The sequence below is a fragment of the Delphinus delphis genome, chromosome 8 (genome assembly GCF_949987515.2).
Source record: "Delphinus delphis chromosome 8, mDelDel1.2, whole genome shotgun sequence".
Lineage (NCBI taxonomy): Eukaryota > Metazoa > Chordata > Mammalia > Artiodactyla > Delphinidae > Delphinus > Delphinus delphis.
The window spans coordinates 15,435,215-15,570,393 of NC_082690.1; the positions used below are offsets into that span (position 1 = coordinate 15,435,215).

The 135,179-nt window shown below is 51.6% G+C and overlaps 11 protein-coding genes across 23 annotated transcripts; 4 read left to right on the forward strand and 7 right to left on the reverse strand.

The window, feature by feature from the left end:
* Nucleotides 1–612: 612 nt before the first annotated feature.
* Nucleotides 613–10,293, forward strand: DRC12 (dynein regulatory complex subunit 12 homolog). Its single transcript, XM_060017805.1, is given in 8 exon segments — nt 613–678; nt 982–1,063; nt 1,486–1,551; nt 2,704–2,800; nt 4,214–4,343; nt 4,614–4,653; nt 4,656–4,704; nt 10,009–10,293. Coding segments are annotated over 6 exon segments (525 nt in total). The 5' UTR covers nt 613–678; nt 982–1,063; nt 1,486–1,532; the 3' UTR covers nt 10,199–10,293.
* NHERF4 (NHERF family PDZ scaffold protein 4) lies at nt 5,541–10,114 on the reverse strand. 2 transcript variants are annotated; one of them, XM_060017803.1, is made up of 9 exons: nt 9,658–10,114; nt 8,887–9,098; nt 8,428–8,617; nt 8,201–8,337; nt 7,735–7,939; nt 7,314–7,510; nt 6,995–7,213; nt 6,646–6,846; nt 5,541–6,391 (listed from the first exon to the last, which is right to left on the reverse strand). In XM_060017803.1, the coding sequence occupies exons 1-9, from the start codon at nt 9,908–9,910 to the stop codon at nt 6,362–6,364; spliced, it is 1,644 nt and encodes a 547-aa protein (XP_059873786.1). In that variant the 5' UTR covers nt 9,911–10,114; the 3' UTR covers nt 5,541–6,361. The 2 variants fall into 2 exon arrangements, with proteins under 2 accessions (XP_059873786.1, XP_059873787.1); XM_060017804.2 differs by lacking the exon at nt 9,658–10,114 and adding an exon at nt 9,428–9,630.
* NLRX1 (NLR family member X1) lies at nt 10,193–24,881 on the reverse strand. 3 transcript variants are annotated; one of them, XM_060017802.1, is made up of 11 exons: nt 24,767–24,881; nt 22,952–23,079; nt 22,317–22,386; nt 21,758–21,846; nt 20,591–21,210; nt 19,012–19,827; nt 13,101–13,696; nt 12,772–12,858; nt 11,730–11,981; nt 11,137–11,416; nt 10,193–10,468 (listed from the first exon to the last, which is right to left on the reverse strand). In XM_060017802.1, the coding sequence occupies exons 2-11, from the start codon at nt 23,019–23,021 to the stop codon at nt 10,451–10,453; spliced, it is 2,898 nt and encodes a 965-aa protein (XP_059873785.1). In that variant the 5' UTR covers nt 23,022–23,079; nt 24,767–24,881; the 3' UTR covers nt 10,193–10,450. The 3 variants fall into 3 exon arrangements, with proteins under 3 accessions (XP_059873785.1, XP_059873782.1, XP_059873783.1); XM_060017799.1 differs by lacking the exon at nt 10,193–10,468 and having other exon boundaries at nt 10,870–11,416; XM_060017800.1 differs by lacking the exon at nt 10,193–10,468 and having other exon boundaries at nt 10,870–11,416; nt 24,671–24,768.
* A 4,302-nt stretch (nt 24,882–29,183) lies between these two features.
* ABCG4 (ATP binding cassette subfamily G member 4) lies at nt 29,184–42,612 on the reverse strand. Its single transcript, XM_060017145.1, has 15 exons — nt 42,246–42,612; nt 41,277–41,529; nt 36,933–37,050; nt 36,685–36,817; nt 36,502–36,552; nt 36,150–36,295; nt 34,863–34,986; nt 34,622–34,736; nt 34,285–34,427; nt 33,173–33,271; nt 32,778–32,946; nt 32,582–32,682; nt 31,399–31,557; nt 31,109–31,227; nt 29,184–30,958 (listed from the first exon to the last, which is right to left on the reverse strand). The coding sequence occupies exons 2-15, from the start codon at nt 41,512–41,514 to the stop codon at nt 30,733–30,735; spliced, it is 1,941 nt and encodes a 646-aa protein (XP_059873128.1). The 5' UTR covers nt 41,515–41,529; nt 42,246–42,612; the 3' UTR covers nt 29,184–30,732.
* A 12,261-nt stretch (nt 42,613–54,873) lies between these two features.
* HINFP (histone H4 transcription factor) lies at nt 54,874–64,996 on the reverse strand. Of its 2 annotated transcripts, none has more exons than XM_060017807.1 (10): nt 64,932–64,996; nt 60,154–60,353; nt 58,440–58,669; nt 58,038–58,149; nt 57,706–57,858; nt 57,102–57,179; nt 56,895–57,015; nt 56,670–56,808; nt 56,448–56,572; nt 54,874–55,925 (listed from the first exon to the last, which is right to left on the reverse strand). In XM_060017807.1, exons 2-10 carry the CDS (start codon nt 60,341–60,343, stop codon nt 55,502–55,504), a joined length of 1,572 nt encoding a protein of 523 aa, XP_059873790.1. In that variant the 5' UTR covers nt 60,344–60,353; nt 64,932–64,996; the 3' UTR covers nt 54,874–55,501. The 2 variants fall into 2 exon arrangements, with proteins under 2 accessions (XP_059873790.1, XP_059873789.1); XM_060017806.1 differs by having other exon boundaries at nt 64,490–64,932.
* A 3,964-nt stretch (nt 64,997–68,960) lies between these two features.
* C2CD2L (C2CD2 like) lies at nt 68,961–78,009 on the reverse strand. Of its 2 annotated transcripts, none has more exons than XM_060017808.2 (14): nt 77,276–78,009; nt 75,198–75,293; nt 74,699–74,818; nt 74,408–74,518; nt 74,202–74,318; nt 73,996–74,107; nt 73,764–73,872; nt 73,013–73,077; nt 72,795–72,922; nt 72,520–72,694; nt 71,669–71,770; nt 71,388–71,524; nt 71,015–71,300; nt 68,961–70,051 (listed from the first exon to the last, which is right to left on the reverse strand). In XM_060017808.2, exons 1-14 carry the CDS (start codon nt 77,627–77,629, stop codon nt 69,840–69,842), a joined length of 2,124 nt encoding a protein of 707 aa, XP_059873791.1. In that variant the 5' UTR covers nt 77,630–78,009; the 3' UTR covers nt 68,961–69,839. The 2 variants fall into 2 exon arrangements, with proteins under 2 accessions (XP_059873791.1, XP_059873792.1); XM_060017809.2 differs by having other exon boundaries at nt 71,388–71,521; nt 77,276–78,000.
* Nucleotides 78,010–82,472: 4,463 nt separating this feature from the next.
* On the forward strand, nt 82,473–87,519 carry DPAGT1 (dolichyl-phosphate N-acetylglucosaminephosphotransferase 1). Of its 2 annotated transcripts, XM_060017811.1 has the most exons (9): nt 82,473–82,842; nt 83,154–83,274; nt 83,456–83,669; nt 83,915–84,061; nt 85,355–85,439; nt 85,809–85,997; nt 86,319–86,406; nt 86,572–86,727; nt 86,811–87,519. In XM_060017811.1, the coding sequence occupies exons 1-9, from the start codon at nt 82,682–82,684 to the stop codon at nt 86,874–86,876; spliced, it is 1,227 nt and encodes a 408-aa protein (XP_059873794.1). In that variant the 5' UTR covers nt 82,473–82,681; the 3' UTR covers nt 86,877–87,519. The 2 variants fall into 2 exon arrangements, with proteins under 2 accessions (XP_059873794.1, XP_059873795.1); XM_060017812.1 differs by lacking the exon at nt 86,811–87,519 and having other exon boundaries at nt 86,319–86,425; nt 86,572–86,620.
* A 42-nt stretch (nt 87,520–87,561) lies between these two features.
* H2AX (H2A.X variant histone) lies at nt 87,562–89,026 on the forward strand. Its single transcript, XM_060017816.1, has one exon. It carries the CDS (start codon nt 88,147–88,149, stop codon nt 88,576–88,578), a length of 432 nt encoding a protein of 143 aa, XP_059873799.1. The 5' UTR covers nt 87,562–88,146; the 3' UTR covers nt 88,579–89,026.
* Nucleotides 89,027–89,582: 556 nt separating this feature from the next.
* Nucleotides 89,583–97,281, reverse strand: HMBS (hydroxymethylbilane synthase). 3 transcript variants are annotated; one of them, XM_060017815.1, is made up of 14 exons: nt 96,885–97,281; nt 94,575–94,634; nt 94,164–94,236; nt 93,729–93,778; nt 93,590–93,645; nt 93,128–93,205; nt 92,821–92,898; nt 92,608–92,683; nt 91,392–91,505; nt 91,104–91,142; nt 90,851–90,901; nt 90,486–90,539; nt 90,259–90,345; nt 89,583–90,160 (listed from the first exon to the last, which is right to left on the reverse strand). In XM_060017815.1, exons 1-14 carry the CDS (start codon nt 96,915–96,917, stop codon nt 89,987–89,989), a joined length of 1,023 nt encoding a protein of 340 aa, XP_059873798.1. In that variant the 5' UTR covers nt 96,918–97,281; the 3' UTR covers nt 89,583–89,986. The 3 variants fall into 3 exon arrangements, with proteins under 3 accessions (XP_059873798.1, XP_059873796.1, XP_059873797.1); XM_060017813.1 differs by having other exon boundaries at nt 89,878–90,160; nt 90,782–90,901; nt 96,885–97,278; XM_060017814.1 differs by having other exon boundaries at nt 89,878–90,160; nt 90,782–90,901; nt 94,581–94,634; nt 96,885–97,273.
* Nucleotides 97,282–99,003: 1,722 nt separating this feature from the next.
* Nucleotides 99,004–108,253, reverse strand: VPS11 (VPS11 core subunit of CORVET and HOPS complexes). The gene is made up of 16 exons (XM_060017818.1): nt 108,054–108,253; nt 107,297–107,444; nt 107,068–107,203; nt 106,575–106,738; nt 105,736–105,983; nt 104,786–104,987; nt 104,235–104,386; nt 103,416–103,602; nt 102,581–102,727; nt 102,267–102,455; nt 102,003–102,164; nt 101,636–101,775; nt 101,345–101,547; nt 101,042–101,213; nt 100,393–100,615; nt 99,004–99,512 (listed from the first exon to the last, which is right to left on the reverse strand). The coding sequence occupies exons 1-16, from the start codon at nt 108,239–108,241 to the stop codon at nt 99,348–99,350; spliced, it is 2,826 nt and encodes a 941-aa protein (XP_059873801.1). The 5' UTR covers nt 108,242–108,253; the 3' UTR covers nt 99,004–99,347.
* Nucleotides 108,254–122,183: 13,930 nt separating this feature from the next.
* Nucleotides 122,184–133,839, forward strand: HYOU1 (hypoxia up-regulated 1). 5 transcript variants are annotated; one of them, XM_060017819.1, is made up of 27 exons: nt 122,266–122,390; nt 122,765–122,849; nt 123,228–123,325; nt 123,565–123,658; nt 123,837–123,915; nt 124,071–124,225; nt 124,349–124,425; nt 124,868–125,049; nt 125,294–125,409; nt 126,535–126,727; nt 126,941–127,075; nt 127,237–127,319; nt 127,433–127,565; nt 127,737–127,924; nt 128,151–128,289; nt 128,805–128,865; nt 129,020–129,099; nt 129,493–129,678; nt 129,822–129,994; nt 130,074–130,161; nt 130,291–130,413; nt 130,561–130,694; nt 130,775–130,859; nt 131,508–131,748; nt 131,843–131,890; nt 132,158–132,208; nt 132,342–133,839. In XM_060017819.1, exons 3-27 carry the CDS (start codon nt 123,235–123,237, stop codon nt 132,401–132,403), a joined length of 2,997 nt encoding a protein of 998 aa, XP_059873802.1. In that variant the 5' UTR covers nt 122,266–122,390; nt 122,765–122,849; nt 123,228–123,234; the 3' UTR covers nt 132,404–133,839. The 5 variants fall into 5 exon arrangements, with proteins under 5 accessions (XP_059873805.1, XP_059873803.1, XP_059873802.1 ...); XM_060017821.1 differs by having other exon boundaries at nt 122,269–122,390; nt 122,791–122,849; XM_060017822.1 differs by lacking the exons at nt 122,266–122,390; nt 122,765–122,849 and adding an exon at nt 122,184–122,252.
* Nucleotides 133,840–135,179: the final 1,340 nt, after the last annotated feature.

Genomic DNA, 135,179 nt, shown 5'->3' on the forward strand with positions numbered 1-135,179 from the left:
CATCTCTCTATGTCAACACCCTGGGGTCCTGGGTCTACCTCTCCTCTGCGTCTCATTTCTCTGAAAGGGGAAACTCTCTCAACCACCTTCTTCTGCACTTCGTTCCTTCATACACCACAGAGTGCCTTCCTGAAGGAGAGCTTCAGTTTTAAACCTAAGAATGTCATTTTGCTGATGAGACCTTGGGATGTGTGAATTGCCCAAAATGGCTACTGTCAGTCCTTTTCCTCTGTATCAGCACAACAGCATTATTTCAGATGTGTAAATCTGTAATTTGTAAGTCTCCAAACTGCAGGCTGTGCTACAGAGAAGTGAATCATAGATGATCGGCTCCAAAGCCCTTTCTCCTCAAACTACACTTAGGATTTGGGGATAAGGAGAGTATTGGCCCTCTGAGACCTTGGTATTTTAAGCTTTGTATTTAGTCCCTTCTACCTTCCTATGAACACCATGTTTCCCAGTTGCCCGGACAACATGCCGCCTCCAGAAACCCAACCTTCCAGTTCTCAGTCCCGCCCCGGACAGAAATTTGCCACTCTGGATTGGTTCCCAGAACCCAGTCTCCTCCTCTGGCTCCTAGATCGTTGGGCCTTTTCTCTGCCCCTCCTCGTGAGTGGGTCACACCACAGGGAGACACGACAGAGGCAAGAGAGGGTCTTGCAGAAAGGAAGAGGCAGGGTAAGGATGATGGGAAGAGGGAAGGGGACCAGGTACTGAGCTTTGTTTTCTCTGAAAGAGGATTGAGAGGAATGATTTCTGTACTCAGAACCTGACCGATAGAGAGAAACAACTTCCATCCTTCCCAGTGGCCTCAGCCTTGCCTAAGTTTCCAAGGAAACCAAGAACAGAAGCTTCTGAAAAGTATAAGAGACAGAGTTGGAGACTAGAACACTAATTCTCCTGAGACTCCTGGTTCAGTCTAGGGGTCAGGTAAGCATCTCCATTGTCCAGACCTAAATACGAGTCCCCTCTCTCCCCCAGGACAGCAAGGAAATACGACCTAAGACCAAAGAGAAAGGGACAAAACCTGGGACACAGAAGAAGAAAAGGAATGCAGCTGTTGGTGAGTCAGGCTGGGTGGAGGTGAGTGCCCCCTGCTTCTCCACGTTCTGGCTCAGAGACCGAGCAGAGGTCCTCCAGAGAGAACTCAGCCCTCTGCCCGATAAGACGGAGCTGTCTTGACCCTCCTCCTTCGTATCTGCATCCAGATTCCATGGAGCTGGGGAAGTGGGAAAATCAGCACCCATGCCCATCTGAGCCCCCTCTGGCTCTGTGCCTTCCTTACGTATTCATTACACATCTTTTGAGTACCTGCTATGTGCTGGGCAGTGAACTCATTAGACTTTGCCATCAGAGATCCCTCATTTAGTGGTCCTGAGATCTCCTGCAAAAAAAAAAAAGTCCAGGGTGTGGGATGAGGATGGGAGGGGAGTAGGTAAGGCTGAGATCCTGACAAGCTGAGGCTCTGCCATCTTGCCAGGGCAGATGTGGAGACTGAATCCATACACAGGCTGGCACTGCTGGAAAAGGAGATGCTCCAAGACCACTTGGGTAAGAAGAGTGGAAGTTCTGGGGGCAATAGAGGTGGGACAATGGGCATTTCTGTACCCCTGGGAGCTTGAAGGGTTGGAGCTACGGTAGAGGGCTGAGCTGATCTCTAACCATCCCCTAGTGGAAAAAGATTGTCAAGAGTTAGGGTTGTGAGGAAACGGTGGGCAGTAAGGGCTGATAAAGGCAGCTATATTTTTCTTAATTTTTTGTCCGCACCACGCGGAATGAGGGTTCCCCGACCAGGGATCGAACCCTCACCCCCTGCGGTAGAAGCATGGAGTCCCAATCGCTGGACTGCCAGGGAAGTCCCAAGGCAGCTATTTTTCATAGCCAGAACACAGAGGGAGTTTGTGGTTCTTAGTAACGAAGAGCCTGTAGGATTCTAGGGGGGAAAAATACAAACACCAGAATGACAATGAGAGACTGGCAGCCTGCTGCCAGGTTTCCAAAGGTGGGCAGAGTCCATCAAGGCCATCAGGGCTGATTTAGTGGGGTCCCCAGCCAGTCCTGAGGGCTGCTCTGGGACTGTTCACAGCTCTGTGGAGGGATGAGGCCTGCCAAGCCAAGGCTTCTGAAGACAAGCTGAAGCAGAGGATACAAGAACTGGAGGCTGAACTGGAGGGGGCCTGGAGTGAAGGGAAGGCCATATATGCAGGTGTGCAGTTGATTAAGCAGGTGGGCAGGAGACAGGGGCCTGGAAGAGGACACCCAAGAGGGCCAGAGGTTGCTGGGTAGGGAGACAAGGAGGACTCGCATCTGCCATGCCTAGTCTCAGCCTTCCCAGCCACAAGAATCCTGAAGGAAACAAACAAAGGCCTCTGGGATCTTGGGCAGGGGCCTTCCATGATGGCCCATGCCACACGCTTGATGCTGTGTGGGTTACAATACGCAGCCACAGCCTTTATCTCATTCATCCTGTGGGACTGAGTGGAGAGAAGGGCCTGAATCCCCATCCTGAGTGGCAGGGGGGAAGGGGACCTTGTTTCCTAGCTCCTTCCCCAGCTTCTCAGAATCACCACAAGAAGAACCAAAAGGCCTTTATGTATCTGCCCCACTGGACCAAGCAGAGCCCTCCCTACTCACAACTTCCCATCCTTTCTCCATCCCTCTGTCCCCACCTGGGTTCCTGGCCACCTACCATCCCCACCACAGACATGAGTCGTCAGTGCTGCACCCTGCAGGACGTGACGGAGACCCACAGCAGGCAGCTGGAGGAGGAAGTGAGGGGCCTTCGGGAGCAGTTAGATCAGCTTCCCCACCCTCAAAGCCCTTTCTCTCAGAGGATCACTGCTGCTGCCCAGACTGAAGAGGTGGATTTAGGATGTTTCTTCTCTAGAAGACTGCAATCTAAGCTCTCATATTGCTTTCCCCACTGACCTTCCCACCATTGAGAATTGCAGCAGATGGTTCAGGACAGCAAAAAAAAAAAAAATCTTAAGCTATAAGAAGAAGACCTTGGTCTTCCCTGGTGGCGCAGTGGTTGAGAATCTGCCTGCTAGCGCGGGGGACGTGGGTTCGCGCCCTGGTCTGGGAGGATCCCACATGCCGCGGAGCCACTAGGCCCGTGAGCCACAACTACTGAGCCTGCGCGTCTGGAGCCTGCACTCCGCAGCAAGAGGGGCCACGATAGTGAGAGGCCCGCGCACCGCGGTGTAGAGTGGCCCCCACTTGCCACAACTAGAGAAAAAGCCCTTGCACAGAAATGAAGACCTAACACAGCCATAAATAAATAAATAAATAAATAAAATTTTTTTAAAAAAGAAGAAGACCTAAGTCTCTCACCCCATTTCCCTCTCTCAGTGGTGTCTCCAAATCCAGTTCTCACTCCCCACCGCCGCCATGTCTCCCATAAGCAAAACATATTCCCGCTCAGTTTGGCTGATTTTTATAATGAAACCAAGCTTAAATGAAACTGTTTAACTACTTATTTCCTTATCTTCAAGGCCTAATGCATGGTAGGTCCTAAATAACTAGTTGCTAATAAATGAGAGAGCTTCTAAATAAGCATATACGTGTGTGTGTGTGTGTGTGTGTGTGTGTGTGTGTGTGTGTGTGTGTCTATATATATATATAAGCTTTTGTTCTCTTCCATCTTGGTAACAGGACAGAGTTGAAAAATTTTAGCATGGTGCACAGATTTTCCACAATTTTGGCCTCAAATTTTCTTACCCTAAAATAGCTTTATTTTAGCTATAGATATCCAAGAGCTGCTTATCTGCCATGCAGGCCCTGAGCCCCTTTCCTAATCTTTGCCTTATCTCACATTTAAATGCAGTCAGCATTTATGAAGCACTTCCTGCCTACTAGGTGCTTTCCCATACATTATCACATTTAACTCTCACAACAATTCTGTGAAGTATGGGTCATTTTCTCTATAAAGATGAAGAAACTGAGTCTCAGAGAGAGAGATGTCAGACATTACACAAGTAGTAAATGACAACCAGATTTGGGACTCAGATCTCTTGTCCCAAGCCCACTCTCTCTACTCTACCTGAATGGTATATTTCAGCTCTTTATAGGAACTATGGGAAAGTTGATGGCTCTGGGGAAGTCTGGAATGATCCCACTCAAGTTCTGCTCTTTGGGTCCCTTTGGAGACTCTGTTCAAGGGTAGAGTGTCACCGTCCTGTCCTCTTTCATCCTTCTGCCCCCGTCCCCAGAGATGTGCCAAAGGGAGGCTGAGGGCTACACAGAGAGAGGCCTTGCAGGCCCTTGGAGAGTGGGACCGATCTCTGGCTCAGCTTCGGGCCCACGTGGCAGACATGGAGGCCAAGTACGAGGAAATCTTACATGTAAGCCCCACCCTCTGAAGGCCAGCCATCCCAGTGCCCAGCACCACCCCCCCCAAAAAATCCCAGCTAACGTGACAATGACAGGCCAGGGGGAAGGAAAAGAATCATCTCCGTAGGGAACTCTGCTCTATCCTCAGGGGATACAGCCATGCCTACCCACTAAGAGTAAGAGCTTTGAGAAAACACTGTCCAGGACAGCTTACAGACCAACCTGGGACACCCCTCAGCCAGCCCTCTCCCTTCCTGAGATCTGAAGCTTGGTGTCTGCAGGACAGCCTGGACGGGCTCTCGGCCAAACTGAGAGCCGTCAAGCCGTCCACGCCCGGCACAAGGAGCAGCTCCGCCAGTTTGGACTCAACCCCCTGGATCTTTGACTGTGAGCCTCTAGTCTCTGGGGCCCTCTGAGGCCCCAGCAATAACGCTGTCTGTATGTAGAACTCAACAGGACTGGGGGCTGTGATTTTGGGCAGAGATGAGTGCCCCTCATAGGAACATCTCAGTTCTGGGCTGACCCATTACCCTGGAGACTGAATAAGAAGAGAGAAATTTGACAAGGTCTCAACTTCTCTCCTGGAGAAACTGGGTCCCACCCCTTGAGCCTGAGGCCCTTTTGGTCCCCCTACCCCCACCAACACAAACAAAGGCAGCCAGATTTGTGGGGAAAGGCCATTTCTATAATAGACCAACGGTGACCAGGCACCAGCTCCCACAATCCTAAGGTGCCCACAGAGGGAAGGTGCAGCCGGTCTCCAAGTTCCTGCAATATACCCAACAGTCCTGGAGTCATGCTTAGGGCAAATTCCAGGTGGCTTCAATCCTAGCCGGCCCCACAGCCCGCCGGGAAAGGGAAAACTCTGTTTCTTCTCTATTTTGCTACACCGTTCTCAGTTCTACTTCATTTCTGGTGAAACGTGGAGGAGGGAGGTTTCCCACACCAAGTAATTCTCCGTAGACACAATTTAACTTTTGTGTTACAATTTAACTCAATTCCGACACAGTCTACCTGGAGGTATCATCAGATCCCGCAGGTTAAGGGTTCTGTCCCCCAGACTGCCCTCGACCTCCAATACCAATCTCGAGTCCAGAGATTGTGCTTCTGACCTACTAGCTATCAATCAGAGGTTCCCACAACCCCCTCCTTGGGTTCAATCATTTGCTAGAGTGATTGAACTCAGGGAAACAGTTTAGTTACTAGATTACCAGTTTATTATAAAGAACACAACTCAGGAACAGCCAGATGGAAGAGATAAACCGGGCGAGGTATGACCATGGAAGCTTCACGCCCTCTCCAGGTGCGCCACCCTCCCAGCACCTGCACGTGTTCAGCAACACGGAAAGCTCTCTGAAACTGTCCTTTTGGGTTTCTATGGAGGCTTCATTATGTAGGCAAGATCCATTGAACACTGGTGATTAATTCAACCTCCAGTCCCTCTCCCCTCCCAGGAGGTTGAGGGTAGCGGTGGGGGTGGGGCACTGAAAGTTCCAAACCTCTAATCACATGACTGGTTCCCCTGGAAACCAGTGCCCCATTCTCAGGTGCTTTTCAAGAGTCACCTCATTAACAAAACTAGGTGTAGTTGAAAGGGGCTTATTGTCAAAAACAGAAGACAGCTTTCTCTCTCTTACTACTTAGGAAATTCCAAGCATTTTAGGAGCTCTGTGCCAGGAAAGGGTATGAAGGCCACACATATATTTCTTGTTATAAATCACAAAATCATACCACTCATCTCACGCAGATCTTCATCCTTGGGGCACAGCTCCCAAAGATCCCATGTGACTTCCTTTGGAATCAAAGGGGAGAATCCCTCATGGGCCCACCTGAGGCCTCTGGCCACATCCTCTTCTAGGATGTGGGCCCATGGGAAGGGAGGGAGGCCAAGGACTATCCTGTGATGGAGGTATCCGGAGTCCTAGAGCTGCAGCTTCTGGTTTAAAGAGAGCATCTCAGCTCCCACCACCTCAGGCTGGAGAGTGGAGACAGGAAAGCTTGGGCAGATCTGTGCCAGGCATGGGGGGTGCTACAGTAGATCTGAGGCTACAGCCCAGTCCTAAGCAGAGAAAGAAGGGAAGAGGTCATTCAGAGACCAGAAGAGTTCCCTTTCCCTGTGCCCGCCCCCTCACTGGGATGCCCAGGAACGGGGCTTCTTCCCTGGGTCCTTCTGTCCCCACGTACCATGGCCTAAAGTCCCAACCTGAATGCCCCACCCTGCTTCACCCTGCAGCTTCCCGCTCTGCCCTCTGCTCTGGCTCCCCTCTGTCCTCTTCTGGCTGACTCACAGTCCATCTGTCTCTTCTTCCTCACCTCTCCAGACCCTGGGGGAATCCAGGCTTCCAAGCCCTGCTGAGATCTGGCCGCCAGCTTCAGGCATAGGGGTGGCTCCGCCTCAGCCAGCTGCTGAAGTCTTTCCAGGTCATTCTCTCCGCCCATGGGATTCCCGTTCACCTCCAGAATCACATCTCCCATTTGCAGTCCCGCCCGGGCAGCTGAGCCTCCTAGGGTCACCTGGTGGAATGGGGTGGGGGGAAATGTAGAGCTCGGAACACCACGGAAAAGTCTGCTGGGTGTACTGAGGCTCTGGGAGGGAAGCAGAGGAAGGCTTGTCAAGAGGCAAATGATTGAAAAGATCCAAGGTCCCTGGGGCATCAGTCACCTGGGAGATGAAGAGATGAGGCCCACTGGCCACACAGCTGAGTCGGAAGCCATAGCCACCGCCAGGCCCAGGGTACAGGCAGCACTGGCGGAAGCCGCGTGGGACGGTTGTGTCTTCAACTGGTGGGTCCCTGGTCTCAACCAGAGAGGCTGAGCCGGTATCCTGGGGAGAGTCAGGAGCCTCTGTGCTCTCCAAGAAGAGAAGTGGGGACAAGCGAACCTGGAAAAGAGGAAGATAGGACAAACCATGCTGCTTGTTCCCCCACCCGAGCCCTGCTCTCTTCCTGCCCTCTCTCTAGCCCCCGCCCCTCAGCTCGCACCATGTTGAAGAAGCGGTCAGCCTCGGGGTCGACGACGATGAGCGAGACGCAGGAGCCCTGCGCCCGGATCTTGGACACTGTCTCTTCGTGGCCCAGCCCTTCCACGCTCTCCCCAGCCACAGCCACCAGCCGGTCCCCAGCCTGCATCCCGGCCTTCTCTGCTGGCAGTCCTGGGTCCACCTCCCACAGGAACTGACCTGGGATGCAGACATCCTCACTGCTCCTTCCCCACTGACCCCCAGTGCCGGCCCAGGCCACCGTATGCACACCGGGGGACTGACCCAGGGCTACACAAGAGGAGGAGGCCCGGGCTGGGGTTCAGCCAGGGCCACCACTTGTGCGCACTGAGAGGTGTATATATACACTTGTGTGCCCACCCCAAGGCCCACCTTCCCTCCCTGCCCCCAGGGCTCTCACTCACCAAGCCTACCGTCAAGGCCCTTCTCCTCTCGGAGCACGAACCCGAAGCCCTGGGGCCCTTTCTCTAGATGCAGACAGCGGGGCTTGGTGGGCAGTGCCCAGCCCTCTGCCAGGGGTGCAGCCAGGGGCATTCCCAGCTGGCGACACTGTTCCTCCACCTCTGGCCCTGCCACCAGCAGGGTCACCTGCTTGCCACTCTGCCAAAGCTGTGGGGACCCAGCAGGGCATCAGCGTCAACCACCTGGTTAGAGAGGGCAGAGGCAGGCGCCTCCTCACAGCCCCTCTCCCCAGGCCCAGGAATGAGGCACTAGGGAAGGGAGGGGAGGACCCAGCACAGAGCATAAAGGGAAGGATGGTGACAGCTACAGGATCGGATCAGGCGATTAGGCGTGTGGAGGAGGAGTCTGCTTCCAGAGGCAGGGACCAGGCCCGAGGGGTGAGGATGGATGGGAAACAGGCAGTCATACCTTCTTGCTGAGTTGGGTATGCGTGAACTTCTCCACGCTGACCCCATTCACTTCTAGCAGCCGGGCCCCAGGGGGCACTCCTGCCTGCTCAGCTGCTCCTCCAGTGCTCAGCACTAACCAGAAAGGACCCCGATGTCCTGGAAGCACAAACAGCAAGTCCCTGCCTGCTGCCTGCCCAGAGCAGGGCTGAGAGCCCCCTCCTGAGCCCTCCCGAGCTCCAAGCTCACCTTGGGTGATACTGAAGCCAAAGCCGCCCTCGTCTTTCACTATGTGGCACAGCCGAGGCCGGACCCCTCGGCCGAGCGTGGGACAGAGGTGGGCGTCGTTTCCCTGCTGAGCTCGGGCCACCTCACGCACGTGCTGCGCCAACACCGTCAGCAGTACCCGAGGACCGCTGGCCCGGATGCGGCGTATCACCTGAATGGTGGGCACACGGAGCAGGCTTGGGCTGGCCCCTCTTGCCAGCTTCCCCTCCCTGGAAGCTACACTTTTCACCATGGGAACCAGCTCTCTGGAGACCTTCACGCAACCATTCGGGCCTGGGCGTCCCTAAGTTCTGGGAGATGGGGGAGGTTGAGGCTTGGGTCCTGCCCCCATATACCCAGGGAGGTGACCAACCGGCTTCTGTCTCCCTGAGGTGCTATAGAATGTTCTCCTGTACCACAGGGGTCCCAGCCCAACCTCACCACTGAATAGTCTTCATGTTCCACGACATGGTTGTTCACCCCCAGGATACAGTCTCCTTCCCGAAGACCCTGGCGCTGGGCAGAGGTGCCTGGCTCCACCCTGCACACCACATGCCCAGCCCTGCCCCGCTGCTGCTGCAAGTGGAAGCCAAAACTCCTGCCCTCCTCTCTGTTGAGCAGATAGAAGCGAGGTCGTTCCAGGCTCCAGAGATCTGGAAGGGGAGGTGGGCAGCAGAAAAGCGGGAGGAGAGGGGACATGACCCAAGTACAAGTCACCTTGTGTCTGGCAGACCCTGCCCTGTGATAGAACACCAGACAGGCTTCTGCCCAGTTAGGTATTGGGCAGGGGGACTGAACACGGACCAGGCAGAGTGGCGGGGACAGGAAATGCCTGGCCCCCTTCCACCGCCACGTGGATACTCCCACCAAGGCTGTTATCAGAGGGAGACAGAGTGAATGGTTACCAAGGAGATGGGAAGCTGTGTGGAGCCCTGGTGGCTCTGGGGAAAGGAAACGGTTGCCCCAAGTGGTGGGGGGTTACCAGAGGGCTCGTGGTCTTCAGCCAGGGAGAGCACAGGATTATCAATGCCCAGTTTGGGGTTAAACTCAAACTTCCTGCAAGGAAGCAAGTCAAGCAGGTAGGAGAAAACTGACATCCGGACTTGGGTCCCAGGCTCGCCTTGAGGTGCTAATGGCTAATGGCAGCTGAAGAGCTTCCCCACCTTCAATCCCTCCTCCCCTTGCCCCAGTCCTTCACAGCACAGCACTTACGGGGCCAAGGAAGCTGTGTCCTGAAGATCTGCTGGGAAAAGAAGGGGTGAGGGGAGGAGAGGCACATTCTGCCCCCCCGAGACTCCTCTTCCATGGTCATTAACTGAAAGGACTTCGGGGAACCCCCAAATTCAGGACTCGCTCCAAAAGGGTCTTCCCTTCCCCTTCCTTCCCCTCCCCGGCCAAGGCCTCCTGATATGCACGGAAGTCCGAGCATATCAGTACAGGGCGTGGACCAGTAAGGCAGACACATCCAACCACTCACCTCTCCCCTCCTGACTTCCAGTCTACTTGCCTCAGGGCTCCAAGCCCCAGTACCAAGTGTGTCCTGGTCCCAAAGCCTTCCAATCTGCCCTCTGCCCTAAAGCCCCCCGCAGAGGATTTCTCCTGGCCTCTTACCTGCAGCTGCCTGCATGGTTGGATCAGCGAGCCAGGCTCAGTGCAGGGACAAGGTCCATCGAAACCAGCTGGCCCTCCCACCTACCCTGCCACGTCCCGCCTCCTCCAAGACGCTGCCTTAGAAGCGGTCGGTAATGGTTAACGGGAGGAGAGTCTTGTCCTCTGGGGAAGTGTGTCTGTCCCTCCTGCCCTATTCTCGAGCCCCGACTTTCTCAGGAGACTCTGCTGCCATCCCAGTTCCCCCTCCGCGCGAGAAAGGTCACTGTAATTGCTGGGCACTGTAATTCCAAGCCTGGAATAAGAGTGTGAGAAGGGGGACAGGAGCCCTATGGCCCAACATGGCCTACCTCCATGCTGACATCTTGTTCTTGCGCCGCCCTCAGGGCCTCTGAAACTAGTGCCCAAGAAACATCTGCAACAGAAAGTGGTCAGTGGTTTAACCAGAATGACCAAAACAGTACCCTTTCTTGAAAGCAACAGGCAAAAAAGACTCCACAGTAGTTGGAAGACACAGCTCTTTAATAGCAGCAAGTCAGCACCCACGCCCCTAGGGGCCACCAAGCTTGGGTACCATTGTGAAGGGGAAACAAGGGTGAGGACACAGCACCAGTGAGAGGAAAGTGGCTGCTGGCATCCTGGGTGTCCCAGGGTGTCCCCAGAAAGCATAAAGGCAGGACGCGGAGGCCCTCCAACACATCTGGATGGCAAGGCCCCTGGCAAGGCCGACAAAAGAAGTGTGCCCCCAGGTGGCACAGTCCAAGAGGAGATTGGTGGTGGCGCTACAGGACAATGTGGGGCCACCAAAACGCCACATCTTTCAGTCCTTCTAGCCGAAGGGAGGGGAAGCGTGTTCCACGACCCTGAAAACCCCAGACTTGGAAGCACTGGTTGGACATGCCCCAGGAGAGCAACTGGCACAGCTGTGCCCATTCCTTTGCCTCCAGCCCTGAAGGGATCTTTCTGGAAGCGGTAGTGCAAGCTAGGAGGCCACAGACAGAAACGGCTTGGGGCCAGGGGACACACACTGCTGCCACTGTCTCAGCTTCCAGGGCCTCCCAGCTGCTCTAGGAGGGCCCTGACCTCGCCCTCCACTCGAAGCAGCTGGGCTTTGCGCCAAGGATTAAGGGTGGCTCCTCGGTTATCTTCCAGATCCCGCAGCAGAAGCTCCAGGTGGCGCCGGACCCGGCCCCGATCCCAGCTGTTGAGGTTCCGCTGGACTTCACCCAGGATCACTGACCAGTACTCGGACACTGCTGTCCCCTCTGTCAGCGACACCACGACCCGGGCACCGCCCTCAGTGGTGCTCCCCAGGTCCCGCAGGGCCTGGCGGCACTCTGAGCTCAGCTCGTTGAAGTAGAGGCTAGCAGGAGAGAGAACAGTAGATGCTGTTCAGCTCTGAGAAGAAGGGGCAGAGGGTGGGTGGACAGAGAGTAAGCGGTCTCATAACAGTTCCCCTGCTTGTGAAATGCAACGGGGTAAGTGTTTGCAATAAGCCAGAGATGGAGGGTGGTGGCCACTGGGAGGCAGGGATGACGCTAGAATTCAGTGGGACCAGGGTCAATAGAAATGGGGCCACTAGGACCCTAGGAGAAATGGTGGTGGAGAATCAGGGCAGGGGAAGGGCCAATCACCAAGGGGTGGGTGGGGAGATGGGAGTGGAGGGCAAGACTCACTGCAGCAGCTCCAGGGAAGGGTGCTCCCGGGCAGCCTTGGCTAAGGCCAGGGCCGCTGTGTCGCCAGCGCCGTTGTAGGCCACATTCAGCTCCTGTAGCTGCTGGTTACGGTCTAGCTGGGCAGCCAGCAGCTCCAGGCCCTCATCCCCAAGGCCCGTGTGCAGCAGAGACAGGTGTTTCAGCGAGGTGTTTCCCGCCAGCCCCTCCACCAGCAGGGCCACACCCGCCGCCGTCAGTGGGTTGTTGGACAGCCTAGGGCCACAAGCACCCCAAGGTTATGAGGGCCCCTAGCAGATGTCCTGTGCTAAGCACTGGGACTTTGGCCAAAACGGTGCACCGCTTGGGGCAGAGACCAGCCTGGACGCAGAGAAATGCAGGCCCAGGTAAAGAGAATGGAGAAACGGGGGTGAGGCTCACCGTAGAGGAGGGAGGGTGGGGTGGAAGCCGGCTTCTCCCTCCCCTCCTCCCGCCTTCCATTCTCCTTTGAGACTCCCCTCTTCCCTCTCCCCTTCCTCGTTACCATGTTCCTTCTTGCTCCTTTTTCCCCCCCTTCCAGCCCCTGCTTCATCCTCCCTTCCTGTTTCCCCATCCCCCTCTCCCTCCCTCCTCATTCACCTCCCCTTCCTCCAACCCAAAATCAGGAACCCAGCGTCTGGGTTGCTAGTAAATCAGTCAACACTTTGGGAGCATCTATTGAGTGCCCAGCGTCATGGTCATCCTTGTGAGGCGACAGGGAAAATCCTGGGAGGGAATCAGTGGCGTCGTTGCCAGGTAACCAGCCTGGGTGTTATTCCACCCCCCACCCCAGGCTGCTTTTAGCCAGGCAAGAGGCTTTTTTAGCACCAATTTATGGCTGGTGGCATCTTTCCCCCTGCTTGGCTGCTTGTACTAGACGTCGTGGGGTGGGGAGTAGGTCAAGGTCTACACTCCCGCCTTCTTTACTACAGCATGGGTGCGCCTGTTCCAGGCATGTTGGGAGGTGGGGAGCTCACCCTTGACCTTAGCTGGCCAGCAGGATGGAGCCCCCTCCCAGGGCACTCACCGCAGGGTGGTAACTTGGCACTGGTCATGCAGCAGCAAGTCTCGGAGGTCCTTGCAGGCCTCGGGGCCCAGGCTGTTGAGTTGCAAGCTGCAGCAGAAGGTGGGCAGAGAGGAGGTGAGAAACCAAGGAAGGAGTTCGGCATGGAGCCTGCCCACCCACCGGGCCCCTCCCTCACCATCCTGCCTCTTGTAGTCCACAGCTGTGTCCCCTTCTGTAGCTCTTGTCACCTCCACCCGTACCAGATCTCACCCCAGCCCCTGGTCCTTCCTCACTCCCTTTGCTTTCCCAAGCACCTTCTCTTCCACGCGTGCACGAGGACAGGGCCTCACCCCAGCTTCCGGGCACGCAGGAAGACAGGCCTGAGCGTGCGCAGCCCGGCAGGATCCAGTTGGCAGGAGGCGAAGTTCACCTCGTCCAGGGCATGCCTTCCACTGCCCAGTACAGCTGCCACCACCATGCACTTGAGGGGTGTCATGCGCACGCCCGCCAGGTTGAGCTGGCGCAGGGAGCTGAGCACCTCGGCGGAGAAGCGCTGATTCTGGAACTCATAGTGGAAGAAGAGGTGGTCAAGGAGCTCTGAGGGGGGCAGCACCTGCCGGCCCAGCTTGCCCAGCTTCTTCTTGATGGCCTGGGCATTCTCCAGGGCATCCAGGGTCTTGATGGGGCAGCCAAGCTGAGCCAGCACTACCCGGTTATGGGCAGAGAGAAGCCCGCCCATGAACATGGGGAAAAGCTCAAAGACCTCATCCTCTGTGGGCTCGTCCGAGCGGCACCGGGGGCCCTCCACACCCAGGATACTGGCACCCATCTGGTCCAGGACGTCGTCATTGTAGTAGTCCTCCTCTCGGAACATCTCCAGCACCATGGCCTGGGCCACTGTCTCACGGCTCTTACCTACCACACGCCCGAACACACGTGGAACCACCTGGAAGAGAAGCAGGGTGAGGGCGCTGCAGCCTACTGCGTGCTGTTCAGCCTTCTGGCCTAAGCTTAAGGTGCAGTCTTCCTGACTGCTCCAGCTTGGTGATCTCCTTAAACTTGAGCACGACTCGTCTGATCATACTATTCCCCCTGCTGCAGCACCTTCCGTGGCTCCCCACTGCCCATGTGGAATATAAAACTTGGCGTAATTTGGCCCCAATGTGACCTTTCCGGCGTCACCTCTCAACACTCGTCTCACGTACTCCAGACACTGGGAAATTCTTTCTTTTTCCCAAACACCCCGTACATTTTCAAGTCCAAGCGCGGTGGGAAGGAGTTAGCATATATTATGCATTCAGCTTGGTACCGGGCTAGATGGTTTAAATACATCATCATCTTCAACACCATCATCGTCATCACAGCAGCGATGACGGATGCTGCTCCTACTGCTTCAGACCCTGCACGATTCGGCCTCATGAAATAAAATTCATATTTTAAGGAAAGACAAGAAAAATTTAAACATGAAATTTTTCTCTGCCCATTTGGGCCTCCTCCCTCCCCTCCAGTGTGCATGGTGCATCTGCACTATGCATTTAACTAGACCTCCCCCATGGCAGAAATACCCGCTCAATCATAAAGATCACTTTTTCGCCTTCTGGCGCCAGCCACGTAACTCCTTAGAAGATAACATTCCTTTCTCAATCCTGTAAGGAGTCACAGTGGCCCACCACTCGCCTTGTATATGCAGACATCTTCGGTGAACTTTATGTACAATGCCAATATATCATTTTCCTTAAAGATAGAGATTGGTGCAAAACAGACTGCTCAGAGACCTGAGGAGATACTGGGCCTCACCTTGTGGAAGATCTTAGCTTCAATACTTACTTATGATCCTATTAATACTACTAGCTATATTACTTGTATTTGCCTATTTTATAAGATTGCTGTTTCTTGCATTACCAAATGTGTGACTGAGTCTCAGATAAAATTAACGATGAGGGGCTTCCCTGGTGGTGCAGTGGTTGAGAGTCCGCCTGCCGATGCAGGGGACACGGGTTCGTGCCCCGATCCGGGAAGATCCCACATGCCGCGGAGCGGCTGGGCCCGTGAGCCATGGCCGCTGAGCCTGCGCGTCCGGAGCCTGTGCTCCACAACGGGAGAGGCCACAACAGTGAGAGGCCCGCGTACCACACACAAAAAAAAATTAACGATGATTAGGTGACTTGAAACAATCGATCAAATATATAGTTCTATAAGATGAATGACTGTAATAGTGTAACTCTAGATAAGGGAAGAAACAACAAGAGGGAACCGTTCCTTGGATCACAACGGACTAGTAAGAGGTCCAGAGGATTTTGGCTACTGTTAATGGGGTCTAGTCTACTAATAGCACATTGAGTGACCTATCGGTGAAATCCTTGCCTGACCTGGGAATGAGCATTCCTAGTGCTGTGGAACAAATAGGTCACGAAATGCCTCCCAAACCTTGGTTGAAACTAAGACTGAAAGGGAAGGGATTGTAAAATAAAGAATGTCGCCCACCACCCAATTCTACGAAGTCAAGTCATCAGCCACTGCAGTCACTGGCTACAACAACCTTGAAAGGAATTCAGGGCGAAGATGAGGATAAGGTACTGTGTGCTTTGGGAAAACTGACAGAACTGGTCCTTCGATATTTCAGGAGAAATTTTTATGAACCCGGATTCTTGCATCTTTCCATACTTAGAAAAGCACTAAAACCATTAACTGGGATGTCTGTTCCTCGTGACTAGGTGCAATTTTCTACTGCGATGTGTCTTTGATTACACATACCCCCGTTGCCAAAATCACATATATTGAATACGTTGGCCTCCCTCTTTATGTCTTTGGCATAGTTCTCAAAACTCTCTGAGAGACTGTCTCCTGGGTTATAATCCTCAGATTGGCTTGAATTAAAATTTCCATTTCTTTCTTAGATGTGTTAGGGAACCGTTGACTAAAACCACCCACCTTGGCCAGGCACGATGATGACCACTTGCATGAGTTGTCTCACAACAGGAGTTCCCAATAAGGAACATGGTGCTGCTGTCAAAAACTAGAGAATTCAGGAGGGGCCAAAAAGAGGGAGGAGATGCCAGCCCCATAATATTGTCCTACCAACCTCCCAGAATCCTTGGTGCTGGAATCCGTCTTGGCTGAGACACGTGTGCCACCAGGAAGGACCTTGAGTCAGACTAAATAGGGGCCAACAAGATGAATGGCCAGAGACAACCCAGAAACTAACCCCATTACCATAAAACCTGCGACTACAAGCCACGTGGCAGAGCAGTTCTCCTGGGCTCCCTTACACCACTGCTCTCTGCCTGGGTGGCCCTTCCCAATAAAGTCTTTTGCTTTGTCAGTATGTGTGTCTCCTCAGACAATTGATTTCCGAGTGTTACACAAGCACTTGCTCTCAGGGACATCCCTGGTGGTGCAGTGGTTAAGAATCCACCTGCCAATGCAGGGGACACGGGTTCGAGCCCTGGTCCGGGAAGATCCCACATGCCGCGGAGCAACTAAGCCCGTGCACCACAACTACTGAGCCTGCGCTCTAGAGCCCGCGAGCCACAGCTACTGAAGCCCGCGCGCCTAGAGCCCGTGCTCTGCAACAAGAGAAGCCACTGCAATGAGAAGCCCGCTACACCGCAACGAAGAGTAGCCCCCGCTCACTGCAACTACAGAAAGCCCGTGCACAGCAACAAAGACCCAATGCAGCCTAAATAAATAAATAAGTTTATTTTAAAAAAAAAAAAAAAAGCTCGTTCTCAGGCCCTGGAAGGGGTCCCCCTTCTGGCAACAGATGAACTATTGATCAATTTTTCACTGACAGGCCCCTGTCAGCCACGGCGCCTTCATGACAGCCTCTCACCCTCGCTCACTCTGCTCCTGTCCTCTCGGCTTCTCTCTCTCTCTCTCTTTTTTTTTTTGTTTTTTGACAGTGCCAAGGTTGTTCCTCCTTCAGAGCTGTGCCCTCTTCCTGGAGTGTTTCCCCCCCCACACCCAGTTCTTCTGGCTAATCCTCCAGGGATCAGATTAAAAGCCCTTCCTGCAGAGAGGCTTTACTTATCCCCCCAAACCAGGTCCCCCCTCCCCCCTTACACACTTCCATAGCACCTGGAACTTTGTTTTCCAGGCACTTCCCAGAAATTTTAATCCCATGGTTATGTTGACATGTTTATGTTGAGACTGTATGATCAGAAAAGGCAGAAACCTGGGGTCCTGTTGCTTTTTCCTCCGAATCTAACACATTGCCTGGCACTCAATATTTGTTGAAGAACTGAATGTTTGGGAGCTGCCATCCTTGCAATGGTTCTGAAAGGAAAGGAGAGGTCCATTCCTCTGGCAGGAGCCACCAGGTTGTTTTGTGGCACCTCCTCTCATGTGTCTTCTTCACTTTTTACAGGCGAGGTTCCCACCATGGAGGTTATAGTGCCCCTCCCCCAATAAGCATCTGGAGACAAGACACAAAAACTGTCACTCTGGGAAAATGAAACAATAGGCTCATAAAGAAACAGATGGGACCCATCCTCTGCTAGGCAACCCTCCCTCCGAGAGGGCTTAGGGGTATGGTGTCCCCTTAAGTAACTGAGTGGCTTTCTGAATCCTGTCAGGAGACCACAGCCTCTCACTGCAATCCAGATGATGCAAGCAGATCCTCAAAGAGGTGGGTGGCCTCAGCAATGGCCATTACCTCCCTGCCTGAGGCAATGGTGTAAGAAGGGATGGGCTGCCTGAGACTGTTTTTGTGTTTAACAAACAATTAAATAGCGCTTACTATGTGCCAGGTCCTGCAGATGAAGACATTTAATCGTCATATGGGGCCAATGATATAGATTCTATTATTATCTATTATTATTCATTTAACAGATAAGGACCTTGGGGCACAGAGAGGTTAAGTAACTTGTACTAGGTCACACAGCTAGTAAGTGGCAGAGCCTGGATGTGAACCAGGTAGCTGCGTTACAGAATCCCTGTTTTTAACCCTGAGGCTTTGCTCCCTATAAAAAGGAAAACTTGTTAAAATGTTGTCAGCTCACCAGGGCTCTGCTTCCCCAAGACCGATTACTGAAACATTTCTAAAGAGAACCAGGGTTACCTAGCAAGGCGCCATAGCTTCCTAGAAATATCCATAGCACATCAATAAAGTTTGGCGGAAAGGGCACAGGATTCAGAAACACAAAACCTGCACTCAGATCCCAGTCATTCTCCTTACTATCTGAGTGACCTTGGTCAAGTTACTTAGCCTCTGTGAGCGCCAGTTTCCTCATCTATAAAAGGGATCATAGGGCTTCCCTGGTGGTGCAGTGGTTAAGAATCCGCCTGCCAACGCAGGAGACATGGGTTCGAGCCCTGGTCCGGGAAGATCCCACATGCCGCGGAGCAACTAAGCCCGTGCGCCACAACTACTGAGCCTGCGCTCTAGAGCCCGAGAGCTACAACTACTGAGCCCACGTGCCACAACTACTGAAGCCCATGTACCTAGAGCCCGTGCTCCACAACAAGAAAAGCCAGCGCAACAAGCAGTCCAAGCACCACAACAAAGAGTAACCCCACCTCGTTGCAACTAGAGAAAAGCCCACGCGCAGCAACAAAGACCCAATGCAGCCAAAAATAAATAATTTTTTTAAAAAAAGGGATCATAATTATATTTCATTTACAAGGCACCCGGCAGACATCAGCCGAAAGTGGCTACTTCTTCCCATCAAAAACTTAGTACATCCGCCCTGCTCACAGCACAGTCCTCAGGCCTGTAATTTGGTTTCTGGAGCAGACCTGCACCCAGGATGGACCGTCCTAAGCCAATTACCAATGCCATTTATCCTCCTGGTATAAATGAATAAAACGGCATCTGCTTTATAAACCTGCCTCTGGTGATTAAGTTAGGATGAGACATCACTCCCAGAGTCTAATCACCTCTGAGGAACAGATACAATTGGGTTTCTGGACCTGCAAAACACAGGACAGACCCTGGACAGTAGTGACCCCTGCCGCCCAGCAACAAAGACTAGGAGGAGAGAGGCAAAAAACAAAAAAAAAACAAAAACCTATCCTTAGAGTTATGGGATTGTTACGAAAGTCTCTGCACCCTTAGATTCCCCTCCAAGCCTTCCCCAGCCTGCGGCTTCTCTCTCCCCCTTCCTTATGACCCATTCCCACTAAAAGCCAGACTGCCCAAATCAGAAACAGAGCCAAGAAGAGGATTCACGGTCATGCAGGAAGAAGCAGTTTCCTTCTGGGCAGGAGCAAGAGTGAACGAGGAGGATGGGGGCCGGCAGCCTGGGATCCTAGGGCTGTTACCTTGAGCAAGTTGAATAGCAGGGGCAGGGCCCGCAGGGGCAGCAGCTTGGCCATGATGCCCAGGACCAGGCTGACATCCTCCCCGACACGGCTCATGAGCTCGGCCACTTCCTTGCCCACTCGCTGCAGAGTCGTCTTCCGCAAACCCAGCACAATGTAGAGGGCAGCCAGGTATTCCTGCATGGCGGGCACAGTGAACACGAAGGTACCCAGGTGCCCTGGCTCAACGCACGGGGCCAGAAAAAACCTCAGGGCATCCCGGCGGAACACATGCAGCAGCTGAAACTCCTCTTCCGTCTGGATGCCAGCTTCCAGGCAGCCACGGACATCCTCTTCAGAGAAGTACGTCTTGCGGGAAGACACCCCCTCGTAGGCCAACTTGCCCATGGTTCGGGCTGCATAGGCCATCAGGGACAACTTGGAGGGGTCAGTGCTGTCCAGCATCTCCCCACTGAAGTTTAGATGCAGGAAGCTGGTGTAGATGCTCGTGAGGGTCTGGCCAGCTGGTGTGGGAGCGTGCAGGAAGTGCAGGGTGGCACAGACAAGCCAGCAATAGGAGGGCAGGAAGCAGGCAGTGGCGATCTGGTGGTGCCCCTCCAGGTTCCGGGAGAGCATCTGCACCAGGTGGTCACGCTGAGCCGGCGTGGCTGAGAACCCCCCAGCTCCGTGCCCGCAGTCTGGCTGTTTGAAGCGGAGCTGGAAGTAGAGCTTCTGTAGGTTGGTATCGGAGAAGCCACAGATCTCGCCATAGCGGTCCACATACTTGCTGGGGATGCGGCCAATGGCAGAGGGCCGGGTGGTCACCAGAATGCTGGCCTGGGAAGAGCATGGTTGAGAGTTAAGAAAGACCCTTGTGGGCTTCCCTGGTGGCTCAGTGGTTAAGAATCCGCCTGCCAATGCAGGGGACACGGGTTCGAGCCCTGGTCCGGGAAGATCTCTCATGCTGCGGAGCAAGTAAGCCCGTGAGTCACAACTACTGAGCCTGCGCTCTAGAGCCTGCGAGCCACAACTACTGAGCCCACGTGCCGCAACTACTGAAGCCCGCGCGCCTAGAGCCCGTTCTCTGCAACAAGAGAGGCCACCGCAATGAGAAGCCCGCGCACCGCAACGAAGAGTAGCCCCCACTCGCCGCAACTTGAGAAACCCGTGTACAGCAACGAAGACCCAACGCAGCCAAAAATAAATAAGATAAACAAATTTATAAAAAAGAAAAAAAAGACCCTTGTGTCCTGATTGCCTCACTTGCCAGGGCGTCCCTGAAGACTGAGTGTTCAAGGATGAAGATAATGACGACCACAGTAGTTATAACTCACACTTACTGAACACCCACTATGATCCAGGGCGCTGTGCTAAGCACTTCATAGGCAGTATCTCGTTTGTTCAGTACAACTCAAGGAGAGAAGGAAACAGAAGCCTGGAGAAGTTACTGACTTGCTCAGTCCCACGGCTTGGAAGTGGAGAGGCAGGATTTGAACTAACCCAGAGCCTACGTTCCTACCCATTAAGCATGCGGACTCAGGACACGAAAATCCTGAGGGGGCAAATTGGGGACAGTGGAGGCACAGCAGGGTGCACTCACCTCGGGCAACATGTATTTGCGTAGCAGGTTGACGATGATGGCAGCTGGAGCCTCTGACTCCTCCGGGTCACTGCAAAGCCCTGTGCCTGCCAACCGGAAATCAAGGTTGAGGTGCTCCAAGCCGTGGAGCACAAAGAGCAGGCAGGAACCAGCAGCGGCCATCAGAGGCAGAATCTCCTTCAGGGGTGTGTAGCGCTGGGCCACAAGTTGGCACAAGGAGGCCGGCGCAGGGCCCAGGGATGACAGGTCCTCGCAGGAGAAGGGGATCAGCAGCTTGAAGGCTGGCAGCTGCCCGTAACACCAGTCCAGGACCATCTTGCGCACCAGCGTGCTCTTGCCTGTGCCCACTGTCCCGTAGAGCACCACCGTCCGCACGCGGCGCCCACAGGCATCTGGGTCAAAGAGCTGAGACAGGGCCAGTGGGGGGAGCCCAGCAGAGGGTGGCTGATGCTCCAGGGCCAGCTCAGCCAGTGGGCGAAGCAGCTCATCAGGGGTGCTCTCGCGGATCACAGGGTCTACGTGGACCGTGTCTAGTGCAAAGGTTGGGCCGAACTGGCGCTCTTCCCTGGGCAGCCGGCTGAACCACTCGGCCAGGTTCTGGCGGTGCCGCTGGATAGCTTCTGGATGGGAAGGCAAAGGGAATATGTCAGGGAGAGGGGCTGAGAAATGCAGGAGCTTAAGGAGGTGGTAGGGTCAGGCTGCAGGGTCAAGACACAGCACCAGGAGATGCCAGGACCCACAGTGGTGCTGGACACACAGGACTCCCTCAGACTGTCCAGAAAGTTTGGACCCCTGTGGCAGAAAGTGGGAAGCCATGGAACGAGTGAGGGTGAGTCTGGGCGGACTGGCTGTATGATTATCCATGTGTGATCTTCACCTGACCGCTAGAGGCAGTGTGTTGAAGGTAGGGATGTTATATCCCTCCCAGTGCTTTCTACATCGTAAGTGTGCACTGCATGAATGTTGCAGGAAGGGATACATGCGCAGATGGATAATGGGGCCAGGGAGAGTGGGTCCACTAATGGCTGATTGTAATGGATCCTCTATACCTCCTTCCTGCTTGTTTCTCTCTCCAAGCCCTTCTTCCCCACGTTCCCTGAACCCACCCCCACACTGGGAGCCCAGCAGCCCCTCTCCTCAGGCTGACTGAGGAGTCAGTCCCTTTACCAGCTGCAGCGATGCCCTGGAACAACTGTCCGTGCCTCCCTGATGGGGGACCACTGCCCGCTGAGCTTCCGTGATGGCGTATAAAGGCCCTGTGAGCAAGGAAAAGGGATGAGCTGGGGCTTGGCTACTGGGCTCAGGCTCTGCACAGGCTCAGAGTCCAGGCCTGCCTGGACTGATGAACTGCTGGCTTCCTGAGATCCAGGCCTGACTCTGGACAACCAAGTCCAGAGCCTCATCTGACTCTCATACCCTTCCCAGGGCCTGAGGTCTTGCCCCTACCCCTCCAGTCCCCCACTGCTGACTGCCTGCCTGGAACTCAGACTGACCACTGCCAGACTCCACCCACTTCCCACCGGTCCTCCCTCTGGCTGACCACTGTGACTTGTACTCTGGATGATATAAGCTAACTTCCGCTTAGGCCTGGTAGCTGAGTCTGTACCCTCTCCAGCCCCGGAAAACCAACTCTCCCCAGGAGATCAAGCTCTCTCCAAGTCCTGACCCTTCCCAGGCTACTCTGCTGTGCCCAGATGTGTCCTAAGGTATGACACTGAGGCCTCACCTCGGGGGCCCAAGGGGGCGCTCCCCTTTAAGGGGCCAACTCCAGTGGATCAGGAAGGGGATCCGTTCATCTACAGAGAGAAAGCAGAAGGAAGAAACAGCATCCAGAATTCACCCACATTAGCTCAACAATACACAGACCCCACATCTACATCAAAGCCCCATCATTTGCTCTCATAGCATCATGTACTGCCCCTTTGTAGCAGTCATTATGAAATTTTATATTTCATCCTGTAATTATTTGATTAATATTCATTCACACACTCACCCCCATTCCTCCATGAGAGCAGGGATCACATCTGTTTCGGTTCACAAGTACCTACTTAGAACTTAGCATGGGGTCTGGCACGTAGCAGGCACTCAATAAATACTCATTGAATGCAAAATGAAATCAGACAAGTGTTCCTGGACTTATGTAGCTACAGGGACACTCAAAGATCATCTAGTCTGACTCCCTTAGTTTAGGATGGGAAAAAGGAAGCTCAGGGAGGTACGGTGACTTGTCCAAGGCCAACAGCTAGTAAATCACGGAGCTGGGACTAGCATGCCTGGTGTCTGGATCCCTTCTCTCTTGGAGGTGCCATCTGGACTCTGGAAAGGGAGAAGTGGCAACAGAAACCCCTGCTTCCTGCTCACCTGCTGGCTGGAGTACTCTTCCCAGACCAGGGCCCCAAGAGGCCCTAGGCAAATGGCAGCCCCACCTCATGGCAGGAGAGAAGGTCAAGGCCTGGGGGACTGAGCACACCACCTTCTATCCTGTTCCGCTGCAGGAAGAATGGTGTGAATGGACCCCACACACCCCCACTTTCCCACCCCACCTCTCATGCAGGCCAAGGGAGGCCCTTCCTCCTCAGGAGCACATCAGCCTTTCCTTAAATGCCAGCATCGCCAAGGCCCTGGCCTGGCTTTCAGACCTCTCTCCTCTACATTCCCCACCTGAGTGATCCTACCACCCACTGGTTCTCCCCTGAGGCTTCACGATCACCTTTCTCCTGAATTCCAGCCTAGTGAACTGTTTATTTAGGTGTCCTTTACTTTGCTTGGCTGCCAGCACGCTCCTATGAGTCCTGTGTTCATTTTCAGTGGCTTTTCTGGGCCAGCGTTTTCCAGTAACAATCATCTATTCTCCTCTGAAGTTTTTCCCTAGCTATCAGGTCCTTTTAGCTGAGTTTTAATGGTTTGATCATTTTATCTTCTCTGTGACTTTTACGTAACCTGCCTTTGAGGCTGGCATAAATTATAGATAAATGAATGAATGACTTCCTATTTGATATTTCCATATGGACATCCTGCCAGTGCTTCAAGCCGCACGCTCGCGGAACTGAACTCAGCATCCCTCCTCCCCTTCCAGTTACTTTACTGCAAATCTTCCCAATCACGTGATTTCTACTCGAAATCTGACCTCTTTGTCTTCAAATCCTTCCCCCCTCCTCCACTTGTCTTCAAATCCTTCCCCCCTCCTTCACACAGTGGAAACAGCCCTGCCAGTTCCTCATCCCAGTACTTTGCCAGCCTGTCCCTATTGCATAATCCCTACCACCCTGTGCTAACTTAGACCCTCCTCCTCCTTAGTGGCCTCTGCCTTCAGTCTCATTCCATTCCCATCCCTGATCCCAGACACCAATCGCCTCCCTAAAATCCTAGGTTATGTAGCATCCAAACACCTGGCCCACACCAGCTATTTTCCTGAGTTTCCCCCTGACCCGTACCTCACCGGCCAGGCTTACTGAATTCTTGCTCCCACTTCCCTAACTTTGTTCATACTCTTTCATCAGCTTGGAATGACCTTTCTCCCCTGTCAGAATCCTACCCAATCTTTTCAGAACCTGGTCAAAGGTCCTCTCTCCTGGGAAGTCTTTCCTGATCCCTCTGAGCTCCCTTAAATGAAGCATACAGCTATCTGGCACCTGGTCTCCACTGAGATGTGACTCCTTAAGGGCAGAGCACACTTAGGGAGAATTGGGTGCATTGGGCCCTATTGCCAGCAGGGCCAACCAGTGGAGGTGCAGCCTGGGGCTCAGACCAGGAGTCCCGGCGTCGGGGGCGGGAGTATAGAAGGGTTAAGAGACGGCCGTGGAAGGCTGGAAAAGCTTGGGGAAACTAGCTCAGTGGGATAAAATCAGTTGCAGGGCCTCTGACTCAAGATGGGACTGGCGGTGGGGATGGGGGCATGAGGCCAATTGTCGGAAGATCACCGCTGGTCTCCAGGGCAGTGAGAAAAGGAGAGGGCACAGCAGGAAAGGTACGGGGTCTGTGCTCGCACAGGTCCAGAGCTCCTCCTCTTAAACTGGGTCCCAGCTTTCCTAGTTCTAGTTGGTTTCAGAGCCCAAGAGTAAAGCCCGCCTGAATGCCCACCTCTCAGAGCACCGGCTGCGCCCCACGCGTCCCCAGCCGCCAGCTCCTAGTGGCACTAGCCCAGCACCGCCCCGCCCCTGCTACTTAGACCTTTACCGCCGCTGCCCAGGCCCGGGAGCCGGTCGCCGCCAGAGTCTCCCGCTTGCTCCCAGAGGCCCCGGCGCGCGCGGCGCTTCCTGCACGCCCCGCCCGCCTGCGCGGAGCCCTGCCAGCCCTGGCATCCGGCCCGGCAGCGGGCAAGCGCGAGGACGACCCCAGGCGCTCCGAGCCGCCGGGTCCTGGGAGGAGGGAGATGGCGAGAGGGGCTAGTGTCCCGGAGAGCAGGCCCGGGGCGGGGACTTCTTCGCCATCTGTCTCTCCTCCCCGCACCCTCGGTGGTACAGCCCTCCATCCAGGCGGGCCCTGCCTCGGGGACTGCCCTCTGCAGGTCACTGAGCGCCAATTCCATCGCATTACTCACCCAGGCAGGGCTTCTTGTTATGCCCATTTTACAGATGCAGGAACTGCAGCTCGGAAGGGTGAAATGACTTGCGCAGGGTGACCCAACTAGGAAGGGGAAGAACAAGAATCCGGGGCCTTTCCGAGGCAACCCCCATCCCCCATCCCCCATCCCCCATCCCCAGGGCATTCTTCCCTCTGTGCCTCTTCACCGCTTCAGCCTGCCTCCTAACAGAGATCTGAGTCAAGGTCTTCTTGGGTCCTCCCTCTGTACCTGGCTCTCTTCAGACCCCACACCTCTGTGTGTGGCTTCTGGTCATTTGGGTCAAGGCAGGCAGAAGAATGGGGCTGAGGGACAGCTCCCACCTCAACCTGCTCCTCTTGTCTGGCACCCAACCATAGCCTGGCCCTAGGGCTTCCTGGTCCTCAAAGACCCCAGCCTCATCCCTGTGCTTCCATACCGGGCACACCCAGGGCCCACGTAACCGATGGAGGAGCCTCCCACCACCCACAGCCAGGGCATGCCTCCACATGCAAACACAGGCTGTACTGAACGGAGGTGTGCAGTCGGGAACTGGTAGAGAGGAGCCTTGGGCAGGGCTGAGAAGAGGGCTTTATGATCTCTACCCTCCGTCCAGACTGAGGACTGTGGGGATATTTCACTTATACATGTAAACATCTGTTTTTTCACTGAACACGTGGTACTGGGCTAGTATCGAGCAACCAGAACAAGGTGAACAGGGACCAGACCATAGCAGCTCCCCTCCAGGGGGCCCAAATGATGGTACTTCAGAGGGAGATGGAAGCCTTAGGAAAGCCTGGGAGAGGAAGTTACGAACTGCCTCTGGCACAGGAGGTGACATTTGAACTAGATCTTAAAAAATAAGCTGGGGGACTTCCCTGGTGGTCTAGTGGTTGAGAATCTGCCTTCCAATGCAGGGGACGTGGGTTCGATCCCTGGTCAGGGAAATAAGATCCCACATGCTGTGGGGCAACTAAGCCCACGGGCTGCAACTACAGAGTTCACGCACTCTGGACCCCCTGCTCCACTAGAGGGAAGCCCACGTGCAGCAACTAAGACCTGATGCAGCCAAAAACAAATAAATAAATGAACATTAAAAAAATAATAAGCGGGATTCCCTGGTGGTGCAGTGGTTGAGAGTCCGCCTGCCGATGCAAGGGACGCGGGTTCGTGCCCCGGTCTGGGAAGATCCCACATGCCGGTGGAGCGGCTGGGCCCGTGAGCCATGGCCGCTGAGCCTGCGCGTCCGGAGCCTGTGCTCCGCAACGGGAGAGGCCACAGCAGTGAGAGGCCCACGTACCCCCCCCCAAAAAAAAAAAGAATTAAAAGGCAAAAAATATTTTAAAAAAATAATAATAAATAATAATAAGCTAGTACTCAGTCATAAAAAAGAATGAAATAATGCCATTTGTAGCAACATGGATGGATCTAGAGATTATCATACGAAGTGAAGTAAGTCAGACAGAGAAAGACAAATATCATATGATATCACTTATATGTGGAATCTAAAAAAATGATACCAATTAACTTATTTACAAAACAGAAATAGAATCATAGACATAGAAAACAAACTTATGGTTACCAAAAAGGATATGTTTGGAATTTGGCATTAACAGATATACACTACCACATATAAATTAGATAAACAACAAATAGCACAGGGAACTATATTCAATATCTTGTAATAACCTATAATGGAAAAGAATCTGAAAAAGAATATATATGTGTATATATATACATACACGTATAACTGAATCACTCTGCTGTACACCTGAAACATCCTAAATCAACTATACTTCAATTAAAAAATAAAAATAGGGCCTCCCTGGTGATGCAGTGGTTGAGAGTCCACCTGCCGATGCAGGGGACACGGGTTCGTGCCCCGGTCCGGGAGGATCCCCATGCCGCGGAGTGGCTGGGCCCATGAGTCATGGCCACTGAGTCTGCGCGTCCGGAGCCCGTGCTCCGCAACGGGAGAGGCCACAACAGTGAGAGGCCCGCAAAAATAAATAAATAAAAATTTTAAAAAGCCAGAGAAGAGAAGGGCATTCCAGGCAGCACGGAAAAGAGCACATTTGATTTTAACAAAGATCTGAACGAGGAGTAGGATGGGGTGCGGGGAGAGGAGGTAGAGTAACGCCGTGAATGTGATCTTAGGGGTGACATTTCAGGCCTGGAGGACTCCTCTAGCTTCACTCCACTTACCTAGCCACGTGAGACTGACAGGCCCCTGGCTGTGTTACTGGACACAGCTCAGAGCAAGACATTCCCCTCCCTCACCCCTCAGCGGGCACGACAGCCATGTAGGTTTTATTAATAACATATAATTTGACTGGCCTCTTGCAGACAGAAGTACTGTGAGTCACACTGTGGGCATGTGCTCTGTCGTCGGACCTCAGGATGGGGCAGCAGGTGCTATAGAGCCACAGCGCAGAGAAGGGCTTTGGTCATCTCTGCCCTCCAGCACCTTGCACAGACCCGGTCACAGAAGGCAGCTGCGTTGAAGGAAATGATCTCTGGGTCCAGGAAGTTCGGCATTCAGGGAGAGTGGGCCCATTTCAAAACATGCTTGGATGCCCCCCCTCTGCAGATTACTGAGACCGGTGGGGGGAGAAATCGCAGGTGGTTCTCCGGGGCAAAGAGCACAGCATCTTGAGAGCTCGCTCAAGTCGCTTCTCCAAGCCTTGGTTTCCTTCTCTGTAAAAGGAGGAAATGATCATACTCATCCTAGTAGCCTCATGGGGGTGCTCCAAGAATCAAAAGAGCTTTCTTCCCAAATATGTGAGCCGCTCTACGAATGTTCTCGGGGCCTGAATGGCCCTTGCTGGCTCTGGAATGGCTGTTCATTTCCTTTAGCTCCAAGGGGAACTTACAGATGTGTGAACTTATAAATTTTACTCTTTGGGGAGTATTTTAAATTTCATCTTAAAAGAGAAAGAGTAAAAATGACCCTCTGACTTTTAGGAGCCACGTATTGGTATCATTCCAGGGAGAAGGTGGCGCCCAGAGTGCCCCCTCAAGCTAGCTAGAATTCCAGGAGCTAGGACTCAGACTTCCCATTTCCCATTCCCATGCCCCACTTCCCACCCCAGGCCCCGCTCCCACCCCCATAAGAAACAAAGTTAGTCCATCTCCAGGTAAGCACCCATCCGGTCATAGACTGGGCCCTACCCTAGCCCGGGGCATAGCACAAGTAGGGTATTCCAGGCAGCCGGCAGGACTGATGGCAGCCCCTTCCTTTAGTCCCCAAGCTCAGGATCAGGAGGCAAGAGGGAGAGACAAGGTACTGCTTCTTGGGTCATCCTGCCACCAGCCCTCAAGACCTTCTGGACAATTGCCTACTCCGAATCTCAGGCTACCAGAGCCATTTGTAGTCCTGGTGGTTGACGGTTTGGCCATGGGAGTGTGGCTCGGTAGGAAAGAAGCGAGGAAGAAATGAGGAAAGTTGTGCTGAGCCCAGTGGGGTTCCTGCCACCCTCATCCTAGGGCTTAGGTCCCTGGGGCTTTCTGCTTCTCACTGCCTTCACAGCCCCTAACCTCCCCACTCCCCCATAGGCACAACTGGGGAACCAGGGCTCAGCGAGTTCTGAAAAGAGAGTCACATATAACTCAGGCAAGAATGCACCTATGCAACAGGCACAGAGCCCCTGCACGCAGCTTGCAGATCCACCAGTAACAAGCATCTTGGGCCGAGGCCAAGGATGAGGTGTCCGGAGGCAGAAGACCTGGTTGTCAGAGCTGGTTCCCGCTTCCATTAGCTAAGGGTCCTTGGGCAAGTTACTTAATCCAAGTCTCAGTTCGCTCATCTGCAAAATGGATTGTCGTGAGAGATAATGCAGGGTTGACCTGACACTCCCTTGAGATAATGAACATAAGCATCTGTAAGACGTGAAGCTTGATACAAATATCCCATAAGATACACATTCACCAGCTTGACTTCCCATCCCCTGCCACAGCCTCCCTGAAGCTCATAGACTTCTTGCCAAGAGCTCTCACAGCCCGTGGTACCAGGTGCCAGACCCACACTCATTTACACACTGCATACTGTATAAATATAGGTTTTATTAATAATGGGTGAACTCCCACAAATACAACTGGCATCTCTGTGTGATGGGGAGAATCCGTGGCAGGGCAAGGAAGGTAGAGAGGTGTGTGTACAGGACAAAGGGGGGACAAGAGCCCTAGGGGAAGGTGAAATAAGAAGAGGAATGAGCCTGGACCCGCACCCCCAGGAAAGCCAGACACGTTCTAGGTGTGTCTGTCGCTCTGGTGCCGTGGGCATGCTGCTCTGGTGCCCAGGGCCCACCTTGGCTGATAGAAAGCAGGTGGAGAGACGCGGACAAGAGTTTGAATGAGCAGCAAGTGGCCATGGAAGGAGAGGGGGAGTGAGACCTCCAGCTTGACACACAAAAGAAGAGCCATGGGGTGGCAGCGGCCAAGTCCATCTTATGCTCATGCTTGTGCTCGTGTGGGCTCCTGCACTCCAGGGAGCTGGTGCCCTGTGCCACCCCTGGCTTGGGACGGAGGGAGGGAGGGAAGACTGGTGGGTAGACACCTGCAGATCCTGGAGACGCCCCGGGCAGCACCAGCCTCATCCTTAGAATCAACGCGGAATCCCCCAGGAGGAGGTTGACACAGCCCTTCCCACAGCACCCACCGTCACCACCACCATCACTCTTCCTGTGAGCCACAGCGGGACAGCGAGCGTGTGTAGGGCTGAGATTGCCTGTTCGCATATATGTGCCTGTAACTCAGGAGAGGTGAGGGAGCATTGCGGGACCAGGCGAGCAGCGAGAAAGGAGGCTTGGGTCTTCTCCCACTCACCCCCGAGAATAAAGTGCATTCTCCAGTTCCAGTGGCGGATGGGAGAGAAACACAGACATTATTGCAGAGGTGCCACAGGCCCGGCCCCCACCAGAGGTGACGGGGAGGAGTCCAGGGGACAGCCCACGGCGCCAGGCCTCTCCAATCCCCAGGATTGGGAGGGATGATCCAGACAGAAAACCCAGCTTCTGTCCCAACAGATTGTCCAAATCAGCCAGGGTCTAGGGGCAGGGAGAGGTGAGGAGGAGGAAGAGACTTCCAGAGTCCATCCCTGCTCCATTCCAACGTCCAAATGGGACATCCAGGGGACCCCACCAGGGCCCAGCCCTGGAACACCAACCTTATAACAGCCCAGTTTAGAAACACTTGTGTGGTGGGGACCCCCAGGGGGGCCACTTTGGTCAGTTGTCAGGGGGCCTGGAGAGCCTGGGGCTCCCAGACAGACAACAGAGGAGGGGAGTTGTGGGGGCAGAAGGCGGGTGGCAGCCTCCCCGTGGTCTTTGCATGCAGATGTTGGAAAGAGGAGGGAGGAAGCTACAGACCTACAGATCGCATCAACTTGGGAAGACTCCTGGGCGTGGCGGGGAGGCCTGGCACCCCCAGCCCCAGGGCCACGGCTGGGAGCGCAGTCCAACAGCCAGCCTGTGGAGGATCTGAGAGAGGGGAGGACGGCTGCACCAGCAGCCAGGGCCCAAGTCTACAAGGTTAAAACAGTCCCAAAGGGCCGGGGCCGGGGGCTTCCTGCTGCAGGGGCTGGGGCGCAGGCCAGGGCAAAGCTCTATCTCTCTGACTTGACCCGGTAACGGAGCACAAGGTATGCCAGCAGCCGCAGGGCCAGAAAAAAGATGCCCAAGACCAGGAAGTCCATGTAGAGCTTGGCATCCTCCACATCCAGCGCTCGGAGGATGCTCTGTGGTTCCTGGAAAGGGCAGCGTTCCTCCAAGCAGGTCAGGTCTCCTCGCTCCATGCCATAGATGGTCAGAATCACACCCTCAAAGCCATACCTAGGCAAGCAAGGGCATCAGAGCGGGACACAGAGCACAGGGACCCTGCTCCCTGGGCAAACTGCTAGAGCCCAGGTGCAATCTCTCACGCTTGGGGCGTGGCCTCCTACAGGGAGGAGCAGGGGCAGATGGTGAGGAAGGGGCACCGACCTGACATAGGAGAGGTAGGAGCTCCATTGCAGGTAAGTGGGGATGGTTTTGAAGCTGACAAAGAAACCGGAGAACAAGAGGACAGGGATGGCGGTAACTGGGCCCACAAATGTGGCCACCTGGAGGGGAGGGAAGGCGACCGGGCCGTCACAGGGGTGATCTGGACAGACCCAGGACTGGGGTGGCCCCCAGGTTTCCCATAGATCCATTCCATTCCTTAGGCCAGCCCCTGATTCCTTCCAGCAGACTCCGTCCCCCCTCTTGGGGGTCGCCACCCACCAGCCCCTCACCTGTAGGGAGTTGGAGGCAGCTCCAATCAGCAGCCCCAAAGACTGAGCCACCAAGGCCGTGGCGGTGGCCAGGGCTGAGAAGAGCAGGAAGCGGCTGGTCTCAGCTGGCTGGCCTGTCATCCAGTACACGATGCTGCAGTACACCACCGGGCACACCACCTGGGGAGCGCGCACAGGGCTGGGCAGAGGCCAAGACCCTCCACTCCCCCCAGGCAGAACCTCCAGGACAGCAACTGCTAGAGCATCCGTGCCTGCTCCGGCCTCTGCACTCCTGTTAACGCAGTCGCATGAACTTGACACATCCCCTTCCACCCCGGCTCTGAGAACCTCATTCATCCTCCAGTCTCACCTCTTCCATCAGGCCCGCTCGGACCCGTTCAGGCACGGTGACTTCTCTGAAGGTCCTTCCCATCTGGACCAGCATATTCCTTATATTGTTAATTAATTAACTGTATATATGAGAGGGTTTTGTTCCCCTGGATGCCATCAACTCCTGGAGGACAGGGACCGAGCCTACCACGTACAGTAGGGCAAGTTCTTCCCTGCACAAGGCGCCCAACCAAGAGGCAACCAGAGGTGGAGCCCCAGCTGAGCTCTTCTCACCCTAGCACAGTGCAGCCTCCACCCTGAGGAAGGGACATGTTTTCTAACTTGCTTAAAGGTGCCCTACGGATTATTGGTGGCCCTGGTGCTTGGAACAGGGTAGTGGAAGTACTTTACATGTATTAACTCATTTCCTTCTCATAAACAATCCCGAGGTAGATACAAGCATCATTCCATTTTATAGATGAGACACTAAAGCAAAGAGTGATTAGGTGACTTGCCCAATGTCTCACAGCTAACGAGGAGCAGAACGGCTCCAGAGCCCACGCTATTCTCTACTGCCTCGAATAAGATTCACAGAGTCATCTGTAGGGCTGTTATTTTCATCATTTTCTGTTTGTCCTCTCTTATTCTCACCGGAACATAAGTTCCACAAGGTCAGGACTACTTCCATCATGTTTGTTGCTATATCCCTAGTGCCTGGCATGGAGCCTGGTGCATGGTAGGTGCTCACCACCTGTTGCTAAGTGAGAAGAAGTCAAGGAAAGGATGGCAGGTAACAAGGTTAAGGGAGGCAAGCAAGCAAGGATGGAAGGAGCAAGACAGGAGGGAGGCAGTGGCGGGGGAGGAAGAGGCTCACCTGGAAGGGCACATCGGCCATGGTCTTGGCCAGGTAATACGCTTTGAGGCTGTACCAGTAGTTGAGATGCTCCCTCATGAAGACGGCCATCTCTAAGGGGACTGAGGACACAGGCCGATTAGGCACAGCTGTCCAGCACCCTGGGCTTACCCCGTGCCTCCCACTCCCGTCCCACGCCCAGGGCAGCTCGGCTCACAGGTGAGCACAGTTGGCATCAGGGCGGCAAACATGAGGAAGAGCATGGAGAAGAAGAGGCAGCCCGTGTTGTTGAAGACCTTGCTGGCATCGTCACCGATGTGCAGGTAGAGGAGACCAATAAGCACGCCGATCACCACATGGGACATAAACCGCAGGTGGGTCAGGACCTGTGTGAGGGGTGATGACGAGGAGTGGGGATGGATCACAGGCTAGGGATGGGCAGGTCACACTTGGGTAGGAATGTGGGCGTGCCCTCACAAGCACAGGGACCCACAGGGGGCATTAGGGGGAGCTGTTGGGGGAGGGGCCCCATCACCATCCCAGCTGCTGGGATCCTACACCCCACAAGGCCAGGCTTATGCCAGCCTCCCCTCCCCCAACCTGATGTCTCACCGTGTCCCTGAGGATGGACAAGAAGGTCCTCTTGAAGAGGATGCAGAACTGTGTGAGGGTGCTGGTGGCAAACGTGTGGCTTTCAATGGGATCCACTTCCTGGAGGGAGGACACTGGATCAGGTGAGCCTACCCTACCCCCCACCACGCACCCAGCTCAGCTGGTGGGAAAACCCCTGAGCCCGTCCCTGGGGCAAGGGTCCTCCAGAATTCTCCACCATTGAGTTGGGTACCTGGAAGCTGGCCTTAGCGGTGTGAATCAGAGTGGGATTCAGAGCGAGACACAAAGAGGGAGAAAAAACTTGGGAGGGAGGAGATAGAAAGGAGTTAAGGACACCCATGGGGGCTACTAATAGATCAGTCACTTCTCTTTATTTATTTTATTCATTTATTTATTTTTTTGGCCGCACTGCGCAGCTTACTGGCCGACCAGGGATCGAACCCACACCCTTGGCAGTGAAATCACAGAGTCCTAACCACTGGACCACCAGGGAATTCCCCAGTCACTACTCTTTAATCCATTGAAAACATTTACCCTAAGGGTATAATACCTTTATGCCACCAGTTTCACAATATTATTAACAATGATAATAATGATGACAAAAAAAAATAATGATGACAACAGCAACAATAACCCTCCCAGTCTTCCAGGGTTATAGTATCTCACTTAAGGAAAAGAGCTGGCATGGAATGAACACCAACTGTACCAGCTACGGTGCGAAGAGCTTTGTGTGATGATCTAATCAGTCCCCCCAATAACCCTGTGAAATAAGTATCATCACCTCCAAGTTAGTGATGATAGTAAACCACACTGGTCACGAGGCCAGAGACAGCTTCAGTCTTGCTTACCAGGTGGCACTAAGGACAACGTGCTACAGATGCTCAGTAAGAATTTGTTGAACAAATAAATGAATGAGAAAGTCGAAGCTCAGAGGGGTTAGGTAATGTGCCCAAAGTCACACAGCTAATAGCAGGTCTATTCCAAGTCCTGGGTTCTTTCTAAGTACCCAGTGGTTGTGATGCCTCTGGGGCATGTCCTCTTTGGCAGGGCCATGTCCAAGGTCCTCTCTCTCCTCCCCCACTCTGCACTCTGCCCTCTCCACCCCTACTCACCGGAGGGCAAGGGGGACAGGGGGCAGGGACCTCATTCTTCTCAGGGCTGCTCTTCTTCTCTGCCATGGCACAGAGCCCATTCTGCACAGCCCTGAACAGCAGGGGATTCAGGTCTCCGTACTCGCCAGAGGCCACCTCGATGACTGGGGGACACAGAGGGGTGTGCTCAGCTAAGATCTATCCTTGCTTCCCAAGGGCAAGCCAGCCCTTCCTAGGGTGTGCGCGGAAGGCAGGCGACAGTGAGATCTCTGCCCCTGGGAGGCCCAAATGCATGATCTGAACCCCCAGGTTTGGCCCGCCACCATAACCCAGCCCCTACCAACAGGCCCCCACTCACTGAAGTCAGCTGGGTTGTGGTAGGTGGGGCAGTGCAGGCCGAGCCCCTTCAGATAGGGGATCAGGTTGGTGACCACGCCCTTGAAGATGCACTGACCCTGGCTCAGGATGTAGAGCTGAGGCAGAAAGAGAAGGACAAGGAAAACACCACGAGCGGGTCAGGCAGGTCCCACGACACCTCTACTGACCCCTTCCCTCTCCCTATCGCAGGCCGGTCACCTTTGAGTCCTAGAGACCCTCACCTTGTCAAACATCTCAAAGAGCTTGGCACTGGGCTGGTGGATGGTGCAGATGATAGTACGGCCCCCCTGGGCCAGAGACTTCATGAGGGACACCACTTGGAAACAGGAAGCGCTGTCCAGACCACTGTCCAGAGAGAGGCCACCAGGGGGCGGGGTGAGGTGGGCAGAGACAAGGGAAGGGACTGTTTGGGTGGGGCAGCTGCTATGAGGGCGAGGGAGCTGGCAGGAAGGGGGTCACCCTGGCCATCGCTTTATCCCATCCACACTGTACGATTCAGGCATTTGGAGGTACCAAGAAGCCCAGAGTACTGTTAGGTGTAACAAGCTATTATTAAGCACCTGTTGAATGCCAGGCACTGGGATTACAAAGATGAATAAATAAGACATAGACTCTGGTTGGGAGGGAGAGAGAGAGAAATGCACAGATCGTTTGAGGTAATGTGCATCATGCTGTAGAAACATGGGGTGAAGTGGGGGGAGGATTCAGCTCTGTTGTACAAAGGTGTCGGAGGGGAGTCAGAAAAGGTTCCTGAGTGCGTCTGGCAGAAGAAAGAGCGAAGCCAGGTGAGGGAGGGAGGAAGGGCAGGTGCGGTGGTGAAGGGCATTCCAGGCAGAAGACACAGCATGTGCAAAGCTCAGAGGCATGAAACACATGGCTGGACTAAGAGAATTATAAGTGATTCAGTATTATTAGAGCATGAAATACAAGACAGTGTGAAGCAAGACGTGAGGCCAGAGAAATAGGTTCAGACCAGGACCTTGTAAGTCCTCTGACTTCATTCTGAGGGCAAATGGGAATCACTGCATATTTTTAAGCAGGGGAGTGAGTATTGCCAGACTTTTCTTTTAGAAAGTTCACTCTGGTTGCAGTTTGGAAGAAGGATGGGCTGGGAGAGACTGGAGATGAGGAGATAGGAGTCTATTGCAGAAATGCAGGCAAGAGTTGATGATGTCCTGAATTTAAGCACTGGCACTAAGAATGGGGGTGGGGCGAATCTGAGAGATGGAAAAAGAGCGTAGAAAAAGCAGGACTTGGCGATTGATTGGCTGTGGGGGAGAGAAGGAGCAGGCAAGGCGACATCTGTCAAGGAGGACATCGGAATTTCTGCTAGGGTGAAGGATGGGACTGCTATGGCAACAGGACTGGCAGGGGTGGAGCCCTTCTCTGGTCCCAGGAGGCTGCAAACACATGCTCTTGTCTCCAGCAGTGGAGCAGATGCAGCCTCTAGCCCTGGCTCTGGGCTGAGGGGAGGAGGCATCCTGGTGGGAGAGGAGCGGGAGAGATACCTGGTGGGCTCATCAAAGAACATGACAGGTGGGTTGTTGACCAGCTCCAGGGCGATGGCCAGGCGCTTCCTCTGCCCTCCGGAGAGTAGGGCTGTCCTCGTGTGGGAGCAGGACATCAGGCCCAGTGCTGTCAGGATCTCTGTCACCTGGCCCAGCCGCCCACCCACCCCAGGTCAGCTTCAGAGTCTCTGCTTCCCCCAGCACCACCCCAATTTAAGTAAGCATCTCCCTGAAGTGTGATGTCCCAGCCTTGGCCACCCCTCTCCTACCACCCAACTCGGGGGCCCCAGAACTCAGCAGCACTGAAAAGGGCAGCTGTCCCATCCCCCTCCCCCCACCCTCCCCCACTCACCAGCTCCTTCTTCACCTCCTGCTTCTCACTTAGCTTCAGGTTAGCAGAGACCTGGGGCCCAGAGAGAAGGCGGATCAGATATGTGTGGGAGGGGGCACAGGCTTGACCCCTTAGCCAATGGGAAGGACGGGGACAGCAGATAAAGGGAGAACTAGGAGGAGGGGCTGGCCACCCTGCTCTCACCATCATGGCCTCCAACACTGTGAGGTGTGGCAGCAGCATGTCGTCCTGCATGATGTAACAGGACATCTTTCGGAAGGTCCTCAGTTCCCTCGGCCTCCCGTTGACCAGGATCTGCCCCTTCATTCCAGACTCCCTGAAGGAACGTTGGTTGGGGATGGGGCTCAGCGTCACTTCAGAACAACTTCTGTGCTCCCCAGGGGACCCCTCTGCCTGGTCCTGCCCCCACTCTACCCCAGCCTTGTCCTCACCTGTATCCTGCCAAGATGTTCATGAACGTGGACTTGCCAGCCCCTGAGGGGCCCATGATGCCAATCAGCTCCCGGCGGCAGAATTTACCTGATAGGCACTTAAGGAGAGTCTTATAACCTGCAGTGAGGGAGGGAGGAACTTTTGATCAGGGCTACAGTGAACAGAGACATCCCAAACTCTTAGGAGCCATGGCTGTCAGTGAAATAGGCAGTCCCTGCTCACTGTGAATTGGTTAGGATGGAGGAGAGACCCTCAGAGCCCCAACAATAACCTATACCCTCTCATCCCGTCCCCCTAGAAACGACCACTACTAATGTCAAAGTACCCAAGGTGACAATGTTCTTCTTTTTTTTTTTTTAATTAATTAATTTATTTATTTTGGGCTGCATTGGGTCTTTGTTGCTGCGCGCGGGCTTTCTGTAGTTGCGGCGAGCGGGGGGCTACTCTTCGTTGCGGTGCGCAGGCTTCTCATTGCGATGGCTTCTCTTGTTGCGGAGCACAAACTCTAGGTACGCGGGCTTCAGTAGTTGTGGCTCACGGGCTCTAGAGCGCAGGCTCAGTAGTTGTGGCTCACGGGCTTAGTTGCTCCGCGGCATGTGGGATCCTCCCGGACCAGGGCTTGAACCCTTGTCCCCTGCACTGGCAGCCGGATTCTTAACCATTGTGCCACCAGGGAAGCCCGGCAGTGCTCTTCTGAAGGTCGTGGGAAAACCCCCACATCTGACGGATGGGCGTGGAGAGGAGATCAAAGTTACAGTAGACTCTACTCTTCTGCAAACACAGCAGCCACTCGCTCATCCCCTCCAGGAAGGCTTTCCCAGCGATCCAGCCTGAGCTGGCTGGCTGTCCTCTGCGCTCCCACAGCACTTCTCATATGTCAACACATTTGTTACTTCATGTGCCCGCCCCTTATTCCCCTCGTCCAGCCTCTTAGTCAGTGAGCTCCTTGGGGGAAGGGTCTGTGTCTTTCTCACCTTTGTAACCTTAGCAGACTGGCTGGCACATACTAGATGCTCAGTAAGTGTTGGTTCTATGAGTGTGTGTTCTCAGAGCCTTGGCCTCATTCTAAAAAGCCTTCTTCGGGGTGCTCTCTCTGCCCACCAGGCTTGTCTCTGCAGACCCTAACATGGCCCAGTAAAGTCTCACCGTTCATTCACTCACTGGGAGGCAGCATATGCATTAAGAGAACCAGTTTGGAGTCGGGTGGATCTACGTTCAAATTCTGGCTCCACACTTACCAGCTGTGTGACCTTGGGCAAGTTGCTTAACCTCTCTGAGCTCCAGGTCCCTCATCTGTAAAATGAGGATGATAGTACCTATCTCATAGGGTTGCTATAAGGATTCAATGAGATAATATATGTAAAGCATATGACACAGTGCTTGGCACATAGAGCCCATCAAAAACAAGTGACATTTTATAATTAATCCCATTTGGCAAGTGCTTATTGATATATACTACATTCCAAGCTCTGTACCAGACAGTGCACCAAAAGAATGAGGAAGACATAGTTCCTGCACTCAGGATGGTGATAGTCTAGGTTAAAAAGATGGACAAGAAACAATCTATGGATCCGAAGAAAGATAAAATAAGGGTTATAACAGAAGTACAAATCATGTGCAATGAGAATGCAGAAAATGGAATTGATGAGGGTGGAAGGCCAAGGGGAAAATCAGGAATGGCTTCATGGAAGAGGTGGCATTTGAGCTAAGTCTTGAAGGATGAACAGCATTTCAAAATGGGAAAGGAAGGCAGAGGCTCTCCAGGCTTTGGGAGGAAAAGCTCTGCTATACAACAGCATATATGTAATACAATCCAGGGAACAAAGGGCAGAGACTCCATGGAGTCAACTGGTGAGACAAGTGGGTGGAGAGGAATGAAGCCAAGGAGGCTGGCCTTGCCTGCTGTGCTTGCAGACCTGCCTCAGTGAGGCGGAAACACCAATCCCCTACCAGGTACTTTGCTCACTACCACCCTCCTCCCACCCGTACGGAGCCCAATTCCCTCTCCATTCTACCTCCTTAGCAGAGGCAGTGAAGGGATGTGATCTTTCACCCTCCCTCCACAGAACCCAGCCGTCCCTCTGGACATATCCGGTCAGACAGGGGATCAGCTGCTGCCCACTCTGGGATCCTGATCACACCAACTGCCCGTATGATGCTTTCCAGTTTACAAAGCTCATTGCCTCAGTCACTGCTGTAGCAACATGGATGAGGCAACTGGGGCCCAGAGACATCCAGTGACTTACCCAAGGTCACACACACAGCAAGTTCTTTACTGGGAGAGGGGAAATTATGGATTCCGACCCTCTGCCTCATTCATCATCACCGTCAATTAGGAAGACGTGTGGTTGTGTGTGCCAGTGTATGCCTTTCAGAGCTACTCACAGGAAGCAATTTCTTTTGCAGGGGAAGAAATTGACAGTGATGACCCCTCCCTTCATTTAATCCCCACCAAGCACTCGATTGAACACTATTGCCGAATTCAAGTATCACCCTATGCTTGCCTTTCACAAAGCATTTTCACAGCTAACATCTCAGCTGAGCCGCACAACAAGCCTGTGTGGTGGGTATTCTTATCATCCCTGTTTACAGATGAGGAAAGTAAGGCCAAGAGAGGGTAAGCAGCCTGCCCAAAGTCACACAGCTTACAAGTGGCTAGGAACCCATGTCTTGGGACTCCTGCTGGACCACAACTGCTCAGCATGGGAGGGGCCTGCCATGCCTTCAGGATGGAGACCCACCACAGTTCTAGGTCTGCCTCAGTCAGTAACTCTCTTCACAATTTTATGAAGTCAATCCTTCAGGGCCTCCATTTCCTCATCTATAAAATAAGGATAGTATATCTCCTCCCAAGGACATAATAAGGTTACTATGAATAATACGTAAGATAATTAATAATAATTAATAGAAAAGGGTTTTAAAAATCAAGAAATGTCCTTTGTAATTAGGAGAGGTGAGTGACAAATCCTTACGTGGGAAAGACAGAAATCTCCCTCTCTCCATGCCCCTTGCTCTTTTTCCTCTCTGCCTACCTCTGATTGCCTTCTGTCCTCCAGAGAAGGGGAGAGGGATTCAAGTGAAAAGAGAAGGCAGAAAGGGGAGGACAGAGGGCAGAGAAAGGGGCAAGGGATGGACGAGATGGCAAAATGGCCAGTAAAGCAGAATGGGGCTGGCAAGGACAAAGCAGGGAAGGACCTGGTCAGGGGTGCCCATTTGTTGTGGCTGGTGGCTTGAAGCAAGAGAGCTGGCCCATCCAGACACATTTCTTTTGTATCTTCATTTCTCCTTAAAACTGTGAGGGCTAGGAAAATAACAACTACCTCCTCATTGGGCCGAGAGGCTGCTTAGGGTTAAGGTGCTGAGCACGGAGCCCGGATACCTCAGTTTCCAGTGGTTCAAGCCCTGTGACCTTTTGGTCCCTCATGGGAGTGAGGGTAGGGAGTGCAGAGAGAGCTCAGGCTCAGCCCTGCTCTGAAGCACCCCAAACATTTCTTAAACCTCAGAGAACAATGTCCCAGCTCCACCTCTGATCCACACCCAGCCTCTGGGGAAAACCCCAGCTTCCCTATTCCCAGCTCAACCTGCCCAGGGCAGGGAGGGTGGGGTGGGGGGCAAAAGCTGCAAGGGATGCAGGAGATGCTTAGGGTTCAAAGGAACTCAGAGCCCCAGCCAGACCTTACCCCACTGTCCTAATGGGAGAAACAAGGAGGAGATGGGAATGCTTAACAGGGAAGTTAAGAGAGAGAAAGGAACGCTGCATGGAGAGTTGGAAAACTTGGCTTCTGGTCCCAAGTCTGCCACTTATTAGCTGTGTGACATTGGTCAAGTTACTCAACTTCTCTGGGCCTCAGTTTCCTTATTACTAATATATGGATGTCATCTATCCTGTCAAGCCTTCACCTTCCATGTCTCGGAGGACTTTGTAAGAACGAAGTAAGAAGACAGGAATGAGAACATCTTTTAAAATTAGCAGAGCTCTGTAGGTCCAAGCATTTTTGCTAACCACTGAGGACAACCCCTGCAGCACAGCCCCTACTTTCTCATATCAGCCCTCAGAGGCAGGAGCTCTACCTGAAACAACGAAGGAAAACTCCTCATGGACCAGAGGTGATAGTGTCAACTTGGAAGAGGAAATAACCAATTGAATCTAGTGTCCCATGGGCTTACAGGTGTAGGGGGAGTGCAGACCCCCGGCACCTCAGCTGTGTGCACAGTGAATGAGGTGCATAGATTTTAGTGGACCCGCTCCTGCCGGATTTTCAGAAGAGGGGACATCCAGACCTCATGCTCCCAAAGGGGCAACTCATGGGGGCTCACAACTCCCCATCAGGCTGCTCCCTTACCCCGTTTGCGCCAGCAGGGTCCCTCCCTCACGGAATAGGACAGCTCCACAAACTCGATGTCCACGGCTGAGCGCTTGGGTAGGTGGGAGAAGCGCTGGGCTTCCGTGATGTGGTTCTCCACCTTCTTCAGGTGTGTGGTCAGCATAGGGGGCTCCGCCCCATCCTCCAGAGCCACGGCCATGGCCACAGCCCCAGGTCCTAGTCCACAGCCCACGGCCTCCAGCGCCTTCTCCGCCATCACGCCGCTGCCGGCCTGCAGGGAGAGGGCCTGCTCAGTTTGGGGCAGACCCCGATCCCTGGCTCAGAGCTCCTTTGCTTTCTAATGTGCCCTCGCCCCCACTCCCCACCTCCTTCTCAGAGTAGACCAGCTACTGGGAGCAGCCCACATCCCACCACCAGAGCATCTGCCCTCCCCCAACCACCACTCCCCGCGCAGCAACGATCAGTCCCGACCTCTCCTCGGTCCCGGGCAGCCCCAGCCCTAGCCTGGCCCCAGCTCGGCCCCTCGAAGCCCGCACCCGCTCCCTCCTCTCCACGGAGGCTCTAATCTCCTTACCCCGCAGGCCAGCAGCCCCAGGGGACTGGATGGGGGGTGGGTGGGAAGGGGCGGCTGGCGGAGACTGCAGGCTAGGAGGTCAGAGTAGCAGGGTGAGCACAGGGTGGACCAGGAGAAGGCGGAGGAAGAGGAGGCTCTGGGCCTCCCGCTGCGTTCCCTCCCCATCCCTGGGCGAGACGCCCTGGCTAGCCCCTCCCGCCTGCGCCCCTCGGTCCGCGCGCCCTGGGCTCTCCCCAGAGATGGGCGCACCACCGGGACTCAAAATCCCCACTGCCAACTAAGCCCCCCATGGCGGGCTCATCCCCCTCCCATCTTCCGCAAGCCTGGTCACCTTGAGGTGCCCCCGGGCCGGTGCGGAGCCGAGATGCTTAGCGCTGCCGCGGGCGGAGGATGGAGACTCCAGGCCCTCTTACCTGCCTTCGGCTGCGGCACCAGCGTCCCGGCTCCCGGTCCCGGCGGCCGGGCCGGGCCGGGGCCGGGCCGGGGCGGGCGACAGGGGAGGGCTCGGGCCTCAGGTCTGAAGAGAGATGACAGGGTTGGGGAGGGGCGACAGGGGCGCGCCCCTACTCAGCTTGGCCGCGCACACCTGGTTCCCTGAGCCCGATCCTCGGTGCCTTGTCCTCCCGAACCCGCCGGGCGACTGCGCTCTCCTCCAAGCTGCTGCTCGCCCTTCCCGCTGTTCTTAAAGAGCCCGCGCCGCCCCGCAGCCCGCGGGGGGCGAGGACGGCGAAGGGGAGCGACGCGTCGGCGACGTGGGGTGCCGCAGCGAGTGCAGTTGTGGACCCGGGACTGGGGAATTGGTAGCGAAGGGCCGACTTGGTGGCACTGAGGAAGGGAGAGCTGAAGTCACTCAGTGGGGACACGTCCCTGGATTACAGACTATACAACGGTGGTGGCGGAGGGGGAGGGGAATTGGGGGTGCAGATTCCGTCACTCTCAAGGGATTGTGGAGCTGTCAGCCTGTCTGCACCACCACCACCACCCCCATTAATTTCCCTCAGTTCTGGCCCTTGAGCTCAGGCATCCCCTGGGAATCCCCAAACTAGATAAAAATGCTTTGAAAGCAAGAATCGTGGGACATCCTCTCTCCCCCCACCCCTCCCCCGCCTACCCTTTCCCTCTCTAAGGGCGAGGAGACTAGTTAAAAAGAGACAGAGCGTGGCTGCTTTGGGAGAGCTTGCAGGTAGCTCCAAGGTTAAACTGGTACCCCGAGCTCAGCCTGCTCCAACTGTAGAAATGTTTATGCTCCCAGGCAAATTCAGGCCTTTAAGACAGGCATTGCCTGATGCTGGGGGCACATGTGTGCCAGGGCGTGCACAGGGCTCACAGAACACTGTCTTTGGCGTCTTCTCACATACGTGTGCATTCTCTCCCTCACCCGACAAGCCTTCAAAAGTGCCCAGAGCACTCTCGGGGTTTTCCCCTGCTCCGCGCCTTCCTCAGGCAACTCCTCTTGGCCCCCGCCTGCCCCCGCCCCAGTCTTCAAGGGGTAAGTAGGTTAACCAGCAGAGACACGTGACCTGAGCTTTTAAATTCCCACCTGTCCCACAGCAGAGACGGATGGGAGGGGAGGCTGCTGGTACTGCTGCTGTAGCTGAGGCTTCTCCTTGCTGCAGCAGACGAGAGGTTACTAGCAGTCAAACCTCTCGCCCGCTGGTCCCCCCCTCTGCCAGCCTCTCTGAAGCCTGGAGGCTGGCGGCCCCTGCAGGACGTCTCCAGGCCCCACCCTGTGACTTAGAGTTTCATACAACCCTCTCTACCTTCCCCTGACCCCATGCGCCACATCACCACTGTTCCTCAGGAACCCCCATTCTCCAAGTTAACCCCCAGTGCTCTACTGTAGATTCCCCCCCAACAGTTGCATTGTCTCATTTAATCCTCACAATATCCCTATGAGGCTGGTGTTACAAACTCTCTTTACAGATAAAGAAACTGAGGCATAGTGCAGTTAAGCCATGTGTCAAGAGGACACATTTAGTTGGTAACAGAACACGGCTTAAACCCTAAAGTCCTCTCTGCTATGAAGCCTCTGGGAACCCTATTCCCAAATGGACTGTCTCCCTCCACTTCCTAGACAGGCTCTTCATTCTCTCAAGATAACTCCATAGCTTAATGACACTCCCCCCCATTCCCTGGCATACAACTTTCCAATTTTCAGGAAAATTTCCTCCCCTCCCTTAGAAATGCTCTGTCCCCATTCCTCAGGACAGCCTTCCCTATCTTCAGAGACCAACATTTCCAAGTCTTCTGCCAGTTTTCCACCCTGTGCGGTTCATACCCCCTGCCCCAGAGCAGTAGTCCTCAGCCTTGGTTGAGAGTTAGCATCACTTGGGGACTTTCAAAAAGATGTTAGGGCTTCCCTGGTGGCGCAGTGGTTGAGAGTCCGCCTACCGATGCAGGGGAAACGGGTTCATGCCCCGGTCCGGGAAGATCCCACATGCTGCGGAGCGGCTGCGCCCGTGAGCCATGGCCGCTGAGCCTGCACGTCGGGGGCCTGTGCTCCACAACGGGAGAGGCCACAACAGTGAGAGGCAAAAAAAAAAAAAAAAAAAAAAAAGATGTTTAGATAACACTCCAAAGCAGTTCATGCTGATCTCTAAGGTAGGATCCAGGCATTAGTATTTTAAAATGCTCTCCAACTGATCGCACTGAGTGGGCAAAGTTGAGAACCACTGCCCTGATGAACCTTCCATTCCCTGGGTTAGAACACCTGTCATGCAGCCACTGAAAGTCTTTCTCTTCCCTGAAACAGGCCTCCCCATTCTCTAGGACACAGGACACCCTCTCCCCATTTTGTGAACACATCTTCCATGTCCTGAATTTGCAGTCGGGAGATTTGCATTCTACCCTTTGTGCTTTTACTAGTTTTGTACTCAAGCAAATTTCTCCACCTCTCTGAGTCTCATCCATGTCATGGGGATGATAAAAAAATCCTACATATCTGCCTCTCAGAAGAAAAGGTTCTTATGAGATTCCAGTGTTCAAGTGCTTAGCAATAGATGATGATTGTTAATTCTCAAGAACAGATCATACATCCTTACTCTCCAGGTCAGACTTACCATGGTTCAAGGTCATTTCTTTTCCTGCAGAAGAATCTCCCATTTCCTTGGCAAAGGAGGGGAAACTACATTTGCTGAATACCTGCTACGTGCTAGGCTCTCGGCATAGAGATAGGATCTCTGAAGAAAGAGCTAGGTCTGTCTCTTTCTCCCCTGAATTCCCAGAACTTGTGCACAGGAAACCCACTGTATAGCCATGTATTGACTAAACAGTCTAACCAGTCCTCACAACAAATTTATGAGGCCAGTATTATCCTCCCATGTTTCAGATAAGGAAACTGAAGCTCAGAAATGTTAAGTACAAGTATGAGGTCACACAGCTCATGTCGTGGATCCAGGGATCCAAAACCTAGACTACACATTCTAAACGATGACTTGACCTACTATGTCCAACTTCCTCATTCCCTAATAGTGTCACCTTCCCATTTTATGAAGCAGATCCGTCTCCACTCCCCTGAACAGGCTTCTTCCCATTCTAGGATATAAAAGTTTTCCAACCTTCTAGAGGTCCACTAGGAGAGACCCTTCCCATTCTGGGAGATACCCCCAACTCCTTCCACATACCTTCCAAGACAGAACTTTGATTCTGTAGAACGCACACCTCTGACTCCTGGAAGAGACCTTGTAACTCGAGAGCAGTAGTTCTCAAGCTTAGCACACATGAGTATCCCCTGGAGGGCTCCTTACAACACAGATCACGAGGCCCCCTTCCCAGAGTTTCTGAGTCAGTATCTGGGATAGAGCCAGAGAATTTGCATCTATAATAAGTCCCCAGGTTATGCTGATGTTGCTAATCTGGGGGCATGCTTTGATTTCTCATCCTCCGAACGAATTTCCAATCTCCTACCATGGTCTTTCCCTCAATGCCCAAAATGGATCCTCCTCCCCTTTCCTCAAATAGACCTCCTCCATTCCCTGCAATTGATCCTCTCCTATTTCTAGGATCCTCCCCAATTCCCATCCCAGAGCCTCCCCTCCCACCACCAAGCCAGCCTCCATCCAGAACAGGTGCCCTAGACCCAGACAGGTAAGTGTTGGTGATAACTGGCTTGTGAGGAGCAAGGCAGAAGCAGAAAATTCCTGCCTCAGCTTAGTGCTGGGAGCTAATCTAGCAGACACAGGGTGCTCTGGGCAGGGATTTGTGGGAGAAGCAGTTGATAAGGAGCTTTATGGACTTATGGGGAAAGGGGGATAGCAGGATCCTATGGGAGCTGGAAAGGAATTGGACTGTGGACTTTGGAACCGACCCAGTTCTGCTTTCACCACCCCAGGTTTCTGATCCACCCTGACAGTCTCCCTCTCTCTCTCTCTCTCATCTTTGGATAGAAAGATTTTCAACTGTATTTGTCAGTGGAAGGACCCTCTGCTGGCCACTTGGGGAAATGCAGCCCAGGCCTGGGAGAGTGTGGCAGATAAAGCGGGAGGCTGCTGGAGACAGTCAGTAAAGATGGGTATAGGCACCTGAGTCCGGGCAGTGGAGGGGTACCTACTAGGCAGAGTCCCGGCTGTTGCCTTTTAAAAAAAAATCCTTATTGTTAAAAAATATGAGAATATAACATATATAACAAAATCAAGCAATACTGAAGTATATTTTTAAAATGTGGTATTTATCTCTCCATTTCTTACCTGTGACGTAGTTCCATTTCCTTTTCTTTAAATTTTTTAAAATAAGTTGTTTTTTTTTTTTTGCTGCATTGGCTCTTCGTTGCTGCGAGCGGGCTTTCTCTAGCTGCGGCGAGCGGGGGCTATTCTTCGTGGCGGTGTGCGGGCTTCTCATGGCGGTGGCTTCTCTTGTTGCAGAGCACAGGCTCTAGGTGCACGGGCTTCAGTTGTTGTGGCACGTGGGCTCAGTAGTTGTGGCTCGCGGGCTCCAGAGCGCAGGCTCAGTAGTCGTGACGCACAGGCTTAGTTGCTCTGCGGCCTGTGGTATCTTCCCGGACCAGGGCTCGAACCCGTGTCTCCTGCATTGGGAGGCGGATTCTCAACTACTGCGCCACCAGGGAAGCCCGCCATTTCCTTTTTTTTTTCTTTTTTTTTTTTGCGGTATGCGGGCCTCTCACTGTTGTGGCCTCTCCCGTTGCGGAGCACAGGCTCCGGACGCACAGGCTCAGCGGCCATGGCTCAACGGGCCCAGCCGCTCCACGGCATGTGGGATCCTCCCAGATCGGGGCACGAACCCGCGTCCCCTGCATCGGCAGGCGGACTCTCAACCACTGCGCCACCAGGGAAGCCCCATTTCCTTTTGATAAGAAGAAAATGAGGAGTTCTTCGAAGTTGCCGAGGTTCTTTGCCCGAGTCACCGTCTCTTTTTCCTTGAGAACTCATACACCTTCTGCCTCCCAGTCTCAGCTTGCCGTCTTCCTTCCCCTAGAACTTGAACTCCCACCACACCCCTTTGTACCCTTTGCATGGAACCTGCCTGAGACCAGCCTGTTTGCCCAGCTTTTCTCTGGGACTTGTTCCCCTGCTCCAAACACAAGGCCAACTCCCCTGGAGGGTGGGGAGAAAGGCCACTGCTGGTAGGTCTTCAAAATGCCTTATTTCCCTTGATCTCCGCTATTCCAATGCCCCTATCTCTACTCAGCAGCCTACTTCTTGTAGACATACTTGGCACTCCAACTAGCTCCATTGTATTTATTTATTTATTTATTTATAAATTTATTTATCTATTTATTTTTGGCTGTGTTGGGTCTCCGTTGCTGTGCGCGGGCTTTCTCTAGTTGCGGCGAGTGGGGGCTACTCTTCGTTGCGGTGCGCGGGCTTCTCATTGTCGTGGCTTCTCTTGTTGCAGAGCACGGGCTCCAGGCGCGGAAGCTTCAGTAGTTGTGGCACGTGGGCTCAGTAGTTGTGGCCTGCGGGCTCCAGAGCTCAGGCTCAGTAGTTGTGGCGCACGGGCCCAGCTGCTCCGCGGCATGTGGGATCTTCCCGGGCCAAGGCTCGAACCCGTGTCCCCTGCACTGGCAGGCAGATTCCTAATCACTGCACCACCAGGGAAGCCCTAACTAGCTCCATTTTAAAATGTCCCTTTTCACAACAAAAAAACAAATTGAAAAATGGGCAGAAGACCTAAATAGACATTTCTCCAAAGAAGACATACAGATGGCCAATAGGCACACAAAAAGATGTTCAACATTGCTAATTATTAGAGAAATGCAAGTCAAAACTACAATGAGGTACCACCCCACGCTGGTCAAAATGGCCATCATTAAAAAGTCTACAAATAACGGGACTCCCCTGGTGGTCCAGTTGCTAAGGCTCTGCCTTCCCAATGCAGGGGGCCCAGGTTCCATCTCTGGTCGGGGAACTAGATCCCACAACTAAAGTTCCCGTATGCCGCAACTAAGACCCGGCACAGCCAAATAAATAAATAAACAATTTTTTAAAAAATCTACAAAAAATCTATCTGGAGAAGGTGTGGAGAAAAGAGATCCCACCTAGACTGTTGCTGGGAATGTAAATTGGTATAGTCACTATGGAAAACAGTATGGAGGTTCCTCAAAAAACTAAAAATGGAGTTGCTATATGATCCAGAAATCCCACTCCTGGGCATACGTCCAAACAAAACTATAATTCAAAAAGATAGGACTTCCCTGGTGGCGCAGTGGTTAAGAATCTGCCTGCCAATGCAGGGGACACAGGTTCGAGCCCTGGTCCGGGAAGATCCCACATGCCGCAGAGCAACTAAGCCCGTGTGTCACAACTACTGAGCCCACGTGCTGCAACTACTGAAGCCTGCACACCTAGAGCCCCTGCTTCGCAACAAGAGAAGCCACTGCAATGAGAAGCCTGCGCACTGCAACGAAGAGTAGCCCCTGATCACCGCAACTAGAGAAAGCCCACGTGCAGCTACGAAGACCCAGTGCAGCCAAAAATAAATAAAATTAAAAAGAAAAGATACATGCACTCCTATGTTCATAGCAGCACTATTCACAATAGTCAAGACATGGAAACAACCTAAATGTCCATCAACAGATGAATGGATAAAGAAGATGTGGTACATATATACAGTGGAATACTACTTAACCATAAAAAAGAACGAAATAATGCCATTTGCAGCTACACGGCTGGACCTAGAGATTATCATATTAAGTGAAGTAAGTCAAAAAGAGAAAGACAAATTCCATATGATATCACTTATATGTGGAATCTAAAATATGACACAAATGAACCTACTTATGAAACAGAAACAGACTCACAGACATGGAGAGCAGATCTGTGGTTGCCAAGGGGGAGGGAGGGTGGTGGAGAGATGGATTGCGAGTTTGGGGTTGGCAGATGCAAACTATTATATATAGAATGGATAAACAACAAGGTCCTACTGTATAGCACAGGGAACTATATTCAATATCCTGTGAAAAACCATATGGAAAAGAATATTGAAAAGAACGTATATATATAACTGAATCACTTTGCTGTACAGCAGAAATTAACACTACATTGTAAGTCAACTATACTTCAACAGGGCTTCCCTGGTGGCACAGTGGCTAAGAATCCACCTGCCAATGCAGGGGACATGCGTTCGAGTCCTGGTCCGGGAAGATCCCACATGCCGCGGAGCAACTAAGCCCGTGCGCCACAACTACTGAGCCTGCGCTCTAGAGCCCTCGAGCCACAACTACTAAAGCCCGTGTGCCACAACTACTGAAGCCCACGTGCGTAGAGCCTGTGCTCCGCAACAAGAGAAGCCACCACAATGAGAAGCCTGCGCACCGAAATGAAGAGTAGCCCACACTCGCCGCGACTAGAGAAAGCCTGCACGCAGCAATGAAGACCCAACGCAGCCAAAATTAATTAATTAATTAATTAATTATAAAAGAAACTATACTTCAATTAAAAAAATACTTTAAAAATGTCCCTTTTCTGACCGCCTTTCCCTCCTGCCCTCTGATCTTCAGAGGCTCACTGTATTTGATTCTAACTAGTCTCCTAGGGCCTCCCTGCCCAGTTTTGAACTCACGATCCTTCTCTGGATGCTCTAATTACCCCTGCTCCTTGACCCTAGGCAATTCATGTCCAAGCAGACAAGCCATGGCCAAGGATCAACCCAGTGGTCTGTCTTCTGCTTTTGCTCCGGGGGTGCTGGTATCTGCTACATAAGTGTCTGGTTGTGTTGAGGTTGCCACTGCCTGATCTTGGTCTTCCGCCTCTGCTGAGTTGTTAGGTGATCTATCTCACTCCTATATCTATAAATGGCATTTCTAAAACTTGACAGTTGTTATAAATCTCCTTAATCCAACAAATTATCCCTCAACAACATTCATCCCTACTCTATCAAGGAAATAGAGACTGCCAGGCATGAAATCCCTCTCACACCTTACACCTCCTACAAACTAAATTCACATCCCCTCCCATCCTGCCTTCCCTCTACTCCAAGGGATGTCTCCATTACTTTCCAAGCTTTGTCTATCTACTTGTCCTCCATATTCCTTGCTCAGTCAAGAAATTCAAGCTATTTAGCATGCTATGAAAAGTTTTCACAATCTCCCCCTACCTTCCCTCTCAGCCTCAAACCCCTCTGCTACTGTACATGAAATGAGTATGCTCCTCATTCGCAAAGTGCACCGTGGGATTCCTGATCTTGAGCAAATTCATTCATTCATTGGGAGCCTATATTCACTAGGTCACAATCTCACAGAAATGACTTGATTCCCCATGACTATTCTTCCCTCTTCTCATCTTGGAGAATCATTTCTCTTTTCTACCCACTCAGCTCTTCTGTGCTCTTGTGTGAGGTTATGGACTTGCCCTAATTAAGAAAAATGAAGCATCAGCTTCCACACTCCTGGGCCACCTGCCCTCTCTTCCTACCGCCACCCCTTTGAGAAGAGTAAGACAGGGTATCTCCTTAATCTTCAGGCACCATGATGTCTGACTCTAGATGAAATTTTAAGGCAATCGAATTAGTACTGGCACCCTCCTCCCTCCAGGGACCTGCTGTCACCCACCCCCAGCCTCTATATTCTTCCACAGGCCTCTCGCTGCTTAGACTCAATAACCCCTTTCTCCGGTCCGGCGCTTTCTAACGCACACACACAGAGCCCAGGATCCCCTCCTCCTGGAGAACTGGAATCACATGGTAGCAGGTCAAAATGTCTCCTGCACTCCCCATGGTCCAGACCGAGCAATGGGATTTGGTGTGGGTGTCACTGGTATGACTGGTAGGGAAGGCCCTTTTCACGGGGTGCTGGCCTGATCCTGAAGGCACTGCTCAGCTGAGGAATGAATGGCATCAGTAATGCTGGAGAAATCCCTCAAGGGGCAGCCCCAGCCACTGCTTAGAACACCAGCAAACCAAGGGCACCCAAAAAATGAAAGAAAAAAATTGAGACCAGAATTTGATAGTTTATAAATATATATTTTGAAAGTATAATCATGTACTTACTTGTAGTTGCTTCCGGGTTTAATATTTTCATTTTGAATTATACACGGAGAATGGGGCACCACAGTCTTATCGGGGTTCAGAGCCTTTAGGCTTCATCTCGCCTAGACTGGGAGAAAGGCCTCTAATGACTTGCCCTTGGGGTCTGCCTCTGGCCCTGTTCTATTCAACCTTTTAAACTACCACTTGGAGACAGTTGTCCACCGAGTCTCACAGGTCAAAATTTAATGAGGATAAACACGAGGGCTTGCTGTTGGGTCCAAGATAACCACTGCAAACATCTAAAGTGAAGAAGCACAGCTTGGGCAATAACAGAACATGTAAAGGCTTAGGGGCTTCCGAGGGCAGCGGCTTCATACTAAACTGAGAGCACGGTGTAACCACCAAAACTAGAGGCCCCAAGGACACGGGGGTGGAGAGGGGACTCCAAACTACACGACACAGGTTTAGAAGAAACTGAGGGCGCTTAGCCCGAAGAAGCCTCCGTTGTCTTCAGTTACCCGAAGGCCTGATGGGGGAGCAGAATTATACTTGTTTAGTGGAAGGACAGGGTGTGGGTGCTGAAATTGATACAGGATCCTAGAGGCGTGAGCCTGGAGATTCAGTGGCTTTGCTTATGGAAGTCTTCACTTGCGTTTCCTCTCTCCTCCATGTTGCCATTTAAAACAAAAATAAGAAAAATCTTTCTCAATGCCTTTTTTTACATATATATAAAATTATCTATTCATTTATTTATTTTTGGCTGCATTGGGTCTTCGTTGCTGTGCACAGGTTTTCTCTAGTCGCGGTGAGTGGGGGCTACTCTTCGTTGCGGTGTGCGGGCTTCTCATTGCAGTGGCTTCTCTTGTTCCGGAGCGCGGGCTCTAGGCGTGCGGCCTCAGTAGTCGTGGCTCATGGGCTTTAGAGCGCAGGATCAGTAGTTGTGGTGCATGGGCTTAGTTGCTCTGCAGCATGTGAGATCTTCCTGGACCAGGGATTGAACCCGTGTCCCCTGCATTGGCAGGCGGATTCTTAACCACTGTGCCACCAGGGAAGTCCTGCTTTCTTTTTAAAACTATTTATTTTTTATTGAAGTATAGTTGAAGTGCAATATTATATGTTACAGGTGTACAATATAGTGATTCACAATTTTTAAAGTTTATACTCCATTTAGTTATTATAAAATATTGGCTATATTCCCTATGTTGTACAGTATATCCTTGTAGCTTATTTCATACATTATAGTTTGTACTTCCCAACCCCCTAACCCTATCTTGTCCCTCCCCTTCCCTCTCCTCACTAGTACCCATTACTTTATTCTCTATATCTGTCTCTTTCTTTTCTGTTACATTCACTAGCTTGTTGTATTTTTTAGATTCCACAAATAAGTGATATCATACAGTATTTATCTTTCTGTCTGACCTATTTCACTTAGCATAATATCCTTCAAGTCCATCCTTATTGTTGCAAATGGCAAAATTTCATTCTGTTATATGGCTGAGTAGTATTCCACTGTATATATATACCACATCATCTTTATTCATTCATCTGTTGATGAGCACTTAGGTTGCTTCCATACTTGGCAATTGTAAATAATGCTGCTATGAACATTGGGGTACACGTATCTTTTCAAATTAGTTTGTGTTTTTTTCGGATATATACCCAGGGGTGGAATTGCTGGATGGTATGGTGGTTCTATTTTTAGTTTTTTGAGAAACCTCTATATTGTTTTCCACAGTGGCTGCACTAACTTACATTCCCACCAACAGTGTACTGTTTTCTCCACATCCTCACCAACATGTTCTTTGTGTTCTTTTTGATGCCAGCCATTCTGACAGGCGTGAGGTGATATCTCATTGTGGTTTTGATTTGCATTTCCCTGATGATTAGCCATGTTGAGCATATTTTCATATGCCTGTTGGCCATCTGCATGTCCTCTTTGGAAAAATGTCTCTTCAGTTCTTCTGCCCAATTTCTAGTCAGTTTGTTTTTTTGACGTTGAGTTGTATGAGCTGTTTATATATTTTGGATGTTAATCCCCTATTGGTCATATCATTTGCAAATATTTTCTCCCATTCTGTAGGTTGTCTTTTCATTTCGTTTATGGTCTCCTTTTCTGTGCAGAAACTTTTATGTTTATTTAGGTCCCATTTGTTTACTTCTGCTTTTATTTCCTATGCCTTAGGACAGATCCAAAAAAATATTGCTACAATTTATGTCAAAGAGTGTTCTGCCTATGTTTTCCTCTAGGAGTTTTATGGTTTCCAGTCTTACATTTAGGTCTTTTACCATTTTGAGATTATTTTCGTATATGGTGTTAGAGAACATGTTGCTATTTCTTGAAGGGGCTCTTGCAGAGGCGAAGTGAACATCTACATTGACTTGACCTTAAAGCCCTCATTATTTCTTGCCTGAATTCCTGCAGCAGCAGCCCCCTAACTTGCATCTGCCTGCTCTCTCACTCCCCATCACTGGCAGAATCACCGTTCTAAAACTTGATGCAGTCCTTCTGGGCGGCTTCGCCTTCCTTCCCAGTCTTGTCTCTCTCCACAACCCACTGCCCTCTGTGCTGCAGACCACAAAGTACCCCTTTAGATTCGTTTACAGACCTAGTCTCCTCTGCTCGGAAAAAACCGGCCACCCCTTTGTAGATGGTAGCTCTAGTTGTTTCCTTGACAGAGCCCTTCTTGATCCCTTGGCCAAGTAATACTGTCAGCTCCTGCTTTGAGCCTCCTCAATGAACCCTGACAGGCCTCTCACTCCACTCACTCCTGACAGGCCTCTCACTTACCTCACTCCATTTAGGTCTTTCCTCGCCTTTGTACTGCAAGTCCCTCCGGGGCAGATCCTGCCTGAGTTTATCCATTTTGTATCCTTAGCACCTGTCACAAAACCCGGACTATAGGAAGAACTCAGTAAATGGCTGATGGAATTAATGAGGAGACTTCTCTTTCCTAATTCTTTCAGCAATAGGCACACAGTTCTTGTAGTAAGAATTAGTCCTTTTTAAAAAATGTTAAAACAACACTTTGGGGGCAGCTTCCTGCCCATCCAAGACCCCTGAGAGTACTTCCCTGACCCCCTGAGAGTGGCAGAGACCCTAAGAACGACACAGAGCACTAAGATGTGACTGGACAGGCCTAAAAAAATGGTTCTTGTTTAGGAGGGTTCCAACCCCTTGAGGATCTACTGAAAAAACAGACCCCTTTCCTCAGGAAAATGCACATTCAGATACACAACTTTCTAACTTGGCTCCTGGACCCCCAGTACCTGCTATTCCCTAGGGCTTCCACATCCACCCTCCGCCCTAAGCCTCCTTCTTAGTCCCACAGCTCCACAGGTAAAGAACCCCCAACCCAGAGGCGCTGGCTTCTAACCAGCACTCAGAGCGTGGGGCCGGCCTGGGTGCTCTGGCTTCCTGGCAAGCCCCACTCGTCCGTCCTAGAGTGTTCTACTGCCCACTCCTGGCCTATGCCTGGGACCTCTATAGAGATGGTAGATGTTCCAAGAAGAAATGGAGAAGTTTCACCAAAGGTGGGGTGCGGGGGAGGGGGGCAGGGAACAAGAGGACAGTTCAAAACAAAACAAACCCCAGTCACTAAAAGGGGTTTATTCAGCTCCTAATTATTCAGCTCCTCTTCTGGGCAGCTGTATCTCCTCATTATCTAGTTAATACCACCAAACATAAGGAAGAAGAAGTGAGTAATGGCCCAAGTGTTTCTTTTATTACCAAAAACAATTGTTACGCACATACTCAGTGCCTCCAATCCCATCCCTGAGGATGACCATGAAAGTCCTTGGGGTTTGCAGGAGGAACCATTTAGAGGGAAATGCCTTGGCTGGTTGTGAGGAAAGGGCCCTTGCAGGGATCAGTTACATGTCACCCCCGGGCCTAAGGACCCCTAAAGACAGGAATGGATGTGAGTTGATTATGGATTTCAATCACTCTTCTAGCACGTCTGGGGGTTAGGGTTAAGCCTGACACTAGCCCCCTCTACAAGAACACACACAACCAGGGTGCCCCCCCAAAGGATCCAAACTCCTCAGGATCCCCACAGAATGTGGCCTGGCACAAAAGGGAAGTCCCTCAGTCTGCCGAATGATGCAAGCCGGGTCCAGAGTGGACCGCACCGCTCTCAGCACCACTCCTCAAGGCATCCATTGGCAAGGGCTGCCCACTAGGGGCACTGCCACCAGCCCGGCTCAAACCCCAGCTGGGGTCTGGGGCAGCAACGGTCAGGGTCTGCAGCCTTCACACTATCTGGACTTGTGGCTCCTCAGCTACTCCCTGAAGCTCTTCCATGACGCCCCCGGAGCGGGGCTCAGAGGCTGGAGGTGGCTCTCCCGGGGCTTCAGACAGCACATAGTAGACAATCTCTCGCTCACCTTGGGCGCTGGTCTGATTCACCACGTGGATGACAGAGCTAGAAGTGTCCTGAGAGGCCGAGAGGGCTGTCCCCTCACCACCCCCACCTTCCTCTTCCTCTTCAGCCTCTTCCTGGGGTCCTGGCTCCCCTGGCACTGTTTCTAGAATGATGCCCTGCAGGCTGCTCTCATTCAGTGATGCTCCCAGGCCCGATCCCTCTGGTGGCTGCCGCAGCAATTGCTGTGTCAGCTCTACACTCTCATAGCGAACCAGCTGCAGCCGCATGTAGCCGTCTTCATGCTCCTTGTACCTGGTGAAGGAGGAGCACAGAGGGCAGCAAACAAGGGCAGGGGGAGGCAGAAACGGCCTGGAGATTGGCGAGGTAAGGGACAAATATGGGGGAAAGCAGCAGCTCTGGGATTCTAAGTGATGGAGGTAAAAGACAAAAGAGGTCTTTATTGGAATATTTAGAAGAAAAGGCAAGAAGGATCATTACTCAAAAAGGAAAGGGAGGGGAGGGAAGGGGAGAGGGAGGAATTATCTGTACTGGACAGTAGTGTTGTCAAAGGATTTATGAGCAGGCCATGGAGCTACAGATTAGGACCCTTGGGCTCACACCCTGGTTCCGGCTACAGGGCTTTGGGCGCCATTTACTGTTTTTGGCATCGTACCTTGAATTCAAAAATCAGAAAAATAATCTTTGCCCCACCACTATTCTCGAGGTTCCTTGAACCTAAATGGAGATGGTGGACATCAAAGCACCATCAAATTCAAGGTCTCTAAATTGTTAAAAGGTATGAAGAAAAAGTGTGGGAATCTGGGAGGAGCATACCGAAAACGGGGGTGCCCTGAGGGCCACTTGAACTGATGTTTCTTGCGAAGGTGCACGGTGAGGTTGTTGCCCCTCGTGAAGCATTTGTCACACACATGGCATCTGTATCTCGGCTCTGAGTCTCCCTGGGGGGGAGGGGAGGGAGAGTGAGGCTAGATTCCCCCTGAACCCCAGGCTCCCCGACACTTCTGCTGGCCCTTCCCCACCATCAGCCCCACTCACTTCATGCACTTTTCGGTAATGGGACTTGATAGAGCAGAGCGACCGGGCACTGAAGGTGCAGTTCTCGAAATCACACCTGTAGGCTGGCTCCTTGCTATGGGTATCCAGGTGCTTCCGGAGGTCGATCAGATTCTTGCAGCTGCCGAGAGAGGTCAGGAGGGGTCAGAGGGCATGGGGGACCCTGAAACACAAGTTTTCTGATTTCCAGTCCCCGTTTCCCTTTACCTGTAGTCACAATAGTCACATTTAAAGGGTCGGTCCTCGCTGTGGCGAAAGCGCATGTGGTTTCGGAGGGAGGATGGCAGTGGGCAGGTCATGTCGCACAGAGGGCACTTGTAGTGGTTCACTGAGGAGCAGAGAGGAGGCTGTGATCCGAGGGCTAGTGGAAGCTTGGAGGGTGGGCCGGGACGAGAGGCGTGGCCAGCTACTCACCATGGTTACGCATGTGGTCCCGCAGCAGCCGCTCCGTGGCAAATCTCTTGGAACAGTGAGAGCACTGGAAGTGTTGCTCTGTGGTGGGGCGGGCAGAAGAGAGGGTGGGTTGTGAGGGATGGTGGAGAGGCACAGAGAGGAGAGCAAGCTGGGAGAGGGGAACCATCCCAGGCAGAAGGGAACCACCAGAGGAGGAGCGGGGAGCTTAGGGAACTATGGACGGACATAGTATCACAGAAAGAGCATGGGACTTGGAGTTGAGAAGCTGAATTAGAATTCCGGCTTGACCACTTACTAGCTGTGTGATCTCAGGTAAGCGATTTAACCTCTCTGAGCCTCAGTTTCCTCATCTGCCAAAAGCGTGGACAAGAGGCCTACCTCATGGGGCTGCTGCTAGGATTCACTGAGATAAGAGCTGTGGCACACAGTAAGCATGGAATAACAACGTCTAATGAGTCTCTATCAGCAGAGACTGTGGTAGGTGACTGAGCCCTTAAGGTAGACGCAGCCAACTTGCAGATACCTTCAGGGGTCCCCTCTCCTGGGAATGTGCCCCCGACCTCCACTCCAAGCCTGCACCCATGCCCCTGCTCCGACCGCTTACGATCCAACGAGGTCTGGCGACGGATGTGATCTAAGAACTTGGTGTTGTTGGCAAACATGCCCCCGCAGGTGGGGCAGGCCACCACCTTCTCCTGGGTATGGCTACGGAGGTGCTCTCGAAGCTTAAAGCGGTCCTTGAAGGTGCACGTACAGCCTGGGAAGGAAGGTCCAGTCAGGTCCAGCTACAAACCCTCAGAGTAGGCTCTGGTACCCCCACGTCTCTCCAGTCAGCAGCCAACCTTGCCCTGCAGGACTGGTCCCACCCCTAGCTGCCCTGGCCCCTTAGCAACCCCAAGGTTTCTTTAGAGGTCAGAAATTAAAGAGTGGCCCTACCTTTCCAGCCACACAGCACCACGTGGTTGTCCTTGCCGACTGCCTGGTATTCACAGCACAGGCTGTGCGCTTCCACATGCCGATAGAACCACTCGGGATTGTCGAAGGAGCTCTGTGCCAGGAGCAACTTGGGGTAAGGACTGAGGGTGGGTGGAGGGACTCTTACCCCTAGGTGTCCAAAGGGGGCTTCTCGGCTCTCTCCCAAATTAACTTGGTGGGGATAGGAAAGTTTGAGCAAGGGGGCTACCCAGAAATGTAGGAGGGCTGCTAGCGGGAACCTCAGGAATACAGGGCATCCCTGAAAGCCCACGAGCCACAACTCCTCCTCCTGAGAGGGTCAAGGCATCTTTAGTTGAGATCCCCAACTTCCCTCCACCCCTATTACTGGCTCTGCCTGCTGACCTCACAGTGTTCCCACAGACACAGGAAGTGGTCAGGGATGTCAGGGATGAGGTTGCGGCTCTGGAAGTCCAGGACGCAGGGGCTGAGGTCGGCCTGGCTCTGCAGGGCCTGCAGCCCGCACTGTTTCAGCTTGGTGTGGTAGCAGTGGAAGTAGACATGGCGCACAAGATCAGCAGAACTGTCCAGAGAACAAAAGCCGCACTCCTGCCACAAGCAGGAGAATTCTTCCTCTGCAAAAAGGGGTTTAGAAGGAAGAGTCTGATACTTTCCAGAGCTCTCCGTCCACTTAGCAGCAAGGGAGGATGCCAGACTGACCTGGTATGCCAGGAATTCACTCAGCAAATACTAGTATTTAATGACCACTAACTGTGTGCCAGGCACCAGGGATACAACGACGAGTAAAAAAGAGTCCCAGTCTTTGTCCTCGTACAGCTTTCAGTCAGGGAGAAAAAAAACATCAAATAATCACATGTATAAATATTAGACTGCAACCAGGTGGAGGGGAAGTGCGGTCTAGGTAGGGGGACAGTGTGTGCATGTCCCAGTGCCAGTGACTCAGAGACAGCAGGTGTGGCTGGCATTTGCTACAGTGGCTCCGAGTTTCTGCTGTTCCCGAGAACCTGAGACACCTCCCACTCCTTCCTGTCAAACCGCAAGTCCTTCTTTCCCCCATATGCTGCCCAAGATCGGCCTTCCCCAGGATGGACTATTCCCTAGGACTATTCAATTCCACTTCCTGTCTCTCTAGCATCTGTCTAAGCACCAAATTTCCACTGCTTTATAAGGGTTTACTTGTTTTGAAAAGTAGATATTTTTAAAAATAATCCCCTAATTTCTCTTCTGTATAAATATTACTTGACTTTTGAAGCTATGAGTTATAGTCCGCAGTCACTAGACTCAAAACAGAATTTGAGGTGGGGGAAGGAGAGGTGTCTCTATACCTTCTGTAGAACAGAGTTTTTCAAACTGTGTTGTGACCCATTAGTGGGTAGTGAAATCAGTTTAGGGGACTGCAAATCACACTTTTTTTTAATGAAAGAGAATAAGATAGAACAATTCAGAGAGAATTTAATAAAGGCAAGTATTGTTTTTAGTATTTTTTAACTTTTGTGTACAGGGTTGTGATATAAGTAAGATGTATTCCTAACTGGTGGTCACAGTAAAAAAAAAAAAAAAAAAATTGAAAGACACTACCAGAGAGTGAAAAAAGCAGCTTGCCAACAGCTTGTACAATATGATCCTTTTCAAAAAAATAAAATCATATCTATCTAATTTATGTATACACATGCAGAGAGATGCGGTATGCGGGCCTCTCACTGTTGTGGCCTCTCCCATTGCGGAGCACAGGCTCCGGACGCGCAGGCCCAGTGGCCATGGCTCACGGGCCCAGCCGCTCCACGGCATGTGGGATCTTCCCAGACCGGGGCACGAACCCGCGTCCCCCGCATCGGCAGACGGACTCCCAACCACTGCGCCACCAGGGGAGCCCAGTAATTGACTTTTGATGGCAGGATGGCAGATTCATTCCATATATCCTTGTTGAATGAGTTTTCTGTAATGAGTCTACAGTGCTTTTATAAACAAAGCAAAAAAAAAGCACAATTAGGAAAATAAACCACCACTCTTGCCGGCTGCCTTCCCCCTGTGCAGCAAGGAAAATCAGCTTTTCCACCAACCCTCAAGCTCTTTCCCCTGCTGTGTCCTGTTTCCTTACCCAGCGGGTCCTCCTCCTCCTCCTCCTCCTCCTCCTCCTCCTCCTCCCCGGAGCCCTGCAGGTGCTGCTGCAGGTGCTGAGTGACGTGCTCGCAGAACTCCTCCATGGCTGAGCACACAAAGGAGCAGGACCCCCACTCACACTGTAGCCCCAGGTTCTCCTTCCGAGGAACTTTCCCAGGGGGCGGCATGGCCTTCACCCTATAGAGGGGGAGGAAGAAATCAGCAGCTGCCAGGATTCCACCCAAGTGCTGTTGGGCGTAAGCAGCTGGGCGGGCAGCCGGCCTAGACCCAGAAGACATTTTCCAGTGGCCCGTGACAAACTCCATGCTTTTTCAATAAGGACAGAGTAGCAGTTCCGTAAACCCCTGGAAGCTGTCTGCTGTTCTTGGGAAAGGAGAATACAAACTAACATTACTGAGCATGTGCCAGGCTCTAAGCTAACAACTTCAACAGACATTTTTTCAAGGAGCTTCAGAGCAACCCGCCAAGAAGGAATTACTCCTACAGGAAGCAGAACAATGCTCAGGTTCAAAAAGAAGGCTTTGGGGAATGACCCAGGGTTCAAATCCAGACGCCTCTGTCCACCACCTACTTAGCTGTGAGACCCTGGCCAAGTAACTTAACCCTTCTACTCCTGAACATCCTCATCTTCAGAATGGAGTAACAAGCCCTTTTGCTTTTAATTTCACACTTACTATACGCCAAGCACCTACTAAGCACTTCATTTGCCTTGTGTCATTTAATTACCAACACCACCCTATGAGGTAAGCACTATTTTTAACTTCATTTGTAGATAAGGGCCTAAGGCTTGGAGAGGTTAACTGGTTTGACCAAGATCACACACTAGTGTGGTCGGGTCAGGTGAGGCTGACTCCAAAGTCCACATTCTTTCCTATGCACACAGATGACCTTAGAAGCTCCTTATTTCTTACTGTATCGTAAGTCCCCTGCCAGACTTACAAAGTGCCGTACAAACTCCCTTTGCCTAACCTATCCAGTGCTTTACTCCACCATGGCCCTAACATCCTCTGAACAACAGTGCAGATTCCACTTCACGTAAGAGGCGGTTACCTGTCCAGTTTATACTGGGTGTACACAGTGCTAGGCACACTTAGGCATGTAACAAATATTTGCTGAAGAAAGCTGAATAAAAAAACTAAAGGTTCTCAAACTTTAATATGCACACAAATGCAGAGGTTTCCAGCCCCTCCCCTAAAGGTTTGGATCCGGGAAGGCTGGGTTAGGCCTAGAAATATGCTCTCTTAACTCAGCACTCCAGTTCTGGTGGGGCTTCCAGGAACAGAGTTTGAGGAACAACAAAAGAACAGTTTCCCTCGTTAAAGCAAAACACAGGGACTTCTAGTGGTTAAGAATCTGCCTGCCAATGCAGAGGACATGGGATGGAGCCCTGATCCGGGAAGATCCCACATGCTGCAGAGCAACTAAGCCCCTGCACCACAACTACTGAGCCTGCGCTTTATAGCCCTATAGCTATAGCGTGGCTATAGCTCTATAGCCACGACTACTGAGCCCACGCGCTGCAACTACTGAAGCCCGCATGCTCTAGGGCCTGTGCTCTGCAACAAGAGAAGCCACCGCAATGAGAAGCCTGCGCACCACAAAGAAAAGTGTCCCTCCCAGCTCGCCGCAGCTAAGAGAAAGTCCGTGAGCAGCAACGAAGACCCAACGCAGCCAAAAATAAAAAAAAATTAAAAAAAACAAAAAAACCCACAGAATGACAGATGATACTGCAAGCAAAATCTCTGGGGTTAGAAAAGACACTAATAGGCCCTGACTCTGTCCCCTGAGGGTCACCTCTTCCTGAGGATTCTCACTGATTCTTGCTGTCCCCACTGTGGTAACCTGAGAGGGAGCGGGGGCATTGCTCCTGCTGGCCTTCCTGAAACAGGTGGGAACTCTGAAAAAGAACTTTACTACATACTAAGGAAAAAAACTCAGAAAACACAAAATGCACAACATCTTTCATAGCTACAACTGTAAGAACCTACTATATCTAACTGCTTACCAAAGAAACCCCTTTTAAATCCACAGCCTTTGCCTCTCCTCTGAGAAGAAGCCAGCTACCTTTGACACTCTGGGGTGTGAGTACTTGGGGTTGCTGAACTCTTGGTAGACTAATAGTGAAGCCCTATTAGGAGAAAATGTGGACTACTTTTACAATTTGGGGGTAGAAGAAGTAGGGAAAGCCTTCCTAGGTCAGACATAGCAGTCCAAACCTCCTATACTACCTTCAGGATCAAGTCCACTTAGCACAGCATGCAAGGCTCTTCTCCAACTGGCCGCAACTTACTTCTCCAGGAGCTGGGTAAGGGAACTAACACATGAGGGCCTACCACGTGTCAGCCCTGTGCTGAGTCCTCTTCCAAACTTCATTCACTTCATTTGGTGTAAGAGTGCCCTGATTCTAATCCAAAGGTCGTACCCTTCCTCCCACACCTATCCATTTACTCCCTCTTTCTCTCTGAGTCAGTAATCTTTGTCCCTAAACATACTACATTCTCCTAAAACGCTCTGCCTGAGAAACCTCTACTCATTTGCTTCAAGTCCAAATGCCCCCTGCTTGGTGACCCCTCTCCCAATTCACCCAGGTACAGCTGACATATCCCCCCTCCTGCCTCCACAGCACTCGGTACACACCTCCATCCAACCACCTGTTACAATGGAACAGAATGCGTGTCCCCTAGATGAGGAGCTTCTCAGGGCAGAGCCCATCTCTTCTTCACTTCTCATTCCCAGCATTAGCCCAGAGCTTTGTACTCTTGGGAAACTCAATAAATGTGGGGATATGATTATATCCCAGGAAGCGTTCCTAAACTACCCCGCCCCTCAAATCACTCTCGCCTTTCGGTTTGATGGTTAGCATAGTTGAAACCAGAAAAGCTCAACCCTATTTTTTCTGCTGCCCTTGGTCACTCATGGTTGTTTTGTGTTCTACTCTCATCTACCCAACTGGACAATATTAGCTGCTTCTGAGCAGATACCATATCACGCCTGTGTCCCTCTACTGTGTCCAGCACAATGCTGAGCACAAATATTCTAAACACATACCTGTTGTTAGACTGTGGATAAGGCCCAGGAAGCAGGCTATCTAGATATCTAGAATGACTTGAAATTTAGGTAAAGCTCCCTGAATCCCTCTTTCACCATCCCCCAGCGTTCTTTACTTTCTTTCCCTGTACGCTGCTTGTTTCTACCCTGGGAAGCTGTAGGACAAAGTGACTATTTGGTCACCACTCCTCTTTCCGTAGGCAAGGGATGCAAATGAGGCAACCTGTATAAGGAAAGGGTGCTGGACCAGCTGTCAGAAGACCTGGGCTCAAGCTTCCTGTCTCAATGAGTTTGCTCAGCCTAGAAAAATATAACACCTGTTAACTATCTACTATATGCCAAGCACTGTTTTAAGTATATGTATAAAAACTCATTAACACAACAACCCTACTGAAGTAGGTACCATTATTACCCACTTCGCAGATGAGGAAATGGCCCAGAAAGGTTAAATAATTTACCCAAGATCAAAGCTAGAAAATGATGGAGACAGATTTCAAAGCCAGGGAGCTTGGCTCCGTTCTCCTCCTACATCAGACTGTCTTACCTCTTCATGTCTGATTCCTTCCTCCCCACAAACATCATATCCAAATACACAATACCCAAAGCATGTTTTATTGAGTGGCTATTTTGTCAGTTTCCTCCAATAAGCTGTGAGCTCCTAGAAAGCCTGGTCTGTGCTGTGTTCAGTTCTAACTGCAGGGCCACCACGTACCTACTACAACCTCTTTTAATGTTTAAGTAAATCTGTTAACTTATTACTTTACTTTTGGACAAATCACCTAGCTTCTTTGAACCTGTTTCCTTAAATGTGAAACAGGATACTAATATCACAGCAGTGGATGATGGATTCAACAGATCTGATGAGAAAGTTCCAACATTTACTAGCTATGTGACCTCAGGCAAGTTACTTAAGCCCGGGTTTCCCATGTAGCATGGGAATAATCATGCCTGTCTCATTGAACTGATTTATGGATTAAACCAGATAATGGATATTAAAATGCCTAGCATAACACACCGCCACAACTCAACAAGTGTTGGCTCTTCGTATCCTTGCTTCTAAGGATGAGATGATCTAAGCACGAATTCTACAAAAAGATCAACAAAAGGAAAGCCCGAAGGATTCCTAACCCTTCCTTTCATCAGGAGTCATAGTAAGAAGCAATCAGCAAATACCTGAGTATAAATTGTAACGCAAAACACCGAATGAACCCTGAATGATGTTCAAGAAAGGAGGGACCCAGATCCGGAACCTCCTAAGGACTCACAATGTGGTCGAAGAGATAAGACTCTGACGTGTTAAGACAACGACCAAAACAAAGCGCCGGATGGGGGAAAGCTGAACAGGGAGAAATCCCAGTGGCAGGCGAAGCAGGGAAGACTTGCCCTAAGCGGTGAGGACCGGGCCCCTGGAGCACAGGTAGAGTTCGGAGAGAAAGAAGAAGACCGTTCCGGCGGGTAAACCTCTCCCTCTCAGCCCCGCAGGCTTCCCCCAAGGCGTGGCGGCGACCGTGTCTCAGCGGCAGCGAAGCCCCAGACGAGAGGTTCGAGTCGATGTTGGGGTCAAGGCGCTGCAGGCACCAGGCAGACCAGCGTGGCCGAACAGCAAGAGGGAGCCTCGCCTAAGCGACCGGGGAAGAGCCTGGCCTCGGCTGCCAGCCCAAAGCCCAGCCCGACGCTGCCCGGCAGAGCCCGGAACCCGCAGCTTACCGTCGATCAGTCTAGTCTGCTCCGGGATCTCTCCTGCTCTTCGCCCACCTCACACCGTCTCCGGGAGGGCGCTTGAGCGACGGCCAACGACAGCCAATCGCCGCTCTCGGATCCCTCTAACAACCAATCGCCCTTGCGACTGACGGAACTCATGCGCGACCAAAACACGGAAGGGGCGGGAGTGAGGGGCGGCGGGACGCGCGGAAAGGTACCGCTGCTGGCGCCGCGGTTCTCCTAGCGTGGCGCAAGCGGAGATCCCTAGGGCCCGAATTCCCCCAACTGCGCAGGCTCGGTCCACGGCACCCACTGGGCATGCGCAGAGCTCGGGCTGAGCGCAGAGAGGGGTCTCCGACCTTCTGTTGGTTATCAAGCTATCTGGCCGCGTGGGCGGTGAGGCAGAGGAACAGGTGGAGGAGACCGGGGAGGCGGAGGAGGAGGCATGCGAGGCTCCGTGCCCAGCACAGCAAGCCCCGCTCAGCCCGAACTGGGGGTGCTTCACCTTCTTAATCTTACTGTTTCTTAAATATCAGTATTCCTTGTGGCATCTCTTTCCCCTACACCTCACCTCCTGTGTCACCAGGCTCAGTGAATGACTCCTTCAAGTCAGAAACCTGGCGGTCATGGCTGATTCCTCCCTCACACGTAGCATCCAATGCATTGCCAAGTCCTGTAAATGCTACCCCCTTAAATACAGGATCTCTCATGTTCATCCCCCGTTCTTGATGTTCGCCGCCCCCTCTCTAGTCCATTAACAACGTCCATCCCGGATGTCTACACTGACCTAACTGGTTCCACTGCGGGCACTCGTACTTCCCTCCAAACCATTCTCGACGGAGCTCTCAAGTGATCTTTACAAAGAGCAAATCTGATCAAACCACCACCCTGCTTTAAACACTCAAAGTCATTCTGTTGTCCTCAGGACAAAGCCCCAAACCATACTGAGGCTTTCTAGACTGTTCAGCATCTGGGTCCTGCATACTTCTCTCCACCGTGTCTTGAGTGCTTCTCGAACTCACTCTCTGCTCTCCAGCCCCCACATTTCTTTCAGTTTCTCCACCACACCTAGCCGCCTTTCCTCCCCTGCCTTGTACTTGCTGTTTCCTCTGCCTGGAATAATCTTCCCTTTCTCCCCTTCCCACATATGTTTGATTCCTACTCATTCTTCTGGTCTCAACGAAGATGCTTCTTTTTCCTGGAAGTCTTCCTGGACATCCCTTTCCTGCATTTCCCCATTACAGCTCTATCATGCGGTATTGTATTTGCCTATTTATGTGTCTGCATTCTGCACTAGACTCAGTTCAGTGAGAGAGGGCAGGGATTGCGTGTGTTTTTCACGTTTATAACCCCATTGTTTAGCCTAGTGGCTGAAACTCAGTAAGGGTCCAAGACATATTTGTTTAAAAATTATGTACCTTAGTAAAGTTCATTGGGATTGATATTTACTGCGTTATATTTTCTAACCTAAATATAAACCTATATAATTTATATAATCAGAAAACACCTTACATGTTCAACATAAATAAAATGAACTTAAAGATGCCATTAAAAATAGCAGGGCTTCCCTGGTGGCGCAGTGGCTGAGAGTCCGCCTGCCGATGCAGGGGACACGGGTTCGTGCCCCGGTCCGGGAAGATCCCACATGCCGCGGAGCAGCCGGGCCCGTGAGCCATGGCCGCTGAGCCTGCGCATCCAGAGCCTGTGTTCCGCAATGTGAGAGGACACAACAGTGAGGCGCCTGCGTACCGCAAAAAAAAAAAATAGCAAAGCCAGGGACTTCACTGGTGGCACAGTGGATAAGACTCTGAGCTCCCAATTCCGGGGGACGGGTTTCCATCCCTGGTCAGGGAACTAGATCCCACATGCAGGCAGCAACTAAGGAGCCCTGTAGCTGCAATTAATGAGCCTGCCTGTCGCAACCAAGACCCGGCGCAACCACATAAATAAATACTTTTAAAAAATAGCAAAGACAGAGTAAAATCAGAATTTTGTGCATGAAGTTTGCTACTAACAACAAACAGTGAATTAAACTTTGTCCCTATTTTAAAATATAATTCAAGAGTAACAAAAATATGTTTTATCAACTTTATCCATTCAAAAGCACATAGGTATATTAATACTTCATAAAATGCCAACTGTATTTGAATTCAGATTTACACCATTAAAGATGGCCCTTAGCTTTAATTTAGCAATTTCATGAAGAAAAATCCATTCACTGAGCTGTGTAGACTCAAACAATATATAGAGAGCAAAAATTTCAGGACATCTCTGGAATCCACGCATGTTTCCAAATTTTGAAACGGTGTATTGCTGTCTAACATAGGTCACTTCCATCTCAATCTGCTTCTCTTGAAAACAAGACACAATTTTGGCTGGATAATTCAAGACACATCCTGATATTTGTTCTTTAAAAGCTGCCAGAAAGGGCTTCCCTGGTGGCGCAGTGGTTGAGAGTCCGCCCCAGTCCGGGAAGATCCCACATGCCGTGTAGCGGCCAGGCCCGTGAGCCATGGCCGCTGAGCCTGCGCATCTGGAGCCTGTGCTCTGCAATGGGAGAGGCCACAACAGTGAGAGGCCCGCGTACCGCAAAAAAAAAAAAAAAAGGCTGCCAGAAAATCTTAAAGCGTAATTCATACTCATCAAAAACTGTGGATCTCTTCTGAAAGTATAAAGTGAATTAGGTTATGTTTTGCGTTCATTTTCTTAAATCCCTATTTCTGAAATGTGATCAGGCTCTTTGTCACTACTAAATATGTGATTGCATTGAGTTCTGGGCAGGTCACCCTAGAAACTGAGTACATCTTCCAGTCACCATCAGCTCAATTCACAGGTCTAGTAGGAATCTGAATACCTGCCCTCCCATCAACAATAGTTTCTTGTGAAATTTCAAGTTCAGTGTGTTTGGCCGTCTTGTCATATTGGTAAACAAACTGCTCCTCTGTGAACTATTAAGAGTTGTATTTCTTAGATCAGGGGAAGTAGCTTGATAAACCTTTGAGTTTTGAGGACCTATAATTTAGCATACCAATATATGCAAATTAACCAAACATCCATATTCTGCCACCCTTTCTAAATATTCCATTATTCTGTGACTAGCGCGGACAGGAGCATGGGGAAAATGCACAACTCCAAGCTGCCTAGCCAAAGGCAGGTGCCCTGAAGCCCCCTGTGATATAGGTTAGTCAGAATGGCAAGGCTGGAAGTGAGTGACCTGGATGATTATCTAGGCCACCCTTCATTTTAGAGATGAGGAAGTTAAGGTTCAGAAAGCAGAAGTGGACTTCTCAAGGTCACTTGCTGTGATTGTGGTACACCCAGGTTTTCTGTTCCTGGTCCAGTGCTCTCTCTGACATCCTGCAGCAGCTTATCTGTTTCAAGTCCTGTGTAAGATCCCAGAAAACAGGAACCAGCGTGCTAGAGTTTCCTAGTATCCAAAACTCCCTGAAATTTGCCCACATTTAGGAGTGAAAGACTTTTTATTATGATGAAACCCTTATAAGACTTCCCCCTCCCAATCCGTCTCTTCTGAGGCAACAGCTCACACTTATTCAGCACCGACTGTATGCCAGCCAAGTTCTAACCCACAACCAAATGACAGTTACTTTTATCACAGTCCCCACTTTACAGATGAGAAAAGTGAGGTGCTCTGTTTACATATCTTGCCCAAGGTCACAAAGATAATTAGTGGAGCTGGGACTCAAATCCAGGCAGTCTGGATCAAGAGGCTGTGCTCTGGACTCTCTAGAGCTCTCTAGAAGGAGCAGCCTGTTCAAGGAAGGGGAATGAAGATGCCTGTACTAGCCGATGGACTTTTTTTTTCTGATTGACATTTTTGCTACAACTTCACCCTTCAAAGACGTTTGTTCTCCCATCCTCTCTCTACATGTCCCTTCCTCCCTGCAGGAACTTCGTAGACCCAATATATGTGTCACCGACCCCATCTCACCATCTGGGCCCTGTCTCTGATCCTCCCACTCCAACACCACAGCCTCGCTGCCCATTCGCCTGTCAAAGGATGACCAGTTGTCCAGTTTATAAACTCCAATTTGACTTTAATAAATTAAATTCCAGGCCATCACACAGCAATGGACATCATCATCTCCCACTATACAGAGGTGCAGCTCTGCTGTTGCTCCATCATCACACACTCTGTAAATAAAGCCCCTAAAGCCATCTCTGGGGAAAGGCTTCCCATCAGGCTCCTGGCTCCCTCCTTCCAACAGAGCCACTGCTCACAGAGAAGGCATCAAGTACAAAAACGGTAACAAAGGGGGAGGGAGGGCTGAGGAGCAGAAGGGGAGGCAGGGAGGTGGGGAGTACCTGCCCCCCAACCCGGGCACCGGCCCGGCTTTCTATGAGCTGTCAATGTCCTCAGAGGCAGACATTGGTGCTGGTCGGAGTGGGGACCTGAGGGAGGTGAGGGAGCCCCATCCGAAAGGGAATTGCCTACCCTCCTGGGATAGGGAAGAAGGGTCACCTGGGAGAGATGCCCTCTGTTACCTGTTCACTGAGGGTCCGGGACCACACATATAAATAGAAAAGAGAATAAATAAGGGAGGAAGGATCAGCTGAGGAGCTGAGCACCCCAGGACTCCTCTGAGGGGCCAGTGCCAACAGCAGGCCAGCGGGTCCGAGGAACGCCCACACGCACCAGGACAGAGCCTCCTCTTTCTCCGGACCACCCGCTCCCTCCTCTGTGTCCTCAGCAACGGGTGTCCACCTCTCACACACTTCCCATTGCAAGTCCCCTTCCAACTAGCCCCAGAGCCCAGGGTGGACAGGGCTTCCTGGAACCCAGAGGGCTTCCCTGGCCCAGGCTACCGGGAATCCAGGAAGGGGAATGGAAGGGAATGTGGGGAAGGGGCTGAGAGGATGCCTGCCCTCTCCTAGCTCAGGAGGTGAGCAGGGCCCTCAGAGCTGGGGGCTGGGGTTGCCATTGGCCTTAGGTTTGGATTTGAAGGAAAAGCGCTTGATAAGACGGCGAGAAAAGCTGCCAGCCTTCTTTCGGACGCTGGGTGTGGCCGTCGCGTTGGAGAGGTCATCGTGTGATTGGCTCAGACCGGCTTCCTTCTGACGAGGCCTCCGGCGGAAGATGAGCTTAGTGCCACTGCGCAGGAAGCTCACTGTGAGGGGAGAGGGGAGGCTGAGGCGGAGAGAGGGGTTCCACGGGGTGGGGTGAGGAGGGGAGCAGAGAAAGGACAAGCATGAAGGGGTCCAAGATGCAGAACAGAACAAACATGCCCTTTATCCTTCCTGAGGAAAACATGGTGATGCTCCTGACCACCGCCCCTGAGGTGGAATGTCACGGGGCTGGCTGCTCCGTGAGGACAGATTGATGATTGGGCCTCTTTACTACGGAAAGACAAAGGCGGGGCAAAGGGTGTTCCTAAAAGCCATGAAGGGACAAAATGGGTTGACGCTGACTTGCTGACCAAATTCCAGGATGTGAGCAGGAAGCAGTGTGTCTGGAAAACTTCAACGAGGTAAATTCAGGACGAATATCATGAGAAGGGTGTTTACACGGCAGGCTTCGGACTTAGGACTCTCATTATCCCAAGAAGTGATGCAGGCTTAAATCATAAATAGTTATAAATACTCGTGAGTGATAGACTCACTGGCAGAGGGATGTGGATGTCTGGGGGCAAGCCCTTGAACCTGAGAAATTAGAAATACCACAGCTGTGCACAGACGGTGTCACTGCTAGAGGGGTACTCCTAGGGTTGCCTGGGGTAGGAATTCTTACACGCATAGGGGAGAGAGTTAAGAATGAAAGGAAAGGGTGATGGGCGAGAATAAGGGAAGGAGGATATGCGCTTAGATCCAGGAAGAAAGAAAAAAGGGAGGTAAAAGGAAATATTTTTACATCTCTTCTTATCACCCAAACCTGTTAGATCCAAGCCAAGACTCAAGACATCAAGTTCCCCCCTCTCTACTCAAGCTTGGCTGAAACAGGCTGGGAACTCTGGCATCCCTTAGGGGAGGAAGGAGGAGATTGGCCCGAGGCTCCTATGTCCCTTAGTGTCCAGTGGGACCCAGGTGATGATACTGGGTATAAAAGAAGGGGGGGGCTGCCAATATCTCCCCACCTTTGTGATCCTTGAGGCTGCGGGTTTCCAGCGCACCAGTAGACCCTGTTTCCGACTCAACGTCATCCACAGAGGGCCTCTCAGAAATGTCCGAACGTGTTGTCTCATCTGCTTCCTGGACACTCGTGGGACTGGAGAGGGCATCTAGGGGTCCTGGGGACATGGCTGGTGGGTCTGAGGGAGGTGAAGAGGGACCTCCACTGGGCCCTGCATCATCCTGCATTGAGGCTTCCAGGGATGCCGCATAGCCCAGGGATAGTGCCAACTCGTCCTGGGCAATGGGCACCTGGCAGGAGGGACAAGTTTTAATGGGCAGGAGTGACCAATGAGGGTTCTCTCCCTAGCCCAGCTCCTCTCCCCAGAGCCCCGTTACCTTGGAAACCCCGGAGATGATGAGTGTGCTACGCTTGGTGGGTGTCTTCTTGGCTGCCCGCCCGCTGGGCTCAGTCAGCTGGCGAATGGCTGTCTCTGCTACAGGGTCCAAGCCGTTGGAAAGGTGGCTCTCCCCTGCTGGAGGATGGATACAGGGCATGGCTAGCCTGACTCCTCCCCAGCTCCTTCTTGGACCTGAACTCCTGTGCCCCACCCAAAATGGTTTTTGACTCTGGGGCCCGGGTGCCAACCACCACTCACACTTCCCGATTCCCTACTCACGGCTGCTGCTGTGGGAGGTACTGCTGGGGCCACCGCTCTCGCTCAGCACAGTTGTTGTCTTCTCAGTCACCTCCACCTTGGACGGGGAGCGGGAGGGGGAGTCTGGTGGGTGGGGGAGGGTCAGTGAGCTGGGAGCTGCTTTAGAGTGGCCCCCACCCCCTACCGTCTTTATTGAGATGCAGACTTTGGTTGACTCAGAGGGTAGGGATGACTAAGGGATGATTAATCACAGGAGTGACTAAGAAGATGCCATGGGGACAAAAAGACACCACAGGAACCAATGGGAGCGTGGGAAAGTGCCACGGGGCCCACGAAGGGCTCGGAGAGATGCCATGAAAATGTTGAGTGTGCAGAGATGGCAAAGGGGCCCAGTGGAGGTAGGGGGAATTCCATGGGACCCCTAGGGATGGAAGAAATGTCATGGAGGGCCCCTGGGAGTGGGAGAGTTGCCAGGGAGGCCACTGGGTTTGTTGGAGGGTCCCACAGGGTGCTGGAGGTTGAGGGGCGAGGGCGGGGCAATTGGGCAGCTGGGGCTGGGAAAAGGGAAGGGGAAACACATGTGAAAAAACAGAGGGGGGAAAAAAAAAAGACAGAAGGGAACTTGGGGAGGTGGAAGTGTGAGAATACTGTAGGAGGGGCTGGTAGATCCAGGATTGAAGAGGGAGAGGACTAGTTAGGGAAATGGAGGGATGCAAGGGAAAGTTTGAGAGAGTCAAAGACAATGAGGAAGATGTGGTCGGAAAACAGGGAGAGCCGGAATTAGGGCTTTCCTTGCCCTTTCCCTGTCCAGCCACGGATCTGCAGTCTGGGGCCCCTGGCTAGAGCTGGGCTCCCAGGCTCCTCCTCTTTACCTAATTTGCCATCTACCCGGGGCCGGGACTGGACGGTGGTGACTGTGGTGACAATGGTGCCATCGGGCATGATGGTCCGGTCAAGCTCAATCTTCTTGGTAGGTGTGATGCTGGGGCGTGGAGTGGAGGGGGTGGGAGTGCCCAGGTTCCGGGGGGAGCCCTCCTCATACTGAAGCTGCCGAGGGGTGGAAGTGGAAAGAGGCAGGGCCTCAGAGACTGGTCTTCCCCCCCCCAGCCCGTGTCCTCCCACCTCCCCCCAGGGGCCAGCTTCTCACCTCTACTGCCATGGTGGCTGCCTGCCCCAGGGCTTTACCTGGCCCAGGGGTGAGTGGGCACACCTGTCTTCGGGACAGTGGTCTGGAAGGGGAGGCCACAGACATTGTGGCCTGGCCCAGGAATTCAGCTGGGGAAAGGGGTGGCACTGTGAGCTGGGGCCATGACCAGGCCCCGCTCAGCACCCACCCAGAGGTGCTCCTTCCTGCCCCATACTCACTGTCTCCACAGCTGCTACTCCTCAGCACTTTGAGGATCAGCTCCCGGCTCTGGGGCCCCAGATCCCTGTGGCCAAGAAGAGGTGGGGCAGGGAGGGGGGAGATTAGCAAACTGAATCCACCCTTGAGTCGATCACAGGCCAGAGGCAGACAGAGATGGAGGTAAATAAGATAGAACAAGTGCTGCAATCATCCTCCAAATATGGTCTCTTCCCAAGAGAATGGGATGGGGCTGAGCAGGGACCATACTACTCAGCCAGGCATTCAAATCCTCCATGCTCCTGCCCCATCCTGCCTTCGCAGTCTCCCTCTACGGCAAATCACTCTCTCTTTCCTTTACTCAAGCTGTCCCCTCTGCCATGAACACTTCTCTCTAACACTCTGTTAAAATCCTACTCTTGCTCGAAGGTGTGATTTAAATGCCACCTCCTCCATGAAGCCCACTCTGATCCTTAACCTATGGGAATTAAGCTCCCCCATCTAAGCACTTCCATGGCACTTTGTGTAAACCTGGACTGGAGCACTTATACCACCTTCTTTACGTACACCTGTCTCTGCTTCTAGCCTGCGATCAACTCAGGGCGAGGGTGTATCTTGGTTATATCTGGACTAAGCCAGGCCCTGGCAGACAGTAGAGGCTCACACCAAGGTTTACTGAAAACAGAGCTGATTCATGCCAGGGCTCTGCTGGAAGGCTCTGATCCCCAGTCCAGCTGTGGGAGCAAGGGTGGGGGCTGGGGAGTCACTCCTTACAGTGCCAGGTCCTCGCTCCACTCCACCTCGGGCCCAGCCCTCATGGGCTTGGTCCACTTCTGTTGCACGGGGTCGTCGAGCTCAGCTACACAGCACACTTCCCCAGTGCCTGTGGGGGACCGGAAATTTGAAAATGCTCAGTTCCAAGCTGAGAGGCCACGCCCTTGGCAGGGGCGCCAGGGGCACCTGCAACCATAGCCTCGGCAGTCCCCCAGAAGATTCTGGCTCTCACCTTCCAGCTCACGTCCCAGGTGAGATGCTCGAAGCTGCCTTAGGAATAACCGGGTAGGTCTGGGGATGGCTGGCTGGGCTTGGGGCACCATAGGTGGCTTCTCACTGGGTACCTAAGAGCAGAAGGAGGTAGAAAGAGCAAGAATCCCGACACAGGACCCTGGGGACAGTATGCACGCAAACTATCTGCTTTGAGCACCTACTCACCAGGCCCCCAGGGGCAGAGCAGGCCCTGAGGTTGACCATCATAGCTGGCTGGGTGCTGACTATGGAATCCTCGATCAGCTCCTCGATAGTGGAGAGCTCTACTTGCTCCTCACCTCTCTGCAGGGCGAAGAACAAGGAGGTGAGGCCCCCCAGCTCCGCCTCCCCCTCCCTGTTCTGCCGCTTCTCTCCCAGCCCTGCCCCCTTACCTCCCTGTTCTGCAGCTTGGGAAGCACTGTCAGCCTGAGATCTGGGCGATCCGTGAAGGCCCAGGATACAAGCAGGCCCTCGCCAGGGATTTCCTCCAGGTTGACTTCCAACTGGGGACAGGGGACAAAGGGACTGGGTTGACTTGCCCCACTCCTCCAACTACTCCCAACCCCACCCCCCCAGGACCCTCCCTTCCCAAATTCTGTCTTAGAGAGGAACCAAACTGAAAAGGCTGAGGCAACTGAACCGCCCGCCCCCTCCCCAACTCAGTTTCCCACATCCTCCTCCACCTGTGTTGGTGGCAGTGTCAGAGTGACGTGGTAGGTCTCCATGGAGACGGCAGCGGGGGACTGCTGGGTCACAGAGACTGGAAACATCACCTCCTCAGCACAGAGCTGGCAATGCAGCACCTGAGACAGGCGAGGCACGGAGGCAAGGAGGGTCACACACGGAGGAAGAGTGCTCAACTTGGCCCTGTCCTGTCCTGCCCGACAACGGGTCAGCAGACCCCTCTCCACTTCGGTTTTCCTTGGGAATCACCTTTTGGGGGTCATAAGCCCATAAAAGAATGATAAAAGCCAAAGACTCCTCTCTCCAGGAAAATACAAATATGCACACATGTACTACAGTTTGCATGTAACTTTAGTGGGATTTTCAGACCTCCTGAAGCCAATCCTGGGATCCCTAAGGCATTCAAAGACTTCAGGTTAAGAACGCTCAGACTAAAGGGAACTCAGGATCAGCCCCCACTCCAGTCCTAAAAGAAGACAGTGCCCATCAGACCCTTACCATGGTGCGCTCTGATTGGTCTGTGCAGGTCACATGACTGATGCTGGCTTTGGGTGGGAGTTGGGGCACCTCCTCAAAGGCGATTTGGATGGAGCTCTGAGGGAGTAACGTGGGCATAGGATCAGGTCTCTGGAGCTGCCCCCCACAGGGCTGGCCTACTCAGTTGCTGGCTAGGCCCTGGCACTGCGGAGGCCTCAGCTGCAGGCTGGCTTCTGGCCCCTCCTTGGCTCAGGGCTTTAGGACAGCAAGTGTTCCCCTTGAAGCCCGCCTTTCCAGGGCCTGCAGCTGCTAGGGAGAGCTGGGAAGCTAGACCGCCTCAGAGACCACATCACCTTGAGCTGAAGACCCTAGACTTCTCCTGGAATGCCAGGAGCCTCCCTCTTCTCCCCCACCTTCCTCTTCATCCCCGCCCTACCCCGGCAGAAAGTTGTGCATAGAAAAAAAATAATAAAGGTGTTGGTGCCACCTGTATATCGTAGCTGGGCAGAGACACAGCTGAGCTAAGGATGAAAGCAGTAGGGCCCCTTATTCAAGACAAGAGCTAAACCTTCTTCCAGATAAATAGGATGTAGAGGCATAAGAGTATGACTCTATCCATATTCTTGGAGATGAAGACTAGCTCAGCCTGGCCTTGGGGAACTTTACCACAGGAACTGGGAAGAAAAGCAAGCTCAGAGGGCTCAAGGGCCAGAGACTTGGCTAATTCCTCAAGGCAGACAGCAGGATGGCTTTAGGGAGCAGAAAGCTGCTTAGCTTAGGTGTTGTAAGAGCTTCCTAATTCTCCCACAGCAGTGGAAGCCAACTGCTGCAGCCCCATCCAGAGAGCAGGATGGGAAGAATTGAGGAGGGGGCACAGACAGCTGGCAGCTCCTCCTAGGGTCTTGGGATGGGAGGAAACAAATCCACAGGGCTCATTTGCCTGGCAAACCAGGGAAAGCCAACTTCTCTGCTACTGTAGCGGTCTTGTTCAAAAGCCAGGCCAAGGGAGATGGATGCTGGGAACGCCAGTCTCCCCACCCCCTGCAAGGGAGGCTAATGTCCAGCTGAGTCAGCTGTCCTGGGGAGTCAGTCCTGACCCGGGGACAAGGTACAGGGAGAGCTGGGTGGAGGGTTGAGTTCACGGCATAGACTGACAGATGCCATCTGGCTTTCAGGTCAGCTGAGCAGAGGAAGCAGAGCAATTTCTTGCGTGGCCACTTCTGTTTCCAGGCATCTGGGGAGCTAGTGGAGTAAAACCCTCAGACTAGTGGTGGCTGGAAATGGAGAACCCTCTGAGCCAGGGGCTAATAGACTGCGAGGGTCAAGATGAGTGTGGACCCCAAGAGAGGGAGGTCTCCACCTCCCACCCCACCTCAGTCTTATGACCACGCTTCCTGTCCCACTTCCTGGGAGGCCAGCTGCCCATGGTGCAATGGGAGGAAGTAGGCTGGGTTAGTCTGTGACTGACCCTCAAGGGGCAGCTCTAGGCTCATCTACTGGGCGGGGCATGGAATGTCAATCTCCTTTCCACCTGAATACCTTTCCCTAAACACAGACACTGCAGGGAGCATGGAGAAGGACGCGTTAGACTGCAGCAGTGAAATTACTGAGGGATGGGGTGGGGGGGAATTCAGGCTCCCCGGAGACCTGCCTGATCACACCAGGGATCTGGGGCATGAAGTGCTGACTGGGTGTGATGGCATGAGGACCAGGCAAATTCCTTCCACAGGTGCACATGTCTCCCTTCTAACCCCCGGCAGCACCACCCACCCACCCAAGCCACACACACAACCAGCACCCAGGCTGGGAGGAAGTGCCCTGGGGCACAGGGATTAGCGTTGCTATGAGAACAGCAAGTTGTGCACTGGTCTGGAGCCAGAGAGTACCTAGACCGCAAGAATAGAGGATTTGGGACACAGCCGGATTTCTACAACCTCCAGCCTCACTTGCACCCTTTTCTCTGATCTCAGAGGAAAAGAGAGGCCATAGGGTTCCCCAGTTGCTCCCCACCCCCATACGTGCCTCCTGGCCTGAGCAGTCCCTCCTCTAGAAGAAAAGGCTGAGTGACGGGACCACCTAGGTCCTCCTGTCCAACTCACCCCATCCCTGCAGGCCTGCTCGTTCAACGCTCGCACCCAAGCCCGCTGCCAGTTCTCCCGGAAAGACTTGAAGGCGAAGAGCGACGCCAGGAGGCCCCTGACGCCTGGCTCCTCAGGGGCGCCGGCCCGAGTCGCCCGCAGCCTCAGCAGCGAGCGCCAAGCGCCCAGCTCCCGCAGGGAGCCGGCGGGCTCGGCAGCTAAGGCGGGTCCCGGGCCCCGGCCCCCGCGGGCCCGCGCCAGCCACAAGCCCCGGGCATACTGCAGCAGCCAGCCCAACACCGTAAGCAGCGAGGCGGCGAAGAGGACCAGCAGGGCCGCCCAGCCCACGTCCCGCTGCCCCCAGTCTGGATCCATGCTCCGCGCGGGCTCAGGTCCCGGTTCCGGCTCGGGCTCAGCCGCTGCCCCGGGGGAGCATGGCCCGGGCGGGCCGCGGGGCGAGGGCGGGCTCCCCCGGGGCTGGGCGCGCGGGATCGGGGGCTCTCCGGGGCTGGGTGCCCGGGACTAGTGGGTGCCACAGATCGAGGAGAGGAGGTTCCTGGGGGATCGCGACGCCGGGGTCCCTCTCTCCGGAGTCCGGGGCCCTCCTCAGTTGGTCCGGCAGTCCAATCCGCGTTAGTCGCCGGCCAGCGCCCGACTCCTCCCACGGCGGGGGCCCCACCGGACCCGGGCGGGGACTCGTCTGCGGGGACTCTGGGGCTCGCAGGCAGGCACCGGCTGCGGGAGGGCTGCGTGCGCAGAGCTGACACTGACAACACGGCCGGCCCCCCCGCCCCCATCCAGCCTTAAAGGAGCCGCACCCGCGGCGGGCGGCGCTTAGTGAGCCCGGCGTTCCAGCGCTAGAAGAGGGTGGGAGGAGGAGCGGAGAGCGGAGGAGGTTCTAGGGTTGGAAATAGGCGGGATCTTTAACTACCCCGCCCCATCCTGGAATCGGGGGTACTCCTGCTCCCCCGAGCTCAAGGCGAGAGTAAGCAAGAGTAATTTCACTCACCTGAGATGACGCCTTTGCTCTCCCTTACGTTCCTTAGCTTTCCATAGTTTGGACGCCTGTGGGGTTAAAAAGGAGGTGACCCCTGTGGATAGCATCAACCCCTTATCCCAACACTCCCAGGCTCAGCAGCTTCTTGGTTCCTATGTCCTGGCGGAAGCTAGGCCCTAGGTATGTAACTGCAGAGCATCCCTCCTAGATAGAAGTGACTGGCAGAGGTCCAGCCGATACCAACGCGAGAGGAGCCAGAACCTGAACCTGGTAGAGGTTGAGAATAGAACATGGAACATTGAACCCCCTCCTCCACCCCCATCCTCTTCCCTCTGGAGCCAGGACCAAGGGACACCCTATTAACCTCCTTGCTCGTGTGGGTTTATTCTGGAGATATTTCCAAAGCCTGGGGCTGCTTCTGTTTTTAAAAATAATTTATTTCCATAGTAACAGCTCCTGCCTATGGAGCACGTGTAGAGGGGGTGGCAACGAGGAGGGAGCTGGCAATGCAGCACTGGACTATCAGTAGATTCAGCCAGAAGACCCTGCCATCCAAATATGTGATATCCCAGCAAGCACCCCAAAAATTATGTTATAGGTACACTCTGGCCTCAGGATCCATCCCTTTTCCTAGATTTAAGGGAATGGATTCCATCCCTATAGGACAGAGGCTTGTCACTGCTTTCTGGAGGCAGGGGAAGGAAAATCCTACAAAAGGATTCAAAGGAATCCCCATTCCCTAAGAGGCCCTTTTTCTCCACATACATATGGCAGGCCTTCCTTAGAGAGGTAAACAGAGAGGCGTTAAGTATCTCTCTCCCAAATCCAGTCGTTAGTCTGAGCAGTGAGCAGATGGGAGTAAACAATGTCTTCTAAAGTGCGGGGTTGCAGAGCTAAGCAGAGCCTGGCAGGTCAGCGACAGGGTGCCTGAGCCACAGGAGTGGTAGGAAAGCTTGGGGCATCCCCAGATTTGACTCTAAGGAATGGGGTAGGGTGATGGGGTAACCTTGCTGTGACCCTGCCCATGCATTATCACTGGACTTCCAAAACCACAGAAGATTCCTAGAGTGTGGATTTTTAATCTTGAGGGGAGAAGAAATGAAGGGAGGAGAGAAATCAGGGACACAGAAGGAAGCTGTCAGTGGGCAGAGCAGCTAGGGCTAGGGGAGCAGGTTATGTGGAAAGTCGTCCAGGTACAGTTTCACTGTGAAGACCCTCTTCCCCCAAGAACCCTTTTCAGGGTTCTTCAGAGTTCATCTCAGGTCTCTGAATTGTTGGGTTTACTTCAACTCCTCCACTGAGCAATTGGTCCTGTGCTGCCAGATACTGCTTCACAATTCAGTCTTATATTAGTCTCTCTACTTAGTCCTCCCAATCTTCCATCCACTTGTTACTAGACCTCTTGTACTTATTTCATTGTGCCTTATAGCCTAGCTGGTTGTTTATATGTCTGTTTTTCCCACTCACCAGAAAGCTGCTTAAGAGTGGAGACCCTGTCTTACTCATCTCTCTTCCCTCATATTGACTCAAGGTGCTTTAATATGATGAAGTAGACTCCCTGGGGAAAACAATTGCATTTATATAACTTTGTGTCCCCACAGTACTTAAAATTTTCCCATGCACATAGTAGGGGTTAGCAAATTCTTTGTAATTTTAAGAAGTCTAACAGAAAATATTCCAATATACATGTAAACACTGAGAATTCCTATATGGTTTCCATCTTTTGAAAACCCATTCATGTCATCCAAGTGGAACGGGAGATCTTGGGGCTTGCTATCAGCTAACAACTTTTGATAAACTGACAGGAGAGAGGTGGGAAGAAATGGTAAAAGAGTAACTCAGCTGCTTCTGAAGAGCCACAGATATGGTCCTGCAAGTGTCATAGATCCAGACTCTCCAAAGCTGTCTCATACGGACTTTTTCAGCACTGTGAAACATTTCTGGGCCAGTCTTTGTCAGGCAATCAGCCTTAATAGTGCATTAGCTTTGCTTACTGGGAGGCACTCAGAGCTCCCCAGTAGGAGATGCGCATCTCAGACCTTGTCTACTCAGCCCAAGAAACCAGCTGAAACTCACCTGATCCATGGGTCCTAGGACCAGCTTCAGCATTTAGGCAAATGCTTTGAACTTGTACCAGGACAGGCACAAAATTTCAAGTGTGGCCAAGTCATGTGTGTGTTTGTTTCTCCTGGTGAGTCTGATAATCAACTGGGCATTTACCATCATGGGAACAAAAATATTCAGATTATATGACAAGTATCCAAGTAACCATGTTCTGATGGTAACATGTATGCATGGATGATGAATCTCCAGTGTCTTGTTTTTGAACAAGTATCCCCTACCCTCTTCCAGGGGGGTGCGTGGGGGAGGGCTAACAATCTCTGGAGAAGAAAGAGACAAAGGTGCCCAATGCCAAGCTGGGAAGGAAGAGTTATTAGGATTGGCCTCCTAATAAAACAGGAAGCAGTTACGGACTGTCCCTCAGACCTCCAGGGAGTCTCAGCCTGCTCCTGAGCAACAAGATAACTGAATGCTGCCTCCTCTGGGGCTCCGACAAGCTCCTCCTTTCCACCTGCTCCTGGCGTCTCACCTTCCCTGTTTGGAAGGCCCTTCCACTCTTGCCACCTACTGAAATCCTTAGAGACACTACTCTTCCTCAAGGTCCTCTCACTTCCCCTGGTCACAACTAATTGCTCTCTCCATGTGCTCCTATTGCCCTCTGTACCTCTTTCAGATCCAGACTCATTATGTGTGATGATGCCTTGTATACAGATACCTGTGTGTCCTTAGCCCCATAGGAACACACTGTGGAACAGAAAACACTTTGCCTCTAGGGAATTTCCAGTCTAAGAGGCACAGATGCACACTCATGCACCCGTGTGCAGGTATACACACACACACACACACACACACACACACACACAGAAAAACAATACCAGTGGGATAATAAGTACTGAAAATTTGGAGGAATACTACTATCAAGTAATTACTGGGATTACTTTATATACATGGTTTGAGTTGTTAATTAGAGCCACCTTCGAGTAGAAAGGACATTTCACATCTGGTTTTGAGAGACAGGAGGGCCTATCTTTGGCCTAAAAGGAGTCAACCTGACCCTGACTCCTTATTCAAGAGTGAACAAAATGTCAGCATACTTCAGTCGTCTCCCGCACTTCCTGGTGATGAGTTCTTCTCTGAGGACTAGAAATCATTTGCCACCTTAGAGCTTGTGTGTCTGTGAAAGAGAATGAGATGCTGGTGAACTGTTATTTGTAAGGAAACAGATGCCAAGCAAAAGGCACCCAACCTGGAGAAGAACCTGCCTGGGAATTCCTCAGACTTACTGGAAGCCAGCCACTTGTGGGTCTGGTTCTCCTACTTAGCTCTTTCCAAAGCCTCAGCCTCACCTCCTCCGACTGGGAGCCTGGCACAGTGCAATGATCCAGGACCAAGGAAAGTCTAGAACGGGGTTAAATCCAAGACCTGAGAGCATGAGGGTACTCCCAGCCCCTACAGTGCTGAAGTATCCCTCAGTGTTGCCCGGCAACTAACTGCTACTGCGGGGGCAGAAGGCGGGTGGGATGATGAAGGAAAAGTACCTGGCTCAATGACATGGAAAAACATGAAGTGGGAGGGGCTTTTCAAGTGTCCGCTCTTTACATTTTACATCATCTTCCAAATTGTAGCTGTGTTTCGGGGAACTGAGTTGTGTTTACCTTGGCTTCCATCCCAACGCTGACTATGTTGGCGACAGGTTTTCTACACTGAGCAGGTGCTGCTCCACATCCTCATCCCGCCTGCCCTCCCCCTTGCTTCCAGTAGCCATCTTCCAGTCTCCAGAGGCGTCCCAGAGTAAACGCGGGGCACTGGCCCTTTAAACGCGACCCGCGAAGGCCGACGGAGCTAAACCTGACGTGGAACGAAGAGTAAGCGGCGTCAGACACGCGGTACAAGGAGGCGCTCATCTTGGAACCGGGCAAGGAGTTTTTCCGCTTTGGGCTGTACATCTTTAATGTGATGTTAGGAAAGTATCCGCCTTTGTTTGTCCTTCTTTAATTGCTTTTCCAATCCCCTCTTGATGATTCAACTCTCGAATAAAGGGTGTAGTTTAAAATCACACTTCTGTCCCTACTCTTATGCCCATATTAAAAATGGCCGCCGCCTTCCACAACGACAGTTGCTCTGCGAACTAGATCCGGGTGGAAACAGTGGGTAGGCAGATGCAGTGGGGCAGAGCCGAGGTTGCTTTATAGAGGCTCGCGGGAGTCCTGAGGGCGGCTCAGGTCAGAGTCGTTGGGTTTCGCTCAGGGGGGTGTGGGAAGATCCAGCCTGTGGGGAGCGGCCACTCCTTACTGCTGGGGCCACGGGGCTTCTGCCCAGCTTGCCCGTTAGCTAAGGAGGGGGCCTACCAGGCCCCCTGGCCGGTCACCATGTGGGCCTTCCCGGAGTTGCCGATGCCGCTGTTGGTGAATTTGATCGGCTCGCTGCTGGGACTTGTAGCCACACTCACCCTCATCCCTGCCTTCCGTGGCCACTTCATCGCCGCACGGCTCTGCGGCCAGGACCTCAACAAATCCAGCCGGCAGCAAATGTGAGGGGCCGCGCGCTGGTCCGGGGCAGTGGGGAAGGGGTGGGGCAGGGGCGGGGACTGGAGTGCTGGACTGCGAGCGGAGACGTAGTGCTAACCCAACAGCCAGCCCGGGACTCTGGGAGGTGGAGGGCAGATCTGGTTAGCATTGGGGAATGGGTGGAGGCGGGAAGATGGGACCCTTGGGTGTATCTGGGACTCCAGTAGTGGTGCCCTTCCCCGCCCCCAAGTCAGGTTATGGTGATGCTTGCACTAGTGAGTGACCACGCCCCCTTTCCTCTTCCCCCTCCCCCCGGCTTGCTGCTGGGCCACAGCCCAGAGTCCCAGGGAGTGATCAGCGGTGCTGTTTTCCTTATCATACTCTTCTGCTTCATCCCTTTCCCTTTCCTGAACTGCTTTGTGGAGGAGCAGTGTAAAGCCTTCCCCCACCATGAAGTAAGTGGGTTAGTGAGGGCTGCTGCCTGTGGCTGGGACTGGGAGCTACTGGAGAGAGTTGGGGTTATTTGGGTGTGGCGGGGAGGGGAGGGACTGAGAACGAAAGAAAAGATGGGAATTCTTGAAAGGAACTGTGAAGTGGGAGTAGGCTGGAGCCATGACCTGCCCGAGCCCTCCCCAGTTTGTGGCCCTGATAGGTGCACTCCTTGCCATCTGCTGCATGATTTTCCTGGGCTTCGCGGATGATGTACTGAATCTGCGCTGGCGCCATAAGCTGCTGCTGCCCACAGCTGCCTCACTACCTCTCCTCATGGTCTATTTCACCAACTTTGGCAACACGACCATTGTGGTACCCAAGCCCTTACGCCCACTTCTTGGCCTGCATCTGGACCTGGGTGAGTAGCACTGCCACTTCTGCCCCTATGGCCCCTACTTCAGGGCACCCTTACCGTGTGAGATATCCAGCAGAGCATCCTTCCTGGTGCTCCACATTCTCCTCCCTGTTTTGTCCCTGTGTTTTCTTAGATCCTTTTGTTGGCCTTTCATCCCATCCTCTATCCTCACCACTTTTCTCAGAAGAATATCCTTAAATTCTCATTCTACAGGTGGCATTACTTCTCTTACTGTTTTCTCCCCCCAGGGATCCTGTACTATGTCTACATGGGGCTGCTGGCAGTGTTCTGTACTAATGCCATCAATATCCTAGCAGGAATTAATGGCCTAGAGGCTGGCCAGTCGCTAGTCATTTCTGCTTCCATCATCGTCTTCAACCTGGTGGAGCTGGAAGGTAGGTGGGATTGGACTAGGGAGAGGAGAGAAGTCTGAGTGTTAAGGAAGTTGCCTGCTATCTGGCTTTGGGGAATTTGTTAAACGTGAGAAAGAAACTAAGATTTGTTAAATGTGAGAAAGGAAAATAGCAGCCCTGTCATTTATAACGGCATTGGCACTAATAGGTAGGCCATGGTCTTCTCCTACTGAGCATAAACAACTTCACAAAACCTCAGAATCAGACAGGGTCACTCTGTGACCGTGATAGAGTAAGACCAAAACTAGATCCCTCTGTAACCATGTCTGAGCATAGACAAAACCACAGGAACGCGGTGCATCTCACAAAAATGACCAAGATCCCCTTCTGGCTAACATGAGTGGTTGCTGCTTCCTTCCGATAACAACTCAATTCCTCTCACTTCTTGGATAAAAATTATTAAGATGCTCAATCATAGCATTATCTCTGCTGACAGCACCCAGTGCAGGGCAAAACTCTGCCTCCTTGAATCCTCCCCAGAATTATTTAAAACAAATTCTATAAAAAGTCCTCCTGGACTTCCCTGGTGGCGCAGTGGTTGAGAGTCCGCCTGCCAATGCAGGAGACACGGGTTCGTGCCCCGGTCCGGGAAGATCCCACATGCCGCGGAGCGGCTGCGCCCGTGAGCCATGGCCGCTGAGCCTGCGCGTCCGGAGCCATTGCTCCACAATGGGAGAGGCCACAGCAGTGAGAGGCCCACGTACCGCAGAAAAAAAAAAGTCCTCCTAACACCTCCTTACTGAGGCATCCCATGGTTCCCCATGGTGTGTGGGTTCCAAAGTTTCTCTTGTTTCAAGTCAGTAAACCCAGCTTTGACTACAGGCGTGTTTCTGGTGGTTTTTGGCTGATGGACATCCCTAAGTACTTACTAAAGCTAAGCACTTTTAAAATGTGATCTCACTTTAAACTCTGTAACAGCTCTATGTGGCAGGTGTTTTCATCAGCCTTTTTTCACAGATAGGAAACTGAGGCTCAGAGAAGTTAAATGTGTCATGATCAAGGTCACACAGTTAGGAAGTAAAGCTGGTATTCAGACCTAGGTCTGAATGGTCTAAACCAAATGTAAGACAGTAACTAGTTTAGGAAGGGTTCATGAAAGAGGTGAAATATTGGGAACTGCTTGGATGACATAAAAGGGGTAGTGAGTTCTTGGGACTTAGAGAGGTGGATGATACAGCTTGGGACAGAACTCAGGGACAGACAAAAATAGGACCCAGGTGTGCAGGGGACATGGCTGTCAACGTTTTCTTCTTTCTTTTTCCCCTGCTTCCAAAGGTGATTGTCGGGATGATCATGTCTTTTCCCTCTACTTCATGATACCCTTTTTTTTCACCACCTTGGGATTGCTCTACCATAACTGGTAAGTAGGCCTGTGGCTAGTGGGACAGCTATTTGAATTTGTGGCCAGTATGGTCCTCCTCACTGCGACCCATCTCCTGACGGAGAGGCTTAACCTGTGCATCTCTGTATTGAGTGTTTTCTGGGTCTTTTTGGTAATATTCTTAAATCTTAAATATTCTCTACCCAATTGTAGCTGGGGGCAGGTACTGTGGAGCCCCTAGGAATAGATGGATTCGGGACCTTGTTTCCTGGAGAGTTGCTGGGAGAGCTGGAATGTCCTCTGAGCCAGAACTAGGGTCAGGGCTAGCCCAGTGCGCAGGGTGTGTGATGTGAGAGAAAGGATTGCTAATGCCTCTTGCCACTGGCTCAGATCCTCTCCCCTACACAGGTACCCATCACGGGTGTTTGTGGGAGATACCTTCTGTTACTTTGCTGGCATGACCTTTGCCGTGGTGGGCATCTTGGGACACTTCAGCAAGACCATGCTACTCTTCTTCATGCCCCAGGTGTTCAACTTCGTCTACTCACTGCCTCAGCTCCTGCATATCATCCCCTGCCCTCGCCACCGTATACCCAGGTAGCCGCTTTGGGGCTTGAAGGGGACATCATAGCTTTTTCCCTTGGGATGCCTTAGACGTTTGCTGTGCAAAGGGAATGGGCCCAAAGAAGGGCTAACTCTTGCCGTGCAGTTAGCCCTTTATACATTACAGAGCACATTTAGTTCCATGATCTCATTTAATGTTCACAGCAGCTCTGATCACACAGAAGCAAGCAGCAGAGCCAGAAATAGATCTCAGGGTGTTTGACTCCACATTCAGTGCTCTTCCTATTAATTAAGCACAGGGAGGAGAGTTCTTTGAGTAGTGGCCCAGTCACATGAAGCTGTCTTCCCCTGCAGACTCAATACCAAGACAGGCAAACTGGAGATGAGCTATTCCAAGTTCAAGACCAAGAGCCTCTCTTTCTTGGGCACCTTTATTCTAAAGGTAACAGGGTAACAAGGAGGTAAGGCTCTAGGCTGCCATTCGGAATTCAGGGAATGGGGAACCTAGGCCTACATCACACCCAAGGGGAGTTTGGAAGCATTGAGCAGATCCCCATTCCTGAAGCGTAGGTATTAGCTGAAGTTCTCTCCACTTTTGACCCCCCAGGTAGCAGAAGGCCTCCGGCTAGTGACAGTGCGCCAGAGTGAGAATGAGGATGGTGCCTTCACGGAGTGTAACAACATGACCCTCATCAACTTGCTACTTAAAGTCTTTGGGCCCATGCATGAGAGAAACCTCACCCTGTTCCTGCTGCTGCTACAGGTGCAATGCTGTTGGTGATGTGACTTACATCTCCTTGTCTCCCTTTCTCTGTGGTTCTTACTGTAGTTCATTTCTTCTTACAGGTCGTGGGCAGTGCTGTCACCTTCTCCATTCGGTACCAGCTTGTCCGACTCTTCTACGATGTCTGAGTCCCCTGGTCCACTGTCCTTTGCTTCACAGCCTCCAGATTTCCTGACTCAGGCCGACCTCTTCCAGACCAAGATTGCCTCCTGGCCCAGGCCTCTCCCCACTTCATTCTCCTCCAGATTTTGTCCTCAGCATTCCCTTTCCCCTGTGATTATTGACATCCTGGGCCATTCTTGCCCTCTAATGACTATTGATTGGACTTCGCCTATGGCTTTCTTCTATTTGCCACTCCCCCTCTCCATCCCATCTTTGCAGCCTCCTAAGGTGGGATACTGTAGCTTTGATGCAATTATCCACAACTCTGACACTCAAGAAATATGTTGGGCCTGGGGATAGAACCCTGGCTGGGGATAGGGACACAGGCTCGAAGGTGACTTGACATATGACTATAAATTAAATATTCTGATGATTTAGCAGACTGGGGGGCCTGTGCTCCCAGTGGTGACAATAAACTGTCGTCTTTTTCTTGTTGTTCCTGTAGGTGTATCTCCTATATAGGGCATTTTAGGGTAGACTGGGAGGGTTGGTGGAGGCATTTCCTCGGAGAGGATGCCTATCTCTCTGCCCCATCCTTTTTCTTTCAGTACATCAGGCCCCTCCTAGCAAGAAGGGAACAGAAAGAACAGACCAGAAAGAACATGTTGAATAAATAGGAAATCCTGCTGCTCAGGTGGCATAAAGGGCCATAAGATCGGTGTTATCTGTTCTCTGGTATGGGGTTGGACTTTCAGGGGGTCTCATTCCTTCCCTTTTTCACTCTCCCTTTGCCAGGCAGGAGGAGGGAGTGACCAGACCTGGGACCGGAGGAAGAGGTAGCCGTAGTGTTGACCCCTTTCCTTTAAAAATCCTAGACCCGCACAGACTTCCCTGAGGCTCTTGAGGTGACTTCAGACTCCACCCTCTTTGTCTTCCGGCTCTGGTCTGGGCTGTAGGGTTTAAATCTGGCGCGCTTCACTTGGATTGGCTACACCCGGGAGTGGTTGGCTGACTGCTTGCTGCCGCTCCTCCTCGCCTTTTCCCCGGGCAAAAGGTTTTCAAATTCGGCCAATTGGCGGGCGCGTTCCCTCAGCTGAGGCGCGTCATCGAAGGGTTAACCGCAGCCAACCGGAGGCGGGTATTGGAGAAAAGAGCCAATCAGGAGGACGCGGGGGTGCGCCCTGGGGGCTTATAAGGGCGGCCCTTGGGCGCGCGCGGCAGCAGTTGGACTGCGGCGGACGGCTGTGCCTTAGTCTCGTGAGCAGCCCTCCTCTCCCTTCCTCTACCTCGCGCAGCATGTCGGGCCGCGGCAAGACAGGCGGTAAGGCCCGCGCCAAGGCCAAGTCGCGCTCGTCGCGAGCGGGCCTCCAGTTCCCTGTGGGCCGCGTGCACCGGCTGTTGCGGAAGGGACACTACGCCGAGCGGGTGGGCGCCGGCGCGCCGGTCTATCTGGCGGCGGTGCTCGAGTACCTCACAGCCGAGATCCTGGAGCTGGCGGGCAACGCGGCCCGCGACAACAAGAAGACGCGGATCATCCCCCGCCACCTGCAGCTGGCCATCCGCAACGACGAGGAGCTCAACAAGCTGCTGGGCGGCGTGACGATCGCCCAGGGAGGCGTCCTGCCCAACATCCAGGCCGTACTGCTGCCCAAGAAGACCAGCGCCGCCGTGGGGCCGAAGGCGCCCGCGGGCGGCAAGAAGGCCACCCAGGCCTCGCAAGAGTACTGAGGGCGCCCGCGCCGCCGCCACCGCCGCCGCCTGGCCCCTCCCCTCGCCACCACAAAGGCCCTTTTAAGGGCCACCACAACGCTCACGGAAAGAGCTGGGCCGCGTCGGGCTCCCGGCCGGGCGGCAGCTCACTCGCCCCCTCCGCGGCCCCGCCGCCGCCGCGCGGCCTGCCCCTCCCCCGCGCGGCTCGCTCCAGCCGTGGCTCGGCGGAGGGCGGCCGTTTGAACGCCGCTCGGTGCCAGGAGCGAGCTCGTGACTCGGCCGGCCTGGCCCCCGAATGCTGATGGGCTGCGGGGAGGCCGCGGCACCTTCTAGAAGGCTGGGCCGGCCGCGCTGACGCAGGGCCGGGGCGCGTGGTGGGGAAGGTGAGTCGGTGCGGACGGCCGCCGGCGCGGCCGCGCGCGTGCGTTCCCCACCAGCCCGGTGCTCCGGACGGGACTCGGTTGACGGCGGAGTCAGTCGGTCACTTCATTTGTCCCGGGACGCCCTTTGCTGCCGGATCCCGAGCCTTGCACGTCCGCGCTCCCTCCATCTCCACTCGCAGGCCTGTGCGCGTCCCGGAAGACACACTTCGCGGCGTGAGCATCTCCCGCGGTGTCGGGGTCTGCGGGAGTCCTGCCCCTGGACCCGCGCCCCTCCCGGCGGGTCCGCTCCGCAAGCCAAGCACCTAGATACCAGCACTAGTCCGTTAATCCCCATCTGGACTGAGTCGCCGTTGGCCTCGGAACTGGAATTTTGCAGCTAACCCATCCAAGACAGTACTTTAGGTATTGGGGAGTTTCAGATGGACTAATTTTGTTTATTAAAGGATTTTCTTTTTTAAACAGTGAGGTGTCTCTTCATTTTGCAGACGGGTTGTAGGATCGATGACTGTAGATTCCTAAAGGTAGTGGGGGAGGGGAGCTATCTGATACAAAGGCTTTACCGTTAACTGGAGCGGCAAATCGTAGATTATAAGATTATGGTTCTTTCTTGGTGTTCCCTGGGAGACAATTTATTCTGTCAGAACTACTGAGACAGAAACAGAAGGCAATGTATTCCAGGAGAACTTTGGACAGGGGTCTTAGCCTCTGAGGTAAGGAGCAAAGGGTCTTGTGTTTGTCCTTATCTTTCTTTCCTGCAACCCCATCAAAAACAAAGCCACCTTCAAATCTAGTTTATTAGTTGAGTTGGTTACATTCAAAGGCTGTGGCTTGTTAGATGTTTTTTCCCTAGAGACTAAGCCTCCACCTACTGAGGAGACAAGGCATCACCAAGGCCCCAAGTTGAGACAAGTCTCTAAGTCTCCGCCCCTGCAGTTCCATCCCCTGGGTAATCACCCCCCAGGTAACAGTGAGACTGGGGCACTGAGGGCTGGGATGTAGGCACGGGGCACCAGCAACCCAGGCACCTGTGCCCCACAGACCAGTTAGTGGGCATCATTGAGCTGCCGTGCAACATCCAAGATGTTCTTGGCTCCTTTGTTCAGCAACAAGGTGGCCAGGCTGATGCCCAGGCTCTCAGCAGCCAGCTGGGCTCGTCGTGGAATGTTCCGGGCAGTGATGCCCACCAGCTGTGGATCATCCTCAGGGCCATCTTCATGCTGGGTAAGGGAAGGAGGGTAGGATTTGGTGAGCACAAAAGGGGAAGTAACATACAGACGTGTTTTTTACCCTCTCCGTCACCCTCCAGCCTTGGCACCTGGGCAGGGACATGGATGGTGGCCTGCATCGTCTCTTGCATGCTATCTGCGCCATTCAGACTCCAGACTCCTCCAGTCAGGTATAGCTGGGAAAGAAACAGTTGCCTCAGCATATTGTGAGAGGGAACTGCTTAGAAACCTGGGCTTTTCTTGCTGGCAGCTCAGGATGCACAGGAGAAATGCCAGAGTCCCTTCCCTGCCCTCCCACCCATCTTCCCCTGCTTACTTGCCCATCCTTCATAGCTGTATGCACTGCCACTGGCACACTGCAGCCTCCTTCCTGCAACAAGTTCTCCCTGTGAGCTCCAAGGACCCTTACCACCACCCTGTAACCAGAGTCCTCAGAGATAACAGACCCCTCTAAGGACATAACTGAAAATGAGGTAGCAGCCCAGACCTGGGTCCTGTCCATACTTTGAAGGATGAGTTACCACTAAATACAGAGCAATAATTTGAGAAATCTCCCCACTACCCTTCCCAGCTCTCCAGGTACCCACCCCTCCACAAGAGCACAGGCCCTACCAGGTGCCTCAGGAAGGCCCGTTCAGCAATGCAGCGAAGCAAAGTCTCAGGATCATGCAACACACCCACCAGATCCAAGATGTCCTGGTCCTTGGCTCGAACTTCCACTCCCAGAGCCCCCTGATGGAAAAATAGCCTAAGATATCAGGGCCAATCTTTCCCCAACCAATGGAGCTAAGGATGGGAACCAGCCTACTTCCACCTGTTTGCCAGGTCCTTTTGGGCCAGTAGCCTCCCAAGGCTTGCCCCTCTCTGGGAGTGTTCTTGGTTGAAAACAAAAGAAAGGGACACATCAATACACGGCTTCCCTGGTCAAGCATACCTGACCCACAGCATACATGCACTCCTCAGGGTGCAGGATCTGTGGGGGCAGAAGAGGCAGTCAGAAGGGTGGAGGTGGGAGTGCCTAAAAGCACACAGCAGTGAGATGGGGCTTTTCTAGCATACAGAAGGGCTGGAGAGGCAAGAGTGGGAGTTTGGCCTCTGATCCCCAGTCTTCCCAACCTGGGACTCATTTCCAGCTTGCACTGTTAGAGGTGGGATTCAAAAAGAGAACACAGGCAGGAAGGAGATGAAGATCAACCGGGGCGTGAAGAGTGGCAGGCCCTACCTGCCCCACCCGGTTCTGCCAGCCCATGCGCTGCAGGCCAGCTGCGGCCAGGATGATGGCACTGAACTCCTGCAGCTCATCCAGCTTCCGAAGCCGTGTGTTGAGGTTTCCCCGCTGTGGAGAGGCGCTAAGGACCACAAGCTTTGGGCAGTCTGGAGCCTTATGCTGTTCCCTTTGCCTGAGTCTCTCAATCTGCTAACTTCTCACCTTTGAGTTCTCAGCCTAATGACAACAGCTAACACTTACCTCATACTTACTACATGCCAGACGCTTTAGATATGTCAATTCATTTAATTTTCACAACCCTATGACGTAGGTAGTATTATCATCTCCATTTTACAGATGAGAAAAATGATAGAGAGGTTTTAATTTATTTAATAACTTGCCCAAGGTTACAAGACTTCTGAGAAGCCTTCCTTGACTCTCAACTCTGTGTTTAGATGTGCCAGCTAGAAGCTTCCAGAGAATTCCCTACTTTGTGCACTGGAGCACTTAGCGAATACTATTTTGAAAATCAGTTTTACAAACATATAACATTGTAAAGATCAAAACGATATAGTGGAATATAAAATAAAAATGGAGTTATGGTTACCAAAGGGGAAAGGGGATGGGGGGAGATAAATTAGGAGTTTGGGATTAGCAGATGCAAACTACTATATATAAAATAAACAACAAGGTCCTATTATATAGCACAGGGAACTATATTCAATATCTTGCAATAAACTACAATGGAAAAGAATATGAAAAGGAATATGTATATATATGTACAACAATCACTTGCTATACACCAGAAACTAACACAACGTTGTAAATCAACTATAATAAAACCAATTTTTAATTATTTAAATTTAAATGGAAGCACCCCCCCAACCCCCCTCCCTCGATGTAATCATTATTCAGTATCACTCTGTATTATCAATGCCTGGTTGTCTGTCTCCAGCACTAAAATGTAAACTCCGTGTAAGCAGGGACAATGTTGATCTTGCTCATCATATCCCCAGTGCCAGGCACTTGCCTGGGGCTAAGAAAACATGAAAGGATTATGAATGAATGGATGGATGGATGGATGGATGGGTGGATGAATGGGAGGGCAGGCAGTCCACTGCATCCATGGTCCACTTCCTCTGGAAGCCCCTTCCACTCTCACAACTCCCAGGGCCCTCTGGACCTGGTCTTCCTCCTTGGCTGCTGCCTCCTCCCTCCGCTATAAGGATACAATACTCTTGAACTCCAGATGTGGGAACTTTCTCTGCAGCTGGGCCGCTCTCCGCAGGGAGCTAGTTCCCACCACGCTGCTCAGAGAGATGGTTTAAAATGAGATTTAAGTCGCATGAGATTTAACTAGGCAGGCACTGTTCCTTTCCTCCTCCTCCCACCCCTCCATCTTCTGTGCACATCCCACCAAGATGCCTATCCAGGCCCCACTCACCTCTTCTCTGGCAAGGTTTCTAGGGTCTTCCCAACAAATTTTGGGTGAAAGACCACAGCATCATAGGGGCTCTCCCGCCTGGGGATGGAGGGAAAGTCATAGAATAAGGGAGAGATCTCGGTTCAGGTCACTTCCAGGCTCTCTCAATAGTCAACTAACTGGCATTTTCTGAGTTTTCTGCCATGCTTGACACTCCTCAGGGCAGGGGAGACAGCCTAGAGGCAGAGGGCCAAGTCCCAAAGGGAAAAGTCAAGGTTAATATGATGTCTACCCCATGCCGAGGCCCCCTGACTGGCAGGACTCTTACTTGCAGATGGCTCCAATGGTGAAGCCAGGAGGAAGCACCGTGGGCAGGTCCTTCAGGGAGTGAACAACCAGGTCCACTCTAGAGAGATGGCAGAGAGAGAAGGAGAAGGGGTCTGAGCAGCACGTCCCCAGCCCTTCTCCACCCACTCCTGCCTGTACGTCACTGGCAGAGCCTAGAGCGGTTCAGGAAGCAGGCCTTTCTGAGACCTTGGGTCCCAGAGACCTGCTCCCCTCCTACACTCCCTTTCATCCCCCTCCCCCAGCCAGTCCTGCACCCCCAGGCAGCCAGATGGCTCAGAACCAGGACACTCTCCTTTTCTGAGGCCTGAAAAACTCACATATGAGCCCCTCTCTAGCCTATCCAAGCGTTTAAGCCCAACAGTCTAGCTGATACCCAGGTCTGATGTGCACTGGGGTCCTAGCGAGAGCCTGGGAGGGCGCCATGCTCCCTGCTATCACTTACTCATTCCTCTCCAGCGCGTGTTCCAGCTCCTTGGTAAACAGGCTCTTCTCTCCAATCTGCCAGGCAAGAAAGAGCCTCAGGGTGAATCTTTTGGGGGAAGGAAAGAGGAGGGGGAAAAGCGTTGGATGGAAAATGTTACCTTAGAGAGAGCAGTATCAAGAATCTTGTCTCCTGTGGTGGACATAGCAACTGAGGAGAGAATCAACAAACCAGACGTTCAGTGATCAGCATTTATTGAGCCCCTACTGAGCTGAGCACTTGTGCTAAGATTGTTGGTGGATACAGAGGCACATAAGCCCCAGTCCCTACCCTCTGGGAATGTACAATCTAGGAGGAAGACCAGACGTAATCACAAAAAGACCCAAAGCAGATGATAAATGCCAGGCTAGCCCAGGTAGTCAGAGCTGGAGGTGTTCAGAGAAGGAAAGGGCCCTCCAAACCGGGGACAGCCAAGAAGAATTCTCAGAGGCAACAGAACCAAGCTTTGGTGCAAGACAAAGCCAGAAACACTGTGTTCTCCCCTCCAGGGGTTAAAGGCTTCCCATTAGCTTCCATTCCTTTCCAGAAAACTCACTGATTTCAAACTGCAGGCCTGGGTATAAGGCTTTCAGCGTTGCCACCACACTGTCCGTCTGTATGCGGGCCAGCTGGGGGTAGAAATTCAGGTTAGTCCTGTCCTCCGGCCACCACCCTAAGGTCAGACCCTCACAGGGTCAGGGAGATCCTGAAAGGATTGGAATTCAGAGAGGGGATTGAATGCCCACCTAGGAAGGGGGGGGTCTGGCCTGGGAGTCCTTTGTACCCCAACTTCCCAGCCCAGGGACTATCTCTTTACAGAATGCAATCTGTCATCCTGCATGGGATTTGATACTCAGTCACCCCATTTCTTCCATCCCCGAGCTGCTGAGAATGCTCTGGGCCCCCCAACTTATAATACTGTGAACACAGAAGTCTTCTGACAAACCTCCTCCACCCCGGTACTTACACTCACCTGGCTCTTGCGGGTACCCACGCGAATCACTCTCATCTTTGAGCTGTTTTCTTCCTGCAGAAAAAGTCCCCAGGTCACAGTCCCTGCTGCTCTTTGTGTTCCTCAACACCTTGTCCAAGAACCAGAATCACTGGCTTGGAAGAAAGGAACCTCAGCCCCTGGTCTGTGGCCAGCTGAGCCTTCGAGTGGGGAAACACTCCCCTCCCCAAGACTGGTCCCTTTACCTTCCCCAACAATACCTTCTGGCTCCTCAGGGATCCAGAGAAGCAGAGACCAGACAGAAGTGACAGTAGGACCTGCTGTTGCTGTAATGACCAGGACACTAAGCCCTGAAGCCCATCCAAGCTAAGGCAGTAGGAATGCTGCACTCAGCCAGGTGGGTAGAGAGATAAGGTCTATCAGTCTGGCCCCAGGGAGGGTGGGGCCTGCAGCAGGCAGGGGCAGGACAGCTGGGGCCACACAGGGGACCATGAGCTGAGTCACTGAGGACAAGTTCAGCATCCACAACGGAGCGGCACTTGAGAAAGCTTCAGTGCCACCTAGATGCCATAAGAGCTACCCCACAGCTGCTGCACTATGGATCCCGTAATCTGGACGGAATGCACAACTGGGATCGACAGATCTGACGTACAGTCCTGCTCAGCCTCTTGGCTGGGCGAACTTGAACACATCATCTTATTTGTTCATCTATAAACCTGTTTGTTCATCTATAAAATGAAGAAGTTTGCACTCAAGTATCTTCTGCTTTTGATATTCTGTAAGACTAAGAGGGTGAGCTGTCTAATGTCCATTCACCTAGAGTGCAGCCTCTGGTTTCACCACAAAGGAAATATTAGGATGTCAGAGACCAAGCCAAGAACTCAAAGGGCCATGCCTCTTCCTCTTGCCAGGGCACCTTGGACAAAGGTATTCAGTGCCAAGCAGGCAGAACTGGGTTCTCCAGTCTGAGGTCCTATTTCTTCCCAGATCAGACAGTGATCACTATAGATACTATCAACTTCCCCTGCTCTGGGATCTTCATCCTACAGAGTTCTTCTGCAGTCAGGTATCTGGGGCCTCTGTTGCTGGAGGAGGTGACAGCTGGCGGCTCTTGGACTCTAGTCTACTCCACAGCTATCACTTCTCCAATAAATAAACCCTGGGGGACCCGAAGCAAATTAGGCTAGGTTGGAAATGCTAAACATGGCAACTAAAATTCTGGGCCACAGGCAGCCCACAGAAAGGAATCTAAGGTCCCAGAAACTGCTATGTTCAAACAATCCCTTAATTTCATTGATTCTGCACAGCATATTCAAGTCAAATTGTTCCAGTAAAAAATTCCTTATTGAGCATGTATATCCTAGAGCTATTGCTTTTAATCTTCATAACAACCTATCAGGTAGACAGGGCAGGCATCTCTGGAACTACGTTACAGAAGCAAAGTCTGGCTCTGAGGAGCAAAGTGACTTGCCCAGGGCCACAGGGTTAATCATGGGTAGAGAGCTGGAATCCAAATCTTCTTACTCCTAGTCCAGCACTCAGGAATGTCAGCAATGGCACAGAATCCCACTCCTTACCAGCACATAGGTCAGGGAGAGATAGGGCACCTGCCCCACTCCTTTCTTATCTCAGGCTGACGTTGGCCTCATGGGCTCTGCAGTCTGCATCTGCACAAGCCCAGAACTGGGACCCCAGGCTAGGAATAGGAAGGCCCAAGGGCGTCCCCCGTCCATGGTAGTAACCCAATGATGTGTCTCAGTTGAGGAGTTTTGAGTGTAGGCTGGGGCAGTTTTGAGTGTAGGCTGGGGCTGGATGTCCATTAAAAAGAAAAAAAGCAGAGAAGGTGCACTTCCAAGACGTTTGTGTGCAGTTCGGAGAATTCGAGGTACACTCTCCTCTCTGGATCCAAAATGGAACACTTCCCCAAAGTGGCTGAATCTCGAATAGGACCTGTCTCGTGTGAAGGGATCCCGGGGAATAGCACCCTGTCTCGTGCAGACGAATTTTCCTATGTTGGGTCACTATATCTAGAGCCGCGGAAGCCATGCCTCATGGAATCCCATCCAGATCCCCTCAGGAACGGGGTTCCGTTCGAGACAATCGATCTGCTCTTAAGTCCGCCCCCACAGCTCTCTGATTCCCCTAAGGGCAACCCAACTACTGGCCCTTTAAAAACTGTTAGAACCAAAAAAAAAAAAAAAAAAAAAAAAAACAGACAGATAACCGTCCCGACCAATTGACGACGGAGAGTGGCAACTTGGGGCCAATCGTGGCACTGCTAGTGCAGAAGACCGAAGCTGCGAGGGTCACCGGCTCAGGACTCACCGCCGTTGCGGCCGCGTCGCCGTTACCAGACATGGCTGTGCGCGGGAAGTAGGCCGGAGGCTGCTGCCCGTGTCCTCCGGAGTCGGGCAAGCCGAAGGCTCCGGCCGGCCGGGCACTGGGCGCACGCGGAGCTCGCAATCCTCCGGCAGCCACACACTCCCGGCTCCGCTAACGGCCTGCGTCACTTCCGGCCCCGCCCCAGAGGGGCTAGACCTCCCCTGGGCGGGAATTAGAACGATTGCAACAGAGAAGATCTTACCTTGCGTTACCGCCCCTACTCCCCCAGGCTGGCCCTGGTCTTCCCCGTTTGAGACCCAGGCCCACCAACTGTTCATTTTTACTTTTACCTAGCCAGGAATACCGACGGTCAGTGGCCAAGATATGCTTCCCAGATTTATCCACAAAGTTCGTTTTCAGTCCCTCCTACCGCCACCCAAGGGAACGTCAATAAACCAAAAGTAGGCGTGCCGAGAGGAAAAGGAGATTAACCCTACAATGTGGCGTCGGAAGTTAAAGGCTACTTGAGCAACTTACCATGCCCCCAGGCTGCATTCAACGTCTACAAATGAAAGAGGCCTGCTTCTGAAAGCTAGTCACCCAGAATTCCACAGCTTTATCTCCTTAGCTGTGGCACAAGCAATTAGTGCAGCTTATGTGGTGCTGCTTCTGCTACAACCCTGAAGTAGGCAACTAAAGACAACTAAAATGGGAGTGACAACACATTATTAGTGTTAGTGGGAAAAGGGCTTGTGAGTACAAGTGCTTTATCCATTAACGGTACTAATAACCACGTATTAACCACTTTCAAATAACTGGACACCTGTCATCCATACCAGCCTGAGGGCTACAAGATTCCAGCCGTGACTTATCTCTGTGTTTCAAAAGCACCTGGTATTTGACAGAGATGTTTTGCCACTGAGCTTTAAGAGATACGCAGTGGTCAACAGCCCCGAACTAGCTCTGACTTGACCACAGGACCTGGTAGTGTCCTAAAGCTACCTTTGCTTCATTACCATGCCAAGATCCCCGCCCAAGGGGGATATCTGTACTCTGCTAGGCGCAAATCCCTGCCACGTGGAAGGCTGTGATGCCCCAGCTCCGCCCCCCACCCCAAAATCTCTGCCCCTTTCCTAGAGCCCTGATGACATGTCTGCCTCCTATCCCTTAAATTCTCTTACTGCCCTCCCTTGGGGGAGAAGGTGTCTTTAGAGCATGTGCTCTCCCTTCTCCATTCCTTGATCAATGAATAGTTTCTGCTCTGCTATACCGAACACGGTGTTGTTTGACCGGAATTTGCAACTCCAGGCAAAGGACCCACTGAGGGGTCACTGACCTCTTGGGGACCAGTAACACATCCATTGATTGGCTCCTTTGACCTTCATCATAACAGCCGTACTAGAAAGATGTTGTTAATTCCTCATGTTCAGACGAAGAAACTGAGGTTCAGAGAAGGTTCAGAGTTGCCCTAAGTGAAACTAAGAATCAAGCTCAGGGCAGCTGATCCAAAGTCTGTATTCTTAGCTGCTACCCATGTAATGTACTCTATCCGCCTCTTCTAAATACTACCTAAACCACAATGTCTTAAGTTACTTCTTTTAATTAAACAACCCCATAGGAGCAGTTTTCCAACAGGCAGTGTAACCCCAATTACACGCACTTAGCAACACAAACTTCAATTGACAACTTTGGAAGAGGGAACAAAATGTTTCAATAAAGGCCCTTTTATCCTGTTTATCATCTGGTACTGAATACAGAGAGACACCAACCCACCCATTATGATGGCAGGCTTTAAAGCCCAAGGCTCCCCACCATAATCTGCCTCCAGCTTGAATACTCTGTCCATACAAGAGCCACAGAGACCAGCCACACTATAGAGCAGAGTCCTCAGTCCGGGCTGCTCTTGGGGCTCAGGCCTCAGGCCTTTGCAGAGGTTCTTCAACTGAACTCTACTAGATGCCACAGGCCCCACTCATTACTGGAATGAAGTCTCGTCAACATCATCTTTAAGGAACTCTGTAGGAAGGGAAGGGGAGCTCTAGGAGAGCAGAGGGAAAGAAGTACATTTTGCACAGTTAAGAATCACCAGGAAGTCCCCAGAATAAATCCTTCAACCCCGAAATCATTATATGCTTTTATTTATAGACTCTGGGAGCCAGGACCCAAGCACAGCCTGGTGCTCTTGGATAGAGAATAAAGCCGCTATTGTCCAGACTCTGAGGTTGCTGAGGTGCCCTCCCCCTCTGGTCTGGAATGATCTACACTGCTCAAAAAGTCAACAGGACAAATGGCAGGTTGGCCGAAGAAGGAGGCAGGAAAAGAAAGTCCCCTTAAGTCCTGAGGGCTATGGCATCAGATGAGAGCAGAGTCCTGGGCATGTTTGCCTAACTCCTGTGCAACAGCCCTGTCTCTGTCCCCGTGTCCCTGCTGCTGGGCCTCCACCATCACACCCCTCCCACTAGCCGCTTAAGTGCCCCTCCTGGCGTGTATGAGCAAGTCCCTCTGCAGCCCAGCCTCCAGGCTCGCAGTCAGTCGGGCTGTGGGCGGGTCGGTCAGCAGAGTCAATTTGTTGAAAACACCTCGGCCAAAGTAGTCAGCAATCACAGAGAAGCTGTCGTTGGAGCACTTGAGCTGCAGGGAAAGAGAAGAGTTGCGAGTCAAAAACCCACAGGACAGGGCTTCCCTGGTGGCGCAGTGGTTGAGAGTCTGCCTGCCGATGCAGGGTACACGGGTTCGTACCCCGGTCTGGGAAGATCCCACATGCCGCGGAGCGGCTAGGCCCGTGAGCCATGGCCGCTGAGCCTGTGCGTCCAGAGCCTGTGCTCCGCAACGGGAGAGGCCACAACAGTGAGAGGCCCGCGTACCAGGAAAAAAAAAAAAAAAAAAAAAAAAAAAAAACCCACAGGACAGGCTTCCCTGGTGGCACAGCAGTTAAGAATCCGCCTGCCAATGCAGGGGACACAGGTTCGAGCCCTGGTCTGGGAAGATCCCACATGCCTCAGAGCAACTAAGCCCATGGGCCATAACTACTGAGCCTGCGCTCTAGAGCCCGCGAGCCACAACTACTGAAGCCTGCGCGCCTAGAGCTCGTGCTCCACAACAAGAGAAGCCACGACAATGAGAAGCCCGCACACCTCAACGAAGAGTAGCCTCTGCTCAACGCAACTTAGATAAAAAGCCCGCGCACAGCAACGAAGACCTAACACAGCCAAAAATCAATCAATCAAAATAAAACAGAACACCTCATTCCATCTCTTTAAAAAAATAAGAGAAGCCACTGCAATGAGAAGCCTGCGCACCGCAACAGAGTAGCCCCCGCTCACCGCAACTAGAGAAAGCCTGCGCACAGCAACGAAGACCCGATGCAGCCAAAAATAAATAAATAAAATAGATACATTAAAGAAATAAAAAATGTTTAAAAAAAAAAAAAAACCACAGGAGGAGGAGAAAAGAACACCAGTCCCCAGCGCTCACCACCTCCCTGTGGGCGGGGGAGTCACGTCATCCCCACCTGGTGCTGGAACTGATCATGGAGATCTCGCTTCTGTTCCTGGGCCCGAATCATATCCATGACCTTGCGGTTTTCAGGGAGGCAGGTGGGGCAGTCGGCATCACTTTCTGAGTAACTCTCAAAGCAGTGCTGGTGGAAGGAGTGGCCGCAGAGAAAGTGGACTGAGGGCAACTCCAAGGCACTGTTACAGATGCTGCACTTGGTCTTCTGGAAAATCTTCGGACTACAGGCAAGGGAGACCAGAAAAGAGTGGCAGAAAGTGAGGGCAGGGCCAGGAACCATGTGGAGAGAGAAGGCAGTTGGAGGCAATGAGGAGAGAGAGGTCCCCGTTAAGAACTACGAGGCCCTGCTCTTCTTACCACCTAAAGCGGGTCACAGGAGGACCCCACGCTGGGCCTGCAGGGAGTCTCAGCACCCTCCCAGCAGGTCCATCCAACCCAAGATAAGTACCTGCTACAAGACAATATCCTCCAAAGCCCAATAAATCACGTTCTACGTAGTAAATCATTCTTTGGAATTCCTCCATCAAAACAGATCTTCAAGAATGAAATGCTCAAACACACTCCATACAATCCTGTCTTTGAAAAATGACACCCTGTGAAGAACAGTGTTATCCCCGGACGCCTCCACAGTTCTGGATGCCAAGTACCTCGCCTTCAGCTCCTGGATCTCCTGGCGGATACGGGTGGTCTCCTCTCGGTAGCGCCGCACCCGGAGCTCATCCTGCGCGATCTGCTGGCTCTGCTTCTGCAGTTTTTGGACTAGGTAGTCCCGGATGACAGACAGGGTGGCCGTGGAGTTGTGGGCCAGGGTCTGCACCACTGAGATGGGGGTCCGGGAGGAAACAAGACCATGAACGAAGCAGCCCTCTGGATAGAACGGAAGGGCCCCTGCCCCAGAGGCCGACTGCTGGCAGCCTGCACCCAGCCGCCCGCCCTGTCCTCCGGAGTACCTAGGAGAGGCGGCATGAGGTTCTTGCCCTCGATGTGCTTAAGCACGGCCGCCACGTACTGCTTGCAGTCCTCCTCCTTGCGGGCGAAGTAGCTGAGCGCCTGTTCCCACAGGGAGGGCTCCTGCTCCCCGTGGCGCTCGCACACGGCGAGCACCTGCCGGTACTGCTCGTGCTGCATGTGATAGTGCATGATCTGCTGGAACCTGCGGCCGGGCAAGGCGCACATCAGCAGCTGTCCCCCACAAGTGGCTCGGCTGCGTTCCCCTTCCCTGAGATTCCCCAGACTCTTACAGTTTCCCCTGCTCATAGAGGTAAAGGACTCCATCCTGGAAGTCGTGCATCTGGCAGAGGACCAGGGCTTTGTCAAAGACGTCACAGAAGCGACCACTCTTCAGTAGGGAGATGGCCTCTGCGTGAAGCTTCTCTTTGACCTAAAAGAGGAGGGTAGAGCTGCTGGGCATCAGGGAAAAACGACAAGGCCTCTCAGGACCAGGCAAGTCAACTATCTCTTCCCCTCAGTCCCATCTCCTCTTCACGGGGGACCATTTAGCCCCCAAGGGTGAGGTGTTACTGGTCTAAAGAAAGCAGCAAGAGGCAACCAGGGAAGAAATAGAAGCAGTTTCTCTCCAGCGCCTCTGGCCACTTTGCCAGGTCTCACCTGCGGCTCCTCCTCGTGAGCCCAGTTCTGGAGTCGCAGCTCAAGGAGCGTGTCATAGATGCCCTGCGGGGAGTCAGGCTGCACCTCACTCATGTGCTCTAGGAAAGCTTTCAGCTCCCGCGGGTTGTTGGCAAAGATGGGGATGAACTCCTCTGAGTTGGCCTAGGACGGCAAGGGAGGAGAGGTGGCCGAGTGAGCGGGCTCGGTACTTGGGCTGCTAAGGGGATCCCTGCTGTCCAAAAGCCATTCTCTCTGAGGCCTCACCCTGCAGCCTGGAGCCTCCCTATCGCCTCGGCCTTCAAGGCTGGGCCGATAGTCGGTACAAAGTCCCTTCAGCAACTCGGTCGTCTGCTCTGGTATGTGGTGCATGAGGATCTTGCCGTAGCGTTTCATGTTGCTCTCTGCCTGCTCAAAAGGAAGCTTGCCGATGTATCGAAGGGCCTCCTGATAATTCTGTGGAGAGGGAAAGGGCAGAATAAGCACGTGCTCCTGCCTCACCCACCAGGAAGCACTTTCAGCATCCCAGGGATGTCCTAGAAAAAGAACAGGGTCCTGGCCGTGTCAAGAGGCTCACCTACCTTGATGTCCTCTAGCTGGATCTTCAAGTACCACTCGTGATGTGCGTGGTTCTCAGCCAAATAGAGGGCATGGGAGTAGTAGCCAGCCTGCCGGAGGACCTTGATGGCTGTCTCCACATCAAAGTGGACTTCACTCTCACTCTTTGTCTGCCGGGGAGACATTAGACAAAACCAGTCATAGAGAGGTTGTGGTTGGGGAACGGAAAGGAAATATGCATCTGATTCTAAGACCAGATTCTTAAGGCAATAAAAAAGTTGATGCTTTTTTTTTTTTTTTTTTTGGCAGCGCTGAGCGGCATGGAATCTTAGTTCCCCAACCAGGGATCGAACCTGTGCCCCCTGCAGTGGAAGCGTGGAGTCTTAACCACTGGACCACCAGAGAAGTCCTAAAGTTGATGCTTTTAAAGCACTGTTATCCTGCCTCTCCAAAAGTCTTCCTCTGCCTCTACTATTAGAGGGACTCGTCTGGGAACACAGGGCTTCCCTGGGCTTAGATACCATGAGAAGTTCTGGCATCAAAAAACAAGAGGGGTGGGAATTCCCTGGCGGTCCAGTAGTTAGGACTCTGCGCTTCCACTGCTGAGGGTCCGGGTTTGATCCCTGGTGGGGGAACTGAGATCTGGCAAGCCACGCAGCGCAGCCAAAAAGAAACAAAAAAAACCAAGAGAGAAAACAGGAGAAAACTCGCAAAAAAGGCTATTCCTCTTCCTAGTTTATAGACCAGAGGACTCTGGTCCCCAAATAAGGTCAGCTCTTCCCTGTCTCTGCAGCCCTGGTGGAGCCCCTCATGCTCAGTGGGGCCCTCACGGAATCCCCCGCCAACACCACCCTGCACCTTGATGAATTCCTCCAGCTTCGAGCTGTCCTTGAGCTTTGTGTAGCAGTTGAGCAGTAGGGTGGTGTGGTCGGCATTGGCCAGGGACTGCCGGTGCAGGGTCTGCAGGTAAGCCGTCAGGTTGTGGATGCGCTGGGCGTCCAGGAACTTGCGGATCACATACGATGGCTCCAACTTTCCAATGGTTCTAGGGAGACATATGCATCAAATAGCATTGGGGTCAGTGTACTTCTCAAACTTTCATGTGCATAGGAATCACTTGAAGATCTTCTTAAAATGCAAATTCTGTTTCAGCACATCTGGAGTAAGGCCTGAGATTCTGCAATTCTAACAAAATCCCAGGCAATGTCGATTCTACTAGACCATGGACCACATGAGTAGCAAGGCTCCAGAGCACTGTTTCTTAAACTTGGGTGAAAACAGGAATTCGAGAGAGGTTGGGAAAGAGGCTAGACAGGTTCTTAAGACCCCTTATTAATTTAAGAATTAGTATTGAGGGAAGAAAGTGTGGAAGCAAGAGATGAATAGCCTTTTCCCTTTAAAGAATCTTATCAAAATGAGTATTAACGAAGGTCAAGTCAACATCTAAAATAACAGATACTCATCAGCTCAACTGCATGCTGGTCATGTAATATTTGACCCAAAACATTCCCTTTCCAATAAGGTATACTGTCTTCTCACTTGAGGCATCACAGTTTCTGGAGGAAAAAAAGACGGTTCACAGTGGAGTCCACCCTCCTTCCCCAAGTGCAGGTTTTAGCCTATCTGGCTGCCTGTCCCTGCATTCACAGCTATATCCTAAAGCGCCTCCAGACTGACCGGATATACTGCTGGACAGCCCCATCATGGTTGCCCTTGCTGTAGAGATGGTCCCCATACTGCATGAAGATCTGGGCCAACCCATCGCTGTCCAGATGCTGGCTCTTGGCCAGATTAATCGCCATCTCGAATAGGTTCTTCTTAAACAGCATCTGGAAGGGAAGAGAGATTAGAAAACTGGAAGAAGCAGTCCTGAGAAGACACCTTCCCAGAATGCACCCACAACACACAAGGCAGACAGTTGTGAAGCCCCGATCAGCCTAGGTCTTAGACAGGGTGAGACCTCTCAGATACCCCCAAGACCAACATCAGCTCGCCTCACAAGGTTCTCTACAGGCAGGAAGAGTGGACCCTGAGAGTGGGCTCAGGCTCCCAGCCACTACTTCCCTCTAAGGCCTCATCCCAGGCCACTGGCCTTGTAATCCTACCCTAAGGGAGCTGAGTAAGTGACCCAAAGGGAAGGAAACACCCTGGCCAAGGGACTTGGGGAGCCTGTTCCTAGAGCTGCATCTGGGTGCCCACGGCCTGCTCTGGGAATCTGGTGGCCTTGCCTCCAGTTTGGTCTGTGTGTCCTTCTCCTGCAGTGCGTGGACCCGCCCATCCCGCGTCAGCACGTACAGGGAGCCCCACTCAGCAAGCACATCTACTACATCCTCAAAGACGGTGCTATAGGCTATGAACTTGTTGCACAGGTCATAGATGTTGAGAATCTGCTTGTCGGAGCTCTGGGAGTCCCTGCTGGTAAACTCTGACCTGTGTGGGAAAGAAAAAGACCCAGATATTTGTACCACCTCTGTCTCAGCTCCCCTCGATTTCCTTTCCAATACAACTTTGGTGCTGCCCATTCCACCCAGAACAAGACACCGCTTTGGCCCCTCTAGCAGCTCATCCTGTAACATTTAGCATGGTGCTAGCAGTTGTAGGACGAGAACATATAGACCTGGTCTTACCCTTTAGGATCCTATAATTAATACAGGCAACAGATTGAAAAATTAACTACATCCAGTCCAACATCCATTATTTAACAAATAATTAGTGCCTGGTGTATGTAGGCCACTGAGCTTAGTACCGAATGAAAACTAACATCTGACAAGGATCACTTGCATCACGCTGAAGACCCCATCGCCCTTTCTGGTGGCTCAGAGAGAAAAACGCCCTGTCTTGCATCTGCCAGAACTTTCCAATTTCTCCACTACTCAGTCCCTTGTTCCTCTACCCAATTCATTTTGACCAAGGAGTAAAAATCCCAATACCAGGTCCCAAATTCCCTGGAGCATTCTAGCGCATCAGGGCTGCTCAGCAAATGTCTGCAGCAAAATCACACACTTTTCAGCAAAAAAAAAAAAAAAAAAAAACCATTATAACCGATCTAGGTGTAAGCACAATCTACCTAAAACCAAACAGGAGATTGATGGGATCCAGGCATTAGGAGTTTAAAATCAGGTTAATTCTGGGGAACAAGTTCAGCCCTCTCCCTTTTGCTTCTCCGTGGAGTCCTTACTTGGGAGAAACCTTCCGGTCACGGGAGACAATGACAAGGTAGCCTCTAAACCAGTGAGCAATGAGTTTATGGCCCTCAAAGGCGAAGCAGGGCCCCCGTTCATCAGGCTGGTATAAGTAGACACATTCATCCCCTGCCACTATGAACTGCAGGTCCTGAGAAGGGTCGCTTAGGGCTGAGCAGCGCAGGCCACAACCGTGGGTGTCCAACTCCACACGAGGGTAGTCCTTTCCAGAAACTATGTAGGACTGCAGGAAGTAAGAGAGGGGTTAACAGGCTCCCTTTGAGGAGGAGGCATCTAAGCCTTCCCAAAGGTATCTCCACCTCCACACTGGCTCTCTCTTCTTAATTCTTAGCACCCTAAGACTTTCCCTGGCTGCTTGCCATCTCCATTAACCACCACCCATCTATTAAATATATAAGCAGAGAGTACATTTCTTTCCTCTGTATTTACTATCACTACTTACTACAGGTATTTAGCAAGTAAGAGAATTTTACTGCTTTATGCAAAAACCATTGCTGAAACAAAACTATTGCTGAGACTAAGCTGTTATAAATTAGGAGCACAGGAACCAGAGAAGTAAAGCAACTTGTCCAGTGTCTCTTAAGTTAATTAGGAGAAAAACTTAGGTCTTTTACTACAAGATCAAGAGTTCCTAGCTCTAACTCTTCCCAGTTTCCTAAGGGAGGAAATAAAATATTAAGCTGGGCAAATGATTCAAGGTTGTATGATGAAAACTGCAGGAATTCTACCTCTTTTGTCAGTTCCCTACCTTAGCCCTCTGAGCAACGTTAAAGCCTTTCCTGCCTGCCCGTAACAGTGGAGGCCCTGGTCATACCTGAACATTCTCAGTTGTCACAACAAACAAGTGAGTGGTCTTTCCTGCTTGGCGAAAGGCCAGTCCGGTAACAGGATAGTTGCCCTTGTGCAAAATCTGGGTCTTGCTATGCCGGTCCCGAGTGATGTCCCCTTTGTTCAGTGTAACACTGCCATCTGTGAAACCTGCAAGAGAGCAAGAAATAGCATTTTATTGAGGCTGAATAGATCAGGAAGCACAGAAGGGGGAAAAGACCACTTGAGGCACTTGTCAGAAGTGACACTCTTCCTCCTGCTACCCAACTTCTCCAGTGGTTACCATGAAGATCAGGACTCAGTGACTCATTTTCAAAGAACAAAACTAAATGCTTTCCCATCCAAAACTTTAAAATCTCAAGTGCATCAGTTCAGTACAAAATGGTCTCATGAAAACAGTGAAGATGAACTGCAGAAGCAACTCTGAAGAAAATCTATAAAGAATCATGGGGTGTTAGCTTTGCCTTCTTTCTGCTTACCGATGGCCATAAAGTTGAGATTTTCATGGACAGTCAAACAAGATACAACAGTCGGCTCTGCCCCTGGGATGGCAGGGAAGATTCGAGTGCAGAGTGGATTGCCACCATCTCTCTTCTCCAGGTTCCAGATCTTTACCTGTGGACAGACCTCAGATGTGTGACTGCTAGTCACGTGCCAACAGCCATTCTCAGGCTACTGGGTCTTTCCCATTTCCTTTATAGGACTCACCAGGGGGTTGATCCCCTCTTCATCCTCACCAACAGATGCCAGAATGTTGTGCTGCTTCAACTGGTACAGGTGTGTCACCCGTAGTTTGTAAGCCTGGAACCCGGTAAGCTGTAGGGAGCGGGGCAAGAACCATATCTGGCCTTCCATGTGTGCAGAGTAGTCAAGGAGCCTCCTTTCCAAGGAGAGATACTTATATCTAGGGCAGAACCCAAATAACAACTAACATACATACAACTCTTTATATTTTTCAAGGGTTTTTCCACAGATTATCTTCTGGGAACTCCCCATCTTAAAAAGATTAGAAAAGAAAGGCCCGAGTTTAGTGGCAGCATTATGAAAAACAAAGCAGCAAACTCATGGTCTCATTTAACTCCTCCCCCACAATACTGGGCTGGGGAGATGACACCTCACATATTCATCTTTTAAAGCCAACTTGCATCCGTTCTTTTCATCGATCTTAAAAGTAAACAAAAACAATAAAAAAAAACCTTGCCGAATTGTTATTTTACGCCCCTTTTGCAGATAAGGAAATTGAAGCCCAGAGAGGTTAAATGACTCGCCCAGGATTGTTCGCTCAGTTGGCAACAAGTTAGAGAACGGACTTCCTCCTTTCTTCCCTCGGACCACAGAAGGAGCACTGGGCGCCCATCTAAAGGAAAGTGGCACGTAACACGAACCCCTCTGACGGACAGATTTCATCCCAGCTGTATCTCTTCAGGGATTCGGGGAGGGAAGAGGCAGCTCCAGAGGAAGGATATCTCCAAAGACTAGGCTCCCTCGGCCTGAGTCGCAGACAGTGATGCCAGGAGGGAGGCAAAGGAACTTGGAAGCAGAGGGTCCAGAAGCAGGCGCAGCCCCGGGAGCAGCCCCATCATTGCCCAGTGGCTCCTTCACCAGCTCCTTGTCGAAGAAAACGAAGCGCCGCCACTGCAGGTAGGCCGCCATCTTGGCCGAAGGCCCCCGCCTCCGGTAGAGAGGTCACGTGAGAGGGGCCGGCGGATCACGTGACCCGGCCGCTTCCTGGAGCCTGGGTGCACAGGCGCTCTCCAGTCTCCTTGACAGCTTCCCCCTGCAGGGAGAGTGCGCGCCGCCGCTTGAGGCAGTGTCCGCAGCCCGCCGCTCGCTCCGCATTTTGCGGCTTTGCCGGCTCTGTAAGTGCACTGGCTGAAATGCTTGTTAAGAGCTAGACCTTCACCTCTTTGAGCATCAGTTTCCTCCTTTATTAAATTCGCAGGCAATGAGGGATCAAGATGAGGATCAAATGTCACGCGGTTTGTGAATTGTAACCCGCTGTGCCTAGGTGAATTACCTTCTGCCGTCATAGGATTGTTTTGAGGCCTAAATGAACCCGTGTATGTGAAACTGGTTTTTCGGCAATAGAAGAAGAGAATTAAAGTTAGAGGTTTGTGTCTGCCACCAGATACGGATTGTGAACTATAGTCAGTGTCTTATATTCGTTGTTGTGTCCCTCTGTCTGAGCGCATGGCATGTAATGGGCACCTAAAACATGTTTCTTAAGGAAGCTGGGAAATACTGATGGGGCAGGAATTCCAAGAACCTGGGTTTTCTCTCATTGCCATAGTGGCAGGGTATGGCACGTAAGCAGAGCACAGCAAAGAGCCTTGAAGCCGCAGCTCTGAGCACTGAGTGATTTAACGAGTGGTGTCTAAGACGCTTCATGGTACCCACCAGTCCCAACTCGGGCTAAACCAACTGTCCACGTGGAAAACTGCAGGTGTACTGTTTGTGTGCCACAGGAATCTACAAACAGGAGGGACACAGAGTCATTTGAGATAGTATGCATATGAAAAAGTGGCCATGTGGTTAGTATTTGTGAAGTTCATTTTTGCAGCCTTGCGCCCCACAGCTTTTTGTTTTCAGAACACTTTACTCTTTATTCCTTCCCCGGAGTTCCCAAAGAGTAGGGCCTGTATCTTGGTTATCAGGAACCAGGTCTAACAGAGCCTGGTAGATACTCCATGTTCGGTTGAAGCAATGAATGTGGATGATTTTCCTCTTATCACCTCCTCTCCTTGGTCGTGTTGACGGGAAAGGTAGTGTCCATTTGTCTAAAGAAATAAATGAGGGGAAGGCACACAGATTGCCTGATTTCCAGCCCAGATCTCTTTCTTCTTTGTCACACAGGTATTGGAACTAGTTCAGGATCTCAATCCGCGGGCAGAAGCACAAATGGGGAGTAGATGGGACCAGCTTTCACCTGCTGAGCGTATTCTGTACTATTCATTAGAATTTTTAGATCGTATGTTATGTCAGTTGTTAAGACTATGGATAACATGTTAAAGGAAGCAGAGATGTGAACAGCAGACTGGCATCTTTGTTGCTGATGTGCGTGCTCCCCCTACTGTCCAATGGTAGAGGCTCAGCATCTTCCTTTGATGTCTGAACCTGGTAAGGCCCATGCGCGCTGGATCTTCTTGTTGATGGGGGTACGCAGGCAGATAACTGGCCCCCCACAGGACCCATGGCACCTCTTCAGACTTGCTGCCTTCCTTCCTTTCCTCTTTTTGCCCAACACGTGTTCACTACTAACTGTTCCTGGCATTGTACTAAATACCCAGAATATATACATGAAAAAGACATGGTTCTTGCTCTTCAGGGAGTTTGACCACCACCATAGGGGACAAACAGGACTGACAGTATCCAGCCCTTAATTTCTTTTTTATAATTGGAGTATAGTTGATTTACAGTGTTTCAGGTGTATGGCAAGGTGATTCAGCATATACATATATCTTTTTCAGATTCTTTTCCATTATAGTTATTGAATATAGTTCCCTGTGCTATACAGTAGGTCCTTGCTGTTTATCTATTTTATATATAGTAGTGTGTATCTATTAGCTCCAAATTCCCAATTTATCCCTCCCCCCTTTTCCCCTTTGGTAACCATGTTTTTTTTCTATGTCTGTGAGTCTATTTCTGTTTTGTAAATAAGTTCATTTGTATCTTTTTTTAGATTCCACATATAAATGATATCATATGATATTTATCTTTCTCTGATTTACTTCACTTAGTATGATAATCTAGGTCCATCCATGTTGCTGCAAATGGCATGATTTCATTCTTTTTTAATGGCTGAGTAATATTCCATTGTGTGTGTGTGTGTGTGTGTGTGTGTGTGTGTGTGTGTGTGTATGCCAATGGACATTGTTTTTTAATATTTATTTATTTGGCTGTGTCAGGTCTTAGTTGTGGCAGGTGCGGTCTTGCGTTGCAGCGCACAGGCTTCTCTCTAGTTGTGGCTTGCAGGCTCTAGAGTGCGTGGGCTCAGTAGTTGCGGCGCTTGGGCTTAGTTGCCCCGCAGCATGTGGGATCTTAGTTTCCCGACCAGGGATCGAACCCAGGTCCCCTGCATTGGAAGGCGATTCTTAACCACTGGGCCACCAGGGAAGTCCCTGACGATGGACATTTAGTTTGCTTCCGTGTCTTGGCTATTGTAAATAGTGCTGCTACAAACATTGGGGTGCACGTATCTTTTTGAATTAGAGTTTTCATATTTTCTGGATACCAGTCCTTAATTTCATGTAGTGAATGATACATAACAAAGTGCTTTCACTTTTCATGGATTCTTCATAGCAACCATCTGCAGAAGTATCATTATCTCTGATGAGAAACAGAGTCTCAAAGAGGTTCAGGTGATTCTCTCCGGGCAAAAAACATCAAAGTCCTTTGGAAATAAAACAAGAGTTCTTCAGTTCCCTAACCTTTAATTAAATGGTTTGCTGGGGTGTAAAGCTAGGCCACACTTGTCAGAACACACACCGGGGTTTAACTTTTAGTTATGCTTATCTGAATCCAGGAACTTCAGTATAGTGAGGAAGATAAGAAGGCTGACTACACAGAAAATGATCGAGTGTACAAATTCACTTACAGTTCTGCATACTGAGAACTGGAGTTCTGAGGAGACTAAACATGAAGAAGCAACTCAAGTCTTTAGCTTGAAATTAAAGAGATCACAACTCAGAATCAAGAATTGCCTAGCAATGCCCTTTCTTTTGCCCTTCAGCCAACTGCAGCCCATGCAGTCATTTCCACTAGAGCAAAACAGGAACACTACTTGTTCTAGCTGCAAGCTTTTATTTTCTATCATTTCCCCCCTCATCTAGCTCTCTGGGAAGAAACCATTTTTTAGACTACTGGAAAGTCTGGTTTTTTTCTCTTAGCCCCTAAAAAGGCCAGCAGCAGTTTCCACTTTAGGAACAAGAAGGTCAACCTAAAATAAACTCAGAGGTCTTACAGTATAAGAGAGTCCAGGGCTCCAAGGCTACCATGAAACAGGAGAAAGAAGCAATTAACTGATTATTGATTGTGAAAATCTAGCCTACAAAAAGAGAAATTCCCCATGAACTTGGCAAAGCACTTAACCTAGCTTTTAACACTGCAATAGTGCACATCTTTTAGTTTTATTTCTCTAGACAAAAAACAAAAACAATAAAAAAGTTAACTAATATATATTTGGTGCTTAAGATGTCCCAAGCCCTGTGTAAAGCACTTTACTACCTTCTTTTTTTTTTAAAGTTAGAGGAACCACTAAACAGGCTCTTTTTTATTTATTTATTTATTTATTTATTTATTTGCACCGGGCCTTAGTTGCAGCTCCAGGGCTCCTTAGTTGCAACTCACCCACTCTTAGTTGCGGCACACAGACTCCTTAGTTGTGGCACACGAACTCTTAGTTGCAGCATGCATGTGGGATCTAGTTCCCTGACCAGGGATTGAACCTGGGCCCCCTGCATTGGGAGCGTGGAGTCTTATCCACTGTGCCACCAGGGAAGTCCCTACCACCTTCTTTAATTTTGACAACAACCCTGTGAGGCACATACCAGCATGCCTCTTTAAATGATGTCGAAACTGAGGCTCAGGAGAGCTAAACAACTTGCGTAGAATCACACAGGTAGGAAGTAGTGGGGTTCACAGACAAATCCAGGTCTGCAGACTCCAAAGCCCTGTATTCTATGGGATCAGTTTTTTTGTTTGTTTGTTTTGCAGTACGCGGGCCTCTCACCGTTGTGGCCTCTCCCGTTGCGGAGCACAGGTTCTGGACGCACAGGCTCAGCGGCCATGGCTCACGGGCCCAGCCGCTCTGCGGCACGTGGGATCCTCCCGGACCGGGGCACGAACCCGTGTCCCCTGCATCGGCAGGTGGACTCCCAACCACTGCGCCACCAGGGAAGCCCTGATCAGTTATTTTTTAAAGAGCACTCAAGTCCATAAATTTGTTCATAAGTCTGAGTCATTTTTCTATGTGATCATGAAGTCATAGAATTCAAGAACCCCAAAAGTCTTGCTTTCTCTCCTTGACACATAATAATCCCCATCTCAGTGCAAGCTGAGAAATGTTCCTAAGCCTTTGTCTCCTCATCACCCCCGCCCCCTCATCTTATTAAAACTCATAATGCCGGGACTTCCCTGGTGATCCAGTGGTTAAGAATCTGCCTCCCAATGCAGAGGACACGGGTTCAATCCCTGGTTGGGGAACTAAGATCCCATGTGCCACAGAGCACCTAAGCCTGCACGCTGTAACTACTGAGCCCACGCACCACAACTACTGAGCCCGTGCGCTCTGGAGCCCACGCGCTGCAACTAGAGAGAAGCCCCATGCCACCGCAACTACTGAGCCCATACGCCGCAACTACAGAGCCCGTGTGCCACAACTGCAGAGCCTGCATGCCATGGAGCCCGCACGCTGCAAAGAAGAGCCCGTGCACCACAACTAAGAACCAATGCAGCCAAAATAAATAAATTAATAAATGTTAAAAAAAACTCATTATGCCAAGACTTTATTTTTTTTTCCTTTTGACCATGCCACACAGCTTGTGGGATCTTAGTAAGCGCAGAGTCCTAACTGCTGGACCACCAGGGAATTCCCACCAAGACTTTAAAAATGAATTAATATTCTAATGTTAGTAAGGATACAGGGGCTGTCATCCACTGCTGTTGGGGAGTGCATGTTGGTAAACCTTTCTGGAGGGCAATTTGGCAATATGTATCAAATGCCTAAAAACCAGAATTTAAGGCCACATTTCCACTTTTATAAATTTATTTATTTATTTATTTTTGGCTGCGTTGGGTCTTTGTTGCTGTGTGTGGGCTTTCTCTAGTTGTGTTCTCTAGTTGCGGTGAGCAGGGGCTACTCTTCATTGCGCTGCGCGGGCTTCTCATTGCCATGGCTTCTCGTTGCGGAGCATGGTCTGTAGGCACACGGGCTTCAGTAGTTGTGGCTTGCAGGCTCTAGAGCACAGTCTCAGTAGTTGTGGCTCACGGGCTTTCTTGCTCCGTGGCATGTGGGATCTTCCTGGGCCAGGGCTCGCACCCATGTCCCCTGCATTGGCAGGCGGATTCTCAACCACTGTGCCACCAGGAAGCCCTCCACTTTTAGAAATTTATCCTAGGTAGATTATAAGGCATAGAGTTACATAAAAATTTATCAATAAATGTGTCCATTGCAATTTTATAACAGCACAAAGAACATCTTAATTGTCAAATAGTAATTTTGGTAATTTTAAAATTTTATTTATTTATTTATTATTTTTGGCTGCGTTGGGTCTTCGTTGCTGCGCACAGGCTTTCTCTAGTTTTTGCGAGCAGGTGCTACTCTTCATTGTGGTGCACGGGCTTCTCATTGCAGTGGCTTCTCTTGTTGCAGAGCACGGGCTCCAGGTGCGTGGGCTTCAGTAGTTGTGGCATGCAGGCTCAGTAGTTGTGGCTCGTGGCCTCTAGAGCTCAGGCTCAGTAGTTGTGGCGCACAGGCTTAGTTGCTCCGTGGCATGTGGGATCTTCCCAGACCAGGGATCGAACCCATGTACCCTGCATTGGCAGGCGGATTCTTGACCACTGTGCCACCAGGGAAGTCCTTGGTAATTAAATATTGTATTTCTCTATGCTATAATTCCATAAATATATCTACTGAAAATTCTGGACAGAAAAAATATGACATAGGAACGTGGTAAAAGAGTGTGTATCGATTGATATACATTATAATACTATAAGTGATTTAATCTAGAAAATGGAATTGTGAGTGGTTATTTATTTTTTTTGAATTTTATTTATTTTTTGTACAGCAGGTTCTTATTAGTTATCTATTTTATACATATCAGTGTATACATGTCATTCCCAATCTACCAGTTCATCCCACCACAACCCCCTCCCCCCACCACCACTTTCCCCCCCTTGGTGTCCATACGTTTGTTCTCTACATCTGTGTCTCTATTTCTGCCCTGCAAACCGGTTCATCTGTACCGTTTTTCTAGGTTCCACATATATGCGTTAATATACGATGTTTTTTTTTCTCTTTCTGACTTACTTCACTCTGTATGACAGTCTCTAGATCCATCCACGTCTCAACAAATGACCCAATTTCGTTCCTTTTTGTGGCGGAGTAATATTCCATCGTATATATGTACCACATCTTTTTTATCCATTCGTCTGTCGATGGGCATTTACGTTGCTTCCATGACCTGGCTATTGTAAATAGTGCTGCAATGAACATTGGGGTGCATGTGTCTTTCTGAATTATGGTTTTCTCTTGTATATGCCCAGTAGTGGGATTGCTGGGCCATATGGTAATTCTATTTTTAGTTTTTTAAGGAACCTCCATACTGTTCTCCATAGTGGCTGTATCAATTTACATTCCCACCAACAGTGCAAGAGGGTTCCCTTTTCTCCACACCCTCTCCAGCACTTGTTGTTTGTAGATTTGTGTCTCCAGACAAATTTTAAGATTTTTTTGTTCTAGTTCCGTAAAAAATGCCACTGGTAATTTGATAGGGATTTCATTGAATCGTAGATTGCTTTGGGTAGTATAGTCATTTTCACGATATTGCTTCTTCCAATCCAAGAGCGTGGTATATCTCTCCATCTGTTTGTGTCATCTTTGATTTCTTTCATCAGTGTCTTATTGTTTTCTGAGTACAGGTCTTTTACCTCCTTAGGTGGGTTTATTCCTAGGTATTTTATTTTGTTTGTTGAAATGGTGAATGGGATTGTTTCTTTAATTTCTGTTTCGGATCTTTTGTTGTTAGTGTATAAGAATGCAAGAGATTTCTGTGCATTAATTTTGTATCCTGCAACTTTACCAAATTCATTGATTAGCTCTAGTAGTTTTCTGGTGGCATTTTTAGGATTCTGTATGTATAGTATCATGTCATCTGCAAACAGTGACAGTTTTACTTCTTCTTTTCCAATTTGTGTTCCTTTTATTTCTTTTGCTTCTCTGATTGCCCTGGCTAGGACTTCCAAAACTGTGTTGAATAATGGTGGTGAGAGTGGACATCCTTGTCTTGTTCCTGATCTTAGAGGAAATGCTTTCAGTTTTTCACCATTAAGAATGATGTTTGCTGTGGGTTTGTCATATATGGCCTTTATTATACTGAGGTAGGTTCCCTCTATGCCCACTTTCTGGAGAGTTTTTATCATAAATGGGTGTTGAATTTTGTCAAAACTTTTTCTGCATCTGTTGAGATGATCATATGGTTTTTCTCCTTCACCTTGTTAATATGGTTTATCACATTGATTGATTTACGTATATTGAAGAATCCTTGCATCCCTGGGATAAATCCCATTTGATCATGGTGTATGATCCTTTTAATGTGTTGTTGGATTCTGTTTGCTAGTATTTTGTTGAGGATTTTTGCTTCTGTGTTCATCAGTGATATTGGCCTGTAGTTTTCTTTTTTTGTGACATCTTTGTCTGGTTTTGGTATCAGGGTGATGGTGGCCTCATAGAATGAGTTTGGGAGTGTTCCTTCCTCTGCCATTTTTTGGAAGAGTTTGAGAAGGATGGGTGTTAGCGCTTCTCTAAATGTTTGATAGAATTCACCTGTGAAGCCATCTGGTCCTGGACTTTTGTTTGTTGGAAGATTTTTTTTTTTTTTTTTTTCGGTACGTGGGCCTCTCACTGTTGTGGTCTCTCTCGTTGCGGAGCACAGGCTCCAGACGCACAGGCTCAGCGGCCATGGCTCACGGGCCCAGCCGCTCCACGGCATGTGGGATCTTCCCGGACCGGGGCGTGAAGCCGTGTCCTCTGCATCGGCAAGCGGACTCTCAACCACTGCGCCACCAGGGAAGCCCTGTTGGAAGATTTTTAATCACAGTTTCAATTTCATTCCTTGTGATTGGTCTGTTCATATTTTCTATTTCTTCCTGGTTCAGTCTTGGAAGGTTATACCTTCCTACGAATTTTTCCATTTCTTCCAGGTTGTCCATTTTATTGGCATAGAGGTGCCTGTAGTAGTCTCTTAGGATGCTTTGTATATCTGCGGTGTCTGTTGTAACTTCTCCTTTTTCATTTCTAATTTTATTGATTTGAGTCCTCTCCCTCTTTTTCTTGATGAGTCTGGCTAATGGTTTATCAATTTTGTTTATCTTCTCAAAGAAACAGCTTTTAGTTTTATTGATCTTTGCTATTATTTTCTTCATTTCTATTTCATTTACTTCTGCTTTGATCTTTATGATTTCTTTCCTTCTACTAACTTTGGGTTTTGTTTGTTCTTTTTTCTCTTGTTCCTTTAGGTGTAAGTTTAGATTGTTTATTTGAGATTTTTCTTGTTTCTTGAGGTAGGTTTGTATTGCTATGAACTACCCTCTTAGAACTGCTTTTGCTGCATCCCATAGGTTTTGGATTGTTGTGTTTTCATTGTCATTTGTCTCTAGGTAATTTTTTGATTTCCTCTTTGAATTCTTCAGTGATCTCTTGGTTATTTAGTAACGTATTGTTTGGCCTCCATGTGTTTGAGTTTTTTACGTTTTTTTCCCTGTAACTGATTTCTAATCTCATAGCATTGTGGTCAGAAAAGATGCTTGATACAATTTCAGTTTTCTTAAATCTACTGAGGCTTGATTTGTGACCCAAGATGTGATCAATCCTGGAGAATGTTCCATGTGCACTTGAGAAGAAAGTGTAATCTGCTGTTTTAGGATGGAATGTCCTATAAATATCAATTAAATCTGTCTGGTCTATTGTGTCATTTAAAGCTTGTGTTTCCTTATTAATTTTCTGCCTGGATGATCTGTCCATTGGTGTAAGTGAGCTGTTAAAGTCCCCCACTATTATTGTGTTACTGTCGATTTCCTCTTTTATAGCTGTTAGCAGTTGCCTTATGTATTGAGGTGCTCCTGTGTTGGGTGCATATATCATTGTTATATCTTCTTCTTGGATTGATCCCTTGATCATTATGTAGTGTCCTTCCTTATCTCTTGTAACATTCTTTATTTTAAAGTCTATTTTATTTGTTATGAGTATTGCTACTCCAGCTTTCTTTCGATTTCCATTTGCATGGAGTATCTTTTTCCATCCCCTCACTTTCAGTCTGTAGTGTCCCTAGGTCTGAAGTGTGTCTCTTGTAGACAGCTTATATATGCTGTTTTGTTTTTGTATCCATTCAGTGAGCCTGGGTCTTTTGGTTGGAGCATTTAATCCGTTCACGTTTAAGGTAATTATTGATATGTGTGTTCCTATTACCATTTTCTTAATTGTTATGGGTTTGTTTTTGTAGGTCCTTTTCTTCTCTTGTGTTTCCCACTTAGAGAAGTTCCTTCAGTGTTTGTTGTACAGCTGGTTTGGTGATGCTGAATTCTCTTAGCTTTTGCTTATCTGTAAAGCTTTTGCTTTCTCTGTTGAATCTGAATGAGATCCTCGATGGGTAGAGTAACCTTGGTTGTAGGTTCTTCCCTTTCATCACTTTAAATATATCGTGCTAGTCCCTTGTAGGCAACAGCTACATGATTCATTTAAGTTGTTGAATGTAATTGTGGCTTGTAGAGTTTCTGCTGAAGAAATCAGCTGTTAACCTTATGGGAGTTCCCTTGTATGTTGTCATTTTTCCCTTGTTGCTTTCAATAATTTTTCTTTGTCTTTAATTTTTGTCAACTTGATTACTATGTGTCTCAGCATGTTTCTCCTTGGGTTTATCCTGCCTGGGACTCTCTGCACTTCCTGGACTTGGGTGGCTATTTTCTTTCCCATGTTAGGAAAGTTTTCGACTATAATCTCTTCAAATATTTTCTCGGGTTCTTTCTCTCTCTCTTCTCCTTCTGGGACCCCTATAATGTGAATGTTGTTGAGTTTAATGTTGTCCCAGAGGTCTTTTAGGCTGTCTTCATTTCTTTTCAATCTTATTTCTTTTCATTCTTTTTTCTTTATTCTGTTCCATGGCAGTGAATTCCACCATTCTGTCTTCCAGGTCACTTATCCATTCTTCTGCCTCAGTTTTCCTGCTATTGATTCCTTCTAGTGTATTTTTCATTTCAGTTATTGTATTGTTCATCTCTGTTTGTTTGTTCTTTAATTCTTCTGGGTGTTTGTTCTTTAATTCTTCTAGGTCTTTGTTAAACATTTCTTGCATCTTCTCAGTCTTTGCCTCCATTCTTTTTCCAAGGTCCTGGATCACCTTCACCATCATTATTCTAAATTCTTTTTATGGAAGGTTGTCTATCTCCACTTCATTTAGTTGTTTTTCTGGGGTTTTATCCTGTTCCTTCATCTGGTACAAAGTCCTCTGCATTTTCATTTTGTCTATCTTTCTGTGAATGTGGTTTTCCTTCCACAGGCTGCAGAAATGTAGTTCTTGCTTCTGCTGTCTGCCCTCTGGTGAATGAGGCTATCTCGAGTGGTTTTTATTCTTTGTTTTTCCTGTGTTCCTCCAGTTTTCTTCAATAACCAGACATTTCTTTTGTAATTCTAAAAACATTTTTATAAAAATAGAAAAAAAAAACTTATCCTGGTGCTTCTCCTGCCTAAGGTTACAGTAAAATCAAGCCCTCTAGTCCTTTGTGTGACACATACAAAATAATTTTTAAATTTTTTATTGAAGTATAACATGTAAACAGAAAAATGTACATACTACAATCCATTGAATTTTCCCAAAGCCACTGCAACCAGCATCCCCCAAAGCCTGCCCTACGCCCTCTTCCTACCCTGAAAGGGTAAGCACCATCCCAACTTTATCACTGTAACTTAATTTTGCCTGATTTTAAACTTTATACAGGTGAAGTCATCAACTATGTGCTCTTTGGCTTCTGGCTTCTTTCACTCAATATTGTTTGTGGGATTCATTTAAGTTGTTGAATGTAATAGTAGACCATTTGTTTTCATTGCTGTACAGAATTCCATGGTGTGAATCTACCACTATTTATTTATCTATCCAACTATTGATGGGCATTCGGGCAGTATTCAATTTTGGGCCCTTATGAATTAAGCTATTATAAACAGTCTCTACATTTGTTAGATATACACCTAAGAATGGGGTTACTGGGTGACAACAAATTTTTTAAATTCTCCTGGATTATGTTCGCCATAATCAACATTGCCCTCAGCCCATAACATAACGTGCATGGTTTATAATGTATGACTGTGCTCTGGCTGATGTGTTCATTTTAGTCTTCTGTCAGTTTGGCACATGTTCTGCAAGACGGCAACTTTCTTCCCTTGGGTTTCTACACAGTGTGGGGGAAGGGGTGTAGTCCTCAAATGTTATTACAGGTTATTCTGGAGAACTAGTGGATTCAGCTGTCTTAGTTCATCTAAATCAGGTGTTTTACATTAAAAATTTCCCATTGTTTTACACCTTGCCCTTGTGAAATGCTATTCTCCTCTCTGGTCAGAGAACAAAACAGGTGACTTCCCAGAGCACTTGCACCTGCTGCACATCCCAGGGGGACAGACACCCAAGTCGAGAAGCGTAGCTGCAGCAAACTGTGCTCTCACCAAGGGTATTCTGGGAGTGGGAGCTCACTTAGGAGTAGGGGAGACTGACCTTCTTACTCTTCCAATTAAGTCATTCAACAGGTTTTTACCAAGGGCATGAAACCACGAACATACTTGTTTCCCAACAGACTGACTTCTCTGAAGGAAAGGACAAGGTCGTCCCCATCTCTGGACCCCCAGCACCTAGCACAATGCTTTCAGATGACAGAGGGCCAATAAATGTTAAAATGCATACTCTGAAAGGGATGGAAAGAATCTACCCTACTGGATAGCTGGTGAAAAGTAGAGTCAGTTATTGAGAAACAAAATCTTTCTCTGTGGAACTGAAATGACAACTTCTATGTTCATCAGTATGGCTAAACAACCCCCATGCTATGGAATGTTCTATAGCAGTAAACAAGGTGAATCTTTATGTACTGGTATGGAAAATGCTCCATGATTTATTGTTAGTTACCAAAAAGAAAAACAAGAGAGCAAGTTGCAAACAATCTAATTGTGTAACATTTTATCATTTAGAAAAAGACAACAGCTACATGTTTCAAAACACATATATGTAAATACAGAGGAAAAGGCCTGGAATATTACACATCTGATAACAGCAGATACCTCAGACAGAGTAAGGTTGTGGATATTATCAAAGGGATTTAGCTTTATCTAGAATATTGGAACTTTTTTCAAGATTACATTTGTGTATGGTGCTCCAGTGGTTAAGACTTTGTGCGCCCAATACAGGGGGCGCGGGTTCTGTCCCTGGTTGGGGAACTAAAATCCTGCATGCTACACAGCGTTGCCTTAAAAAAAAAAAAATTACATTTGTGTATTATTTGTGTAATTAAACCGTTTTAAGCAAATTTCTATTTCTACCAATTTCTCTGCTACCTGAACACTGAACTGTTAAAGGGAAGGAAAATAGACCTTTCCCTGGTACTGTCAGTATGTTTATCTTCTAAGCATAGACACCAGACTCTCCCTAAGCCTCATAAAAAATGTAGGGAGGGCTTCCCTGGTGGTGCAGTGGTTGAGAGTCCGCCTGCCGATGCAGGGGACACGGGTTCGTGCCCCGTCCGGGAAGATCCCACATGCCGCGGAGGGGCTGGGCCCGTGAGCCATGGCCGCTGAGCCTGCGCATCCGGAGCCTGTGCTCCGCAACGGGAGAGGCCACAGCAGTGAGAGGCCCACGTACCGCAAAAAAAAAAAAAAAATGTAGGTAAAGGAACAGATAAGAGTTCCTTAACCAAGCCCTGGCTGTCATAGCCAAGGCCTTCACGAGAACCTTCTGTGAAGCAAGGCCAAGCGTCGATTTCGTGAGAAAGGCGACTGATACCACGTTTAAGAAAAGTGCGCTCATCTCAGTAAAACTGGGAAAAGGAAGTGCTTTAAGGACCGTGCATATTTCTATGGGACTGCTAAGTACAGAGAGGAAAGTGAGGAGCGCCAATACCTGCCCGAGGTTCTTTAATTCAGAAAAAAAGTAAAGTGCACAAGCTTTAATGGAGGACAAACAGGAGGTGGTGCATCTGTGCTTAACCAATTACAGCTTCACAAATATTAAAAGCGTCTCTTGTGTGTAGCGATTTGCAGTTTGGAATATTCCTTCTCATACAAATTAAAGAGTCCAGGCCAACTTCTGCCACGAACACAAGCGTTATCTCCGACCCATCAGCGAATATCTCTCCTTTAGTGGCTTTAGTTTCCGCAAAGAAACAAAGGGGGGTTGAGATGGACTGAGCCAGAAGCGCATTCTCTGATTTCCAGCCAAAGCGAATACCGACCAACAAGCGAGCGCCTCTTCCGCGTGGCTGCGGAGGGGATGCCGATCTTTCCTGCTTCTCGGCCGGAGCTCCCAGATGACCAGAAGAATAGGGCCGAGCGCGAGACCGCCCGTGCGCCGACTCGCTCTAGGGACCGGTCACTCCCGACCCGGGGAGTCAAACATCCAGCGCCGCGGCCGGAAAAGTCCCGCGAGCGCACCGGGACTGACGCTGGGCCGCGTGACGTGGCCCAATCCACGGCCAGCATCGGCGGTTTTCCTCCAACTGGTTGACTGGCCCCTCCGCTGCCTCCCCGGGAGCGGCTGGAGACAGAGGAGGGGGGCGGGCCTAGGACGTGGCCCAATGGGAACGCGCGCCGCGGCGGCTGGGGGCGGGGCCGGGCCCACGGCGCAGGGCCGGGCGCCGGAGGCTCCAATGAGCGCACGCCGCGTCCGGGGCCGGCTGGTTCGCTAGACGCCGCCGGGAGGTTGGTGGCTAATGTAACAGTTTGCAAACCGAGGGGAGTTGTGAAGGGCGCGGGCTTGAGGGGCGCGCTGCTGGCCTCGTGGGTCCATCGGCCGCCGCGTTTGTCCCAGAGCTGGGACCACAGGAGCGGAGGCAAGAGGTAGCGAGGGTGGGGATGGCGATGGGGACCGGCCACCCCTCCTGGAGGAGGCAGCGTGCTAGCTCCGGGGGCGGGTCGGTAGTGGGAGTGAGGGCCGCAAGAACGCCGGTGCGCTTGGCCCTGCATCTCGGTCCCCGGGGCGCCCCCACGTCTTAGGGGTGGGCCGGAACCCATTTCCGGGAGTGAGAGCCGCCGTCTTCGGCTGGTGAGGCTTAGGTGAACTCGGGGTACTCTGTACCCAACGGTGCGGAACCTTACCGTTCCAGGCACAGCGTCTGAGTAGGCAGCGGGGCCTGGTATGGGATGGAGAAGGGGAGCGGGCGGGACAACCCGAAGGGATGCTGACGATGAGACAGGCCCTTCTTCCACCCCAGCCTCGCCCAACGTCACCATCTCTCAGTTCCCGTCCAGGTCCGGCCCGGCTTTCTCCGCCAGCAGGGGAGCTCCAGGTGTAGGAAGGTAGTTGAGTCCTGGGCGGGGATCCCTGGCCGCACCCCAGGTGTCTGACAGCAGGGGCAGTGCTGGGGTGCGCCAGTTGCTGCCTATGCTGTGGACGGAAGGCCCTGGTCTCCTTTCTCCTGTCCTGTTACGTTTATTTAGGGATGTGGTGGCTGGCGGCCAGGATCTCTGCTGTTTCACCTGGGCCTTTGTGTGGGCACTTCTGAGGATGCTGAGAGTGCTTGGTTCTCATTGGGAGGGAGGGGAGGGGATGTAGACTGCTCTGCCCTGGGTGAGGAGCGAGTAGGTATGAATCTTAAAGCTTCTCTGTTCTGGATGAGGTTCTGCCTCCTTCACTGAGGGCATCCAGTTACAAGTGTTGTTTTTCTCCTCCCCCAGAGACACAATGGCAGCCACCGTCAGGAGGCAGAGGCCGAGGAGGCTAGCCTGTTGGGCCTTGATGGCAGTGCTCTTGGCAGACCTGTTGGCACTGAGTGGTGTGTACCCCAAAAGAGGCATCGAAAGAAATATAAATGAGTGAATGTTGGATGATACGTGGTGGGAAGACAGAAAGAAGCTGGTGGTGGGAAACTCTGGACTCTTAGGTTGCCAGACCCAGACCTTTTTCTTTGTCCATTGCTGTCTTACTTTCTCCATGGAAAGCAGTGTGCTTTGATTAGCGGGGCCTCAGGAAGTGGGGGAAGAGGGGCTAATTGACAATCTGTTTCCCCTTCAGACACGCTGGCAGTGATGTCTGTGGACCTGGGCAGTGAGTCAATGAAGGTGGCCATTGTCAAGCCTGGAGTGCCCATGGAGATTGTCTTGAACAAGTGAGGGCGGCCGCAGGGTCGGGTGGGGAAAGGGAGTCTGCGCCCCAAGCCACAGTGTGTTCTTCGTAGTGCCCTCGGCAGACTTTGGTGTCTGCACGATTGATTGTATGTGCGGTGTTGAGGCTCCTGAGAACACACCCTGCCATAGACACCTGGTCCCATTGTCTCTTTTCCACAGGGAATCCCGGAGGAAAACCCCAGTGACTGTGACCCTGAAAGAAAATGAAAGATTCTTTGGAGACAGTGCAGCAAGCATGGTGAGCTAGTAGCCCGCCCCCTTCCCAGAAGCAGTGGGCAGAGGAGAGGAGGTAACAGACCTCAGAGTCTGTTCCCTGATCGATCTCTGAGGTAGGAGGTAGGTGATGGCCAGCTTGGGAGCCTAATACTCTGCTTCTCCTTTACCTCCTCTCAGGCCATCAAGAATCCAAAGGCTACACTGCGATACTTCCAGAACCTCCTGGGGAAGCAGGAGAATAACCCCCACGTGGCCCTTTACAGAGCTCGTTTCCCCGAGCATGAGCTGGGCTTCGACCCACAGAGGCAGACTGTGTACTTCCAAATCAGCCCGTGAGTGCCCTGCTGGGCAGGGTGGGCTCAGTGGGCCTGATGGGGTCCCCATTGGCATGTGCTCACCATTGTCCTTGCCTCGATGCCTGGCTTTCCTTGCCTCTAACTGCTTCCTTCCCCCAGGCAGCTACAGTTCTCACCTGAGGAGGTCCTCAGCATGCTTCTCAATTACTCCCGTTCTCTGGCTGAAGATTTTGCAGGTGAGCGGCCAAGATGGGGCCAGTGGTAGCCAGGTTCCCTAGGGACTCAAATAGAGGTAGTTTTGCCTCCCAGGGAATATTTGGCAACGTCTGATGACATTTTTGGTTGTCACAACCGGGGAGCTACTGCTACTGGCATCTACCAAGTAGAAGCCAGGGGTGCTGCCAGACATCCTAGACTGCACAGGCCCGCCCCCCAAACCAAAGAATTATCTGGCCCAGAGACTCCCCTGGCAGTCCAGTCGTTAAGACTCCATGCTTCTACTGCAGGGGGCACGGGTTTGATCCCTGGCGGGGGAACTAAGGTCCTGCATGCCGCACAGTGCCACCAAGAAAAAAAGAGAGAGAATTATCTGGCCCAAAACATCAATTGTGCTGAGACTGGGAAACCCTCCTCTAAGGTCTGAAGCTGGTGGGAACTCTGTTCTGTTGTCCCCTGTAGAGCAGCCCATCAAGGATGCAGTGATCACCGTGCCAGCCTTCTTCAATCAGGCTGAGCGCCGAGCTGTGCTGCAGGCTGCGCGCATGGCTGGCCTCAAAGTGCTGCAGCTCATCAACGACAACACTGCCACTGCCCTCAGCTATGGTGTCTTCCGCCGGAAAGATATCAACAGCACTGCCCAGGTGAGCCAGGGAGGAACTGCTGACCAGACTTGCAGGGTGGCCGAGTCTGATGATGGAGGCCATTTGGCTCATTTTGCATCTTGTTTCCGTGGCTGGCCCTTAACAAAATGAGGCAACAGCCCTCAGCCCCTTCTGGAGCTGTTTGGCTTTCACTTGAGAGTTGGTACAGCCCCTTGCAGGCAGGGAGGCAGGCACCCTGGAGTTAAATAAGGTTCCTGTGACAGTGGCCTTGATGTCTCTACAGAATATCATGTTCTATGACATGGGCGCAGGCAGCACTGTGTGCACCATCGTGACCTACCAGACGGTGAAGACTAAGGACGCAGGGATGCAGCCACAGCTGCAGATCCGGGGAGTGGGGTAAGTGGGTGCTGGGACGAGGGCTGCTTGCTGAGATACCCTCCGGTCCGGGGTTTCTTCTCAGAGGGGCAGCTGCCTCACTTTCCTGCTCCCTGCAGGAAAGCTCTCCTGGTTAAAGCATCAGTCATCGTAGGGTACCTCTCCCAAAGAGCAAGGGGTAGATGGAAATTGGGGGAGGACAGTTTGGAAAGATTGAAGGGCAGGGAACGTCCCAAGCTGCTTCTGAGGAAACCCACAAGGCCATAGGCCATATGTGGAGTGTCAGATTCAATTATTTTTTTGTTCTTGTTATTCCCAGTTACTTATCACTGGCGTTATCTTATTTCACGAACCCATTCTTTCCTGTCCATCTTTACTGCTTCTGTGCTAGTCCAAACCACCATCGCCTCTTACCTGCAGAATTGAAGATCTCCCCGCTGCCAGTGTGGCCTCCCTCCAGTTCTTTTCTCCGCATCTCAGCCAGAGGGTTCTTTTCAAAATGCCAACCTGACTGTATCTCGTTTCTTTAAAAACCCTACAGTGGCTTCAAACCTTTGCCTTGGCCTATGAGGCTGTGCCTGTGTGCTCCCGGGCTCCTCCTGCTTGGCTCTGACCCTGAACCTCTTGCTCTTTGAGCTCCAGCCATCCTTGCGCTCCATGGAACTTACACACCGCACTCTCTCTCACCTCACAGTTTTTATGCATGCTTTTCCCTCTGTCTAGAATGTTCTTTTCTCTTCACCTAGTTAATCTCAACTCATCCTTCAGGTTTCAGCTCAAGCATCACTTATTCACAGAACTTTTCCTGACTTCCCTAAATAGCTGAAATTTTCCATATATGTGTTTAGTGGTGTTGTTTGTCTCTCTGTTATAACACATAGGTTGGTTAAAATTTCACATTTATATGATTATCTGGTTGCTGGATTATAAACTCTTTGACAACAGGGGGCTTGTCTTGTCTTTTTCTTCTCACAGTTGCATCTCCAGAGACAAATACATAGTTTGATGCCCAGTAGGTACAGTTGAATGAATGGGCAGATGCCTGTCGCTGTGAGGTGTCAGCCGTGTGGGTGAAGGCCAGGTTCTGTGCAGATGAAGGAGCCCTGTGTGTTCCTCATGCTTTTCCCTGTTCCCTTTCCTGCACAGGTTTGACCGCACCCTGGGGGGCCTGGAGATGGAGCTCCGGCTGCGTGAGCACCTGGCCGGGATTTTCAACGAGCAGCGCAAGGGCCAGAGAGCGAAGGACGTGCGGGAGAACCCCCGCGCTATGGCCAAGCTGCTGCGTGAGGCCAATCGACTCAAGACCATCCTGAGCGCCAATGCCGATCACATGGCCCAGGTGCTCACATGTGCTGCTTGAGGGCAAATACTCCCCACCCAGAGGGTGGAGGATCGCGCCACCCCAAGCTAGACTCCTTGTGCCTGGTGTGGCCCATCCCTTCTTCCTGTGCTTCCTTCCATCCTCCCAAAGTCCTGTTCCCTTGGTGTCTGACCTGCTCACTCAGAGAGCAGGACCTGGGTGAGAACTCTGACCCTCCTCATCCTCCCGCAGATCGAGGGCCTGATGGATGACGTGGATTTCAAGGCGAAGGTGACTCGGGCAGAGTTTGAAGAGCTGTGTGCAGACCTGTTTGAGCGGGTGCCTGGGCCCGTGCAGCAGGCCCTGCAGAGTGCCGAGATGAAGCTGGTGAGGGGGTCGTCGAGGAGGGCATGGCGGGGAGGCAGGTGGGATAGAAAGTGATGAGGTGGCAAGAAGGAGGGAGCGGGAACATCAGGGAGGAGTCGGTGCTGAGGAGGAGGGTTAACTCGGGCTGACCCATCCATCTCCCGTTCTCTCTCCCCCTGCAGGATGAGATTGAGCAGGTCATCCTAGTGGGGGGGGCCACTCGGGTGCCCAAAGTTCAGGAGGTGCTGCTGAAGGCTGTGGGCAAGTGAGTGTGGGGGGCTGGGGGGCTGGAGGGCTGGGGGGGCGCTGGAGGGCTGGGGGGCGGGGGCCAGGCTGGGAGCTGCAGGTGGGTGGTGCTGAGGCTTGGGATGCTCACAGGGAGGAGCTGGGCAAGAACATCAACGCCGATGAAGCCGCCGCCATGGGCGCTGTGTACCAGGCAGCGGCGCTCAGCAAAGCCTTCAAGGTGAAGCCGTTTGTTGTCCGAGACGCGGCCATCTACCCCATCCTGGTGAGTAAGCCTGTCTGATGGGGTGACAGGCTCCCTTTACCTCTCCCAGGGTCGTCTCCCCTGCCTCCTCTAGACTGTCCGTCTGTCTTCCTGCCATTGGTGTTCCCCGCCCTTCTTCCCCGAGACCCTCCTCTGCTCCTCCAGCGTACCTCCCCTCTGCCTGCCGCGTAGGTGGAGTTCACGAGGGAAGTGGAGGAGGAGCCTGGAGTTCGCAGCCTGAAGCACAATAAGCGCGTCCTCTTCTGCCGGATGGGGCCCTACCCTCAACGCAAAGTCATCACCTTCAACCGCTACAACCATGACTTCAGCTTCCACATCAACTATGGTGACCTGGGCTTCCTGGGGCCTGAGGATCTTCGGTGAGGGGGTGGGGCAGGGGGAGGGCTCCAGGGAGGGAGGGCTTGGGGTCTGAGGGGGACACAGGGGAAGCAGGCTGTGGGCTTGGGGTTGGGCTGAGCTTCTCCTCCGGGAGGAGCTTCCATCCTGAGGGTGTCCTCAGGGAGGGCCCCGCATCTCGTGCTGGGAGGCTGTGTAGGCTAGAGCTGGGGGGGGGCTCCCCTTAACGGCTCTCTCCTCCCCACCCAGGGTATTTGGCTCCCAGAATCTGACCACGGTGAAGCTAAAAGGTGTGGGTGAGAGCTTCAAGAAGTATCCCGACTATGAGTCGAAGGGTATCAAGGCTCATTTCAACCTGGATGAGAGTGGCGTGCTCAGCCTCGACAGGGTGAGAGCAGGAGACCCCGTGTGCAGGGCGCCAGCCTTTTCCAGAGCAGTTCCTCATGGTATTAGAACGTGATAAACGGGTTCTGGAGTTGGGTAAACCTTAGGTTAAACAAAGCTAACCAGGGACCTGGTATGGGCCGTCTCAGAGCCTGTAAATGCTCGTGGATGTTATAAGTTTCAGGATCTGTAGCATGGTTGAGAAACCTGTCTTTAAAGGACGGTTCTGGGGGTTAATATCTTTTAGAACATACTGGGGCAGTAACGGCCCATTTGGTTGAGTGGAGAAGTGTGAGGGTGGGCGGAGGAGGAGCTACGGTCCCCTCCTGAAAGGGCTCATAATCAACAGGGCTGGCGGTGACTCCATCCAAGAGCCCGTAGAAGGAGGCAGGTGAGAGAACAGGCTGGCACACCTGGAAGTCACTTGGATGTGCCTAGCAGTCACGCGCCAGGCAGGGTGTTTGTGGGGAAAAGGTGGCTTAGCGTGTGCATTTCTTCACCTCGGATCCCTGTCTTCAGGTGGAGTCTGTGTTTGAGACGCTGGTGGAGGACAGCCCAGAAGAGGAATCTACTCTGACCAGTAAGATAAGTGTGCACACACGTGTATGTGTGTGTGTGTCTGTGAGAGGGTGTATTTGTGTGCACTTCGGGGAGGTGGGCGGGCCATGCCCTGGGGTTGGGGGTGGAGTCAATGCTGTGGTCCCCTTTAAGTCTTTGGCTTTTCTTCTTTCTAGAACTTGGCAACACCATCTCCAGCCTGTTTGGAGGTGGCGCCGCACAAGATACTAAAGAGAATGGTACTGACACTGTCCAGGTAAGGCCAGGATGGAGCCAAGGGAGCATGGAGGATGGTGCGTGGGACCAGGCGGAGGCAGCAGGGACAGGGGGTTGGAGTGGGCATCTCAGCTGCCTAGGATGTGATAGACCTACCCCTCCTCTCAGCCCAGGCCGAGTTCACCACACCCTCCTCTGGACTCTGAGCCGTCCCTGTGCTTGAGCTCCAAGGCCCACCCTCATCTCCAAACGCTTTTCCTTTGTCCAGCTAGACTGCTGCAGTCCAGATGCCTGCTGCCAATTTCCATACAGTCGTCCTCTGTCTCCCCCAAGCTGTGTCATGGGCGGTGAGCCCCTCAAAGCAGAGCCAGTCCTGATCCCTAGGCTCTGCTAGTGACTATTGTGGGTGGGCGTGTCTGTGATTGTTTCCCAGGAGGAGGAGGAGGGGCCTGCTGAGGGGAGCAAGGCTGAGCCTGGAGAGCAAGCAGAGCCCAGGGAGGAAGCTGAGGCCCCAACAGAAGACACCTCTCCACCCCCACCCCCTGAGCCTAAGGGGGATGCAGCCCCTGAGGGAGAAAAGGCCGCAGAGAAAGACAACGGGGAAAAGCCCGAGGCCCAGGTGAGCTCTAGGCAGAGTGAGGCCAGCCTGGACCCAGTGGTTAATGGGACAGGTGCCTGCTTTGCTTCTTGGCCCCCAGAGCCCTGCCTGTGGAGGGTAGAAGGGCCAACACTTGCCCTGACATCTTGGTCTCTTCACCCCAGAAGCCAAGTGAGAAGGGTGAGGCAGGGGCTGAGGGTGTCCCTCCAGCCCCGGAGGAAGAAAAGAAGCAGAAGCCGGCCCGGAAGCAGAGAATGGTGGAGGAGATTGGGGTGGAGCTGGTAGTCCTGGACCTGCCTGACTTGCGCCAGGATGAGCTGGCCCGCTCGGCCCAGAAGTGAGTAAAGGCTGCGAGTGTGCGGAGGGTGCCCAGGGTGTGGAATGGAGCCCCTCATGCCTGCCGCCCCTGTCCACAGACTCCAGGACCTGACGCTCCGGGACTTAGAGAAGCAGGAACGGGAAAAAGCAGCCAACAGCTTGGAAGCATTCATCTTTGAGACACAGGTTGGTCGGGTGGGAAGCACACCTGCCCCAGGCCCTGTGTGTGGGGCTGGGGAGCAGGGAGGGGGTCCTGCTCCATGAGCCTTGCCCCCAGGGCCTGCTGCATGCTTGTGCTCTTGTGCACCTCCCCAGGACAAGCTGTACCAGCCTGAGTATCAGGAAGTATCTACCGAGGAGCAGCGTGAGGACATCTCTGGGAGACTCCATGCCGCGTCCACCTGGCTGGAGGATGAGGGCTTTGGGGCCACCACAGTGGTGAGGGACCTCCTAGGACATGGCGGGCCGGATGGGAAAGGGAGGAGAGCTGGGGTGCGAGGCTATAACGGAGGATGCAGGGCTGGCTCCAGGGCTGACATGTCATCCCCTCAACCCTCTGCCCTCTCCCTTCCCCACATCCATCAGATGTTGAAGGAGAAGCTGGCCGAGCTGAGGAAGCTGTGTCAAGGCTTGTTTTTCCGGGTGGAAGAGCGCAAGAAGTGGCCCGAGCGGCTGTCTGCCCTCGATAACCTCCTCAACCATTCCAGCATGTTCCTCACGTGAGCGGCCCCTTCGCTTTTCTTCCTCATTCAGTCCCGCCCTGTCCCTCCTGGACTGATGGTCTCCTCTCTGGCTGCAGGGGAGCCCGGCTCATCCCAGAGATGGACCAGATCTTCACGGAGGTGGAGATGACAACGTTAGAGAAAGTCATCAACGAGACCTGGGTAATCCCCGTGTAAATACTTAACTGGAGACTTACCTGGTGAGGTGGGCTGTCCTAGGCAGTGTGGGAGATACGGAGAAACGGAGAGCTGGCAGCCTCTGCGTCCGGGCTTGACAGCTAATCCGGAAGGCAGAAGATGGTTGCGTTTGAGGCCGTGTCGGATTAGTCCCAGACTAGAGTCATAGCCATGAGTCGTCAACCAGACGAGCGACAGAGCCCATTCCCGTGAGGTTAGAGAAAGCTGCTTTGAGGAGCTGGGACTTGAGCTGGATGCAGAAGGTGGGCCAGGGTTTGGGGAGGGGAGAATGACTTGTCATGAGAAGCAGAAACTGTTTTGAATGTGGGGACGTTTTTTTTTTTTGAGCCAGAGCTCAGAAGTGGAGAGAGAAGGAGAAAATAATTAAGAGGTTCAGCTGTAGTTAGTCCATAGTAATAGGATGTAAGCCAGAAACGTGTAGTTTGGGACTCCCATGTGGACAGTCTCGAATGCCATTCTGAGGGGTCTGCTTACTTCTGGGGCTGACGGCCACGGGCAGCAGTGATTTGGGGTCTGGGGGAAGAGCCTGTGGTTTGTTGGGGGGTGTATTTCACCTGGGACAGAGGCGTCTGCCATGTCCGTGGCTGGCTCTGAGCCTGTCCTCGCCCACAGGCCTGGAAGAATGCAACCGTGGCCGAGCAGGCCAAGCTTCCTGCCACAGAGAAGCCCGTGTTGCTCTCAAAAGACATCGAGGCCAAGATGATGGCCCTGGACCGAGAGGTGCAGTATCTGCTCAATAAGGCCAAGTTTGCCAAGCCCCGGCCCCGGCCCAAGGACAAGAATGGGACCCGGGCAGAGCCTCCCCTCAATGCCAGTGCCAGTGACCAGGGGGACAAGGTCATCCCTCCAGCAGGTGAGGGCAGGGTGCCTGGTTCCAGGTGCTACTGGGCAGCAAGAAGCTTTCCTTTCCCTCCCGGGACTACATTTTCCTCCTGGTTTCCCTCCAGGCCAGACTGAAGATGCAAAGCCCATCTCAGAGCCTGAGCAAGAGACTCGTGAGTTGGGGGAAACTGATTGGGAATACGGGCATCACTTAGCCGAGGGGTCGGCAAACTTGCAGGTACAGCCTCTTTGCAGACGGCCTGTGAGCAGTGAACGGCCTTAGAAGGTTATTTCCAAAAACGAAATATGGAAAGAGACCTAGTGTGGCTCACAAATCCTAAAATATTTGCTATCTGGCTCTTTGCAGGAAAAGTTTGCCATCCCCTCCGTTAGCCCCTTCCTTCCTTTGCAGACACTAACCCATTCCTTCCCGAAAGCAGGATCTGAACCGGCAGACTCTGAACCTCTGGAGTTAGGGGGTCCCGCAGCAGGTGAGGGCAGAGTGGGAGATGGGGGGTACCGGGAAGCCTAGCAGGGTCTGGGGGGAGATGCCTGCCCAGAACTGGGCCCGTTCCCTCCATCTCACTTGCTTTTGCTCCTTTGCTCTCCCCCAACTCCCACCAGAATCTGAACAGAAGGAGCAGCCTACAGGACAGAAGCCAACTTTGAAGAATGATGAACTATAACCCCTGCCTCCCAGTTCCCCACTCGTCCCCGCCCCCTTCTCTTACCACCTCTATTTATTAAACACCAAGGGCTGGGGGAGGGGTTGGCCCCGCCCTCAGAGGCTTAAGTTCCTCTTCTCTCACCTGTGATTGGAGGTGTGGAGAAGGGGGAGGAAGGGACAGCTCACCAGTTCTTCTGGAGTAGTTCTGTGGTTAAAACTGAAATTGTTCCATTCCCCAATCCCACCTTCTGGTTCCCTACCCATCCAGGCCCTAGTTTGGGAAAAATCACTATTAGGTCTTAATTCTTCGCCTGTGGGTAGGTGAGAGGATGGCCATCGGTAGTTGGTTGACAGACCTGGTAGTGGGAAGGGTGTCCTGGCTTATTAGAGGGTCTCCAGTCTTTTCTGGTCATCCTTCCCTCCCTCCCTCCCTCCTCCACCACGAGATCAATGCCACACAGGCCAGTGTCTGCAGAGCCTTGGTTACCAGGTTTGATTTCTGAGCGCCTGTCTGTGCTCTTGCCTCCTCCAGGGTTTTTTCTCTAAAAACCCCCACCCCCATGCCTCCTCCCCTGGGTCTCCTTGGCTTCCTCTTGCAAGTTGGGCAGTCCTCTGCCTCTAGGCCAGAGCCCTTCCATCTGGACTGCCTAAGTCAATCTAGGTCGACTCCCACCCACACGTACAAACCCCCGGTGGCCAGAGTAGGCAGGGAGAAGGTGAAGAAGGGAATCCAGCTGCCTCTGCAGGGAGTGAGATGTGTGAAAACCCTGTAGCTCCCCAGCCTGTGGACTCGGGCCTAGGAAAGCTGTGTGCAGTGGCTGGCACAGGATGCCAGCGTCCTGCAAGCACTGCTGAAAACTGCATCTTCCTAGTAGCCTGGTACTCATTGGCCCTTTGACTTCCTGCCCCCATTCTCTCCGCTTCTGTTCTGCCCTCTCAGACAGAGCCTTTCCCTCACTTCCTGGCCCCCTGGGCTGACCAAAATGTGCTTTCTACTGTGAGCCCCTGTCCTAAGACCCTGGGGGCAGGAGAGACCATGGCGTGAATGTAAAAATGCCACCTCGCTCTGTTGGAGGCAGGCCTTGTGAGGGGAAGGAAGAGGGTACAGGTTGGCCTTTCTTATTAATGTGTTGCTCTGCTGGGATGGGGGCCCTTTTACCCACCACACTGGTGTTGGGCAGCCTGCCCTCCAGGATCCCATCTGTAGCAGGGGCCAGGGCTGCCACCCCAACTCCCAGGACAAGGGGGAGCCTGCTTGTGTCTGTCTCTTGTGTTGTTTTCCTCTTTTTTTTCTTTTTTTTGCCACATTGGCAGAAATGTGACCCAAGTGTCCTACCCTGTCCTGTATGTTTGAGTTGTTTCACTAGCAGTTGAGGCTGGTTGGACAGCTTTGAGTCAAGTTGTACTTTGCTCCATTGTTAATTGAAAAGCTGTTTCAATAAAATATTTTCTACAGTTTTTTGTGCTGTGAATTTTTTAAAATATGTTTACTTCTTGAATATAAATAATGCATGTTTATAATGGAAAATTAGGAAGGTAGAAGTTTGAATAACAAAATTGCCTATAATACTACCACCAAAACATCATTAACATTTTAGACTTAGATTTTTAGACTTTTTAGACATTTTAGACATTTTAGACTTACACTTAGATTCATGTATATAATTTTTCTTCATGAGAACAAAACTGGTTTTATTTTTCCCCTGACATCATTTGGATCCCTATATTCCAGCTATTTTTAGGTAATAATCCATTTTTAAGGTAACAACCTCATTTTACAAATAAGAAATCAGCAGTTCATAGAGGTTCAGAGGTCCAAGGAATCAGAGGTATCAGGTGACTCAGCTAGGTTTGAACTTAATTCTGACCCAATGACCCTTGCGTTATTACCCTGATACATGAATGTGTTGCTAGAGCTTCATTACTCGTAGCACAGTTAATTTGGGTTGTTCATCAGTTATAATGGAGCCATGTTTTACCAAAGGAAAATCACTGTAATCATTAATTATTATCAACAACGGCCTCAGTCTTTTTTTTTTTTTTTTTTTTGGTTGCACCAGGTCTCAGTTGAGGCAGGTGGGCTACTTAGTTGTGCAAACTCTTAGTTGTGGCATGCACGTGGGATCTAGTTCCCTGACCAGGGATTGAACCTGAGTCCCCTATATTGGGAGCGTGGAGTCTTATCCACTGTGCCACCAGGGAAGTCCCTAGTCATTAATCAGTCACGTGTCTAAGCAGTTGAATAAAAAAATGACCATGAAGTTTATGTTTTTCTCTAAAGGTTGAACAATTCAGACAAGTTTTGAACCTGCAAGTCTCTTTTTGTTTCCCAATAGACTTTTCTTAAGGGCAGTTTTAGTTTCACAGCAAAATTGAGCAGAAAGTACACAGTTCCTGTATACCCTCCGGCTCCATACATACTCAGCCAACCCCAGTATCAACATCCCACACCAGAGGGACGTTTGTTATGATCTGTGAACCTACACATCATTATCACCCAAAGTTTACATTGGGGTTTACCCTTGGCATTGTGCATTCTTTGGGTTCCGACACATGGATAATGAAACATATCCGTTAACATGTCATACAGAGTACTTTCACTGCTCTAAAAATCCTCTGTGGCCTGCAAATCCATCCCTCCCTCCCCGTTAACTCCTGGCAACCACAGATCTTTTTACTGTCTCCATAGTTGTGCCCTTTCCAGAATGTCATGTAGTTGGAGTCATACAGTATGTAGTCTTTCCAGGTTGGTTTCTTTCGCTCAGTAACATGCATTTAAGGTTCCTCAATGTCTT

Excerpts from the sequence above, each read along its gene's own strand:
- DPAGT1 (XM_060017811.1), top strand. The coding sequence starts at position 82,682 with ATGTGGGCCTTCCCGGAGTTGCCGATGCCGCTGTTGGTGAATTTGATC. Across the intron at positions 83,275-83,455 it reads AAGCCTTCCCCCACCATGAA|TTTGTGGCCCTGATAGGTGC; the intron begins GTAAGTGGGTTA and ends AGCCCTCCCCAG. Across the intron at positions 86,728-86,810 it reads TGTTCCTGCTGCTGCTACAG|GTCGTGGGCAGTGCTGTCAC; the intron begins GTGCAATGCTGT and ends TTCTTCTTACAG.
- VPS11 (XM_060017818.1), bottom strand. The coding sequence starts at position 108,241 with ATGGCGGCCTACCTGCAGTGGCGGCGCTTCGTTTTCTTCGACAAGGAG. Across the intron at positions 103,603-104,234 it reads GCTGTCCAGCAGTATATCCG|AACCATTGGAAAGTTGGAGC; the intron begins GTCAGTCTGGAG and ends ATGTCTCCCTAG. Across the intron at positions 102,456-102,580 it reads TCCAGCTAGAGGACATCAAG|AATTATCAGGAGGCCCTTCG; the intron begins GTAGGTGAGCCT and ends CCCTCTCCACAG.
- HYOU1 (XM_060017822.1), top strand. The coding sequence starts at position 123,235 with ATGGCAGCCACCGTCAGGAGGCAGAGGCCGAGGAGGCTAGCCTGTTGG. Across the intron at positions 125,050-125,293 it reads ATATCAACAGCACTGCCCAG|AATATCATGTTCTATGACAT; the intron begins GTGAGCCAGGGA and ends ATGTCTCTACAG. Across the intron at positions 131,749-131,842 it reads CAAGGTCATCCCTCCAGCAG|GCCAGACTGAAGATGCAAAG; the intron begins GTGAGGGCAGGG and ends GTTTCCCTCCAG.
- HINFP (XM_060017807.1), bottom strand. The coding sequence starts at position 60,343 with ATGCCGCCCCCTGGGAAAGTTCCTCGGAAGGAGAACCTGGGGCTACAG. Across the intron at positions 58,150-58,439 it reads GTCTGTGGGAACACTGTGAG|AGCTCCTTCGACAATCCCGA; the intron begins GTCAGCAGGCAG and ends CTCCTGGCACAG. Across the intron at positions 57,180-57,705 it reads TCGCCAGACCTCGTTGGATC|AGCAACACTTCCAGTGCTCT; the intron begins GTAAGCGGTCGG and ends GCCCCACCACAG.
- C2CD2L (XM_060017808.2), bottom strand. The coding sequence starts at position 77,629 with ATGGATCCAGACTGGGGGCAGCGGGACGTGGGCTGGGCGGCCCTGCTG. Across the intron at positions 75,294-77,275 it reads AGCAGGCCTGCAGGGATGGG|AGCTCCATCCAAATCGCCTT; the intron begins GTGAGTTGGACA and ends TTACTCCCTCAG. Across the intron at positions 74,108-74,201 it reads GCTCTGCCCCTGGGGGCCTG|GTACCCAGTGAGAAGCCACC; the intron begins GTGAGTAGGTGC and ends TTCTGCTCTTAG.
- ABCG4 (XM_060017145.1), bottom strand. The coding sequence starts at position 41,514 with ATGGCGGAGAAGGCGCTGGAGGCCGTGGGCTGTGGACTAGGACCTGGG. Across the intron at positions 36,818-36,932 it reads AACATCTTGGCAGGATACAG|GGAGTCTGGAATGAAGGGGC; the intron begins GTGAGGACAAGG and ends ACGTTCCTTCAG. Across the intron at positions 34,987-36,149 it reads TTCTTTGATGAGCCCACCAG|TGGTCTGGACAGCGCTTCCT; the intron begins GTATCTCTCCCG and ends CTCTCTGGACAG.
- H2AX (XM_060017816.1), top strand. The coding sequence starts at position 88,147 with ATGTCGGGCCGCGGCAAGACAGGCGGTAAGGCCCGCGCCAAGGCCAAG.
- NLRX1 (XM_060017799.1), bottom strand. The coding sequence starts at position 23,021 with ATGAGGTGGGGCTGCCATTTGCCTAGGGCCTCTTGGGGCCCTGGTCTG. Across the intron at positions 21,847-22,316 it reads CGCCCCCTTGGGCCCCCGAG|GGCCTTTATACGCCATCACG; the intron begins GTGAGGCCTCAG and ends CCTTGCTCACAG. Across the intron at positions 11,982-12,771 it reads TGCCAAGTTACCACCCTGCG|GCTGTCCAACAACCCACTGA; the intron begins GTGAGTGCCCTG and ends TTGTGGCCCTAG.
- HMBS (XM_060017813.1), bottom strand. The coding sequence starts at position 96,917 with ATGTCTGGTAACGGCGACGCGGCCGCAACGGCG. Across the intron at positions 93,646-93,728 it reads TTGATACTGCTCTCTCTAAG|ATTGGAGAGAAGAGCCTGTT; the intron begins GTAACATTTTCC and ends CTTGCCTGGCAG. Across the intron at positions 93,206-93,589 it reads CACGCGCTGGAGAGGAATGA|AGTGGACCTGGTTGTTCACT; the intron begins GTAAGTGATAGC and ends CCATCTCTCTAG.
- NHERF4 (XM_060017803.1), bottom strand. The coding sequence starts at position 9,910 with ATGTGTCTGCCTTACTGGTCCACGCCCTGTACTGATATGCTCGGACTT. Across the intron at positions 9,099-9,657 it reads GACACAGCTTCCTTGGCCCC|ATCTCTGGAGCCTGGAACGA; the intron begins GTAAGTGCTGTG and ends CTCCCCTTCCAG. Across the intron at positions 8,618-8,886 it reads AACATGAAGACTATTCAGTG|GTGATACGCCGCATCCGGGC; the intron begins GTGAGGTTGGGC and ends CCCACCATTCAG.